Source organism: Eutrigla gurnardus (assembly GCF_963514095.1).
Source record: "Eutrigla gurnardus genome assembly, chromosome: 4".
Classification (NCBI taxonomy): domain Eukaryota; kingdom Metazoa; phylum Chordata; class Actinopteri; order Perciformes; family Triglidae; genus Eutrigla; species Eutrigla gurnardus.
This window is the reverse complement of record NC_139918.1, coordinates 30859642-30991193: the sequence shown is the minus strand read 5'-3', so window position 1 is coordinate 30991193 and position 131552 is coordinate 30859642. Positions and strand designations below refer to the sequence as shown.

The 131552-nt window shown below is 41.7% G+C and overlaps 5 protein-coding genes and 1 long non-coding RNA gene across 6 annotated transcripts; 1 reads left to right on the top strand and 5 right to left on the bottom strand.

The window, feature by feature from the left end:
• The first annotated feature begins 18706 nt into the window (after window positions 1–18706).
• Window positions 18707–21458, top strand: camk2n2a (calcium/calmodulin-dependent protein kinase II inhibitor 2a). Its single transcript, XM_084008403.1, has 2 exons — window positions 18707–19128; window positions 19542–21458. Exons 1-2 carry the CDS (start codon window positions 18960–18962, stop codon window positions 19610–19612), a joined length of 240 nt encoding a protein of 79 aa, XP_083864529.1. The 5' UTR covers window positions 18707–18959; the 3' UTR covers window positions 19613–21458.
• On the bottom strand, window positions 21238–22760 carry LOC311012768. Its single transcript, XR_014597070.1, has 2 exons — window positions 21820–22760; window positions 21238–21781 (listed from the first exon to the last, which is right to left on the bottom strand). It is a non-coding gene; the product is annotated as an uncharacterized lncRNA (long non-coding RNA).
• Window positions 22761–26105: 3345 nt separating this feature from the next.
• Window positions 26106–75947, bottom strand: ece2a (endothelin converting enzyme 2a). The gene is made up of 4 exons (XM_084007008.1): window positions 75801–75947; window positions 73911–74075; window positions 50931–51214; window positions 26106–27241 (listed from the first exon to the last, which is right to left on the bottom strand). The coding sequence occupies exons 2-4, from the start codon at window positions 74068–74070 to the stop codon at window positions 26960–26962; spliced, it is 726 nt and encodes a 241-aa protein (XP_083863134.1). The 5' UTR covers window positions 74071–74075; window positions 75801–75947; the 3' UTR covers window positions 26106–26959.
• A 1652-nt stretch (window positions 75948–77599) lies between these two features.
• On the bottom strand, window positions 77600–82308 carry LOC311011806 (multidrug and toxin extrusion protein 1-like; the record flags this gene model as incomplete). Its single annotated transcript, XM_084006938.1, has 15 exons — window positions 77600–77838; window positions 77937–77991; window positions 78356–78450; window positions 78534–78666; window positions 79113–79182; window positions 79417–79420; window positions 80029–80137; window positions 80342–80523; window positions 80638–80735; window positions 80919–81016; window positions 81094–81138; window positions 81236–81278; window positions 81504–81652; window positions 81742–81816; window positions 82222–82308. 15 exons carry the CDS (start codon window positions 82306–82308, stop codon window positions 77600–77602), a joined length of 1482 nt encoding a protein of 493 aa, XP_083863064.1.
• Window positions 82309–101708: 19400 nt separating this feature from the next.
• Window positions 101709–104288, bottom strand: LOC311011805 (multidrug and toxin extrusion protein 1-like; the record flags this gene model as incomplete). The annotated part of the gene is made up of 9 exons (XM_084006937.1): window positions 101709–101721; window positions 102357–102501; window positions 102616–102713; window positions 102897–102994; window positions 103072–103116; window positions 103214–103256; window positions 103482–103630; window positions 103720–103788; window positions 104202–104288. The coding sequence occupies 9 exons, from the start codon at window positions 104286–104288 to the stop codon at window positions 101709–101711; spliced, it is 747 nt and encodes a 248-aa protein (XP_083863063.1).
• A 17108-nt stretch (window positions 104289–121396) lies between these two features.
• On the bottom strand, window positions 121397–130478 carry LOC311011804 (multidrug and toxin extrusion protein 1-like; the record flags this gene model as incomplete). Its single annotated transcript, XM_084006936.1, has 16 exons — window positions 121397–121623; window positions 121722–121776; window positions 122141–122235; window positions 122319–122451; window positions 122538–122607; window positions 123773–123848; window positions 124560–124668; window positions 124882–125063; window positions 125178–125275; window positions 126298–126395; window positions 126473–126517; window positions 126615–126657; window positions 126940–127088; window positions 127190–127258; window positions 129811–129912; window positions 130413–130478. The coding sequence occupies 16 exons, from the start codon at window positions 130476–130478 to the stop codon at window positions 121397–121399; spliced, it is 1617 nt and encodes a 538-aa protein (XP_083863062.1).
• Between the last annotated feature and the right edge of the window lie 1074 nt (window positions 130479–131552).

The following is a 131552-nucleotide window of genomic DNA, read 5'->3' as shown; positions in this document are numbered from 1 at the left end:
AAAAAAAGTTATGAAAAAAATTAGGAAATAGTTATGAAAAAAGTAATGAAAAGGGTTATGAAAAAAGTCATGAAAAAGTTACGAAAAAAGTCATGAAAAAAGTCTTAAAAAAGTCACGAAAACAGTAATGAAAAAGTTAGGGAAAAAAGCAATGAAAGAAGTTGTGAAAAAAGTCATGAAAAAGTTACGAAAAAAGCAATGAAAAAAGTCATGAAATAGTTATGAAAAAAAGTCTTGAAAAAAGTAATGAAAGGGGTTATGAAAAAAGTTATGAAAAAGTCATGAAAAAAGTTAGGAAAAAAGTCGCCAAAACACAAGGAAGTAAACAAAACACAGCTGCGTTAATTCCGTTAAAAAAAATGAACGCGTTAAATATTTCATAATTAACGCAAAGATTAATGCGTTAATATTGACAGCACTAGAAAAAAGTCATGGCTAAAAAGTCATGAAAAAAGTCATGAAAAAAGTCATGAAAAAAGTCATGAAAAAAGTCATGAATAAAGTCATGATTTAGAATGTCTAAAAAATTCATGTCTCAAAAAGTAATGTCTCAAAAAGTAATGAAAAAAAGTAATGAAAAAGGTTATGAAAAAAGTAATGAAAAAAGTAATGAAAAAAGTATTGAAAAAAGTAATGTAAAAAGTATCGAAAAAAGTATTGAAAAAAGTTATGAAAAAGTCATGAAAAAAGTCGGGAAAAATGTCAGGAAAAATGTCTTGAAAAAAGTAATGAAAAAAGTATTGAAAAAAGTATTGAAAAAAGTATTGAAAAAAGTTATGAAAAAAAGTTATGAAAAAAATTAGGAAATAGTTATGAAAAAAGTAATGAAAAGGGTTATGAAAAAAGTAATGAAAAAGTTACGAAAAAAGTCATGAAAAAAGTCATAAAAAAGTCATGAAAACAGTAATGAAAAAGTTAGGGAAAAAAGCAATGAAAGAAGTTATGAAAAAAGTCATGAAAAAAAGTTATGAAAAAAATTAGGAAATAGTTATGAAAAAAGTAATGAAAAGGGTTATGAAAAAAGTCATGAAAAAGTTACGAAAAAAGTCATGAAAAAAGTCTTAAAAAAGTCACGAAAACAGTAATGAAAAAGTTAGGGAAAAAAGCAATGAAAGAAGTTGTGAAAAAAGTCATGAAAAAGTTACGAAAAAAGCAATGAAAAAAGTCATGAAATAGTTATGAAAAAAAGTCTTGAAAAAAGTAATGAAAGGGGTTATGAAAAAAGTTATGAAAAAGTCATGAAAAAAGTTAGGAAAAAAGTCGCCAAAACACAAGGAAGTAAACAAAACACAGCTGCGTTAATTCCGTAAAAAAAAATGAACGCGTTAAATATTTCATAATTAACGCAAAGATTAATGCGTTAATATTGACAGCACTAGAAAAAAGTCATGGCTAAAAAGTCATGAAAAAAGTCATGAAAAAAGTCATGAAAAAAGTCATGAAAAAAGTCATGAATAAAGTCATGATTTAGAATGTCTAAAAAATTCATGTCTCAAAAAGTAATGTCTCAAAAAGTAATGAAAAAAAGTAATGAAAAAGGTTATGAAAAAAGTAATGAAAAAAGTAATGAAAAAAGTATTGAAAAAAGTAATGTAAAAAGTATCGAAAAAAGTATTGAAAAAAGTTATGAAAAAGTCATGAAAAAAGTCGGGAAAAATGTCAGGAAAAATGTCTTGAAAAAAGTAATGAAAAAAGTATTGAAAAAAGTATTGAAAAAAGTATTGAAAAAAGTTATGAAAAAAAGTTATGAAAAAAATTAGGAAATAGTTATGAAAAAAGTAATGAAAAGGGTTATGAAAAAAGTAATGAAAAAGTTACGAAAAAAGTCATGAAAAAAGTCATAAAAAAGTCATGAAAACAGTAATGAAAAAGTTAGGGAAAAAAGCAATGAAAGAAGTTATGAAAAAAGTCATGAAAAAAAGTTATGAAAAAAATTAGGAAATAGTTATGAAAAAAGTAATGAAAAGGGTTATGAAAAAAGTCATGAAAAAGTTACGAAAAAAGTCATGAAAAAAGTCTTAAAAAAGTCACGAAAACAGTAATGAAAAAGTTAGGGAAAAAAGCAATGAAAGAAGTTGTGAAAAAAGTCATGAAAAAGTTACGAAAAAAGCAATGAAAAAAGTCATGAAATAGTTATGAAAAAAAGTCTTGAAAAAAGTAATGAAAGGGGTTATGAAAAAAGTTATGAAAAAGTCATGAAAAAAGTTAGGAAAAAAGTCGCCAAAACACAAGGAAGTAAACAAAACACAGCTGCGTTAATTCCGTTAAAAAAAATGAACGCGTTAAATATTTCATAATTAACGCAAAGATTAATGCGTTAATATTGACAGCACTAGAAAAAAGTCATGGCTAAAAAGTCATGAAAAAAGTCATGAAAAAAGTCATGAAAAAAGTCATGAAAAAAGTCATGAATAAAGTCATGATTTAGAATGTCTAAAAAATTCATGTCTCAAAAAGTAATGTCTCAAAAAGTAATGAAAAAAAGTAATGAAAAAGGTTATGAAAAAAGTAATGAAAAAAGTAATGAAAAAAGTATTGAAAAAAGTAATGTAAAAAGTATCGAAAAAAGTATTGAAAAAAGTTATGAAAAAGTCATGAAAAAAGTCGGGAAAAATGTCAGGAAAAATGTCTTGAAAAAAGTAATGAAAAAAGTATTGAAAAAAGTATTGAAAAAAGTATTGAAAAAAGTTATGAAAAAAAGTTATGAAAAAAATTAGGAAATAGTTATGAAAAAAGTAATGAAAAGGGTTATGAAAAAAGTAATGAAAAAGTTACGAAAAAAGTCATGAAAAAAGTCATAAAAAAGTCATGAAAACAGTAATGAAAAAGTTAGGGAAAAAAGCAATGAAAGAAGTTATGAAAAAAGTCATGAAAAAAAGTTATGAAAAAAATTAGGAAATAGTTATGAAAAAAGTAATGAAAAGGGTTATGAAAAAAGTCATGAAAAAGTTACGAAAAAAGTCATGAAAAAAGTCTTAAAAAAGTCACGAAAACAGTAATGAAAAAGTTAGGGAAAAAAGCAATGAAAGAAGTTGTGAAAAAAGTCATGAAAAAGTTACGAAAAAAGCAATGAAAAAAGTCATGAAATAGTTATGAAAAAAAGTCTTGAAAAAAGTAATGAAAGGGGTTATGAAAAAAGTTATGAAAAAGTCATGAAAAAAGTTAGGAAAAAAGTCGCCAAAACACAAGGAAGTAAACAAAACACAGCTGCGTTAATTCCGTTAAAAAAAATGAACGCGTTAAATATTTCATAATTAACGCAAAGATTAATGCGTTAATATTGACAGCACTAGAAAAAAGTCATGGCTAAAAAGTCATGAAAAAAGTCATGAAAAAAGTCATGAAAAAAGTCATGAAAAAAGTCATGAATAAAGTCATGATTTAGAATGTCTAAAAAATTCATGTCTCAAAAAGTAATGTCTCAAAAAGTAATGAAAAAAAGTAATGAAAAAGGTTATGAAAAAAGTAATGAAAAAAGTAATGAAAAAAGTATTGAAAAAAGTAATGTAAAAAGTATCGAAAAAAGTATTGAAAAAAGTTATGAAAAAGTCATGAAAAAAGTCGGGAAAAATGTCAGGAAAAATGTCTTGAAAAAAGTAATGAAAAAAGTATTGAAAAAAGTATTGAAAAAAGTATTGAAAAAAGTTATGAAAAAAAGTTATGAAAAAAATTAGGAAATAGTTATGAAAAAAGTAATGAAAAGGGTTATGAAAAAAGTAATGAAAAAGTTACGAAAAAAGTCATGAAAAAAGTCATAAAAAAGTCATGAAAACAGTAATGAAAAAGTTAGGGAAAAAAGCAATGAAAGAAGTTATGAAAAAAGTCATGAAAAAAAGTTATGAAAAAAATTAGGAAATAGTTATGAAAAAAGTAATGAAAAGGGTTATGAAAAAAGTCATGAAAAAGTTACGAAAAAAGTCATGAAAAAAGTCTTAAAAAAGTCACGAAAACAGTAATGAAAAAGTTAGGGAAAAAAGCAATGAAAGAAGTTGTGAAAAAAGTCATGAAAAAAGTTATGAAAAAAGTCATGAATAAAGTCATGATTTAGAATGTCTAAAAAATTAATGTCTCAAAAAGTAATGTCGAAAAAAGTAATGTCTCAAAAAGTAATGAAAAAAATTAATGAAAAAGGTTATGAAAAAAGTAATGAAAAAAGTAATGAAAAAAGTAATGAAAAAGTAATGAAAAAAGTATTGAAAAAAGTAATGTAAAAAGTATCGAAAAAAGTATTGAAAAAAGTTATGAAAAAGTCATGAAAAAAGTCAGGAAAAATGTCTTGAAAAAAGTAATAAAAAAAGTTTTGAAAAAAGTTATGAAAAAAGTAATGAAAAAAAGTTATGAAAAAAATTAGGAAATAGTTATGAAAAAAGTAATGAAAAGAGTTATGAAAAAAGTCATGAAAAAGTTACGAAAAAGTCATGAAAAAAGTCATAAAAAAGTCATAAAAAAGTCATGAAAACAGTAATGAAAAAGTTAGGGAAAAAACCAATGAAAAAAAGCAATGAAAAAAGTCATGAAAAAGTCATGAAAAAGTCATGAAAAAGTCATGAAAACAGGAATGAAAAAAGTATTGAAAAAAGTATTGAAAAAAGTTATGAAAAAAGTTATGAAAATAATTATGAAATAGTAATGAAAAAAGTAATGAAAAGGGTCATGAAAAAAGTCATGAAAAAGTTACGAAAAAAGCAATGAAAAAAGTCATGAAATAGTTATGAAAAAAAGTCTTGAAAAAAGTAATGAAAGGGGTTATGAAAAAAGTTATGAAAAAGTCATGAAAAAAGTTAGGAAAAAAGTCGCCAAAACACAAGGAAGTAAACAAAACACAGCTGCGTTAATTCCGTTAAAAAAAATGAACGCGTTAAATATTTCATAATTAACGCAAAGATTAATGCGTTAATATTGACAGCACTAGAAAAAAGTCATGGCTAAAAAGTCATGAAAAAAGTCATGAAAAAAGTCATGAATAAAGTCATGATTTAGAATGTCTAAAAAATTCATGTCTCAAAAAGTAATGTCTCAAAAAGTAATGAAAAAAAGTAATGAAAAAAAGTAATGAAAAAGGTTATGAAAAAAGTAATGAAAAAAGTAATGAAAAAAGTATTGAAAAAAGTAATGTAAAAAGTATCGAAAAAAGTATTGAAAAAAGTTATGAAAAAGTCATGAAAAAGTCGGGAAAAATGTCAGGAAAAATGTCTTGAAAAAAGTAATGAAAAAAGTATTGAAAAAAGTATTGAAAAAAGTATTGAAAAAAGTTATGAAAAAAAGTTATGAAAAAAATTAGGAAATAGTTATGAAAAAAGTAATGAAAAGGGTTATGAAAAAAGTAATGAAAAAGTTACGAAAAAAGTCATGAAAAAAGTCATAAAAAAGTCATGAAAACAGTAATGAAAAAGTTAGGGAAAAAAGCAATGAAAGAAGTTATGAAAAAAGTCATGAAAAAAAGTTATGAAAAAAATTAGGAAATAGTTATGAAAAAAGTAATGAAAAGGGTTATGAAAAAAGTCATGAAAAAGTTACGAAAAAAGTCATGAAAAAAGTCTTAAAAAAGTCACGAAAACAGTAATGAAAAAGTTAGGGAAAAAAGCAATGAAAGAAGTTGTGAAAAAAGTCATGAAAAAAGTTATGAAAAAAGTCATGAATAAAATTAATGTCTCAAAAAGTAATGTCGAAAAAAGTAATGTCTCAAAAAGTAATGAAAAAAATTAATGAAAAAGGTTATGAAAAAAGTAATGAAAAAAGTAATGAAAAAAGTAATGAAAAAGTAATGAAAAAAGTATCGAAAAAAGTATTGAAAAAAGTTATGAAAAAGTCATGAAAAAAGTCAGGAAAAATGTCTTGAAAAAAGTAATAAAAAAAGTTTTGAAAAAAGTTATGAAAAAAGTAATGAAAAAAAGTTATGAAAAAAATTAGGAAATAGTTATGAAAAAAGTAATGAAAAGAGTTATGAAAAAAGTCATGAAAAAGTTACGAAAAAGTCATGAAAAAAGTCATAAAAAAGTCATAAAAAAGTCATGAAAACAGTAATGAAAAAGTTAGGGAAAAAAGCAATGAAAGAAGTTATGAAAAAAGTCATGAAAAAAGTTATGAAAAAAGTCATGAATAAAGTCATGATTTAGAATGTCTAAAAAATTCATGTCTCAAAAAGTAATGTCTCAAAAAGTAATGTCTCAAAAAGTAATGAAAAAAAGTAATGAAAAAGGTTATGAAAAAAGTAATGAAAAAAGTAATGAAAAAAGTCATAAAAAAGTCATGAAAACAGTAATGAAAACAGTAATGAAAAAGTTAGGGAAAAAAGCAATGAAAGAAGTTATGAAAAAAGTAATGAAATAGTTATGAAAAAAAGTCTTGAAAAAAGTAATGAAAGGGGTTATGAAAAAAATTATGAAAAAGTCATGAAAAAAGTTAGGAAAAAAGTCGCCAAAACACAAGGAAGTAAACAAAACACAGCTGCGTTAATTTCGTAAAAAAATAATTAACGTGTTAAATATTTCATAATTAACGCAAGGATTAATGCGTTAATATTGACAGCACTAGAAAAAAGTTATGACAAAAGTCATGAATAAAGTCATGAAAAAGTCATGATTTAGAATGTCTCAATAATTCATGTCTCAAAAAGTCATGTCTCAAAAAGTAATGTCTCAAAAAGTTATGAAAAAGGTTATGAAAAAAGTATTTTCGTAAATATTTCATAATTAACGTAAGGATTAATGCGTTAATATTGATAGCACTAGAAAAAAGTTATGACAAAAGTCATGAATAAAGTCATGAAAAAGTCATGATTTAGAATGTCTCAATAATTCATGTCTCAAAAAGTCATGTCTCAAAAAGTAATGTCTCAAAAAGTTATGAAAAAGGTTATGAAAAAAGTATTTTCGTAAATATTTCATAATTAACGTAAGGATTAATGCGTTAATATTGATAGCACTAGAAAAAAGTTATGACAAAAGTCATGAAAAAAGTCATGATTTAGAATGTCGAAAAAAGTAATGTCTCAAAAAGTAATGAAAAAAATTAATGAAAAAGGTTATGAAAAAAGTAATGAAAAAAAAATGAAAAAAGTAATGAAAAAGTAATGAAAAAAGTATTGAAAAAAGTAATGTAAAAAGTATCGAAAAAAGTATTGAAAAAAGTTATGAAAAAGTCATGAAAAAAGTTAGGAAAAATGTCTTGAAAAAAGTAATAAAAAAAGTTTTGAAAAAAGTTATGAAAAAAGTAATGAAAAAAAGTTATGAAAAAAATTAGGAAATAGTTATGAAAAAAGTAATGAAAAGAGTTATGAAAAAAGTCATGAAAAAGTTACGAAAAAGTCATGAAAAAAGTCATAAAAAAGTCATAAAAAAGTCATGAAAACAGTAATGAAAAAGTTAGGGAAAAAACCAATGAAAAAAAGCAATGAAAAAAGTCATGAAAAAGTCATGAAAAAGTCATGAAAAAGTCATGAAAAAGTCATGAAAACAGGAATGAAAAAAGTATTGAAAAAAGTATTGAAAAAAGTTATGAAAAAAGTTATGAAAAAAAGTTATGAAAATAATTATGAAATAGTAATGAAAAAAGTAATGAAAAGGGTCATGAAAAAAGTCATGAAAAAGTTACGAAAAAAGCAATGAAAAAAGTCATGAAATAGTTATGAAAAAAAGTCTTGAAAAAAGTAATGAAAGGGGTTATGAAAAAAGTTATGAAAAAGTCATGAAAAAAGTTAGGAAAAAAGTCGCCAAAACACAAGGAAGTAAACAAAACACAGCTGCGTTAATTCCGTTAAAAAAAATGAACGCGTTAAATATTTCATAATTAACGCAAAGATTAATGCGTTAATATTGACAGCACTAGAAAAAAGTCATGGCTAAAAAGTCATGAAAAAAGTCATGAAAAAAGTCATGAAAAAAGTCATGAATAAAGTCATGATTTAGAATGTCTAAAAAATTCATGTCTCAAAAAGTAATGTCTCAAAAAGTAATGAAAAAAAGTAATGAAAAAAAGTAATGAAAAAGGTTATGAAAAAAGTAATGAAAAAAGTAATGAAAAAAGTATTGAAAAAAGTAATGTAAAAAGTATCGAAAAAAGTATTGAAAAAAGTTATGAAAAAGTCATGAAAAAAGTCGGGAAAAATGTCAGGAAAAATGTCTTGAAAAAAGTAATGAAAAAAGTATTGAAAAAAGTATTGAAAAAAGTATTGAAAAAAGTTATGAAAAAAAGTTATGAAAAAAATTAGGAAATAGTTATGAAAAAAGTAATGAAAAGGGTTATGAAAAAAGTAATGAAAAAGTTACGAAAAAAGTCATGAAAAAAGTCATAAAAAAGTCATGAAAACAGTAATGAAAAAGTTAGGGAAAAAAGCAATGAAAGAAGTTATGAAAAAAGTCATGAAAAAAAGTTATGAAAAAAATTAGGAAATAGTTATGAAAAAAGTAATGAAAAGGGTTATGAAAAAAGTCATGAAAAAGTTACGAAAAAAGTCATGAAAAAAGTCTTAAAAAAGTCACGAAAACAGTAATGAAAAAGTTAGGGAAAAAAGCAATGAAAGAAGTTGTGAAAAAAGTCATGAAAAAAGTTATGAAAAAAGTCATGAATAAAGTCATGATTTAGAATGTCTAAAAAATTAATGTCTCAAAAAGTAATGTCGAAAAAAGTAATGTCTCAAAAAGTAATGAAAAAAATTAATGAAAAAGGTTATGAAAAAAGTAATGAAAAAAGTAATGAAAAAAGTAATGAAAAAGTAATGAAAAAAGTATTGAAAAAAGTAATGTAAAAAGTATCGAAAAAAGTATTGAAAAAAGTTATGAAAAAGTCATGAAAAAAGTCAGGAAAAATGTCTTGAAAAAAGTAATAAAAAAAGTTTTGAAAAAAGTTATGAAAAAAGTAATGAAAAAAAGTTATGAAAAAAATTAGGAAATAGTTATGAAAAAAGTAATGAAAAGAGTTATGAAAAAAGTCATGAAAAAGTTACGAAAAAGTCATGAAAAAAGTCATAAAAAAGTCATAAAAAAGTCATGAAAACAGTAATGAAAAAGTTAGGGAAAAAACCAATGAAAAAAAGCAATGAAAAAAGTCATGAAAAAGTCATGAAAAAGTCATGAAAAAGTCATGAAAACAGGAATGAAAAAAGTATTGAAAAAAGTATTGAAAAAAGTTATGAAAAAAGTTATGAAAAAAAGTTATGAAAATAATTATGAAATAGTAATGAAAAAAGTAATGAAAAGGGTCATGAAAAAAGTCATGAAAAAGTTACGAAAAAAGCAATGAAAAAAGTCATGAAATAGTTATGAAAAAAAGTCTTGAAAAAAGTAATGAAAGGGGTTATGAAAAAAGTTATGAAAAAGTCATGAAAAAAGTTAGGAAAAAAGTCGCCAAAACACAAGGAAGTAAACAAAACACAGCTGCGTTAATTCCGTTAAAAAAAATGAACGCGTTAAATATTTCATAATTAACGCAAAGATTAATGCGTTAATATTGACAGCACTAGAAAAAAGTCATGGCTAAAAAGTCATGAAAAAAGTCATGAAAAAAGTCATGAATAAAGTCATGATTTAGAATGTCTAAAAAATTCATGTCTCAAAAAGTAATGTCTCAAAAAGTAATGAAAAAAAGTAATGAAAAAAAGTAATGAAAAAGGTTATGAAAAAAGTAATGAAAAAAGTAATGAAAAAAGTATTGAAAAAAGTAATGTAAAAAGTATCGAAAAAAGTATTGAAAAAAGTTATGAAAAAGTCATGAAAAAAGTCGGGAAAAATGTCAGGAAAAATGTCTTGAAAAAAGTAAAGAAAAAAGTATTGAAAAAAGTATTGAAAAAAGTATTGAAAAAAGTTATGAAAAAAAGTTATGAAAAAAATTAGGAAATAGTTATGAAAAAAGTAATGAAAAGGGTTATGAAAAAAGTAATGAAAAAGTTACGAAAAAAGTCATGAAAAAAGTCATAAAAAAGTCATGAAAACAGTAATGAAAAAGTTAGGGAAAAAAGCAATGAAAGAAGTTATGAAAAAAGTCATGAAAAAAAGTTATGAAAAAAATTAGGAAATAGTTATGAAAAAAGTAATGAAAAGGGTTATGAAAAAAGTCATGAAAAAGTTACGAAAAAAGTCATGAAAAAAGTCTTAAAAAAGTCACGAAAACAGTAATGAAAAAGTTAGGGAAAAAAGCAATGAAAGAAGTTGTGAAAAAAGTCATGAAAAAAGTTATGAAAAAAGTCATGAATAAAATTAATGTCTCAAAAAGTAATGTCGAAAAAAGTAATGTCTCAAAAAGTAATGAAAAAAATTAATGAAAAAGGTTATGAAAAAAGTAATGAAAAAAGTAATGAAAAAAGTAATGAAAAAGTAATGAAAAAAGTATTGAAAAAAGTAATGTAAAAAGTATCGAAAAAAGTATTGAAAAAAGTTATGAAAAAGTCATGAAAAAAGTCAGGAAAAATGTCTTGAAAAAAGTAATAAAAAAAGTTTTGAAAAAAGTTATGAAAAAAGCAATGAAAAAAAGTTATGAAAAAAATTAGGAAATAGTTATGAAAAAAGTAATGAAAAGAGTTATGAAAAAAGTCATGAAAAAGTTACGAAAAAGTCATGAAAAAAGTCATAAAAAAGTCATAAAAAAGTCATGAAAACAGTAATGAAAAAGTTAGGGAAAAAAGCAATGAAAGAAGTTATGAAAAAAGTCATGAAAAAAGTTATGAAAAAAGTCATGAATAAAGTCATGATTTAGAATGTCTAAAAAATTCATGTCTCAAAAAGTAATGTCTCAAAAAGTAATGAAAAAAAGTAATAAAAAAAGTAATGAAAAAAGTCATAAAAAAGTCATGAAAACAGTAATGAAAACAGTAATGAAAAAGTTAGGGAAAAAAGCAATGAAAGAAGTTATGAAAAAAGTAATGAAATAGTTATGAAAAAAAGTCTTGAAAAAAGTAATGAAAGGGGTTATGAAAAAAATTATGAAAAAGTCATGAAAAAAGTTAGGAAAAAAGTCGCCAAAACACAAGGAAGTAAACAAAACACAGCTGCGTTAATTTCGTAAAAAAATAATTAACGTGTTAAATATTTCATAATTAACGCAAGGATTAATGCGTTAATATTGACAGCACTAGAAAAAAGTTATGACAAAAGTCATGAATAAAGTCATGAAAAAGTCATGATTTAGAATGTCTCAATAATTCATGTCTCAAAAAGTCATGTCTCAAAAAGTAATGTCTCAAAAAGTTATGAAAAAGGTTATGAAAAAAGTATTTTCGTAAATATTTCATAATTAACGTAAGGATTAATGCGTTAATATTGATAGCACTAGAAAAAAGTTATGACAAAAGTCTTGAATAAAGTCATGAAAAAGTCATGATTTAGAATGTCTCAATAATTCATGTCTCAAAAAGTCATGTCTCAAAAAGTAATGTCTCAAAAAGTTATGAAAAAGGTTATGAAAAAAGTATTTTCGTAAATATTTCATAATTAACGTAAGGATTAATGCGTTAATATTGATAGCACTAGAAAAAAGTTATGACAAAAGTCATGAAAAAAGTCATGATTTAGAATGTCTAAAAAAGTAATGTCTAAAAAAGTAATGTCGCAAAAAGTAATGTCGAAAAAAGTAATGAAAAAAGTAATGAAAAAAGTATTGAAAAAAGTAATGTAAAAAGTATTGAAAAAAGTATTGAAAAAGTTATGAAAAAGTAATGAAAAAAGTAATGAAAAATGTCTTGAAAAAAGTAATGAAAAAAGTATTGAAAAAAGTATTGAAAAAAGTTATGAAAAAAGTTACGAAAAAAGTTATGAAAAAAAGTTATGAAAAGAATTATGAAATAGTTATGAAAAAAGTCATGAAAAAGTCATGAAAACAGTAATGAAAAAGGTCATGAAAAAGTCATGAAAAAGTCATGAAAACAGGAATGAAAAAAGTATTGAAAAAAGTATTGAAAAAAGTATTGAAAAAAGTTATGAAAAAAAGTTATGAAAATAATTATGAAATAGTAATGAAAAAAGTAATGAAAAGGGTTATGAAAAAAGTCATGAAAAAGTTACGAAAAAAGCAATGAAAAAAGTCATGAAATAGTTATGAAAAAAAGTCTTGAAAAAAGTAATGAAAGGGGTTATGAAAAAAGTTATGAAAAAGTCATGAAAAAAGTTAGGAAAAAAGTCGCCAAAACACAAGGAAGTAAACAAAACACAGCTGCGTTAATTTCGTAAAAAAATAATTAACGCGTTAAATATTTCATAATTAACGCAAGGATTAATGCGTTAATATTGACAGCACTAGAAAAAAGTTATGACAAAAGTCATGAATAAAGTCATGAAAAAGTCATGATTTAGAATGTCTCAAAAAGTCATGTCTCAAAAAGTCATGTCTCAAAAAGTTATGAAAAAGGTTATGAAAAAAGTAATGAAAAAAGTATTGAAAAAAGTAATGAAAAAAGTATTGAAAAAAGTATTGAAAAAAGTATTGAAAAAAGTAATGAAAAAGTCGGGAAAAATGTATTGAAAAAAGTAATGAAAAAAGTATTGAAAAAAGTAATGAAAAAAGTATTGAAAAAAGTAATGAAAAAAGTAATGAAAAAAAGTAATGAAAAAAATTATGAAATAGTCATGAAAAAGTCATGATTTAGAATGTCTAAAAAAGTCATGTCTCAAAAAGTCACGAAAAAAGTCATGAAAACAGTAATGAAAAAGTGATGAAAAAAAGCAATGAAAAAAGTCATGAAATAGTTATGAAAAAAGTTAGGAAAAAAGTCACCAAAACACAAGGAAGTAAACAAAACACAGCTGCGTTAATTTCGTTAAAAAAAATTAACGCGTTAAATATTTCATAATTAACGCAAGGATTAATGCGTTAATATTGACAGCACTAGAAAAAAGTCATGGCTAAAAAGTCATGAAAAAGGTTATGAAAAAAGTAATGAAAAAAGGTATGAAAAAGTTATGAAAAGAGTCATGTCGAAAAAAGTCATGTCGAAAAAAGTCATGTCGAAAAAAGTTATGAAAAAGGTTATGAAAAAAGTAATGAAAAAGGTATTGAAAAAAGTAACGAAAAAAGTATTGAAAAAAGTCATGAAAAAGTCATGAAAAAAGTCTGGAAAAATGTATTGAAAAAAGTAATGAAAAAAGTATTGAAAAAAGTAATGAAAAAAGTAATGAAAAAAAGTAATGAAAAAAATTATGAAATAGTCATGAAAAAGTCATGATTTAGAATGTCTAAAAAAGTCATGTCTAAAAAAAGTCATGTCGAAAAAAGTCACGAAAAAAGTCATGAAAACAGTAATGAAAAATTGATGAAAAAAAGCAATGAAAAAAGTCATGAAATAGTTATGAAAAAAGTTAGGAAAAAAGTCACCAAAACACAAGGAAGTAAACAAAACACAGCTGCGTTAATTTCGTTAAAAAAAATTAACGCGTTAAATATTTCATAATTAACGCAAAGATTAATGCGTTAATATTGACAGCACTAGAAAAAAGTCATGGCTAAAAAGTCATGAAAAAGGTTATGAAAAAAGTCATGAAAAAAGTCATGAAAAAAGGTATGAAAAAGTTATGAAAAGAGTAATGAAAAAGTCATGAAAAAAGTCATGTTGAAAAAAGTCATGTTGAAAAAAGTCATGAAACAAGTCATAGTATAGTATGTCGAAAAAAGTTACATTGAGATGGATAAATTTCCAAACATAGAGATCCATCCAAAAGTATTTCACCATACAATCAGGGATCAGGAAGTTAACTACACTGAGCTTTGTATCATCCCTCAGTGTGCTACACAAAAACTGTCCTCCAGCAGGTGGTGCCATTACACCGTTCTGCATTTGATGACATAAAAAAAGAAATATGTGAGAGCTGGTATGAATGTGTAAAATGTTGTCTTGCTGTTCGGTCAGAGCTTACATATCTGCGCGTGGCTACCATGAAACACTGCGTCATGCTCTGTATGTATAGATATGATTCCAGATGAATGATCCACAGACATCTGGACTGCAGCTGTTACATCAAATGGCTGCTGCTCCTCTTAAACACAAGCAAAGACGTTGGTGTCTGATTAGATACGCGGGCTTCTCAGGACTCTCAAGATGATATGAATTCATGATGGGTCTTTTTTATTTTTCCAAACACTTGCTGACAGCACCTGGTGTCTGAAAAGACTTGGGTGTAGTGAGTCATCAAGCTTACTATTTCTGTCAAGCAGTGAGAGGATGTGGAGCCCTGCAGATTTTCTTTTCTTATGCGCCGAAAGGGAAAACTAATAGGTGCGTGTGTGTGTGTGTGTGTGTGTGTGTGTGTGTGTGTGTGTGTGTGTGTGTGTGTGTGTGTGTGTGTGTGTGTGTGTATTGGGTGCAAGGTGAAGAGTGGAGCATGAAGCCTGAGTGGGTGTGAAAAAGAAACAGGTGGGACACACTCGATCTCATAAATCTTCCTCAGCGGTCACAAGGGTTCACTTTGACATATTCTTCATGAGTGCTATCAGGAGAAGAGCAGCTGTGGCTCTCGGGGATCAAACCATTACTGCAGCACCAGCAGACCTCCGAGGGCACGGGTGAAAAAACAGTGGCGTTGATTTGTTTCAATGCATATTTGAGAGGATAAAAAGACATTACAGCCATTGAGTGATCTCCAATTTGGCCTTTGCAATATAAATGCTGTAATGCAGAACTTGTCAGCCTATATCTCGAGTTGAGGGACCGGTGCTAAATTATTAAAGGCCGTAGTATTGATAAGCACAAACATACAAGTGAACAGCAGAGAGGCCGCAGTGACTTTAGTCAAAGACACTATCAGGGATGCAGGACATATTTCCATTGTGTTCCCCTGCAACAGCATCATCAATGTCATGCAAGTTCATTTTTACGGTAAACATTGTTTGTTTCTGGTGTGCGTTAATACATTTACTTAGTGAGATTTATTTTGTGTTACAAAGTCTTGTAAATAAAAACAGCCTGTAAAAACTACAGCAGATGGAGCCAATTGCATTGTGTAAAATAAAACAAAATGCCATAGTTAGTTCCAGATCCGCAGGAAAAAGGAAATAAAAGTTTGGATAAATCTTTGAAATTCTCGGTCTCGTTCAGACTCTGGCGTTAGCAGCCAGTCAACAGACAGCAGGAGGAAAAGGTAGAGATGCAGCATCTCGGGAGGGAGGGAGAGAGAGAGAGAGAGAGAGAGAGAGAGAGAGAGAGAGACAGAGAGCATCACAGCGTGCTACAGTCCCTGATGCCAATTACCGCTGTCACCCATCTGCTTTGGGCATGCAGTGAAACGTGGGATAAGTGACCTACTTGTGACAGTAGTGTGACTGCAGTACTTCTCCTCTCATCAACAAACCAAGTGCTCCTTCCCCCGAGGAGAGGCAGACATCGGAGGGAAATAAAGATTTTTCTCTTAAGATAGGGTTGCATGCATAGTGTTCACTGTTAATTATATGCCATCAACATGTGTCACGTGACTCTTAGTATAGATTTCCCAGAGTAAATAGAGTTTATTTGCATGTTTAGGAACAGATGTGCAGATAATCAAGACAGTAGAAAACTGATGTGCTTTAATATCTTCTATTACTATATATTTTATGTTGTTGGAAGTTTTCTTCTGTTATTTCTCTTTAGTAATGCAACTCACATGCACCACTTTACTTTGTCCACCAGGTGTCACTGTATGTCCTCTTGTGTATCATTGTTAATGTTTTTCGTTATTTGTGACTGTTTATTTCTCTTAACGATACATTTTTGGCACTACATTACATTCTGTCATCTTTATTGATGCATCAACATGTACACAGATCCTTCAATGTTGTGGGAATTTAAATACTTCATTTGGCCAGTTTAAACCGTAACAATGCATCATATTTTATAAACTGATTATTGTTTTGTATAAAAAGTGATAACTTGAATGAATACAGTAATAAGTACAATACTTCTCTCTAGGATTAGCCTGGAGGTATAAATGAGTGTAGGATTTAAATGTAAAGAACTACCTCAATGTAGCATTACAGTATCCTCCTCATAATCATAAACTGTTCACCTTTGACCCCAGCTTCGGCCTCCCCTGTGACGGAGGGTGGAGCTCTACCTTTATCCGGTCTATGACTGCAGATTTTGTGATGTCCTCTTGCTTACATTTTGTTAAGTCTCTGGAAGTACACACACACACACACACACACACACACACACACACACACACACACACACACACACACAGAGACAAATGAAGAAACACACAAGAAAGTGATGCAGGCTTTTAGCTCGGAGGAACATAGTGTGTATATACAATACAAAGTGTGTGTTTGTCTGAGTTCAGCAGCACCTGGTCTGCTTGGAGGGATAGATGCGGCGGGGCTGAGTGACTCAGCATAGTGATTCATTTATAATTGGAGGCAGCGCTTCAAGAGCACGCGCACACACACACACACACACACACACACACACACACACACACTTATTTAGGATGGGTGCCCTTGTCAGATGCGGGACTGCCTGAGTGAGCCCGAATGCTGCCTGCTAAAGAGGTTGAGATGGAGACAGAGGAAGAAGGCAGACGGAGGAGGAGAAATTGCAGCATGTGGAGTGAGAGAGATCAATGGAACTGAACAGCAGCAGCCCAAACGAGGAGTCGCCGCTCTTCAGCACACTGGGGTTATTAGGGGACGAGCTAAGGAGAGAAAAGGCTGTCCAGTTGGTAGAACACGTGCATGTTTCTTTCCCCCAATATTAAATGAAGCAACATCTGGTGCCATGTGGGCCAGCAGGTCAGGTTTTGCCCCACAGCCTCCAACTGTGTCGCTGGCTGATGACATCATGTGAAATCACTGCATGAATCAACAGCTCTGCTTGTTAACAGCTGGAGGGAGCGTTGTGAGTCAAAGCCCTGTGGAATTACATTCAGATAGAGTGGCAGGTTCATGATCTCTGATGCATTATGAAGCCTGGCAGGCTGAGTGTGGTTCCATGAGAGACATATTTGAATTGGATGTAGCTAATTAGCTGTGTGGCTGTGTTTTTGCATAGACCTTTTTGGTTTTGAAGCTGGTTTCTTAGTAAACTGGTGGGTTATATGAGCCCTGTTCATGTGGAACGCAAGCCAGCAGGATCTGCTTTGTCTCTGCAGCCGCCACACAACTTATCCCCGCAGGAAATAAAAGACTTCCCAACAACACTGATTTCAAAGAGCGTCAGCTGGTCACTTTCAGCGGTCAGCGATGCAGATTGGCTGCTAAAACAGAGCGGCTCTGCTTCAATGTAAAGGTCATTGCGTGTTTAGAGAGGCCGGCTGGCCCGAGTTGTTAAAACAAGTTTGGTCCAACAATAGGCTTTCTGTCAGCTCATTATTTTAGCTTCTTACGAAACACCATATGCCACGAGGACGAGATGTTGTAACACCGGCTGCAACAAACAGAAGGCGAGGAAGAATGATGTCATTGCAAAATGCAGCTAAAGTACAAACTATACTGGCTCTGTCCATTGTGCTGAAATGAGCATTCCACATATTTGCTGTTGACACACAACCAGGACCATATATCATATTATGTCTTTTCTAGTTATTAAAAAAAACATATATGATGACGTCATGTTTGTTTTTGTTATATAATAGTGATGAAAATGTATAGATTTATCTTATTTGTAGTGTCTCCACGTTTTGATCGATGACTTCTCTTACCCACCTCTGTTTTTGTACTTTCTTCTGCTGTGGGCACGCCGGTGATTCTGTATCTCACTTTCATAAAGTAGTGAAACTCACAAGGGACACGTTAAAAGAAACAGTCGAAATCAAACAATCAGAGGCTGAGATGTCCTGAATGTGAGTCTGTATGAGGCAAGCTCCAAAAACCTTAGAGCCTACATTTCCCATAATGCAACCAACTATTTTTTGTGAGACTCCTGTCTACATCTTCACGCTCCATCCTCCATTTTTGTATTTTATCCCAATGATAACATCATCAGGGTTATTGTGGTTTAGAGAGTATCAACGTGAGCAGCAAACTGTCTTTTACTGTCCAGTTTGTGCAGACTGCGTAGAGCGGAATGCCCCTTTAATGTCTTTTCCCCAGACTCTGTTAGTGCCAGCATTTACTCACGTCTATCACATTCAAATGTTCACTTCTAGTTATGTAAGAACATTAAGGGAAATGTTGAAGTAGGGAAACATAAAAATACCTCTCAACGTGTTATATTATTATGATATTGCATAATTGATGCAATAACATGCAAACAACACAGAGAGACTCTTCTGTACACTCAATATAAAACAATACATCACATCTAAGAAACTCATTAGATCTAAAACTAGAGGTGTCAGATAAACACCAGTAAATGTAAATACGTGAGCACCGTTTTCAACTCTTTTCAGGCGCTCGCTGCTGTGAAAGAGCAACATGACTTGTGTGCAACATGACTTGTGTGCTACATGACTTGTGTGCTACATGACTTGTGTGCTACATGTGAGGATGCTGCTACAGCATCACCTCGCTTCACCAGGCTCACGATACGTTTCTCTGCAGTCCTGAATTCTCTCCTCCGAGCCTCGAACCCGCCTGCCTCCCTGCAGTTCCACCTCTCGCCCGCTGATGTCGCTCTTGCTCCTCTGTCCCTCGGAGTCCCCGTCCACACAAACACGCGGCCTCGCGCGCACGCACGCGCTTCAAACCCGGATGGATGACTTCACCGTTCTGCCCGGGTTTCCTTTATGATCCCGGGATCTCCCACTTCCCTCACCAGACATCAGCCAGCAACACAGGCGAGCACAGCTCTCTCTCCCTCTCTCTCCCCCTCTCTCTCTCGCTCTCTCGCGCGCGTCTCTGCCTGCAGCCGCAGCAGATCCAGAGACCACAGAGACCACAGAGACCACAACAACACCCGGATCCCAGACCCCGTCCTCAGCGCGGTACACCCAGGACCAGGAGAGACACAACCAGCTCGCACCGCAACACAAACGTGGGATTTACGGCTCCGTTCAGCACATAAAGCCACCGAGGAAGTCTTGTTTCTGCTTCTTCTTGGTATTAATCTGCGCGGGAGATCCACAATGTCCGAGGTGCTGCCATACAACGAGGGGAAGATGAGCGGCTACGGGGCGGACAGCGAGGTCAACCAGATGTCCTTTAGCTGCGGGCTGCAGGACACGAGCGCCTTCTTCGCCTCGTCGCAGGCCAAAAGACCCCCGAAGCTCGGACAGATCGGCAGAGCCAAGCGAGGTAAAGGATGCTTAGATGGAGGGTCTGCATGCTGCTGTCATGTATGTGATAGAAAATATGACTCACATGCTCTATATCCCATTATAGAATATTTGATTGTAAATGTAAAATGCACCATGTGGGGAACATTCACGGTGTTTACATGTGCATGTAAGGACACACCCATGCTGCATCTCCAACAACAGTTAAACCTTTAAGGATACACCATAAATAAATATTAAAAGCCTGGCTCGTCGCCGTCACCGGGAGTTGTTTTCACCGACCTTGAGTTGGGGATTTGCAACATGGTTTATGACCATAAATAAGAATCCGTTGCCCTTAGAATAAAACCGGAGATAATAGAAATGTGTCATCGTGTCATCCATCTCCCCTCCCCCACTAACCGCTGTCTCCCCCCTTCTCTCCCACCACAGTGGTCATCGAGGACGACCGGATAGACGAGGTCCTGAAGGGGATGACGGACAAGTCCTCCCCCGGCGTCTAAAACGTGAGCGATGCCTCGCAGACTTTTTTAATTTTTGATCACCGATTTGAAGCACTTGTCGGCTGTGCATGTTCGAGGATTGCAGGAGGAAAAACGACGGCACGAAGCAGCGATGACGGGGTGACGACAGGCGATGAGAAGAGAAAAAAAAGATGGCAAAGATGGGAGAAAGGGGAGGAGGAGGAGGAGGAGGAGGAGGGGGGAGGAAATGCAGAAGGCTTAGGAGAAATGAAGAAAGACGAAGAAAGAGAGAAAGAAAGAAAGAGAGAGAGAGAGACTCTGGAAAAGACCAAGAATTATCATGGGATTTGCTGGCGATTCTCCAAACGCATCCCGATTTTAAGTACTGCTGCGCGGCGGGAGGTTGAGATGGCGGACGGCGCTCCGTCTCTCAGCCTCCGCTGACTTTAATGATGAATGAACTTGTCATTACTTCACACGACCATCTCTTTGTTTTTCCTTTCCAACAGCGCTGTAAGCAACTAAATACTGCAACTGGAGGCTGACGCTCAAATCCCAGCCCTATGTCAATAAGTTGTACAGTACAGTAGGTAGGCTAATCTCAGACGCCCCCCCCCCCCCCCCCCCCTCCCAGGCTTCGCTTTGTTGATTCGGCCGACGACGGTGCATTCAAGGGAGCTGTCCTTTCAGCACTGGTCCTGCATTCCTGTTGCTGCTATCGCTTTTTGTTTTTTTCTCCAAAACAGACCAACCAAACTCTCGTCTGCTAAATAGAGGCGACCCATTGTATGTATAAACATATATCCGAGGACGGTGCAATGTTAATATTTTCATGTAGTAGAAGCCCTGTTTGTTTTGGGCCCTTAAAGAGCCACAGATTGAACCTGAACCACAGGCCACTTTCTTCTTCTTCTTCTTCTTCTACTACGTCTATTAGCCATCAGTGGTTAAAGGTGCAGCGTGGCACCTTCATGTAGCCGATTTACACCTGCACATATCTTTTATCCCCTCTATATATATTTTTCTTTTTGTATTTTCAAATGATATCTACAGAGGCCAGCACAGAGGTGGAGATTAAAGTATATGTTTAAAAATAATAGTCATGAAAATTGATGGGAAAAAAATAATTATGCTTTCCATAATTTGGTTATTTTTTTTAATTTTCGCAAATTGTTTGTGTTTTTGCCTTCTATACGTTATTTTTCTCCATCTATTTGCATGAACTTTCACTCCGGTGCCAACGCAGGTGCCACTACTCTTACCCTGGCACGCTTCTTTTTAACGAAAGTCATATTTGTATTTTTATATCTAAATATTTGTTATTTAAATGATATGCTAGTCTATCGTCTTACAATTCATCAACAAAAATATTTCTACTTCAGAGAGGATGTATAGAATGAGACGAGGCTTCATGGAGGCGAAGCTGCGTTTTTGGTGGATCGGTCTCATTCTATATCAAAGGTCGGGCGTTTTTTAAAGACTAACTGAATGTGTCTGGGGTTTTTTGCACACATCAATGTTAAACTATTATTAAGAAATCGTATACTGTGACTTGAGCTTCGTTGATGAATTTGTTAGAAAAATGGCAGTTTTAGAGTATATTGCACTGTTTACGAGTATCCTCAAATAACACGTTGTTATTTGACCGATTTTGGACATTACAGTTTTTTTGTTTTTTTTTGTTATTTTGTTTATTTTGTACCATTATTTTAAAGAAAACTGGATATGGTTTGTTGTGCATGAAACCTTAATATTTTCAATAACGAAACATTGTTTTATGAAGCAAAAAAGCAACACAAATGTCATGACATTCTAAGAATGAGTCATTGTATATTATGATGCCATTTTCACTGTATTTGGTGAATTAATAAATGGTGAAAGAACATGGAAATGTGATTCTTTGTTGGCGTTTGTCCCAAGAGAATTTTAACGTCCAATTCAATGGAAGATGACACATAATAGGACCAACATCAGAGTGGTCTGGGCCTTTTCTGTGAATATAAGTAGGAGAAGGAGAACAAAACAATACATCACCAATTAAAACATAATTACGATCTTTTAAAGAAACAACATACATGTAGTTGCTTCATGAGAAAACAAACGTCTCCTCATTTCTATGGAGTCAGTAATCGTGACCTGAGTGACAGTAAATACGGAGTTAAAGAGCGGAGGAAGGAACAGTGATCCACCTGTTAAGCTGTTAAACAGCTCGATGGCAGCCTACACCAGTGGATCCATGAAACCACGGATCCCTGGGGATCCTCCGCTGGTCACATGATCGTCTACCGTCGTCTACGTGTGTCCTCATACAGTAGTCTGCAGGGCTGCAAACACTCGCCAGGAAAAATCGATCTCATGCACAAAAACAATAAACTATTAACGTGATCTATTAGTGTTCCCATCCATTTATTCATCAACACACAATGGCAGAAACAGAAACACACTAAAGATCAGCATCACAGACATTTTAATCCTATTTTTTTGTGTGGATTATGTGGATATTTCTTTCTTTTTTGTTTTAGCAAATCCCAATTTCTGCTTTACTTTTCTACCTGCAGAAGAAGGTGCAGGTACCATGGCTGGGAATAACTGGTTTATTATATCAAATCTTTGGAATAAGGTGAAACTGTCAGGTGGAAGAATACTGTGCTGTTTGCTAACAGTGCAAGTCAGGAAATGGTGCCAGCTGACATCACCGCTCTTCCAGCTGCGATACACAAACCTGCAGTGTCGAGGCAACTCAGTAGAAATTCATTTTCTCATAATCTCACTATAATTTGACTGGAAATCACGTTAAGAGACATGACAGATTGCCTCTAGTAGTAGTAGAGTATGAGGACGTGTCTCTAAAAAGCATGCTCTGACAGCGATGATGATGATGATGACATCACTGATCCGTGTTCGTCTCTGAATCGCACTTCAGTCTAATAACAGAACATCAACAGAGCGTCATCAGTGTAACCGAGCACATTCCCATCAGAGGGATTATTGACCGTCCTGATAACATCAGCCAGGCAGCCAGCGAACACATAGTGCTATCGATCATGTTGTTGTTGAGGATGGCCTGTGTGTGTGTGTGTGTGTGTGTGTGTGTGTGTGTGTGTGTGTGTGTGTGTGTGTGTGTGTGTGTGTGTGTGTGTGTGTGTGTGTGTGTGTGTGTGTGTGTGTTCCTGGAGCTGTCTGCGGTCATGACAATTGCACTTTTCACAGTAATGGGCGGCCGGAACCGGACCGACATATTTGGGCAAATATTGATCTGTATCAGCTCGTTGCCACGCCTCCCTCGCCATCACAACATGTGACTTTACCAGTAATGAATTCAGTCTCATGGCCAATAGTGCTGCAGCATTGCTCTCCCTTTAGGGTTCAATGCTAGTTTGTATTTTACATTCTTGTCAGTCTAAAAGAATCCTACAGTCTATTCTTTAAATGAAATATGTCGAGACAATATTGGTGTTGTTTTATCTTCTATTATAGAAAACCCCCATTTGTGGTCGTATGTCTTCACCAATCAGTCAAGTTTAGTTTATATCCGTCTGCCCAAAATGTCATGATGTCATCATTTTACCCTATTAGACATAGATTGTCATGATTAGCATATGGATTCTTGAGTTGTTTTTTTGAGGTGACCTTGACCTTTGACCATCAAAACCACTTCATCTTTGTATCCAAGTGGACGTTTGTTCAAATTTGAAGAAATTCCCTGTCAGATGTTCCTGAGATATTGTGTTGATGAGAATGGGATGACAGATGGACATAATGCCTCCAATCATAGTTATTAATAGCAGAACAAGTATTGTCTATGCAGCCAAAGTGTGCGACATTGTTGTCCACAAACTATTGAATTACACATAAATTGTATTGGATGACATAGTGCTTTATTAGAATGAACAAAGCCAGTGTTCCAGTTATTATATTATATTATTATGTGTTTTACTGCTTTGCCAGTTTAGTAAGACCTAATAAGCTGCACCAGCTACCCCAGGCTTTGGCTAGAGACTTTTTTTAATAACTTTTATGTAAAGATGTCGTTTCATGGCATTTTAATCAAATTTGTTGACCATAATTCAAAGATCCAATAACTCTGGATGTCTCCTCTAAATTCTAACTCCAGATGTCTGACTGGAAGATCTCAGGCAACAAATAACGAGCTGCTGCCCTCTGATGAGATCCAGTCATCATCTTTGCAACTTTGGGGGTCTTCGTGGCTCCGAGGAGCCGACCTGGCAGACGGGCCGGGAGCACAGGCCACACCGGGGGTCAACGCAGACACGGAGGAGATGCCTCCCCCGGCCATCAGTCGCCGTGTAAACACACAGAAGCCTGTGTGGAAATAAAAACATGGCCGACATGTCTGTGTGTCAAACAAAGGCGATGCTGAAGCAGACAGCTGCGGACGCTGAGTGCCATTGTGCCGTTATCTCTCGCACACACGAACACAACTCTCGGGTCAAACGGAGCGCGTGCAGCGAGGACAAAGAGCTTTGATCCGTTCCACTCTTGCAGCGTCCTGAGTGGACGTCCATTAATATTCCTCCTACAGTTACATAAGCCCGCCATACAGTATATTATGCCATTATGCTGCCCTCAAGGGAGATGGGCAGATATATACAGCGCCGTTTAAAGCAGCGGCAGTGCTTTTCCTCAGTCCTACTTTTACTGCAGATGAGTTCCGTCTGACAATGATGGCTGTTGATTCCCTCCATCCCGGCTGTGCTGTTCCCAGGCTGCAGGTTAGAGCGAGCTCACTTCATAATTATGTCACGATAAAGTTGCACTCGTAGAAGTGAGCAGCAATATTTTAGTTTGCATCTCGCAGATTCAGAATTTTTTTGGTTTCGTCATCCAAATAAGTTTGACTAACTTGACCACATTGTATTTCTTGCTGCATTCTCAGCTCTGCAGTAAACAGAGGTTCAGTGTTGCTGCGTCAAACACAAACACACACGAAGATCAAACCCAGGGATGTTGGTTTGGAGCATGCAGCGGACCCTTTTTTTAGTTGTACGAGCCCCTCACATAACACCCACACACACCGAAGCACTCAGGGCCAATCGATGCAGACAGAGAGGGCCGGGTGGTGGAGAGAAGGGTGACTGAGAGTAAAAGAGACAGAAAGGCCGAGAGAGAGAGAAAGGCATTGAGCATGCAGTAGATTAGTGTTGTTGCTGCCCTTGGGCAACAGAGCATGGAGGACAATTTGCAGCAGGAGAGAGAATTCTGGCTCTGCTATCTCACACACACACACACACACACACACACACACACACACACACACACACACACACGGCTCTATATTAAATCATGGCGTCGGGCACCTGGGTGACCCAGATGATCAGCTGAAGAAACAAAAAATAAATAAAAAATGACTGCACATGAGATGAAAAGTTTTGTGCCAGAGAGAAAATGATGAGTAAAGCTCTGCTGCTGAGGCGTGCACCCTGCTCTCCGGTTATATAACTTAAGTCCAGTCAAGTTAAATCTCACTGTCGGGGTCTCTGCCATCACAGATCAGTCAGTCTGATTAAGAGAGCTAAAAAAAACTAATTCACCACCAAAACAGCCGCTGAAATTCAATATATTCATATAGAAGAAGATGACCAATTGAAGATAAAGTGAGGAAATTGGCAGCATATTTGGGAAGGTAATATATAGATAAATAAACCCCCTCCATGTGCAGGGACATACCCAACCTCCATCCATCCACGCTGAGTGTTTTTATGTCCTAGTGCCGCCGCGTATCTCTCCTCTGCACACCTAAGCCTCCATTGTCAATATCAAACCCACTGCCACTTACATAAGCAGCCTCCTGCCATCCACCCTGCCAATGAGGTGCCAGGCTGTTTCCTCCTGTACAGGTAGTCGGGGCTTTGGACATGATCATCACCATGGAAACATGGAAATAAAGGCCAGTTGGTTTCGATGCAAGGATCTGGGGGGGCAGAGTGGGTGAGATCCAAAACCAACACCGTCTGATAGCGATACATTTCAAAATGTGCAACAGTGTGTTTGTGGACGTACATAAAAGTGTGACGCAGCAGAGCTCCACTAACGGTAACATTTAAGGTGGAAATCCTGTCTCAGTATAAAAGATGAAGAATGTTATTTTTCATGTTATTTCAGAGAACAACAGATTGAGATAACAAACAAATGAATTCTTGGCTTGGGAAACCGTACTCATGACGACTGTGCTGACTGACCGGCTGAGGATCATGCGATATGATCAAAAGCTCCGGAACTAAATAGACCTCAAGGCCTTTTTTATAGTTGCTGCTACGGTTTAGTTGATATCAAACTTAAACAAACTACCAAGTTCCACCGGCAGAAAACCATGGAAGGAAAGAAGATCCATCTGAAAAATCACAAACCGTTTTTTTCCTGCGAGTCTTAAAAATAGACAGTAATTAGATCTCAGTGGAGAATTAAAAATAAATGATTTCTACTTTATCAATGTGCCCCCCCCCTCCCCCCCCTCCAGTCACCAGCCTTCCTGTCTGTTTGCACGTCCAACTCTCTCTCCCCCCCCCCCCCCCCCCTTTCAGGTCTAAATTTAAGCGGCAGGGAGAGCGGGACCCGAGACTCGTCTCAGGTTTCCTCAACAAATCTAAAACACGCAGGGCGGCTTCTACTCGTATGTGATGCTGGCGGGTATCAAACACCGGCGTATCTCCAGGAGCAGCTTCTTCATGGAATCCAGAGCAGACAGACACGGGCCGGACACAAACCCAGCAAGGAGGGGAGACTCGGACTGACATATGAATAGATTTGATCACCTTGACTTTACATGCAGGCCAGTGCTGCTGTTGTGTACCGAGTCTAGACGCACCTGGCAGGCGAGTGAATCAGAGGCCGTTGAACGGGTTTGATGAATGGACAGAACAGTGAAGGACACTGGGGTGTAAAAGTGTTCTTTAAAAGATTAAAGTTTCCATCATGAACGGCACGAGAACAGAAGCCAACAGCTGTAAATTGTGACATTATGACAACCCGTTTGTCTAGAAGTCTGTTAGGTGAATAAATAACACCTTTTCTTTTGATTAGTCTCAAACATGATTGTTGTGTTAATGTCCGCAGGTCATCTTTGGGAAACTGCAAATGATCGCACATCCATCACATGGATTTGGATGGAGATTTAGCTGTTATTCGCTATCCTGGGAGAAAATAATAGAACCTTTTCAGGTTTTATTTGTGTTAAAATGTCCTTGGTGGTGCCTTGTCGAAATCCAGGATAAAATAAAACCACTATAATTATTCCTCAAGGATGTCTAAAAACCCAGAACACACACAAAAACCACACTAGCTAATTCTTACAAAGAAGGACGTTTTCCGTGGAGGAGTTTGACTTTCTGAGGTCGCTTACTTATAAATCTCAGGGTTAATGTATTCCTAACATTCAATATTAGACAGGAAGTCTTCATCATCCTTATTTGGTAACGTGGCCGTCGTGGGTTTGGTGTCCTCCAACATCTTTTTCTCCAGAGCGACATCTTCGGGGCTGAGCTGCTCTCCTTTAGTCATTACGTACACGAAGTATTGAAATCCTTCTCCATAACTGTACTTCTTAATGGACCAGTTGTACTCGGCGCGGGCGAAGAGGCGACGCCTGAAGATGGGCGAGGCGAAGGTTACGGACACGAAGCGTCCTCCGGGCTTCAAGCAGCGTCGGACCTGAAGGAGACAGGAAGAAGAAGCGTGTTAGACACCATTTTAATTCCTACCATCAACCCCAGCATGATGAATCATCTGAGTTAGTACCTTCTATCTTCGGCGAGGTCATTTATGTGCTTGAATATGAAAAGCTGACGATGCATCAGTGGGGAAGGTTTTAGGATTTTTAGACTGACTGTTGTTTGACGAACACACAGACAAATACCGCCGTGCGGTCTGACAACATGGTGTGACAGCACCAACCGTGAGGGGCCCCTCCATGTGAATAATTGTTGTTCTGGGATCTGTCAACACTCCAGTGTGGTGATCCTTCGTGTGAGGAATCACGTGTGCATCGGGACGCTTCAGAGGAGCAGACAGGAGAGCTCACGCTGAATGTGGAAATGAACACTCGATGCAGAGACACGTTCAGTTCGACTCGGGCGGGAGTTTCTCTGGAGACGGGAGTGTGTGTGGGAGTGAAGGGGCACAATCTGCAGCGAGCAGCAAACTTTTTGTGTTTCATATATCGAGCGGATGTAAACTAGGTCAACGTGTTGTACTGATGCAGCGCTGGGAAATGATCGCAGGAATACGAGAGATTTGATCGCCAGGCAAAAAGGTGAGATGTAATGACTTTCAGAAACTAAAGCCAGGGGAGTAGAGGCTAACGCTTCCAGACAAGCTACTTAAAGATCAGATCCCCGGTCATATTGTGCACAAACTTAACGATATATACTGAAAGAAAAAGCCATTCTTTTACTCAAAAGGAAACTTCATTAATCATCAACGCTACACAGACATCTATTATTCCAAAGGGTTCATTTAACAAAATATAAACATGTAAAAAATCATTCATTGACCCATGAGGCCCTTAAATGCATCACAGTAGATGGAGTTTAGTGAGAAGCTGCTGCTGGTTCCGGTGGACGGCTTTGAAGGCAGAAGAACGGTTGTTGAGCTCACGTGTGACTGTCATGCAGCCGGGACGGAGTAGTGGTGGTCTGAAGAGCTGTACAGACCACCACCCCCCCGTTTCCCAGGGTCTTCGGAGAGAGGAGTCGCTCTGCGATGAGCACGTGTATCCTGCTCTCCTCACATGATTCATCTCCAGCAGCAAGCAGCCCAAACATGAATTATTCATCCTCCGCTGTGACACTGAGGGAAAAGCGAGAGGAAGGGTGGAGGGGTCGTTGAATATGGGATGAAATTAGTAATATAATGCACAGCAGCGGGAGGGAGAAGGGTAGAAGGGTGATTTAGACAAGGAAGTGACAACGACATGGCAGGGAGCCAAAAAACTAAAGAACGGAGCAGATGACTTCGATTCTCATAACCTAGTAGCCTAAATGAGCTCTGGACCTTTTGTCTCTTCATATTGAACCATACAGCTAAAAGGTGTGCTAAATAACACAAATATGTTTTTCAATGTTAGAATTAAACCAACTATGAAAAAAACTGAATCTAAACATTACCGCTGGAGGCCTCCGGAGGCTTTGGTGAGTGAATAAACCGGAGTGGAAGTTAGCCACGTGCAGCATCCTGCATTCAGCCCTTCAACCATTATTCATGACACTGACATGTACGGCTGCACGCCGTGTACCTGCGCTGTGTAACTCCAGAGCCTTATGTCAGCGGCTGACCGAGGAGCGACGTCACTGCAACCCGATACGACACACAACCAAAGCGAGCAGCTCGGCTGTAAACGTGACCGCCTGGAAGTTCTGAACAAGCCCGTCGTCACACAGCACGGCTTTCTCAGGATCCATTAGTGACCAAGATTCTCGCACTCCGAGTGTGTGGTGAGTCATATTCATGCACACGCTGGATGTATAGAAGCACGCACACTACGACGGCGGCTCTGGCACGATGTAAACCATCCGCCCCCGCACACATCAGAGCGGTGGCATTACTATGACGAAGGATCAGAACGCTGGCAGCTCGGATAAACAAGCGTTTCACTGTCAGGGAAGAGAGCGAGCTGCAACAGGAATCAGAGTCTCTGGTCTGAATCAACAGGTGGAGGAGTTCCACCCAAACACTGGAGTAAGGAAACAGCTTCCCCCAAAACACAGAGTCACTTCTCAACATCCACTCTCCGTCCGACGTCTGTAAGCCGATCCTAAGTGGGCCACGGGGCTCCTCCGAGAGGACAGGAAACCACTCTGTTAGTGCCCATCTTCACACACACACACACACACACACACACACACACACACACACACACACACACACACACACACACACACACACACACACACACACACACACACACACACACACACACATTGCATCATGGCCTCTCCTGAATTATTCAGGTGGCAGAAGCTCGTCTGAGTGACCCGAACGGTCTCGAGTGCACCGCAACAAAGAGGTAACACGAGATCCGGAGAGTTCGGATCCCCGTGAGGAATCCCAGGTGATCCCACGGCCATTTGCAGACGTTTAACGATACTGTGAAATCAATCATTCCTTATGGATTATGAATGAGAGCGACACTATTGATCCTGGCTAACACTTTCCAAATATTTTGACACGTGGCAATCAACTCTTCAGTGTATTATTAGCAGAACGATGTTCAGCCTTTTTGTGAACATCCCACTGATAATTAGACCAAAACAGGCTTTGTATTGGGAGCAACCAAACTCAAGCACAAATCTTTTGGAAAATAAAATACGTGTCCTCAGATGTATCTCCATTCTCTCCTCTCCTAAAATACTGTACATGAAATAGCTGACACCCTTGTTGAGGACACTGGTGGACACCTCTTACTCTGTCATATCGCTCTGCAGGATTTTAGCAGCGTGTTACATAATCTGTATTTCATCTGAGATTGAAAAGGTCCAGATTTGTTGGGCTTTCTGATTCTCCGGCATCACGACTGATCCATTCATAATGGCACAGATGGTTCATGACCTGGGAAATGGTAGTAAGCTCATAGATGGTTAAATAAAACTGTAACCGTGAGATGAGGTTCAGAGCTAGAAAAGAAGAAGGTGGACTAGATTAGATTAGTTTTCTGAATTAATATAAAGGATTCTCCACTTTGTCATGTTTCTCCTTGATTTAAATGGAATTAAATATAATATATAAATGAATAAAAAATAAATAAATGTGGGGCAAGATGGACAGAAATTAAGTTGTTTATCCAATTATTTATTTTTATACATTTTTTTATAGACACAAAATACCGGGAAGCATTAAATGTCCTTCATCCAAAACACGGGAGAATACAAAAACACTTGCCCACTTAAAAAGTTATTATTGTTGTGTTATTTATTGTCCATTGTGAAGGGATGATGGAGGCGTCGGTGCGGGCGGTGACTCGTGGGCAGCGAGCAGAGGTGGATCCTGCATGTCAGGATGAGTGTGGGTGAGGCGGAGCTGATCAGTGGGGAGAGACAACAACAGGGTGCTATCTACGGTCAGCAGACTGGTCTCCTGTATACACAAACACACAGACACAACAAAGCACCAGTGCATGCACACAAACACACCACGCATGGCTAGGGGTCCGTGCACGTACAAACACAGGAGGAGGAGGAGGAGGAGGAGGAGGAGGAGGAGGAGCACTTTTTATTTAGGTCATATTTTCATATCATATTTTTCATATTTCATATCCTTCCCATCTCCTCTGAGGTGGTTTATTGGTCTCATGGAGCTCTGCGGACGCTCTTCCATCATTCCACCTGACCCGTAGCCTGCAGCCGGACATGTGGACGGCAAAAACGTGTCAACGTCTTCAGGAAACAGAGACACGAAGAGGGAGAGGGGGAGAGGAATGATGAGAAAAAAGGAGGGTTTGGAGTATATGGATGGAAGGGGGGGGGGGGGGGGGGGGGGGTGAAGTCTTAATGCCGTTCTCCAAACAAAACTGATCTGCTTTTCTGCTTGTCCCTTCAGGGGTGCAATGGCTTTGCTTCCTCCATCCCTCCTTTTCTCCTCTTCCTCCTCCTCCTCCTCCTCCTCCTCCTCCATCTCCTGCCTTCCAGAGCCAAATGTTCAGACGCTATAAGGCACCATCTGCCCTGAAGAAGCACGTATAAATGTGCCTGAGTGAGTGGGCCGATGCTGCACAAGCAAAGTGTCTTCCTGTTTTTAAAAAAGGAGAAAACTGAAAGAGAAAATAAAACACCTTCCAGAAAGAAAAGAGACGATGTGCTCCATATGCACAAGAGCAACGCATCATAATAAACATGCATAGTTGTGATCACACATACTAATTTATACAGACACATAATCCCACTGGAGGACTTACAGTACCTGGCACAGTGATGGATAACGGGGGGGAACGTGTTGGATTCCCCCCTCCATTCAACCCACCCACCTCTCCTCCCCCTGAATCTCCTCTCTGCTACCCCATCCTCCCCTCTCCTCACCCAGCTCACACCCCATCACCTCCACCCAACCACTGCACAGATAAATTATACATCAAAGACCTTCTCTCTCCCCTCCCTCAACATCCATCCTCGAGTTAACATCACAGAGGGAAAAAAAGCTGACATCGATTCAAAATGGAGATTTCTCTCGGCTCGATACCTTCCTCGCATGTTTGTTTCCGATAGAAAAATCAGGTTGCGTTGGACTACCGCAGGGAGACAACAACATCCCCGGCTTCAAGTAGGCGCATCCCTCCCTCTCTACGCCTCGCGTTGTCATGGAGACAAAAGTTTAGTGCTGGTCACGGTACCGTATGTAGGTCAGAGCGGGACACCTCTCAAAAGAAACAAAAAGGGAGTGGAACAGAAAGTTTGGATAACGAGCAGCACAGAAACACACATCAACATTTCACTGGGAAGTCTTTCCTCGGCAGCCTAATTAGTGCTTTGACTTTAGGTGAGGAGTTCAATAAAGATGAGGAATGACTGTTTCTTCTAAATGTGGGTCAGACTCCTTTTCAACCTGAAGAAAACTGAAATCTCTGCTTTGGTCATTTCCCTTCAATCGAGGGGAAACTCTGGTCTTCAGGCTGAGTTCACAGCGTGCCCACACAGCAACATGTGTCGAAGCGTGTGGCCGTGTGTGTCGTGTGTCCGTGGCGGTGCGTGGACCCGCGTCTAACCGATCGGCATCCTCGCATTCAGCCGACACATTCTCCCCTCACGGCCGAGCTAAAATTAAAACCTCCCTTTCTTCCCTTTTCATCAAAAAAATCACCGTCTCTGGCTTTTTTTATCTCATCCTTTCTTCTTTATCTCTCCCACTCCCTCTCACAGCCTCCTCACCCTTTTTCTGCCTTCCCTGTTCCACCGGGGACCAGCGAGAGGTTTGCTTTAATTACTGAACTACTTTTCACACCGCCGGAGAAAGACAGAGGCACACTTCAGACACCCACACCGCCCACTGTCATGCTCCCAGCATCCTCGCACTGCTGTGAATGTCTCTACTCCCAAACCTGTGTGTGTGTGTGTGTGTGTGTGTCACTGCTTTATAGCACTCATATGAAAGCAGCATTTTCACTGCAAAGAAATATGCTGAATTAATGAAACAATCTATGCTATTCTTGGCGCAGCGTGATGAAAAAATGATGCAGACTTTGTGAAACACTTTGTGCTGGATGGGAAGGCACAGAGTCAGTAAATGTGTAATTAATAAGCACATCTGCTTTTCAGTGGGGGGGGGGGGGGGGGGGGTTACAACAAAAAAAGAAGAAAATCCTAAAACTCAGAGGAATATGAGCCGCAGAGAAACTAGAGCAAAACGTGAGCGGCTGGTACAGTGACACGTTTGGCTTGGAAGCAGGAAGAGTAGAAGGAGGGAGGGTGTTTCCCTCTTTTTTGCTCCCTCTGTTTTCCTCCGTCTCCACATCTAAGGCTACTTTTTAAAACCCAGGACACTTATCAAGCCTTCGCTTGCACTTATATGTAATTATCCATTAAGTTCTTGTGGCTAGACTCGCATCAGCGGCGGCTGGGTAATTAGTTCACTGTAGCTATTCTCTCTTTAGCAACACTTTGCAGCTTCCAACTTACAGCTAATGTTTTCATACTTTATATGAATCATTTTTGATCCATAAACTGTCACTGCATGTTTAACCGCTTGGATGGAAGAAGTCAATCAATAGAGACGGACCTCGTGGATGGATGAAGAGCCAAAACAGAAAGACTGAGTAAAGCTTGGCGGCAGCTGGAGAGGAGAGGAAGACTCAGCGAGAGGAAAGGAGGCAGGAAGGGAAGCAAACTGGGCCAGCGAGTCTCTCGTGGGATGGGAAAGGTGGGCCGGGACAGCCGGGCGGAGGTTCCATCGGCACACTAACACAGTCCAGACCGTTCACTGGGCCAGTAGCACGGGGAAGCCACCGGAACCAGACCTGAACCACCTTCATACTTCCAGCAGCTCTGAGGAAGATATGTGGGAATGTTGTCACACTTTCTCTCTCTCTCTCTTTAAAGTAGGACACAACCCATTAAACATGAGGAGAAGTATCGGGGATTCATTATAGTATTGATTACCGTGGCAACGCAGCTTTCCTAGAGGGCTGTCACTTTGTATTTGAATATTTAAACTATCACCGACAGTATTTGATGGACATTCATTTGTTTGAATTCCTTAAGTGGAAAACAGGCATTTTAAACAGGAAGAGAAAGATCATCAAACGACCCTTTTAGCATTGCATTCAAATGATGTGCTTCTGTTTTCCATCCCTATTGTCTAATTACATGTTACAGTCATCATTCCTGGTCCAGAAGCCCAGAGACACACGTCTCACTGGAGGACTCAGACCTGCTACATGCCAGTTGTGCTGAATGACTGTAAAACTATCTACTGAGTGACTGTGAAGAGAATTAGAGGTAGAAAACTCTTCTGTACAGCACAGGACTGCTGCAGACGTAGGCGGGCCAGTTTCCATAACAACCCGACAAAAAAAAAAAAAAAAAAAAGAGAGAGAGAGAAAGAAAGATATTAAAAAAAACTAAACAACTTCAGCTAATTTATTCTTGAAGTTTGGGTGCAAGAAAGCAAGTCTGCTCGTGTACTTGTGCTCCTGAAACACATAACAGCCAACAGCAGCCTCGGCTGATTGTTCCAGAACCAAACCTCACTCAATCTGCTTTTCTGTTCAGGTCCTCCATTCAGAAGGCATGTGACATCAGCTGTTTGGGTTCCAGTGAATGATGCTCAATATATATTCAAAGGCTGCAAGCGTCCCATTGGTCAACACGGAGTCTGTCGTACAGCAGGAGAATGACAACAGTGTGTAATCCGTTCTCATTCAAGTATTAATATTTCAGAAGGTGCTTTTTGACACACTATGTATCCTCAAATACATGACAGGTGTTCCTCACGCTCAATGATTTTAAAAGCTTCTGCTGTTTTACTTCAAAACAGAAGAACTTGAGCTCGGTGACGGATTTCAACACGAGCTTCAAGAGTATTAATCGATCTCAATGCCGCATGAAAATGATTGGAAACACACACGATCTGTATCGTAACGGTATAAAAGATAAGCTGAGTCACAGCTTTGGTCCATTCAAGGGAAAAAAGTGTGAATTCAGCTGTTGGAATATACACATCCAGAATCAGACGATGTGTTTAAACGCTGGAAACGGCGAGCATTTCCTGCTCCGACGCGGCGCCGATGTGCAGTAAGACAGCGCTCTTGTCCTTTTTCCAGTTACACTGGCAGAATTATAAAGCAGCTTCTTGCCCTTCACACGGGAACCAGGCTGAGACTCATTAAGTACGAGATCATAAAACTCTTCTTCAACTGCGCTTCCACTGTCTAATTATACGGCGAGCGTTTGAGCCCTCGCAGCCAGAGCTGCAGACTCGGGGGGACGAGTGATGGGTTCGAGCCCAGCGTGGTGTGACTGTACAGTATGGGAGGGAGGGGCGGGAGGAGCCGGGTCCACATTAAAGAGGAGAGGAGGTCTTGAAGTAGAAGAAGAGATTATTTAGTTTGTCAAAGTGGACATCAGCTCAAAGCACACTGTCCTGTAGCAGCAGAAGAGGGCAGTAGCCAACAAATCCATTTAATAAGTAAAACAATTAAAGTGTACTCTCTGTCGACGAAGCTGTTAAATCAAGATGTACTTTCTCTGGGATCCGTCCAATGAGGGAGTCTGAACGGAGTCGGCCCCGAGGCTATCAGCATTCACTGGGAGGCTCCAGTCTGATGCCAAACCAGCAGTGCAGCCGCTGTTCAACCACACCTCATCGGTGTCATTAAGGAGGCCGGGGATCGTTATCAACGCGCTGCCAAGAAGAGGATGAATGGAGGCCAGCAGGCCGGAGTGGGAAGCCCATGCCGATGGAGCGGCTGGCTGTTGCAGCTCTGAAGGGTTTCCTACTTCCTGGTCGGACGACGCTCACACAAACACTCAGAGAGCAGCGGCCACTGGAGGAAGTCGGAGCGTCTGAAATGGGATTCAGTCACGGGCGATGGAGTCGTACACCAAATGGACTAGCCAGAGGAATTCTCAGATGTCTTTGCTGCAGCATCAGCACTGTTTATAAAAAAAAAGAAGACTAATAACGACTAAAAGACAAAACTAACACACGGAGTTCGATGCTTTAATGGCTTCCACAGCCGTCTGCAAGGTTAACCAATTAAAATGACTTCTCCATTCAAGTCAAGTGCTGCGTTGTAGCTGCTGGACTGCTGGGGGATGATCTCTCATCAAATCAACACTCAAACAAACTGGTGTGCAGATTAAAAAATCTATCTATAAATCTAATAAATCCATCCATCCATCCATCCATAAAGAGGGTGTGTGTTGTTTGGAGAATGAAAGCAAGAAACTGCAGCGATGTGACACATTTATTCAGCTTGCCACTTATAATTTAATACTAGCAAAGAGCTACCGACTGTTTGTTAACAATCAGTCAATAAAACATCTCACTGCTGGATTTTAAAACAAGAACAATGTGATATGAGTCACGTTTTATTTCTGAAGAGCTCCTCTGTGCTAAAGAGGATCAATATGATCATGTGTGTAATGTTATAATCCAGAAAATACTCATTGCAGTATGTGAAGATATAGTCTAGTGTAATGGAATGTATACACACATGCAAAGCCATTGAGGTTCTACCCAGCATCCTGCTGTCAGACAGCCTCGAGTACAGGCGACTGTGTGTTTCCACCGTTGCATGTTAGCTGGATTTCTATGGACAGTAATGACAAACAACATCAAGAGTACTTTCCCTGCAGCTAATCCCGAAGGGGACCGAACAAATCCCTTTGCATCTCGCCACCGGCATCAAAGCTGGAGAGAGTGAACGCTGCACATCAAAGCCTGAAACAACCAAAAATAAATAAATAATAATAATCAGCGGCAGCCTAAAAAATGCCTCGAAAAACTAAATCCACCTCATTCCTTTTCTTTTTTTAGCGTTTCTGGCCCATCCAGTGAGTAACCACAACAAACAATCAAACGCTCGCTGCTTTGTCCAACCTTAAAATGTCACATTCGATTCAACAGACACTCAACGGAGCCTCGTGCTAAGCACCGCTCAACGCTCGCTATTATTTCAGAGCTATTTTTGTGGCAGCGGCCGATCCTGCAGGCAGAATATGCAGCTCGTAGACGGCTGCAGCAACGTCTGAACACGTGCCTGGAATCGGGTCGGCTGGAGGGGGGGAGGGGGGGTCTCAAAGCACTGCTTAGACTGGGAAAAGAAAGATTCAACTTCCCTGATCAGTTCTGATCAGGTCTGGTTATGTTTTAAAGACTCATTTGTGCACATCGTGATTCTGCATGATGCATGAAAACAGTGTGGTAGTAGCAGGAGCTGATCCCACGTCAGCAGCAGGCACAACACGGTCGCTCCACATCACACCTTCTGTTTGTCTGCTTATACCTGTCACTCTCTTCCTTCACTCCCCCCCTGTGTCTCTCTCTCTCTCTCTCTGATCCAAGACTGGATGAGCAACTCGGGATTCAAGAGGCTGTGATTGTTTTGTGAAAATGCAACTTGGCCCCCGGCTGTTGTTTTTCATAATGAAGCACCGGAGCAGGACGTTCACGGTGCCGTTCCACGGCCGTGTTCTGTGCGTGTCGACGCAGGCCGAGCAGATCCAGCAGCCTGAAAGTGGAGCAACGTTACAGCTCTGAACATGAAAGGCAGCCAAACAAACACGTTACACGTGAGCAGCTCCGCTCTTTCTTCCCTCCTGTTTCTAAATTTGAAGCGACATAAAAGCCGAGTCCATTTTTATTTTTTTGTTGCCAATTTCTGTATAATTGCATCATTTGGCAAGTGGTACAGTTATTTCAAGCGCTTGGATCTGTGTGTGCACAACGCAGAGGCTCAGAGGGACTAACGTTGAAGACCTCATTGGACGGGGAAAGAAGGGATAAATATCATAGATTATATGTAGACACGTCTATATTCTGCCAGTGGGTCTGGGTTTACATTCAGATATCTGATGTTTCAGACGAATGTACGGTGAACACAATGCTTTTTATCATTTCAAACACCGAGGTTTGTTCAGCAGCCTTAACAAAAACCCAGAATACATGGAGGCTGATGAGATTCATTTAAAATGACAAACATTCTGTCAAAGTTTATTCAAACTGCACGAATGTAAAAATCTATAATTAACATAATGGATGTAAAATGCACATTTTCAAGGTTGAAATCAAACCCACAGTTTCCATCTGGATTTCGGTAAACAAGAAGGCGGACCAAAACAAACTTTCCCCCTTCTTTCCGAACACCTCTTTGCCTGGCGATGGCACGATGGGATGCAGTGCACTGTCACCTAGTTTCCATGGTAACCTGTTGCTATGGAAACAGGCCCTGGAACAGACACGGGAGTAGGGTGGTGGAGATTTTGTTGCCGGAGAGGCAGAGGGAGGTGAGGATAGTGAGTAGAGAGAGAGAGAGAGATAGAAAACAAAATGGATAGAAAGTAAAGTGGAGCTCGATTACAAGATTTAGCCAAACATCGACTCACTTCAGTCTCCAGAACTTTAAGGCACTTTCACCTACGTCCCCTGACCAGGGCCGACTGGTTCATTACTGGGATTTTTGGTGGGATTCAAACCTTGACCATGATGCCACATTAGAGGAAAGGAGGAAGCGGTCTCAATTACATGTGTCTCACTCGTCCGCTGGCCTTGTTCAGCAACATTACATAACCCGTATGATGGCTGATGGCTGGCAAGGAAGACAGGGAGTCACGCTGTTCCTCTACGGTTCCATTCTTCCTATCTTAGTGAGGACACGTTTTCATGAGACATGCAGGGCGAGGACGTTCTGAACTCTGCTCAATGGTTTATGAAGATCTTTAAGTGCTGGGGGGTCTGGGTGAGACCCAGTTCAGGTTCAGATGCTTTCTTTAAAAAAGTAGATGACAGGAGATCTAATAGAGAAATCTGAGGACCGTGACATGGTCGGATACTTGGAACGTCTCGACCCACAACTCCTAGGGAAAGACAAGCTACTCCGGTCCGTCAGAGAGAAGGAGACGTTGTAAAATGAACTTCAATGAATGAACATATGCCGTGGGATTCGCCATGATGTAATACAAAGCGGTAAAGTTCATCCACATCACGCCACATTTGGCAGATTCCAGAAATGACAGACGACCAACATCCCTTCCCGTCTCCATCACGCTCTCTCCTCTCTCCTCGGCTGAAGTTGGACTGAAGCCTGCTGGGTTGGTCTGTTTAACTACTGTCAAACAGCCTGGGAGCATGTTGTGTACGACTGGCAGGGAGCACCGGAGACTGACGGATACACACCGACACATTCAGATGCACACTTCTTCACTCGGACTCTCTACGGCTGCCACACCGACACGAGTGTGAGGAATGAAGACGAAAGCAAAGAACACTGACCGACTTTGACTTCCAGATGGAGCAGAACATCGGAACAGCAAACGTACCAAATGTCCCACAGATGAACAATTTAAGGGTTATTTTTTATTATAGTTCATGACGACATGTGGAGGTTATAAATGATGTCTTCTTACTGAACTATGCACTGTCGCTTTTATTATGTCTCATTGCAATTGCTGTGTTTCACAGTGATATGAGGGAGAAGGTATTAAACTCTAGGTTCCAGCAGACCTCAAGGCCCACAAAATCCATAACAAGGAGACATACGACCCACAACGACTCCCCGGAATGATCAGAAGAAAAAGTAACTTTTAGAGTTAATAAGGCCATAGGTCATTTAAAAGTGCAATTAAACCCTTAAAGTCCCAGTCGGCAACATGTTGTTGATCATATTCACTGAAGCCGACGCTACGCTCCGATAGAACAACATAAATCATCCGGTTTTAGAAAAAAAAGCGTGCCTCTACGTGCACGTAGAGCCTGTTGTTTGTTTTGCAAAAAATCGACAGCGCCCGGATCATCCTGTCCAATCAGCACGCAGGGCTGTGTTCGTGCACACACAGAGCCCCTCCCCCCTCGGGTCGTACCACTATCACAGGGGGGAGGCGGAGGGAAGTAGCAACAAGTTTCCAATTCCTCGTTAAAAACCCAAACGAGGAGGTCCAAAACAACCAAGGAAAAGAAAACACCGGTGGAAAAGAAGGAAAAAAAGAAAAGAGTCCACATCGGACCCGCGTTTCAAAGGTGGCGTGATCTAAGGGAGTTCAAAGGGCACGGAGTCGAGGGGGAGGAGCTCGGTGGTCGTGGGGGAGGAGCTCGGTGGTCGTGGGGGAGGAGCTTGGTGGTCGTGGGGGAGGAGCCTGAGAGTTTAAACATTCAAAATCTGACAGAGTGCCCTCCATCCGCCAGACTTGCAGACTGGGACTTTAACATCCAAGTGTGTGAAATGACAAATACAGTTGTGCAAAGCCTGCCAAAAAGCCCGCTGACAGCTGCTGTGTTGCAGACGCATCAGTCACCGTCACGTCGTCACGTTTTCTGCAGCACAGGAAGGTTGGGTTAAATAAATGTATAATTACGTGGCGGTTGTCAAGAAGGAGCTCAGTGTGACGCCACGCCGCCCGACAGAAAAAGAGACTTCAGTGCACAAAAAATGCAAAGAACAGCATCTACAAATGCAAAGCGGTGACACTGGAGGGCACGGGGTTACATCTGTGAGTGTGTGTGTGTGTGTGTGTGTGTGTGTGTGTGTGCTGCAACATGCATGATGTTTTTAGGTACGTCCATGCATGTGTGTGTTTGTGTCTTTAGCACTATAGTGGCCAGCTGTTCGGCAGTGGGATCCCTGCACATCTGGCAGCATGCACTGGCCTGGAGGAGAGAGGGATAGCATACTGCAGTGATGAAGGGATGGGAGGAAAACCAGGGAGGAGGAAGAGATCAGATTAAAGACAAAGGGTCGTGGCAGAAGGCTGGAAACATGATGGATTTAGCTTCATAAACTGGGATGAAAATAAACAGAGAGAAAATGAGTGTTTTAGAGAGAAAAGGAAATGGTTTCAAAACACTTATCCGCTCCAGTAGTCTTTTAATTTTCATTTTATTCCAGTGAAGAGAAATAACCCAGAATATATTCTCATTTAGGATGTGAAGTAAATGTGGAGGATCTTAAAGCTCTTAACCTCATTTAGAGGGTCGGGGTTAAGGATCAGAACACAAAAAAAGATATAAAAACTGTCCTTTTTGGTTAATAACATGATCATGTCTTCTTTCCATTACCAGTCCTGTCACATTTGTTGGTGCGCTCGTCCAGCAAATAACTTTTGAAATTGAATTTCTCCCAACAAAACAAGGAGATCTTTAAAGGGGCAGTCCAACATTTTAGACACGTTTCCCAGTTTGTTCAACATGAGGAGTACTCAGCCTGTGAAAACCATGATGTCGTCTGTGGAAGGATGTGTGTCTCACACATTTTAAACAACCTAACCTCAGTATAACACACTGGGGGCATGGAGTTTGATAGATCAAGTTGCATTGTGGGAAGTGCGTTATTCAGCCTTTTTCTACTCATATTAGGGATTGAAATCAGGATAAATTGGCCTCTGCTGCTTCAATTCTGACCAACGTTTTAAAATCTTCATCTGTTGAAATGATTCCTCTTTTATGTATGTAATTGTAACACCCTGTTATCCTGGAACACATGAACTATACTAAAGTATATCATTATCTGATACAATATTTAGTGCTGAGAGCCACCAGCCCATCATTGAATCACCAGATGTGCTCCGAATTTTTAATTTAGCTCCTTCAACTGAGAAAAACCACACACTTGTAACTGACAATATATGTAACACTAGGAACACTAACATAAAATCTTTAGGAAGTCATATGAAACCAGCGTGACATCTAATAACTCAGAGTTCAAAGTCTGCAGGAGCCTCCTCCAAGGTCTCTTCAAAGCCAGAACGGACTCCACAGCCGACAATTGGTGAGTAACCTGATCTGATTGTACCTGCAGGAGACGGGTCTATTTCTGGCGAGAGGGTCAAGCCTCAGGAGTCTCAAACGGCAGCAATCCCTCCCTGCTTCAGCCAATCCTGAGCAGCAAATAGCTGTTACCTTAGCTGTCTCCGCTGGTCCATTAGCGCAAAGATGAGGAGGTTATTTTTGGTCACTTGAGATGGATGCAGCATTATGTCGTATGGGTCTCTGGAGGAAAATCTGGAGTCTTCTGTGTGTGTCTGCCGTGGGAGCAGATAGAAGAGCACATGGATGAGCCACTGAGCCGGCAGCTGTCAGTGGATGTGGAAGGTTCGGGGAGAGAAAACGACCCGACTGCAGGCTTGATTGACTTTCTGTGTGGAGGAAGGCCATTTTCACAGTTGGTTGGGTCGTATCTATCCAGAAACACCTCACACACACGTGCCGACCCACAAACAGAGTCGCTCCCTCACACCTGCACAGATCTCTCTCTCATATCTCATATCACATAACGTACAGTTAGAGTGTGGTTCTATCGGAGGTACACATCCCTGTCATGAACATACCCTGCATATCTCTATGATTCCTTGATCTTTTAATGTGCCGTAGAAGACAGAATACATTCTCCACAGCAGAACAGACCCGACCTCCTCAACTCTCTTCCAATGGAGCGATAACACAAAGCATTCGGTGGAGCCTCGTCGTCCTCCCTCCCTCGTCTCTGACTACAAACGGCCTTAATGAGAGAAAAGTGTCCGTATCGATTCTCCCGCATTCTAACACGCTGTGATCGAAGAACTGAAGAGGAAAGATACGGACGGAGGCAGAGAGGGAGAGGAAGAAGCTTCCAGACTCTGCAGCCAAACCAGGGATGGTGCACTCCGTATAAATAATACAAAAAGTTCTGTCAGCCGCCCGGCTGTAAAACAGAAACAGAGATGTAAGTGGGAATGTGACTCATCTGTGCATGTTGACAGTATGTGTTAATAATGCTTATGCTCAGGAATTATGATGAAGGCATATGAATATAGAAGGGACAACCAACAGAAATGCCCTTCTTTAAAACTAACTGTCAACAGCAACTATGAGGCGCTGGACAAGTGGAACGGCTTAAAACAGTAACAGCGCCGCAATAATTAGCACCTTTGGGAAGAATATAATGTCAACACTAAAGTGCATGTGAGTGATGAAAAGTTTAACACCATCGTGAGGCTGAAGGCAGCACCGCTGGAAACGGGGAGGCTCTGTCCAAGTAGCAGCACCTCTAAAGCTCCACGATGAAAACATTCTCTCGTTTGTTTAATCTGAGTGTAAAAAAACACAGGTTGCCAGGCAACCAGTGGAGGTTACTGGCCACTGCCATACAGAGGAACTGAAAAAGAGTGCTGATGGGTTTATATATCGGTACGGAGAGAGACTGTCACACACACACACACACACACACACACACACACACACACACACACACACACACACACACACACACACACACACACACACACACTCCTGGGAGATCTGCGTGGTCTACTAACCTTCTTCGAGGGTGTGCACCATTTCACTTCACTGTGACAATGAATATGGATCCCCCCCCCTTTTTACTCCCTACCAGGTTGTGCGTATCTCCTGTCACCTGGATGAGCAAACAGTCAACTATCAGAAAGATAAAGTCGAAAGATAAAATGACTATAATATATCCTTGTAAAAAGGCTTTCTCTTTTCTCTGCTGAACTACAGTTTCTCCCTCATTATCCTCCATCTCTGTTCCTGTCCCTTGTCTCTAGTCTTCATCATCCCTCTCTCCTATATTCTTTTATTCCAATTAATGATCTTCCTCCTTCAGGCTTCCGTTGTTTCCATAGGAACAGCACTCTGTAGTCGATACTGGTCGTCTAGGCAACGGTGAGCTGGGAAGGAAATTCTGTGTGAATGCGCGTGCCCATGTCACATGTTTGCTTGATTTGGGTGCAGGTATGTCCTGCGTCCGTGTGACTGTCAGACTAACGGCATGTTTACGTGTTTAAAATAGATTTGATTTCACATCGTAGAGAAATAAAAGTTATTATTGACGAGCCTGCGCTGCTGTTTTCCTTCAACTCTCCCGGTGTGCTCCATGTTGTTGGTGTCTAATTCTCCTTCCTCCCTCAGTTTTGTACACATCTGTACCATTGTATTCTAAAGGGCAGCTCCTGTAGATTATAATCTGTCCTGTGTGCAGATTTCATTGTACAGTATGCATCGTGAAACAAGGGGGAAATTGGTCTGTTTCCCATAGTAATACTGCAGCATGTGTGTGTGTGTGTGCGTGTGTGTGTGTGTGTAAATGCATCAAGTATGTATTAATGCATGAGATGTGTGCATTAAAGCATGCAGTCACATTTAAGAGATCTATTATGACTCATGTTTAACCCGTTATAGGACATGCGGACAGTCTTGAGTGAGGTGTGTGTGTGTGTGTGTGTGTGTGTGTGTGTGTGTGTGTGTGTGTGTGTGTGTGTGTGTGTGTGTGTTAAAGGGAACAGAGGGATGGCGTCTGGCTCCGGGGATCAACCTTAACACTGGAATAACAAAAGTATCCACAGCTGGACCGACGGAAAATCTGATCAAAGGGAAGAAAGCAACTGAGAAAACTGTTTTATGATGACTTGCAACCGATATATTTAATGATCCTCAGACCACGAGTGCATCTGTGTTTGTCTCTCAAAGCCAATACATTCTTCATAACAAGAGGAAAAAGAACATTTCTTCAGCAAATGACATTTCTCACAGGCTGAACACAAGCAGCGGGCTGGTTTTACTAGTGACTTGAATTTTCAGCTTCTACTGGAACCAACATACTGCGATATTAATATACGCTAAATATGGCATATAATGAATACATATATGAAACAGTGCATGTGTTGTTTTGATGGTGGTGTGTGTGTGTGTGTGTGTCAGGCCATCTGCCAATGTGTGTGGTGAGTGTATGTATGGCCGAGCACGTGCAGAGAATCATTCCTGAGCTGTGTGAAAATCTGTGGAGAGCCGGGAGACCACACACACACACACACACACACACACACACACACACACACACACACACACACACACACACACACACACACACACACACACACACACACACACACACATATATGGACACATGTAGATGCAGATCTGTGATTATGCACACACACACAAGTGTGTGGAAGAAGCACCACAAGAAGCAAACATGCACTTGGAGGGGGAAAAAAGAAAGAAGAAAGCAATAAAAAAGATGCTCTGCAAGCACACACAAACACACTCACGTCTTTGATCCGTCCTCACTTCCTCACACACACGCAACCCCAGAATTGCAATCACCCACGCTCCCTCTTCCTCACGTGTGCTCCACTGCTCTACTTTCCTCCTGCTGGAGCTGGAGAGGACGGGGCTCATCGGGCCAGCACCCCGACGCACACAAACACACACCATAGGAGGTCTGCACACACACACACACACACACACACACACACACACACACACACACACACACACACACACACACACACACACACACACACACACACACACACACACACACACACACACACACACAGCAATAAACACGGACACCAGCAAAGCCTGCAGGTGTATAAAGCCATTAACTCTAACTATACAAACATGGTACATGCAGTTGCAGATGATGCACACATGACAGCATGTGTATGGGGATGTGTGTGGGAGTAGACGGCTCACGAGTCTTGCAGGGAAACAAACACACAAGCAGTGATGTCAAGAATATACTTCAGCTGGTGTGAGCATTCAAGTTAAATGAAGCACCGACTGCATCGCTGGAGGTAACAACTTCACCTTCCGGAGCTTTTATACACCTACAGATGATTGGATGAACATTCATCAACCTGCTTAGTCATACAAACACTCCACCAGGACTTGCCCGAGGACGATGAGATTTTAAAGTTGTCCACTTTGTGTCTTTTCATTGATTTTGTGGTTCAAACAGTAGCATCACCACGATGGTGGAGGTGGAACATATCATGCAGTTAACAGCTAAATATTAAACTAGCTCATTTTTAGCCGCCGATCCACCGGCCCCACAAGCCTGCACCTCAATGGCCTCACTTTCTGTTCCAGCATTCACAACGCTGTCTTCACATTGAACACATGTTTATGGCTGGCAACGGGAACACTCAGGAGTTCAGGATCAGAGGACAACCTTCAGCGTCACATGAACAGGATTTGGACACCGTGTCTTTGTTATTTATGCTGGAATATGAATTTGGTGGAAATAGAATGTCCTGAATCTATGTTAATAATGTCAGGCTGTTAGTTAAGTCGACAAATTGCACTTCATTTTCCCGTCTCTTATTTTTACTTCACCTTTACCCAGAACATGGGACGGGGTGAGAAAGGGACAGCGTGAAAAGTGAGAGACAATAAAGTGGATTGATATAATCCACTTTATCCGGGCACAAAAGGTTCAACCTGCAATGAAAACATGCCGACATATACACTTAGTTTTCAAGGTTATTTGAGCATTAAAAGAATATATTTCAAATACCGAAATTAAACTAGAGCTGCGTACGAGTGTGTGTGTGTGTTATGCATCTATGCGTGTCCTAATATGAATGTTCCCCCGGGGACGTCTTCCCGGCAGGCGTCCAAGCTTCCCGGTAATGGAGCAACGCTCCGCAGAAGGAGGCAGCAACAACCAATCAATGTCACTGAATGTTTTTCACTCTGCATTAAACCACCTCAGAGATGATGTCATGACACGGCCTCCCGACCATGATGGGTGGGTGGGTGTTCTGTGTTTTCCCATACATTAGCCCAGTGGAGGTGGGGAATCCTTGGGATTATGGAGCTGCGTGATTCCATCTCCTCGCACTCTAAAGCTTTGTAGCCATTTGTATAAAGTGTGCCTGAAACCACAAAACTCTTATGAATGAGCCGAGGACAAAACATCATTTCGCTCAGAGAAGACGGCGCGTGTCGTACAAGGATCAGAAACATCTGTGAATCTAATCACAACATATGTACAGTATCACTCTGACATGCAGACGGGAGGAGCCCGGCATCGAACCACCGATCTTCCAATTAGTAGACGACCTCCTGAGTCACAGGCGATCAATTGAAAAAGGTCCTAGAATACCAGCCGATTGCTGCCATTGTACTCTTATGGTGTAATTTATCATACACTTTATTTAAAAAGTGCCAGATTTAGGTATGTAGTCCAAGTGATAAATGCAAATAATGCTAATAAAGCAAACTGACTCTTCATTAATGACCGTAGTTACACAAGTTAAAGGTTTATTTGCATTGTGTGTTTTGGTGCAACTTCAACAGCAGCACAAATGACTTCAAGTCGGACTGAACCCTGAATTGATGGAGCAGAGCATGTGACCTTGAGCAGTCATTATCTTGTAGTGTGGAGGAGTCTGGTTTCTGGCCACCAAAGTGACACTTTGGGGCTAATAAACCCCTTAAATGTCCAAACAAACTAAAATAGTGTTCTAAATTAAAAAGTTCTAAAACGGCTCTAAAGTTTTCACAGCTATAATGACTCTATGCAGAATTACCAAACTTGCCAACGTGGCTAAAACTCTCGACCTCGAATTATCAACAATCTCCACTTCGGTGCCCTTGAGCAAAAAAAAAAAAAAAAAAACATGACACCAGGGACACTGATCTTCAGCTGACACTGCACTTTTAAAGGAAGCAAAAGAAAAAAGAGAAAATCTCCCCATACATCAATAAAGTATCACATTAACTTTATGTATTCTTTAAACGAGACAGAAACACATTTAAAGATGACTCCAAGGACTCGGTTTACCTCTTTAAACAGGACTAAAGGTTAGCAATTAAAAGTGTTAGTCTGAGATGATATCCAACGACAGAGTCGCCATAGCAACAGTAAGAGTGATTCACAGAGCATGTCACACTGTGAAATAAATTTCACACCTCAGTGCACCATGGCCTCTACTGTGAGAGTTTGTTTGGGTGTGTGTGTGTGTGTGTGTGTGTGTGTAAAATAAAGCTATTTGTTGGTACACCTATTGTGTGTATATATATATATATATATATATATATATATATATATATATATATATATCAATTTAAAAAAGTAAAAATACAACTATTTGTGATTGAAACCCTTTGTTTTGTTGATGACCTTTCTTAATATTCTGAGGATTTCATTTACCTGCTAGTATAATTTATGTATATTGTAATTCAACGTACAAAAATGTCTGGCCCTAATGTCGTAGAGAGAATCAACCGGAATAGGAATGTCTTAATTAAACATGTAAACTAAATATATATATATATACACACACACACACAGTACACCTGTCCACACACTTGATGTTCTTCTTATCTCAACATATTGTGTTGTTATGTTTGTTATCATGTAAAATAAGATCTTCTAATGATGAAGTGCTTGTCGATATATATATTTCTTTGCTTTTTTTCCAGCTCGACACGGTTTGCTTATGTTAGTGAACAGTCTCACAGCAGATTGGAGATTAGAGTGAGCTCCACTCGTTCCCCTCCCTTGCTCTGGTTCTCCCCCTCCTTCGCTACCTTCTTCCCATCGGTCTCACACTGACGCACCGCTCATTAGCTTTCTGTCAGTCTTAGTTTCTGTCTCCTTTTCCCTCCCTTCTTTTCCTCGTTCTCCTGTGCCGTCATGCGGTTTCTCTCCTCACACTCCTCTTTCTCCTTTCTCCTCCTCCTTGTGTGTGAAGACCATGATTCTTCAGGCATCTCCTCCCTTTTCAGCACTTTACTGCTTCTTCACTTTCCTCCTTGCCTTTCTTTCTCATCTGTCCCCTTTCTTTTTTCTCCATTTAGTAAGAATTAAGAATGGAGGTCTTTTTATCAACCCAGATTTCTGCAAACACACACCACACACCACACACACACACACACACACACACACACACACACACAGAAACTGGAATCGTGACTGCTTTTACCGTGAGCCACAGCGAGAGAGCAAAAATACCACCAACGCAGAGAGCTATCGACTTCTCTGCGATCACACGCTCGCCTCGGTTTCTGCACACACACAAAGATGCACAAAGACAACGTGAACAAAAAAACACACACATTACGTCTCCGCACGGCCGCGAGCGGCGGAGCAGGTGAGAGAAACAAAAGACAGTGGAAACGAGGAGGAAAACGGAGTGAGAGGAGGAGGTGTGAAGGGGAAGCAGGTGACGATGACTGAGAAGGCACTCCACTCTCTTACTGTAATTGCTCGGGAGCTTTTTTTTTTTTTGGCTTCACTTCTTTAGAAGTCAAATCCTCCCATCTGTCCCTCCGACACACTCGCTGATCCTTCTTTAATACTTCCTTCTGTCAGAGCAAAGCGCCCAGGACACTTCTGCTTTGTGCATTGTTAGTGTCAGATGCTATCTTTAAAAACTATATGCAGGCCGGTACACGCCTTTGTTTACTCCTCCAGTCCAGCTCGTCCCATGAAGCTTGCAGCATGAAGACCCGAGGTGATCCAAGGATCCTTTATTCTTCTGTCTGATTACATTTTCCAAACATGGTTCAGCCAGGGAACGCCTACGCTGCATCGAGGAAGGTTGTCATTATTTCTTTTTTAAACTAAAAGTTAATTCCAGCATGCAGTTTGGGCTGCAACGGACTACAGAGCACATCATCGCTAAGCTCTTAAATGTGGTATAAATTTGACAAATGAAGGCGAATGCTGTCGTTGCTAGCTCCTCGGCGCTGCAGGACCAGGCTCACCCTCGGGTGCTCACGCAAGAATGTAAGCAGATGTTCACAGATTCGTTAACATTCATTAACAAACTAGTCTTCAACACGGATGAATCTGTTTTCAATAAAAGGCTCCGGATGGAGTTACGTTTAGACGCACTGAGACTCGCTGTATGTTTCCTCGAGGCCTGACAAACACATCCGATGCATTTAAGTCCTCATGAAATGAAATATGTTTAAATTGTGGGCCTTTTTGCTCTATTAATCTACATCACTTAAAAACCCAAATAATCGGGGCGGCCGGTGGGGCAGTGGTTAGGGCAGCCGCCCCATACAGAGGCCCAATGTCCTCGTCACTGTTGGGTATACGGTAGTTACTTTGGAAAGTAGTTAGGTTACAAGTTAAAAGTAATCAGTTACGTTACAGCGTTACCTGTGAATAAAAGTAACGCGTTGGAGTACTCATGCGTTACCAAAAATTAAAAGCCGTTTGCAGCGCCTCGCACATGCTGCACCTTAACCGACACAAACACAGAAAGATTTAAGAGGTACAAAGTAACGCGTTACCCACAACACTGGTCCTCATGAATACAAAGACTTCAATGGCGGTCTAGCCAAAAAAACTTTAAAAAAATAAATAATAATCAGCAGAAACTCTGTGAGCAGCCTGACTGCAACATTTTCAACACAATATTTGCATGGTTGAATACTTTGGTTAAATCTGCATTAACATGAATTGCTCTCCATCCTTCGACGTGCTTCCATTAGAATGAGTCACACAATCTAACCTTTCCTGCTTTTACTGTAATGAATATTCAGTCTTTGTATCGAGTCTGAACTACACCTGCGATTACACACTAAACTGAAGCACATTTAGCGGTCCTCCGTATGTGGCGGTGAGTACGGCGAGTCATCCGGAGCTCAGGAGTCACCTGCTTCAGTTGATTCAGCGGCGTTCGCTCGTCTCCGTGTGTCACGGTTCGAGCACGGCTAATGGCCAAAACATTGTCATTGTCACATTGACACAGTGGCGGGTTAGCGACGCTGCGGCGGCTGAAAGGCACTCGACGCCACGTTAGTCAACCGCGGCGCCGCCGAGATGGAGTGGAAATGTAAAGGGCCACGTTTAGTGATTTGGCTGTCGGGGAGACGTCGTCTACAGATAACACAGACTCTTGTACTGACTGGTAGACGACAGATCAGTCAAATTAAACCCACACAATATACTGCAAGATAAGGAGCATATTTCAAGAATAAAAGCAGATTCAAACTTCAGTATAGAGGTGAAACAGACTGTGGAAGGTGCTGACTCTTCCAGTTTTAACCAGATTGTCTCCGTTTCGAACTTTGTGCTCTTGTTTTTAAACCCGTTTCTTGTTTTACTCTGTAGCACTGTGTAAATGTATTATTATTATTAATAGTAGTACTAGAAGAACTTAAACTGCAAAACGTAAATAACGTAAACGTAACTTTGTTCTAGGATTTTGTCAATCCTGCTGCAGCTGAAAAGTCAATCTGCTTAAATGATTGCTTGATGCTTCTTGAAGGTTTTATGGAAGTATTCAGCTATAACACTTGAAGTTTGCATCTTTGTTTCTGTGCTCAGATGTAGAACAAGTGCACTTATGTTGCATAAGGTTTGCCAAAAATTAAATCAATTTTGGAAATCATTTCCAATAATACTTGTGATCTCGATTCGAGCAAAGTTCAACCCTTGACAGGATTTGAATGATACCTCTGTGAGCGCCTGGTGTAAGGCAGCAGCGGCGTGAGGGGTCACGTCCCAGGCCGACTTCCCGTCCACCATGAGGGCGTCCAGCGTGGCCTTCTCCAGGACAACGTCGAAGCAGGCGTCGGGGAAGGAGAGCTGACCCATGTCCATCTGATGCCAGCTCATCCCGGGGCACTCGCTGTACTTGGCACTCATCGCACCGATGCACACGGAGGAGTAGTCGATGTTGGTGATGGCGTGGTAGCCGGCGGCGTACATGTCCCCGCTCAGGGTGCTGTTTCCACAACCTGAAGGAAAGAGAGAGGAGGAAGACTGAAACCAATAAATCAGCAATATGTTGTCAGTGTGAGTATAAGATGTTGTGATCGCAACATAATGATTAAGCAGCAAGATCCCCATCACGGCAACAAAGGCCGCCATGTCGGCGACCGCCGCCTGTGATTGATGAGACACCGTCGCTATTCGAGGAGTATAAAAGTGTGTTCAGTCGGTTCTGATGTGACCTCGGGCTGCACCGAATCCGTCACCCGGGTGACGGATGGATGAAAGCCGAGGGGGGGGAGGGGGGGAACATGCAGCGAGACAAGATGAAAATACTCTACTGAATGCTGCGTCTCACCTTTTGGATCAGATGACTCATAGACGGTGTGGAGAGGAGGAGGAGAAGGAGTGGGAGGAAGAGGAGGAGGAGGAGAAGTGGGTGTAGAAGAAAGGAGGAGGACATGGAGGAGACATGATACACATTTGTGCTCGCCTCGGAAATGTTCATAATATCTTGTACTTGTGGAAGCGTGTGAACATCTGTGTCGGAGGGGAACCGCCGAGGAAGCAGGCGGAGTGTGATGGGTGGGCTGAGACTTCCGACACCCCTGTTGCAAACGTGTGGCTGGAGCTTGTTATCACCTTGCTGCTTCAACTAATTACCAGCCTCCTCGTGTGTGTGTGTGTGTGTGTGTGTGTGTGTGTTTGTGTGTAAGACTGCTTCATTTAGCAGCCTCACACTCTAAACTACACATTAAGGTGTCCAGTGTATAGAAACCCTTACATGCGTGTTGTACAGTGTGATTGTCCGTCACGTTCATGAGTGAATGAAAGGCAGCAGGTAGGAACCATGAAACCAGATTTAAAGTGACACCAGCCACAAACCTTTAGAGACCTCGCTGTGCCAAACTGTGAAACGAGCTGTTTAAGCACGTAAATGTGTGTGTGTGTGTGTGTGTGTCCCCTCGCTGGAGCCAAGCCGTCCCGTGATGGATATCCCCTGTGACGCTGGCTTCAAAACAAGGTAGGAAATACTTCAACTGCTGCTTGACGCACTGAAATCCTCTCTGTATATGGACGGCTGGAAGATGAGAGGATCAAACTGCACAGACTCAACAGGTGCTTTTAATTCATAGTAGTTCATCTTACTTTACGTGTGGCAAAGCGTCAGAAACACAAATATTCAGTGTGTGGTGAAAATGAGGGACTGTGGCCTCATTCCATGCTCGGGTTTGGTGCTCTCTAAAGGGGGTTAAATCCCACCTGGGCCCCCCTCTCCAACCCCCAAAGCATGCCGGACATTGTTTCCGAGGGTTCCCCTCCGCTGACACAGCTGTGTGTGTGTGTTCTTTTTCCATCAACTCGGCTCCGAGGCGGGGGTGTCACATGACAGCTCATTCCTTGGGGTTGTCACAGCAATTTTAGTTGCCAGGCTGTCATCAAGGACACTACTCTCATTTTGGCTCTGTGACTCCAGCCGGTGACCCCCGCGACCTCTGACCTTCACACACACACAAGCTTTCCAGTTTACCAGACATTCACACGGCCCAAAAATGAGGTTAGACAGGATTACCTGCATTTATGTCAGTCTACGCTTGTGTACGGGGGAGATCCTACAGAGTGTTTATGTGACGAAGGTTTATTGAGGATAGCGGGTCGGTCCAGGCCGGTCGGGAGCCGGGAGTCTGTTTTTCCTCCAGCTGAAAGAGAGGAAGCTAAAAACCTCCTGATGGTGCATCCTAACTGGATTATCCGGAGCAGCAGAGAAGGAGACTAAAGTTAGAGGTGTCATATCACCTCGTTCTGCTGGCTGTGTGTGTGTGTGTGTGTGTGTGTGTGTGTATGTGTGTGTGTGTGTATGTGTGTGTGTGTGTGTGTGTGTGTGTGTGTGTGTGTGTGTGTGTGTGTGTGTGTGTGTGTGTGTGTGTGTGATGGAAAATGTGAGTCCTGATCATACCGTTCATAACAAATTGGCAAAAATAAATCAGTCATCCGTTTGTGACGTGAAAACTATTTGTTTGTTGTTGTCCATTTATAGAGGAAAGTCTGCACAAACAGGGGGGGGGGGGGGGGGGGGGTTAAACAGGAGAAGAAGAAAACCAGCTGCCAGTGCAGACAGCAATGTTGGCCAAACAAGGAAGCAGCTCCTTCCTGCAGACTCAGAGATGCTCGGTCCAACAGTGGTGTCAGGTTGCATGACCGACCTGTCAAACCTTTGATATTCAAGAAAACGCTTGATACACTCATGAAAGGAAGCCGTGGAGCAGCATTCCTGCGCTGCTCGAACACGGTCGCCTCACCAAACAGCAGACAAGAGGAGGAGAACGGAGACTTTTCTCCACAAAGACTAAAGAAAGAAATAAAAATGAACATGTTTATAATAAAAAAAACAGGGTTTTGAAAGTCTAACTGACAGCTCTGGATATTTCTTAGATTTTCCTCGAGGATTAACCCCATTGTCTATGTGGGTGCTCGCCTCCTTTTTTGGAAGTTTACAGAGTGTTACAGCATACTGTGCACTGGTTAATGTAAACTCAGAACTGTACTTAAATAAAATGTTTGCATAAGCTTGTTTTCCATCAAGAAAGTGCTTCTGTAGCAGAATATCTGCATTCACATTAATACTTTGCAACCGCACCCTAATTTGGATGCTCGTCCTCACACACAAAAATGGGATTTAAGTTTCCTACATAGCGATTTCATTCCTTTCCAGTCAAGTTCCTAGAGTCTAAAACAACACGAACAGTTGGAGATTTGACCTTTGAGCTATCAGATGACCGCCGTCCACAGAATCAGCGACTCTCCAAAGTCCTTATATGGTCGGGGAGGGGTGTTGGGTGGGGAAACCCTGCGAGTGAGCCGGCCGTGTGAAATATCAAAGCGTGCGATCTCGCAGCAGTGGAAACTCCATGATGTCAGAGGCATTCGGGGAACTCAGTCACATCCCAGATCGGTTTAGACACATGGAAGGATGCCGGTGCTGCGGAAAAGGTGAGGTTCACATGTGCTCCGGCAACAACACGGAGCCCCCGCCGCCCCCGCACACCCCGCTGGCCCTGGACCAGCCCGAGGCGAACCGATACCACGGTGACGCTTCGCAGGGTTCAGATGCAGCGAGTGTAAATGTCAACATGTGGGGGGAAAGGCAGGCTAGAAGTGTTTGTTGTTGCACATTAATCACGTGGCTGCAAGTGTGTGAAAGAAAATCACACATTAAACATTTGCTCAGATTAGTCATATTTTTGCATTATGCACACGGACGTTAACGTTTGTATAGTTTTGTGTGCGATGTGTGATGGAGTCTGACTGCGACTGGTCATGTCGGCTCATTAGAAGCCTGCACACGTGTCGGTGTTTGTGTGTGCTCACCATGACGATGATGAAAGCAGACAGTGTCACACTGGGCCTTGTTTCAACCAATTATCTCTTCTTATCTTCCCTCCAAGTGAGGATCCACCGTTATCTGATTAATTAAGCATACACATTTCTACGACAAGCCTCGGCTGCACAGTGCTCGTCACAGAAATGTGGATTTCATTTATTTGACCTGTAAGGACTCTTACTTGTCATTGAAGTCGAGGCAAATAAACACAGAAACAAAAGCATGTAGCTGCTTGGAATGACCCACTGGAAGGTTTTATAGGAGGGGGGACACGCGATGAACTGTAGAAACTTTCTGACAGTCTCCCCTCGAAGGCATTCATGGTTTTGCACTTCAGCTGGTGTTTCTGATTAAAAATGCACAATATATCCAAGAGTTGTTGCCGAGTGAAAACAGCCTCACAGCTTGTTCGACCTCACACTGAGACGGAGGAGAAGATTCAGGGAGGAGCGAGGGGCGAGTTAGAGGTGGACAAGAATGGAGGAGGATTAAGACTTCAGAGACAAGATCAAAAATAAATATAGTAATAGAATAAAAGAATGTTTTCTATCACAAAAAAATAAAGTTGAAGAACTACTCAAGCAAGGCAAGGGCCGAGAAACGTGGAGAAGAGGGAGAAATGGAGCAAAAAGGATATTTAAATGAAAAATGGCTTTTTTGTATGTGAAAGCTGATCTGTCTTTGCATCTTCACCAGATATAAGATATTCTTTATTTCCATGTTTTTCAAGCAGTTTCAGATGCGCCGCAGAAGTTGCATCAGCAGCGAGGCCAGATGAAATTCTCTCCAAAGATTGGCTCTTCCGGCAACTTCTCCTCTCAAGTCTCTTCTTCCCTCCGCTCACAAAAGTAACCTCCGTTATGTAACCGGCAATACGAGGTAATTAGTGGCTGAATATTTATGCATGTGGCTGTGACAGTGTGACTGTTTGATGGAGTGTGAGCGTGTGTGTGTGTGTGTGTGTGTGTGTGTGTGTGTGTGTGTGTGTGTGTGTGTGCGTGATAGAGGACTTTTGGAAGGACTCCATTGTGTGACTCCGTCTCTCTGCTGTGGCTCGGAGCCTAAAGCTTCTCTCAGATCCAAAAACACCAACAGGCACCAAGAACCAGCGGCTTAGTGAGAGGACGGATCCATCCTTTCTCCCGTTTTTAGCCAGAACTAACCATTATTGAAAACCACCCACCTCACTCTTTATATCACTTCTATTCCTCGTTACCTTCCCTGCCAGCATCCGTACGATATCAAGAGCACATAACGTGCATTTTTGAATGGTGCTTCACACCACACCGGTTGTTTTTTAAGCCACTTCTGTCTGCATTTAAAGCCCTCTCCGTCCTTAGCAGGGTCAAAAAAACAGACCAAAAAAAAAAAAAGCTCAAGAACGATGGATAGAGCACCAACATGACGGCAGGCAGGTGGGGGAGATGAGAGCACCGAGGGTGAGTAAGAGTGGGAGGGAGAGAGAGAACGAGAGACAGATGCACGGACAGAGAGAGTGTGGTAGAGAGCCCAGACGACACACACACACACACACACACACACACACACACACACACACACACACACACACACACACACACACACACACACACACACACACACACACACACACACACACACACACACACACACAGCAGGTGTGCCACTGGACTGCATGTCCTTGTAAAGGGTGATGCTGTGACCCGTGCCAACAAATAAACATAATATATGTGCAATCTGAAATCCATCTCTGTGTAAATTTAATATGCCAGGATGAACGCCCATGTGTCGTCCCACTTGTTTATTGTCTTCCTTTTTTTTTATGCCTCCGGCTTCCCCCGGTATCACTGCGTTTAACGTCACAAGTACTATGATTTGTGGGTAATTCCCTCAGGCGAAGACGGCAGGAAGGGCGGACTTACGGGAAAAGTGCGTATAAAAAGGCTGGAAACGTCTGCCAGAGAGCAGACATCGGCATCGCCACTTATCACCATCTCATCACTGCAGAGGAAACACGTTGCCACAGCGTTTGCCAGGCTACCTATGAGTTACCGAGGAGCTCGTCTGGGTGTGTTTGCGTGGCGTGTGAGCAGCTTTTCCCCTCGACATTCATCTTTGTCCACAGCGAGTCATTTGCAGACTCACCAATATTTATTTTTCCATCAGGCCATTCTAGCAAGAAGAAAGCATCTTTGTGCCCTTTGTTCTCTTTGAATGTTTTAATGTAATGTCAGTCAGTGAGAGGAAGGTCATGATTCAGCAGGAAAATGTGCGTGTCAATGTACTGTATGACGCTATAGTCAGGTTTTTCCTTGTAACTGCATGTAATGAGGATAAACACAACATGGTACAACAGCACCGACCAGGCAACGTCAGAGATGGTGTTGTTCATCCAGAGACACGCTGACGCAGATTCCTGCACACGGTAGATGTAACAGCTACATTCAACCGCCCAGAAGACTGCAGGTCTTTTCTTCTAAATGTGTGTGAAGGTAAGATTTAAATGAGGACAAAATCTCAACGTTGGTGTGTAATGTTGGCTGATTGTCTGGCACATACTGGGAACAACAAATAAATACACACACACACATTGTGCAGAGGGGGAAGTGAGGGTAACAGCAGTATAGGCATTTTCAATTAGCCACCTACCAAGACCACGTCTGTGACAAAATGAAATGGCCGAAAAAGCAAAGGTATTCCTGGGTTTTTAACACACACACACACACACACACACACACACACACACACACACATACACATACACATACATACACACACACACACACACACACACACACACACACACACACACACACACACACACACACACACACACACACACACACACACACACACACACACACACACAGAGGCTCAAACTTGACTGGTTAATTTTCTGCCTGGTTGGCAGGCGAGTTTGTCAGTTCAAGGTGCCTGCGTCTATATGTAAATGCCCCGCCGGCCGACCTTGGTGTGATTATGCATATGGCTCGGGTTTTACAGATGAGAGCCGGCCCGGTGTGGAGGGGCTTTATGGCTGACCACGCATATTGATCCCTGCAGGAGGAAATAGCATGTCTCTCTGCAGTGTCATTGTGTCACAGTCTAATCTAAATCGGAGGTCTGAATCAGCGGTGCTGATAGAAAGTTCCCCCCCCCCCCCCCCCCCCCCTTTATAGTTTGCTTAGGCGTTACTCTTTATAGCACCACTAATGAAATGACTTAACTGAAAAATATCTCATCTACAAAAAAGGAAATTAGCCCAAATCCAAACTGTCCAAATGTCCTTTCAGTCATGGGTCACATGCTAACTGGTGCTAACTGGTGCTAACTGGTGCTAACTGGTGCTAACTGTGGTATGGAGGCCGGCGAGTGAGCACATTGATGTTTAGCTGTGAAAATGTGAATATGTAACCCGACAACTCCATTACAACACCATCTTTCTTGTTTCTATAGCAGAGATCTTCAAGATGGGGTCCGGGACACCATAGGGGGTCTGCCGAGTTACTGCAGGGGGTCCCTGAAATACACCCATCCATCCATCCATTGTCTACCGCTTATCCTGTATTCATCAACATGAATACAAATATGAATCTTGTTGTGACATTGTGATGTCGAACTGCCAATATAGAATTCAAATATGTTCTATAAATATAGGAATCTGTCAATAATGATTATGTTAATGGCTTAGCATTGTAAACATCATTACGAAAGTAGCACTATAGGTTGCAGTACATTATTATACAACATCATTTTATACTGTATGTCCGAGCCACGGGGTCCTTGGCCTGAAATAGTGAAGACCCCTGATCTATAGTGTGGTGGTGTCAAATGACATCCATCGATAGCCCGTTAACATCCGTTCCTGCCGGACTGACGTCCTGCTGCCTCCGTATTCAAACGGTGCAGGTGTTGACAATTTATGACACAACAGAAAACCACATTATAAATCATGGTCTACATGCACCAGGAGGAACACTTCAGAATACAACAGTGACATATATGTTGTTTCCACGAGGTTTGCACCGGCACGACAGCGAGCGTCGCCGTCTCCTTCCAGGCCGGCAGCAGCAGCAGCTGACAGCAGCGAAGTCGCTAATGAAGAGTGAGTCAGCCTCGGAGACGGTGATTAATGCTGCATACCTCATCCCCCCCTCGGGTGTGCTGCTACATGCAATATGCCGATGCCTCATCTCTACACTCCATCACTCTCAGACAGACACACACACACACACACACACACACACACACACACACTTTGATGTTCCAGCTGCTTAAACTGTTGTTTATCATTGATTCACTTCTGTCTGAATTTATTTCAGTCATCTGCATAATCATACAAGAGTTTGGTTAAAGGATGGTGCTGCAGTGACCTGCTGTGACCTGCTGCCCAAGTGATGAAGAACTGGAGTGGACAACACGACACACACACAGACACACACACACGTCTGTTCTCACTGAATTATGACCACATCCTGTCTGTCAGAAACCGAGTGTTCTTCGTCCATGAGAAGAGAAGGAGGTGGAGGAGGTGAGTAGGAAGACATGAGGAGAACTGTGTGTGTGTGTGTGTGTGTGTGCGTCTAACGGCCTCCCTAAAAATAGCATCCACCTCTACCTGTCTGTGACCTTTCACTCATGCTCCCTCAGACCAGCACTGTGATGTCACTCACTCGGCAAAGAGGAAGTACTAATATGGTCATGGGAACAGGAACCACAAGAGGATCCGTGGAAGGTCACCGTAGTAACATCCGTGGTGCTCTGAGGCTACCTGCGGTGTGCAGAGCGCTGCTGAAACCCTCAACGGCTCTTTCCAGGATGCAGAGAGGCGACGGACGGACGGACGGACATGATTTGGTGGAAACGGGAGGGCAATAAGAGCGGAGGCATGTAGCGCGGGGTGGGGATGAGGAGAGAAAGGGATGAGATGTGGCAGAAGAGCGGGCTGAGATAGACTCAGAGTGTGAAAAGGAGTAATTGGCCAATGCGACGATGAAGAGGAGCGAGGCGAGGCTGGAAGCAAGCGGCTGCTATGAAGTATTCAGTCTCTCTCTCGCTCACTCTTCTGTTTCCTCTGTGAGGCGTCTCTGCTGCAGCAGCGTCGACTCAGACTGCGTACTTGATGAGACGGCCAGCACAGGCCTCAACACACACACGCACACACTTTGATATACTGTGCGTGTGTGTAGTGTAACGCCACACATACAGGTGCTGAAGACTGTTAAGTGCTATTAGCCATCATCCTCCCTCTCATTGGTTAACAGAAGAAACGTGTTCTACAGAGCATCTCCCATCGTCCTCATCCAAGTGGAGCACCAAATCATCTGACATGCACCAAAATGTCATCACCATCTCATCCACCCCACCCCTCACCCCCATTGAGCTATTACTGGGAAATGCATTTGGAAAAAGATTAAGACCTTAAAAAACAAAAAAAAGAAGGGAAGTGTGTGAGCTGGAGAGCAAGAGGGGGCAGTTCTCAGAAAGATAGGAGAATATGATGCTCGGCAGGGGTAAAGTCTGCTGCCAAAAACGTGGTTACATCATCACAGGTCAGCGAGGCAAAGTGTAATCATGATAGAGATGAGATGATGAGGGGATGAGAGAGGGAGGAGGGAAAAGGAAGGAAGGAGAGGGACGGGTGGACCAGATGTCAGCTCCTGAAGATGAAAATGAGCTCGACCAGCTGCAGAGGCTTCAAGCTCACAGAAACATGCCTTACGAGGAAGTAAACGCAGTGCACAAACAACAGATCAACTTGTGCCACAAAGAGCAGACCGCCGCGTCGAGCATCAATTGCTCAGACGGACGAGAACATCAGGCTTCTTGGGCAGAGCAGCAGGGGCGTCTTCTTCCCTTCCTCCATCCCCCTCTTCCTCACTTTCACCATCCCTCTCTCCACCTCTCCCTCACGCTAGATTACGTAACCTGTGCTACAGACTCCAGAGGAGGAGAGGGTTGCCGGGGATTAAAAGCAAAAAGACCGTGTGCTAAAAGGTAGAGACAGAAAAGACAGATACATGTAGACAGGCACAGAAGCAGCCCAGAACACAGAGCATGGACAGGGGGAAGAAGGGAGACGGGATGGGAGGTATGAGAGCGGTTGCCATGAGTCGTGAGGAGCCTCTTAAAGGCAAAACGGGAAAAAAGAGGCGGCAGCAGAGAGTGAAGAGGAGGAAGGAGACGGAGTCAAAAAGCAGTTAAGGAAAGGTGACATGTTACCGATACTTAGACGGAGAAAGGAAGTTAATTAAAATAATACAGGAAAAGAGATGACGTGTCAATGTCTTCAAAATGTAACTCTGCATAAAAACCAGAGACTTATCATCAAACAGTCGAGCACTTTCATGCAGCTGCAAGAGCAGCGGACTGAGAAAGGAACTGTACTCATCATCCCATTGTACACGCACAGCAGAGCAGGGAAATGAGACTCGGCCCCTTTAAACTAAGAGCTGTGGTTTGTTACAGCGAACTCATCAGCTGGGACACGAGTGTGGAAACTACAGCCAACTGCAAAGAGAGTGAGACACCATGCGTCGCAACGCAGCACTCTCTGCCTGCTTCGGGTTTGTGTTCGGTGGATGACATAGTTTTAATACGGCGTGTGTGTGTGTGTGTGTGTGTGTGTGTGTGTATTTAATCTGCATGGGAACACGAGGTCTGGAAAGACTCCCAGTTGTAGGATTTGTGAAAATCTGCAGCTCAACTCTCTTTTCTCTCAATCCTTTCTTCCTTCCTGTTTTTCTTCTCACTCGTTTTCATGAACACAATCTCAGATACTTCCACTGTTCACTCCACTCATCCTGGATGCCATCGGAGCATACCTTAGCATCTCTGTCGTGCTCTTCATTTGGGTTCGGGGAAGTGACTCTTAACTCAAAAATAAGAATTTATCGTTTTAAAAATGACCACACACTTTGAGTGGCAAATGTGCAGACTGTATATGTACCATGCCAGGGGGAATGTTTAACAGCAACATACCTACAGTAACTAAGGTGGGCGGGGCTTAGCAACCACATAATTGCATGCCAATGCATTTTGAAGCCCTTATCAACATAATGCTCACAAAGCGTAGGACACACAGCATGCAGCATATGACGGGCTCTCCCACTCATCAAGCTCACACATAAAAACAAACAACACCACCACCTTCTTATTACAGCCCAACGGTAAAGTTAATGCATAACAATGTGCTCTGAAATAAATATTGTCTTGGGGAGCCGGTAGTCATGGCAACAGGCAGAGGAACTGACTCTGCAATGGTGGTTTGGGTTTGTCTCTCCCTCACGAGCTCCAACGTGATTTAATACTGTAGGGATGGGAGGGAGTGTCTCGGCTAAGTGAGTTGCATTAAACAGAACACTGGAGTCGCCGGCTCGTCTTCTCCTTCCTTTCTTTTTTATGTGTGTGTGTGTGTGTGTGTGTTTGGGATGGCATAAGATACACAAGGCCCCTGTTCTCAGGTTTAGGTGAACAGAGCATTACAGACCATGGCAGACATCTGCTCTGCGATTCCCTGTCCAGGCTAATATAGGCCACGCAAACACACACGCTCTAATGGCTCTAGCTAATCCCGGCACCACTGGACGAGATAATCCTCCATCCAAACGTGAGACTTCTCCTCAAAATACCTTTCCACTCACCGCTGCATCACTATCCTTTCACGTTATCCTGCTCAAATTCAGCCGCAGCAGAGCGTGCAACGTGAACGGACCGGCGGCAGAGAGACAGCTGGAATGAAGGAGGGAACGAATGGCAAAGAAGAGAGAAGGTTCAATGCAACGGCATCATGGCGAGCCCCGGCCTCGTCGCTGACCCCTTCGATTATTATGTTGCACTCCCAAACAAGGGCAACACCCCTAGCTGCAGTTACTCAATGTTGTTGACTATCTGACATCCAATCACAGACGTGAGTCATAAAAAAATATTTAACTACTGATTATCCTCATCCATGTTCCTTTTCCCCCTTGATTAATTGATAATATATTTATTTAACCTCTAATATTGCAGTCAGCATATATACTGTAGAGGGGCATAGTGCATTTTCTGGAAAATCAATTGAGACAGGAATTAACAAAAGGTGATATTCACATTCGAATATTGTGCTAAACAAATAGCTTAATACCCCACTAAAAGGCCAATACTGTATGTTCCCTGTTAAAGACTAATAGTATGGTGTTGGCCAGCAGCGAGCCCGGCAGCACCGAGAGGCCAGTGGAAGTCAGTGATGTGCAGTGATGTAACGGAGGGGACAGGTGGCTTTCAGAGAGCCAGGATCAGCACTAAGTGGTTTCCACCATTAATCAATTCAATCTCCCTCACTCTCACACACCTCATCTCGCCCTCTCCGTGTCTTTATCGTGTCTCATAAAACACCATCGTTTGCTTTCTGCTCAGTCCATCCAAGCGCCGATAACGACATTAATATATGCAGACAACTGTCCTGCAGAGAAAGGCATCGGAGGGATCTATATTAGTTTCATATCTGCCTGTTGGGGGATTGTTATCCAGCGTTGCACGGGTCACGAGTCAGTGCATCGCTGCATACATGGAGCCTTCGCTAATAAAAAGAGCTCAGATCATTAATGACTCCTGTCACATTATTACAATAAATCTATTCAATGATTTAGGCTAAAACACTACGACCTCTGTCGTAACAACTAGAGGGGACATAACAGTTTCATCAATAGTGATCACGGCAGGATACCAATGTCACCGCCGAGCACCTGACTCAGCAGAAAAGTTTGAGAGGACCTGGCTGTGGAGGATGGTCTGCTCTACGTCTGTTTGACCTCCGTCACATCTGAAGTCAACGATGACGCGTGCCTGTGTCGAACAAATGGACGTACTCTAAAGAACACATTCCTTTACGCTAACGTACGGATTTGGTCAGGGATCGGATGCCGTCTCTGTGACTCTCCATATCACCATGGCGATGGCGAGGCCAATGTTTGGATGAGTTTCTACTGTTTTTACGTTTTGACTAGGCGATTCCTGCCTTAATGCAGTCTCAGCGTCCCGTATGCGAGCGAGCGGGGACATCTGTTCCCAGCGATCTGGCCGCCCTGTGTTCCATCAACAAACGACAACACTGCGTCACACCGTGTGATGAGCAGGCAGAGGTGGCAGAAACCACCACACATCTAAACGCCTCGGGGGATCCACAACCTGCTATCCATGGTGAGAAACTGTTGGAACGGTGCACGGCAACACCCACAGGTTCGCTCATTAGTAAACAACAACCTGAAGAATCACCACGTTGTACAATATGATGGAAAAATCAACTGAAAAATCTCAGCTGCCAATCCACACAAACAGTGCACGACAACAGGGGACAAGCAGATTACAGACGTTTATTAAAACTGCTTTCCCTCAAAATTGCCAGAGGAAACTGTAATCTTCATTCCAAGTGGATAAATCTCCCTTTTCTTATCCAAAATCTTACATCTCATGTGTGTGTATGTGTGTGTGTGTGTGTGTGTGTGTGTGTCTTTCAGACAAGTGAGAGTGAAGAGGGGCAAATGGAGAGTTACATAAGAATATCTCGACGAGCCGAACTAACTCTGTTATGCTTGGTATATAAGAAGTGAGAGATCGAGAGAAGAGACGCACAGGCAGCCAGAAAATAAAGCAAAGATTGAAGACACACACACACACACACACACACACACACACACACGCACAGAGAGAGTGACAGACAGAGAATTAGCAACAGACAAACTGAGGCTCAGGGAGTAAATCTGTCAGTTTAGAAAAGAGACGAGCCAAAGCGTTAGTAAGTAGTGAAGGTACGTTGATGGAAAGACACTAAACACGTCACACAGACTCGGAGGCAGACAGACACACGGACACGGACCGGTGAGACCGGAGGCTGACGTGGAGGTGCAGACGTGGAGGTGCAGGTCTGTCAGCCTGCAGTACTACGAGCATTGTTATGTAAGAGTGCCGAGGACCACGTCGCACAAAGCCAGTGTTCATCTAACAAGCCGATTAGACGCGCACGAGCACAGAAAGAGAAACGATGTGTTTAACGACTTGGCTGCAGGGGAGGATGACGACGACGCACGCGGGATAGACTGCAAGAAGTAAAAGTGGAATCTTATACTAAATTGTTTAGGGTCAATATATGAAAATGTATATGAGAGCAGCTTTTCATATTTATGGGACATTTTGGTATTTTCCTTAGGTTCCTTGAAAGACACTATATATTCCAGTTATTATTATTATAATTAGTAGTAGTAGTAGTAGTACTAGTAGTAGTAGTACTAGTAGTAGTAGTAGTAGTAATAAAGTGAAAGACAAAATGTATGTAGAACAGAATGATTACATAGTTGTCAGTCACACAGGGCTACAGAGTACACATACTATATAGATATACGTCCCAGATAGCGGATTTAAACTGGACATTGTCTTTATGTGTCCCCGACGGCAGTTTGAAAGCATCAGTCCACTTTATAGCTTCACATCTCGGAGAACTGTCTGTTCATTCGGAGACACTGAGCTTAGCTCCTCACTCTACTGAAGATTTGCTCACAGACTCCAAAGTATGCACCACATCACACCAATTCACCGGTGCCCGGCGTGTAGAGGTCCACGTTACCTCAGCAGGGCTGCAGGAGCAGTGCGTCACTGCAGAGGGCTAAATGCATTGGGACATCAGTGACGCACACACAGCGCTGCTATCGTCTCGCTGACAGGGCTTTCCCTGCTCGGAGCATTGTGACGCCGGGGTAATGACGCCATTTAGACTCAGAACGCACTGCCTGGCCGTCTCACTGATGAGCAACTCTAATCGAACGCTCCGAGGTTCTTTTTTTCCTTTCACAAACAGGCACCGAAAACCCTTCAGCTGCTAGTGCAGCTTTAGAACAGTTTCATGTTTGTGTGTGTGTTTAACATATAATGTAAACACTTTTTCTGAAGTCCATCTTCCAGACACTCAACATATGTCTGTGTGATCAGTCATGAATGCATGCGTCACTGTGAGCAGCAGTCTGCTTTTGCTTTCACAGTCATCGACGCTGCAGTCGCCCGGAGTGGCCTACACACTTCAAAGCCCGTCTGTGCTATATGCACACACACCCGGAGAGAACATTTCAATATGAGCTGAGCAATTACATCCAAGAGCATCCTGGACATTTTGTCTCAAGGCATCAAAAGAAGCATTTAATGCTACGTCACTCTCGGCTTAATAGCCACACCGTTGTGCTCCAGTGTTCCTGCATCAAGCACATCCGCATCGTGCTGTATGTCGTTTTTAAAAGCCCTATAGCAGCACAATGACATTAGGGCTCTTTACACGGATTCCTCGTCTTAATGTCTTCCATGTTGATTTCGTAGGACAGTCTGTCGCTGTAATCACAGATTTAAGTGGACAAGGTCACACAGAAGTGACTCGTCGCGCTGCGACATACAGCGATGGTCACAACGACTGAACCGCGTCTCTCGGTATTCACGACAAAAGAGCAGCGAACGCACTTAGACGACCCGTCTTTGAGGTCGACATAATGTCTTTGTGAGAAATACACAGCAAGCTCCGGGACGACACTTCAGCTCCTGAGAGGTAACTTTGGCTGCAGATACACCTCTCAGCAGCCACTCTTCCTTCCTCCTCCTCCTCCTCCTCCTCCTCCTCCTCTCTGCTGGGGGAGGGGGGAGCAGAGAGGAGACGGGGAGGAAGAGAAGAGGTGAGAGAGAGGGGAGGGAGGCAGCAAGGGTAATGTGATGCAGCAGTGTGCAGTGCAGACAAGAGGAGGCTGTGTGAATGCCAATCACCAATATAATCCCCAGCTCTCACACACACACACACACACACACACACACACACACACACACACACACACACACACACACACACACACACACACACACACACACACACACACACACACACACACACACACACACACACAGTTTTGTTAGAACATTGTGCTTGTAACAGAAAACCAATGACTTTCAGAGGGACTATTTTCTCACGGTTTCATGAAGCTTGCGTTGAGATAATTAATTCACGAATACTGTAAAGATGCAATTTAATCGGCCAGTTGTACAAGTCTAAAAGTTTGCTGACGTGAGAACAGTAACACCCTCTGACTGCAATTCAAATGTAATCGTATATATATACCTTTATATATACAAAAAAACTGTGTTTTAGTGATATCATTCAACAACCCTTTTTATTGCGTGTCTGAATAGGAAGCTCAGCTTACGTGACACGAGCAACACTATATATATATATATATATATATATATATATATATATATATATATATTAACGTCCTCTCTTTGTCATATACTTCTATAAATCATTCTTCATTCTTAAGCACTTTTACTATCCTCTCATCTTTTACGTCTCTGTTCTCCATCCTCACACAACCCATTTTACATTTTCTAACATGCTAGCTCACCCTCACACTAACAGCACTTGAAAAAAAACTGTAATTGTATGCAGCACACATTTAATCAAATTAAGTAGCCAGTCTGACTCATTGGCTCACTATATAATTTGCACTCTGTGTGGGGTTGAGTAACAGCCTCTCCCCTTCCAATGGCTAGAATTATTACCTTAAGTGTCAGGAGTGTGTCCGTGCGTGCGTGTGTGTGTGTGTGTGTGTGTGTGTGTGTGTGTGTGTGTGTGTGTGTGGTCACCCACACACTCCACCTGCATAAGCCCTCTCAGCAAGGGCGTTCAGTGTCACAGAGAATGGAGTCATTGACTGAAAAATAAAAAAACAACCAGCATGTCCACACACACCTCTGTCGCTGCTAACAAGCACACACATGCATGCAGCTTGTGTCTCCCTGTGCAATCCACACACACACACACACACACACACACACACACACACACACACACACACACACACACACACACACACACACACACACACACACACACACACACACACACACACACACACACACACGATCTCAGGAGAGATTGGATAATAAGATCTTCTAGTTGTCCCAGAGTGAAGAAACTCCCACTGCGACAGCAGAAACCCCGCGACACAGTAACACACAGTCTCTCACACACACACACACACACACACACGTACTCCCTCTGTGCTCTGTTTATCAGGGCCAAGTCCATCGATCATCCTAGCCCCGTTGCCCGGGTAACCCCGTTATTATTCAAAGCACGGCGCACCAGCTTGCAGAGAAAGCGATGCATGTGTGTGTGTGTATCCGTGTGAGTGCGTGCGTTAGTAGGAGGTAGTGGAGGTTCCCATTGGCTCATAGGCAAAGCAGCCACCCAGGCATCCTCCTTCCCAGCATCCTCCCTGATCTGCATACCTGTGGGGGGGGGGCATTACCACACACACACACACACACACACACACACACGCACACACACTCACGCACACACACACACACACACACACACACACGGGATGATAGCTCTAAAAGGGACACGGCAATTGGAGCGTGGCTATCGTTCCAATAAAATTTCACATTTTCCCCATTTCTATCGCCCACCACACCGTCCCCCCCACCCCCCCCCCCCCCATGTGATTCTTATTCAGCATCTTTCCTCCATTATTCTTCCCTGCTTTGCTGCATTTCATTCAGCCTGCACCCCTTATCTGCTCACGCCCTCTTATTTTTCATTCACATTCTGCGGCTCCGAGGCTCATTCATAAACAGCACCACTCCTTACAGCGGCAAAAAGTGGGGAGGAGGGGAGGGGAGGGGAGGAGGGGAGGGCGGGATTGAGGGAGGGTTGCCCTTACTGACTTACTGACTGCTGCATGGTGAGGGCTCCCTGAAAACTGAAAACAGCCAATCGGGATGCTGAGAAGAGGGTAGGGTAGGGAGGAGAGGGGAAGGTAGAGGGGGGGGGGGTGGGTAAGGATCCCTCCGCTTCACAGTACACCTCCTCTTTCTGTCATTCATTCATTCATCAACCCATCCTCCATTCACACAACATGCTTCATCTGCTGCAGTTCTGTATCTGCTCTGCTGCAGATGGTTCAGCTCATCAAGGTGAGAGAGTGTGTGTGTGTGTGTGTGTGTGTGTGTGTGTGTGTGTGTGTGTGTGTGTTAGTGTGTAATCTGCCTCACACAGGACACTGCAGACTAAACAACCTCTACAGACGTTGTTCTTCAAGCAGCAACTACCTGATTGCTGCTCATTATTAAGTTACCCAACAAGACATGCAAATCCTCCCCCGGGACCACACATCAGTCTGGTTCACATACAAACCTAATCAAAGACAGCCTCAAGACCATGCAACCACTTCAGAATGAGGTCACCGTTAAATACGTAAAACCAGATATATTGCTTGAACGGTCGTGTACATAAGGTGGATGGCAGCTGCCAGCATTAAACTGGGGCAGCGACAGGGGAGGACAGAGCTGCTGCCAGCCTATCTGATCAGACGTGCTCCGCCTCCAGCCGCCACAGGAAGGAAGGGCTGCAATCAATGAGAGGAAGGGCAAGCGTGAAATGGCCGAGGCCCGTCTCTTGGTACTATTATTCCTCTGAAAGCCGCCTCTCCCTCGCAGCCTCGCTGTGAGGACGAGGTGTGTGTGCTTGAGTAAGAGACATGAGAGAAGGAGGACCTGTTTACCAGAGTGGAGGATAAAAGGAGGATGAAGGAGATGATGGAGGATGGGGTGAGGGAAAGAAAAGAAAAAACAACGGTGGGAGAGATACCAATAAGGAAGGGGAGGGGGGGGGGGGGGGGGGTCACATGGAAACATGTAGAAACTCAAGTTTAGAAATGAGGGACAAACTTCCTACAAGCAGCAGCATATCTGATATCAGCTGGATCTTCTGACAGCTGCGAAGACATAACGGCTGACTTCAAATCTCTCTCATGCTCTCCGTGTTGCCAGTGACTTTCCATCTCATCAGCATTTCATGCGAGTGTCTCTGGTTTTGTGTGTGTGTGTGTGTGTGTGTGTGTGTGTGTGTCCAAGATAGTCCTGTTAACACTGAAATCAAATCCTCCTGCTCAGCCTAAATGTTCCTCTGGTTTGAAGTGTACTGCATTGCTTTACAAGCAAACAGTCCACCGTTACGCTTACATGTTCTCGCCCTCTTCCAGTATAATTATGTGTATTACACACGCACGCGCACACACACACACACACACACACACACACACACACACACACACACACACACACACACACACACACACACACACACACACACACACACACACACACACACACACACACACACACACACACAACACACACACAACATACACATATATTGGAATATAACATAGGTCAAACTGCAGCAGTGGCCGATAGATATTCCAGAAATGTGCACATCTCTGCTGGGACGCCGACGCCAACATAATAGCCCCCCGACGGCAAGTTGGACTCTCTGAAAAGTGCAGCTCCCACAGATCTCAACGCTGGTGTAAACACCTCAGTTATATATAGCAGACCGACTCTTGGCACACAGGTGGACGTCTTTGATACAAGTAGGCAAAAGAGGAAGGGGAGCCACAAGAGAGACACTGGTCGGCAAGGAAAGAGCGAGGTGAGGCACCAAGGTTGAAATGGAGGAAGTGAGAGGTGAGAGAAGGGCGAGTTGGAGGGCGAGAGAAGGGGGCGGAGTCAGGAATGAGCGAGCAGGATGGAGCGTGCAAGAGGCGACGGAGAGAGAAGACTCGACATTGTCGGCAGCGTGCGGTAATGCTCTTTATAAAAAGGCATAATGTCATTGTAGTCAAGGCACTGGGCCGTACATAGTCACACAACAGCTGACTGAGCAGTCACACTGATGTCACACGATGCGTATGACATCACCGTGAGCTGGAGGAACCCACAGAGTGGCAGGACAATGATGTCACCTAAACAGAGGCAGCAATGCAGGACGTTTAGGGAGGGTAAAATGTATAGTCTATAAGTCTATTAAGCATGCAATGATGCTGCAATACAATTATTTGAATTATTCAATCAAAGATTTATTTAAACCTTGAAATGACATCAATGATGAGGAATACACAAAGTTAGCTGGAGTGTCTGATATCACCATAATATAGGACTGATACTTTTCCTATCATTCAAAGGGAAGCTGGATGACACATATAGCAACACGGAATCAATTCATCTGCTGGTTCTACTCTTGATTAATGGACAATACCCGTTACATACCCAGTGTCAGTTCTCAAAATATAAAAGAGCTTTAATAATAATATTCCATTATTATCGATGCTGGCGTTCCAACTAAAAAGTAGAATGGGCCGGTGGCATTTTTGTTTCATACAAGCCATCACACTGTGATATTTATGTGTATTTATGTGATATAAATGTTCTGTTGTCATTTTGAAGCAGAAACCAGACTGACCTAATGTCATTGTGGTTCATGTGGGTGTCTAAGTGGGCAGCTTTTAAACAGGAAATGCTATTATGGATGATTTAACCACCTTGCTAATCATGTGAAACCAAAGGATCAATACCACACACACACACACACACACACACACACACACACACACACACACACACACACACACACACACACACACACACACACACACACACACACACACACACACACACACACACACACACACACACACACACACACACACACACACACACACACACACACACACACACACACACACTATTTTGGTACCAGTTACCAGGAAGTGGACGAGACAGAGCGAACTCGGCTACAGTAGATGAGAGGCATTTATTATTAGACAAACACTTTTGGGGGTTCTACGGTTTAGCAAACATAACTCAAACAGGAGGTCATTAATAGCGTATTTATTGGGGAGTATTTTCCGCTGCAGCTTCGGTGAACTAGTGAGTATTTAACAGCAGTAAGAAGTATTTGGGATCGGCTCAAAATAAACCACAATGCCCTGATAAGGAAACATGTTCAACAGGCTCAATGTTGGCCTTCGATAGACAAACAATACTTGATTTTTGTCTTTTCACGTAATAATCACAAAGAACATAGGAGGTAATTTCTCTCTTTCTTCAATATGTCTAATATATATGTCTATTGATGGGGGGGGGGGGGGGGTGCATGGAGGCTGAGAGAGCAAAATACATGTATGAAACTGTTAAACAGATAAACGAGGACCAAGATTGAAAACAGACACATTTAAAGAAATGCATGAATGAATGGAGGGATATTAAAACGGTCATCAGCATGCAGGAACATGCTGCAGCTCTCCCCATCCCTCCCTCCCTCGTATCACTCTCTCAGTGCTGTACAGATTAACTTAATGGAAATGACCTCCATCTGAGACAGTCGAGTGGCCCAAACCTGATTAGTTATCTACCTCCCCTTCCATCTCTCCTTCCTTTGTCCACTAATCAACAGCACTGTGGTGCCTCAAGTCTTCCTTTACCCTCGCCCCCCCCCGACAATGATGGTAACTTCTTGTGTTGTTTCATATGAGACAATTGTCCCTGTGACGCCAGCGGGGGAAACGTGTGCGGCGGCGGCGACGGCAGGCCTTTCGTCCTGAGCGTGGTGATATCTAAGTGCTCTTAAGAGCTCTTCATGTCCACACAACGCGTGTGGGTTCGCACATCTTTTTCCGTAGGCTTCCCTTTATAGCCACCTATCTGTGCACATGTGAGTTGTTGAAGAAGATGGCAACACGTGCTGGTGACAGTAATGTGCGATCCCATGATTTGGCGAGACGAGAGAGATGGATAGAGAGAGAGAGAGAGAGAGAGAGAGAGAGAGAGAGAGAGAGAGATGCCCTCCAAGATGAGAGCTCTCAAGCGATATAATGGCTCTCCTTTGGGTTTTAAATCAGCGTGCAGAAAGTGGTCTGACCTGGTGTTGACTGCTGCAGTGTAACGCAGGAGATAGGCTTTATTTATATATATATATATATACATATACATCAGACACCAGTCTGTAGGTGTGCCTGTGACGCACATAGAAAGGTGTGAGGCTGTCAGTAAATGTTCTCACCTAGAAGTGTGTTTCATCATACAGCAGAACGGATTACATTCTTAAACATAAAATCTCGAAGGTACCACTGACGATGTCACCACCAGCTTTTGGCTCTCGAGCCAATTGCTTGATGTTTTTGCACAGCTCCCATCACATAGTCACAGTTCTGCAGCCACAATGTTTGTGTTGCATGTTTTAGAGAGCAGCAGTGCCATTTAAAAACCAGGTTACTGCAGGTAGTGCTGGGTGCAAACTGGCTAGGTTTTCAAGGCAACGGTGACATCTTGTGGAGAATTTTCACACTGTTATGACTGTAGTCATTTTGTGAGTTGTTTGTGCACTGTGCTTGCTTTATTTCTCCCGCTGATCTTATATGCAAATAGGTGTGTGCCGTGCCCGTGTCCTGATTGGTGGAGTGGTTCCAGGCTTTGCACTCGATTGGCTGTGTCTCAAGCCCACCTGATATTTAAAGAGCCAAGATGGCGGACGCTGAGGGGCAGCAGGCATTTCCTCATCCTCCTCCTCTCCCAACCGGCCACACTTATGCATAAGCTTTGTCGTTGAGTAGTCTTTGTTTGTTTGAGTAGTTTTGTTTCTTTTGAGCAGTAAGGGTGGACTGCCAGTTTTGTTAACATCGTTTTCTCCTGTTCATTTAGTTAGGGAGGTAAGTGTTATGTCATTTATGTTTTCCCTTAGTTTTATTAGGTAAGATTTACTTCCTAGACAGGAACCGTTATGTTTGTTGTTTTGGCCTTGGTCCACCCTGAAGCCTATAGCTCATTTTATTTATACTTAACTGATTTTTGTCATCACCTTTATTTTGTAAATAAATCATTTTCTTATTATTCTGATACTACTTTGTTTGTGGTCACTTGGGACTTGGGGAAGATGGGGCCTCTTCGTGTTGTGTCCTAGACCCCTAGACTGGGACGTAACAACACCAACGCCTGAAGGATTTAAGTTTTGCTTTTCTGTAAAGCCGCCAGAATCCAGTCTTTAAAAAAAGACTGAAATGTGTCCACACTAAAGACCAAAATTCTAAATGCTTTTCAGTATTTTGCCAGTTTTAGACTGAATGTATTTAAGCTTCCTGCTTGTGTTAGACATTGAAAAAGTTTAGTTTCTTGTGTTTTCCTCCAACAAAGAACTGGGTGAACCAATACTCATATTGGCAATTATAAGACAATACCCAGATCTACTGAGTAAATTTAACAACCTTTTACATGACGGATGTCTCCACGCAGGTGTCAGACATATTCACACTTTTTACAAAGTAAGTAAAGTTCATTGGCTAGTTCTACCGGACCAACTGGACAATTCTAAACAAATGGGGGATTTAACAAAAGTATCCCAGATAACGGTATCTGACACTCATGACGAAATGGTGATGGACACCAGCAGGTAGAGATGAGAGGACGAGGGTTTTACTGGGAAGTGAAGACGAATCAGGGAAGAAAAAAAAACTCACCAAGCATCAGAATGGAGTCGTCTTTCTGGACATGTTTCTCCAGAAGGTGCTGGAATTTGGAGAAACAGCCCAGCCAGTCGTAACTCTGCTCTGTCGTGTATCTTTCATCCCAGTAGTCGACATCTTTGTACCTGGAGTTGTGGTCCGGCAGGTAGTTCATGTTCTCTGTGACACGGAAACAACATCAGCATCAGAATAGTATTAATTTCAGAAAAGAAGAATGAAGTGTTTCATTGTGGCTGTGTTCTATTTACCATCCAGGAACTTATAATCATAGTTCTGCTCCAATAACCATCCAGAAAACACAACATACTGCAATGTAGACCCATGGGTCATTCCGTGTCATTTCATCAAATGCTTCCCACCTGACCATCTCAGAATGTCCTGAAAAAATTCAAGTACAAAGACACACTTGTTAATAGCACAAATCCAAAATATTAGGTCTCTACTGTCAATACTTTTCTCATGAAACATCATTGAATGAAGGGTAGTTTAGACGGTTTTTGGCATCATGCTCTGAAAAGCCATTTTTAAACAGCAATATCTGGAAAACTATCTCTTTAAAAATGGCTTTTCAGAGCATGATGCCAAAAACCGTCTAAACTACCCTTCATTCAATGATGTTTCATGAGAAAACTATTGACAGTAGAGACCTAATATTTTGGATTTGTCCTATTAACAAGTGTGTCTCTGTACTTGAATTTTTTCAGGACATTCTGAGATGGTCAGGTGGGAAGATTTTCAGAAATTTGATGAAATGACACGGAATGACCCCCATGTCAAATCCAATATGGCTCTTAATTTGATATCAATTTAAATTATCGTTATCAGCACGATTGTGGTGAAACATTTACATCAAAGTTACTTTATCTATTATTGGATAGTCAGGTTTGTGTGTTTCTATGCAACATTTTAACGCGACACTGTGATGACTTCATTGAGTTAGCGTTGAATCATACTTTCTCTCATCTATAACCACCTGACATTTGTTTTCTAAATCCAGTCAATACTGTTTGTGATAGCGGTTTCTAAATGAGATATTCTAACTGTGAATATCGATATAATCGATAATACGGTAATAGCTAGTGATGTGACTTCCGAAACGGGCGTGTCGGCGCCTCTCTGAAGTCCCGGATCGAAACGTTTCGAAACGTTGTGCCGAAAAGCGGTTCTGAAACGCCCATGTCACGTGACTGTAGTTCAGTGATTGAAGGAACGCCTCTGTTTCGAAACAGCTATTCCAAGACGGGCAGATCCTTTGAAATACTGGCAAGAGCGACGTGTTGTCTTCCCTAATTTGTACCAACTGACTAAGAAATGGTTAAGTGTCCCTGCAACAAGTGTACCCCGTGAAAGGATTTTTCCAAAGCAGGGGAAGTGTTATCCAAAAAAAGAAACGGACTCAGCTCAAAAAGAGCTCAACAAATATTATTTTTGAATAAAAATCTTTGATTATTGTATTGCATATAACAATGTGTAATTTATTTATTTTTAATGTTTCTTTAATTCAACCTGTATTCTACTTAACTTAAGGAAACCTAAGACCGGCTCATTTCATAGTGGCACATAATTAGGAGTTTTCTTTGGCCAGAGCATGTAGTTCACAGAAGTGGCCACTAGAAGCCACTGTAGAGTCAGGTTTCATATTCGTTTCAAGGCTTCAACACAGACTGAAACATCGCTTCGAACTGTTCCGAAGCTTCCCTTTGCCCACCACTAGTAATATCTCCTTAGAGAAGAGTCGAGGAGCAGAACCTGTTGTAAACAGCGCGTAGTTACATGAACGTGTGCGTCTATGTGCAGGCTATAGATGACATAGCGCTGCGCCGCGTCCGCGTAGCCGCGACAACGTGGTTTCCCTTCAACAAAACCACGAGTTGGGTTACTTACGACGTCCTCGCGGAGCCCCGTGGTTCTGTGTGGAGTTGACCCGGCGCCGCGGGGGCAGATCGGCTCTCTGGAACCCGTTGGAAACTCCGGCGCTGAGTCCAAACTCGCTGGTTTCCCTTCAACGAGACGCGTCGTGTTTAGCTCACAGCTGCGGTCCGCCGCTGGCATCAGATTCGTCACGCATTCATCGAACTATTACTGGTGTTTTTAAAATATATATATATATATCTACTGCCACGGATATGATTGATTCCTGGAAAATATAATACGATCTGGTTTTATCTCGTGTTGGCGTTTTTTTGTGTGTGACGAATCTGGTGACAGACAACTGCTGCTGCTGCTGCTGTTAAACAGCGCGTGCATGCGCATGCGAATAAACCACGTGTTGTAGTTTTTACAGCTTGAATGAAACGGTGCCCCGTCCAGCTGAAATACACGTGAATTATACGGGTACGCCGAGGTGCTGCAGATGCATCTCCTGTGTGCAACAAAATACATCTGCAGGCAAAATTAATAAAACAATATACAATTAAAATAATAAAATACAGGCTCTGAAATGTAAAAAGGATCACTTTGAAGGCAAAAAATAAAGTGAGAAATGAAAAGTATCCCTATAAGGGACATTTCTACTGACTGTTTTTTTTTTTGCAAAGTTAACTGAATCTAAAGGCATATTTATAAAGGGAAAATGCATTCAAACTGAAGTAACAAGCCTGTTTTGAAAATGTAAGGAATAGAGATGCTTGATTTAAAATGTAAGGAGTAAAAATGATGAATAGTCAGAAACAAGGAGATGTGAAAACTGTATATTACAAAGAAATAATAATAATAATAATAATAATTCTTTATTTATATAGCACTTTTCACAGCACAGAGTCACAAAGTGCTTCACAAAACATGATAAGACAACAGTATATACAAAGATGAAGAGCAGCCAAGAATAAAACAACGACAGTAATTAACTGCCCTGCAGTTCAAAGGCCTGTCGAAACAGGTAGGTTTTTAACTGCGCCCTGAAAGCTTCAGACGACGCAGAGGCTCTCAAGTCTGCGGGAAGGGCGTTCCAGAGTCTGGGGGCCACCGAACGAAAGGCTCGGTCCCCTTTAGTTTTGAGGTTGGTTCGGGGAAGAGCGAGGAGCCCCTGGTCGGAGGACCTTAGGGACCGGCTAGTGGAGTAGGGCTGGAGGAGGTCGGAGATGTAGGCCGGGGCAGACCCATGCAGGGCATTGAAGGTGGTTACCAGAATTTTAAATTGGAATCTGAAAGCTATGGGGAGCCAATGTAGGGCGCGGAGGATAGGAGTGATATGGCAGGACTTCTGTGAGCGAGTTAGCAGCCTAGCGGCAGCGTTTTGTATTAGTTGTGGACGGTCCAGAGATGATTTATTGAGGCAGGTAAACAGTGAGTTACAGTAATCAAGTCTGGATGAGATGAAAGCGTGGACGGCCAGTTCGAGTTCTGAGTGGGATACCATGGTTCTGAGTTTAGCAATATTTCTGAGATGGAAGAAGCAGGTGCGGGATAGGGTTTTGATGTGTTTATAGGAGCATGTTTTGATCAAATAAAACGCTGAGGTTTCTCAGGCTGGAGCGGATGTTACAGGTTAAGGCCCCCATGTGGGCAGTCACCTTGGCTACGATGGGATCAGCAGCAACAATGAGAACCTCAGTTCCAAATAACACGTTACATTGCGGAATCAGGAAAAAAAGTATGAACGTTTAATGCATCCTACTTTTAACGACGTCTTACAAAATGATGCAGGATCTTATGGAATCAGACAGCCAGCGGTACGGTGTTGGTCATGGAAGGAATTCACTGGTGAATAAGCCGACTGCAAGGATGAGAACCATGATCAGCACAGCCAGGCCACGACGGGCCACCAGCCGCCAGTCCAATGGGGACCGGGGCTCTGCAGCAACGGCTGTCTCATCACAGACAAGACTAATAACCTGCAGGTCTGAGTTACAAGTCTCACAGCTCGGGGTGAGAGGTGAAATGACACTGAGCTGGCAGACTCTCTGAGCTGTACTGGCTTGTCCTGATCAGAGAGGGAGACACATGCAGTTAGTTGTGTGCAAACTCTGCACAGCACGCGTGTCCCTGTAGGCATGCAGTGGGAAGGAAAACATTACATACCGTTGTTTTCCTCTTCTGTCTTTTCTGTGACCAGGACTCCTGCTCTCACCATTGCCTGCTCAGACACATTTATGACAGCTGTTTATTCTGCATGTGTCAAATGTAAATTGTATATTGTTAGTCTACAGGGACACAGACAGATGTTAGTGTCATTTTCTCCTAGTGACTGTAGAGGAAAGAAAAGACCAGGGAACGTGTGTAAACGGTTACTCACACTGGTGGGTTTTGTAAGTTTGGGCCTCATTACTACATTATTATTGTTATCATTACTTCACATAAGGCTGCAAACCACTACCAAGGCATCCTTGCTAATTGTACTCCTTATGACAAGAAACGGACCTCAATGTGTATAAACTTCAGACACAGCATTGATTAGTTATCTGTCATTCATCGTTCTGTTTCAATGCGCAGCCATTCACCTCTTCAGCAGCTTTCCTCCAATTTAGTTTCCATAAGTAAATCATAAAGAATGTGACCTGTAAAATGACACCAACACAAATCCCCAACCACAGTCCTGCAACAGAGAAGCAAAAACAATCAGACGTGTATCACAACAAGACTTTAAGGTGAAATGGCCGTGAGCTTTCCTGTCCTTACCCATGATGCCCATTTTGACAACAAACATCAGGCATACAGCGAGAGGAATGCCGATGGCGTAATATCCCAGGAAGTTACAGATGGCTCCGATCTTTTGTCTCCCTGCTCCTCGTATGATGCCCCCTGCAACAGCCTGCACGCATCAAATACAGCTATTGTTAATTGTTTATCCCCATTAGCTGTCGCAAAGGTGAGCTAGTCTTCCTGGGGTCCCAACATAAAAAAGACAACAACAAGAAAATCACTTAACAATGATAATCTAAAAGCAATAAAACATTGTAGACATCATTATAAACCTCATCAGAGATTATTCAGAATATGATATTAGAGGAATACCTTCATTATTATATTCATACAGTAAATATGTCCATTCCCTACTCACAATTTAAATAGTGCATTCTCAGTTGGTACTTGAACGATACTTTGCTATTGAGTTTACGTATATTCAGTGGGCAATTATACCGATGATTGATGGCACGATAAATAATGTTTCTCTTTAAAGCATTTGACAGCTATCAGGCTCTCTGCTGTGCTTGACTATGACATGATGAGAATTTCTTATTATAATAAACTACTTACTGTAAGGGCATCTACAGGAAACATGAACCCGTATATGATCATGACTTCACCAACCCGCTGAATAATTACTCTGAAAGATGCAAACCAAGATTAAAATCAGGAACTGAAATATATAATTTGTACAAAGACAGAGAACTTCACGTTTATTGTGTTTTTTGTAATATTGGAAGTAGCCCGCCTTCACCATGGTTTAATTTAAAAAAATTAAAAAAAACAGCCTCAAGGTATGATTTTGCAATTTGAAAGTTATTTCAGATTCTTCAAAACACATTTTTATAAATGTACAAATAGACTCCATACTCACTTGTCTTTTGTGAAGATGTAACCAATCACATTTCTGGATGAGCAAATAATAATTGCAATCAAGCACGAGACTGCAACTAGAGAGATGTAGAAATTACACAGATGTCAGCATTAAAAACAAATCTGGAAAGTATTTTTAAAATGACTAAACATCTGAAGCGACATTAGAGATTTTGTATTTATCTCCGTAAAGAAATAAAATATCTATATAAATATCTATGCATTGGGGTTTGAATGGCATGCATTGATGCAGAGATGGGCACAAAACATAACAATCTAATTTGATAGATTAGATAATGAATATTCTTGAATTCTCAGATTAAGAATCTGACAAGAAAAGAAGAAAAAGAATCAACTAGAAACACTAGATCCTCCCTCGCATCTTTGCTCAGATTCCTAACAGTGCCTCAGAAGACATGATACAGCTCAGTAGAAGGCCCATGACAAGTATTCAACTTCACGTCTAAAATCAGTGTCTCTATAAAATATATACATCATGTACCATGTTACTCTATGAGGTACTGCCATTACTTGTTGTTGCAGGATTATTGGTGCTAATGAGGGCATTAGCTTTAGATGGAAGGTAAGTCTGCATGGATGCATTTGTTCTTACATGTACAGATGATGGCGGTTTTGCCAGATGTCGTGGCCTGTTCAACGTTCCCAGCACCGAGAGCATTCCCAACCAGCACGCTGGCAGCTCCCATAAATCCCAACGGTAACTGTGTTGTCGAAGGGGACACAAAATAGGACGTGTCATTTTAGAAAAGGTACAACTCAACCACATATCTGGACGGCCTGGAAATTAGTTTAGAATTTTGGATTATTTGCAGCTGCCAGAGGCATATAACATCTGAGGACCGATCCAGATCTTCTAACATGGTTTATAAATGAATGAACAAGTAAATAAACTCCATCAGACTTACTGTGAACATCAAAGCAACGATCTGATATATAACTGACTGAGCTCCCAGCTCAGCCTCACTGATCCAACCAGCCAACAATGCTCCAATTTCAAAAGTCCACATCTCCAGACAGAACATGAGCATGCTGGGAATGGCTATCTGGGTGAACTGGCCCCATTCCTGCAGACAGTCCAGTGACCAACCTAGGGGGAAATGTGGAATAGTGTTTACAGTTCTGCCATCACTGCACTGGATTCAAAATCAACCATCCTATCAGCAGTTAACATTTCTGTGAATAAAAATAGGGGAAAACTCACCAGACCACGTTTCCTTGTGTAAGCCTGTATAGTAGATGTAAATGTACAATGACAGAGCCAAAGTGAACTGCGTTAGAGCATTTGCTGCTGCAGATCCACTGCAATTCAAAGGAGTTCACAACACAGTTCAAAGGAAACAGGCAGCTTACTGATACTAACCTGCAATATATTGCATGACCTACTGCACAGTAATTATAGACAATACCATCAAGGTTTAATTATACGCACAATGATGACGACTACCTCTATTTCTAGTTTCTTATGGTGGTGGGCACACTTACGCAACACCCTTGTCCAGCACATGGAGGAGGATGTAGTTGGCGATTGCATTAACAACATTTCCAAAGACCCCAGTTATCACTTGAGGCCAGATGACACCCTGCCAATTAAAGGAGATGGTGAACTTAGTGTTGTGTTCTCCAGCTATCATTGTGTTTCTGTAGATGTGCACTGTACCTGGTTCTGTAGATACTTCCCCAGCAGCTCGTACATGAAAGCAGCCTGCACACAAGACAGCGAACAGGAGTAAATAAGAGTCAAAAATACCAACAAATAGAAAAGGATGGGGATGTTGTGTCTTAGTATAGACTGAACTCACTGGCAGAGAAGGCATGTAGAACTTTACATACAGCTGGGAGAATCTGAGAGCAAACATACAGAAGTACGTATGATAGGTGGAACTGAATCAAACTCACGTTCACAAACCCTTGGATCATTGTAACGTTTAGACTATAATCCATCTAGTCCCATTTTCAAGACAGTTTGTTTCTGATAGAATGTTCAAAACTTTGGTCCTCAGTGTCATGAATATGTGACTGGTAGCAACAGTGTGTTGCATGTTCTTTTACTGCTGAATGAATGCTGACCGTGCAACTTCTGGGCTTTGTTTGACAGCGAGTAGTAGGTTCTCTGTGTTAATGAGGATGGCCCAGCAGGGGAAGCAGGCCAGGAGCAGAATCAAAGTCCCTCTCTGAAGAATGACTCCCACAAGCTTTAGGTTTCCACTCCCATACGTCTATGCAGAGAGAATGCAGATAAACAGAACAAAAAAAATGTTAGTGCAGAACAGCAACAACCATGCTGGATGGAAAGAATGAATTGTACCTGAGATATGAGGGTATCAAAGGCCGACGCCAAACCAAGTCCAACTGAAGAACCACACACACTGATCATCTGCATCCAAAACACACATACACAGACACACACACACACACACACACACACACACACACACACACACACACACACACACACACACACACACACACACAAAAACGATGTCACCATTCATTTAAATCATGCTGTGATAGCAGTTATTGGCTTTACTTTATTTTCATTTAATGCTACCTTCACATTTCAATTTTCTTTTTACTCTACATTTAAAAATGACACTGCATTTACAGCATCGGGTAGTTGCTCTTAGTGACAAAGTTATGTTTCAGATTAAGATTTTTAAAACCTATAATGACAATATAAAGTACAATGCACTGTTACAGTTATTTAGCAGCCTACTTACATACCACTTTTCGATCAGAGTGACTGAAAAAGGCTGAAAACAAGCTGCTGCAAGTTTTGTTTTCTCACCGCTGTTGCTAACGCCACACCTGCTAGCTCAGTTTTCCCCAGATGACCGCAGAACGCCGTGCTGACAAAGTTGATTAGATAGACCATAAACAGCCAAAGGATCTAAAGTAAAATAAAAACATGTCATTAAATAGTTTGTGTAAGTATTTGCTTATTTGACCTTTTACTAAGTAAATGGGCACAGCTAGCAACACAGAGTAGCTTACAGCCTAGCTTCTTAGCCTGAGCTAGCTTACCAGCTTTGAACTAGGTGGGCGTATTACTGCAACCAGGCTTCATTGAGCCCACCTGAGCTCCATCAACACTCCACCTCTTTGCCCATTTTTGGATGAGCCTTTGTCGTCACTGATGGCCACTTTGAGCTTCACTTACGATCTTCACTTACCTATGTGTGACTACCTCAATGTTTAAAACAAGCTATTATCCGTTAAATATTAAGCTGCTCCTCTCAGTTTATTCGGCTTTTTAAAATGTTTTACATTTCTGTTAACTGTTTGATTAGCACAGTTTTTAAACGGTTGATTATTAACATCCCTACTGCAAACTTTGCTCTGTTTGTATCAGGAATACGCAAAGATGATTTTTAGAATATCTACATCAACAGCGTGAATAGCATCATGTTATTATATTTAATTTGTCGGAAAGTGAGGAACATTGTTGAGATTAAAATGTTTCCAAAGCCATCGTTACATTATATGATTATGTAATTTCAAAAGGTCTGTATTTCTGAAACTATGACCAGAGGCCTGTACTAGGAAACAGGATTTGTGCTTAGCGAGGTAACTTAAGGGTTAACTCTGGGTTTTCCATCCTATGAAGCTGGTTCACTTCTTACCGGGGTAGATCGCCATGGTAACTTACGCTGCAGAGCTAACCTGCTCCTGATAAGGTTATGTTCCTGATAAGAGATCAATGTGGAGAAAAACACCGCCTACTGACCAATCAGCTCTCTTGGTGCGTGGATCTTTCCCTGACGATATTTTATAAGAGTCATCCAGATTCTCCTCGGAGCAAATTACTTTTCTGTGTCAGCGTACAGCCTACCGACCACTTTAAATTATGTTTTTATATTTATTTTATTTGCTCCCAAGTCCGTTTTACACCACCGGGATTGCAGCTGAAAGAATGAGGCTGATATTGTCATACACCACGCCATAAAAATACATCTCAGCAACACATCCACATCTGTTATTTCTTGGCCTTTTATTGCGGGAGGACAGCGTGAGAGTTAAAAGGGCGAGAGAGCGATTGACGAGATGATATAAAAGAATGCTGCAGGGCGGATTCGAGCCCAGGACCACAGCAGGGAGTTTCGGTACATGGGGCAGTGACTACCACTGAGCTATCAGCGCACTTAATAAGGCCTTTTAATCAGTCAGATCTACTAGTGCTCTTATGATGGGGCAGTCCTATTATACAACTATTAATACTATACAACTCATGCATCCAAACAGTTCCTGCATGTTACAGATGAAACTGTTGCTTTTTACTGTATTATATGTTTTACTTCTTCGAATTTCTGTAAGATTATGGTTCGCTCCTCGTATGTGAAATATGCCGCTCCGCTGCCCGTAGACTGATCCATGTTTGTGATTGGTCAAATGCTGCAAACCCCGCCTTTATGTGCACGCGCTCATAGCTTGAAAGAGAAACCCTGGGCTGACCAAGTTGATAACCAGCGTTGTGTGACCGCTTATCTCTGCCTTTGTTAGGGTTACTTAAGCTGGATAACTGAAAGATACTCTGGGTATGTTGAACTCGCTTCATAGTACACGCCTCAGGCTGTATCCAAAGTTTAGGAGCCCACTTTGATCAACGAGGAAGACAACAACAAACACAACAATCATCACAGGACATGAAGTATCATTTGTCCTGTTGTATATCATACTTACCACAGGTCCTGCTAGTTTGACCATTTGAATTGTTTCCTTTTTGAAGTCCAACGGGAACCAATCCTTGATGCATTTCAGCCACATTGTATCACAAGTAACTCTGGAAATCACAAGCAGCGCTTCTCTCTGATGGTTTATCTCTGAAGTCTGAGTGAGCCTCTGACATGGGAGGAACCATGAAGGGCCCACCTCTGCAGGAGTGCTCAACTCTCACAGCAGTTAATTTAGAATTCAGATCATTCCTTTAAATGCTTAATTATGCCTTATCACTGCATACTCACAATACTAGTCAAACAACACACTCATCATACATCAGTGCGACTCTCTGACCTAGATCTAGAATCTGGAGAAGCCTGTTGGGGCACCTAATCCCAGATACCACAATTAAGGCACTTTGGAGTCTCCGTTTGAATGAACGGGCTCCACAGTTTTGTGAAATAAGTCAGTTCCCTTAGAACAACCACTCATTTACAAACTTGTATACAATATAACACTCAAGCACTTTAAAGATTTCTATGAGGGCAACATATTTCATAGCTTTCCTCATCTCGCACATAATTCTTTCCCACATCTCCTGCCCTCCTCAAATTTACTACGCACTCGACACCTTCGTGGCAAAAAAAAGAAAAATATTTTTTTCAGTTTAATTATTTTAATTTTTTAATGCAAAAAACCCCCACAAAAAATGTGTTATTTTCCATGTAATAAATAGGAGGTGGATGGGGCTTTGGTGGGGATTAGAGGCTTGGATATGTCAAAGATTAGCAACAAAATTGATTTGATTGCATTAGTATTTTTTTCTGTAGTACCAGATACTCCCTCTGGACACCTTCGTGGCCAGTAATGCCCCATTGACTTCCATTCAAACCACATTAGTACTGGAGATCTGGTACTACAGAAAAAATACTAATCTAATGCAATCAAATCAATTTTGTTGCTAATCTTTGACATATCCAAGCCTCTAATCTGCACCAAAGCCATCCACCAAACAGTTTTTGTGTTTTGTTTTTTTTTGCGTTAAAAATGAAAAAAATCAAACTGGCATTTAAAGGGTTAAAATTCTGAAAATGATTGAATATTTGGTAGTTTTGAGCAAGGTGGAAGTTTCTTGAAGAGATTTATGAAAAAAAAGTAGAAAAAAATATTGATGTATAATGATTTTATAGCAGTTTGTAAGTGCGTGGCTTTTTTTTGCCACAAAGGTGTCCAGAGGGTGCAAAATGCATGATAGAGTATAAAAGACATGTGAAAAAACCCATTGGATTTCAAAAATATAACGAAAAAGAAAAGTTCTTGCAAAAATTCATGCCATAAGCTGTAACACAGTCAAAAGTATCACCAAATAAAAAATGCCAAAGGAGTGCATGAGGGATGATCCGAAGTGGGAGAAACTTTTTCTGCTGTCCCTATTTGAGATTGGCTTCATTAGGGCACTGGCCCCTACAGCTAAGCCCCGAGCACTATTGTTATTCAGAGGATTTTTTCCTACTTATTATTATTTTGCCTCCGAATTTCGATTGCCTAAAACTCCTACAGCTTTAAGAGTTGTAGGACAAATTATATATCAAAACGTGCGGTTCGATCGGGATCGGCGTGCTATTACTTTTCTTAGCCGAACACGAATTTTTCGCGACATAAGTCGCGAAAAATCACCAAAATTTTCCCATTGAAATGAATGGGACGGGCGAAAAAAAAAGAGCACTGAAATTTTTCAAACGTCTGCTGCTCAGGCATACTTTCACCTAGAAACTCCATTTAAACTCTAAAACGTATACACAAGTCTTGTGTCTTGGTGTGTCAATCCACATTTCAATAGGTCATATAGTTTCTGATCAATCACTGTTCAATGACCATGATCGTATTGGGAGAAATCATGAGATTATAATGGGTGGGTATTGCGCGGAACCTTCTGGGCTAGAGTGGGTGACAGCATCGCTTAGAGTGTGAGGGCTCCTCGAAATACTTCAGATTTTTTTCCTTTCCAAAGTCCTCCCGGCCACAATTTTCCCTCTACACACATGATATTTTCCAATTTTGTAGACAAACTTGTCCTATCTCTCACAATGTGGTCAAAAACTCTGTGAGATTTACAGAATTTGAACTAGCAACCTCTAAGCGTGGCCACGTAGGTTTTTCTCCCAATCGACTGCAATGCAAATCGAGAAGCAGATTTTCAAAGAAACCTGAAACCAGGTCCATTTCTAACTCGCCCTAGCATCCACATTTCTGACACTAGGAAAAAATAGAAGTAATCATTGTCTTCAGCAGAGTCTTGTGGCGCTAACGGTGCGAACATTTTGGCGATAAGAGTTTCGCTGTGAGCGTGGCAAGCTTTTGTTCGGACCCTCCGCGAAGCCGGAATGGAGAGATCGAGAGAGGCAGAGAGAGGCTTGAAGGCAGTCATACACACACGCCGAGGGCCGTTGCTATGGTGACGGCACTCTGGGGCTCTGATCTTGAGAACTAACAGCAGGTGTGCTCTGATTGGTGGACAGGAAGGAGCAGTCAGTGGGAAATGTAGTTTTTTTTGTCAAACATCTTCTGCTCAGGCATACTTTCACCTAGAAACTCGTTTTAAACTTTAAAATGGAGACACATGTCTATCTATCTCTCTCTGTCTCACTCAGAAGTGATAGCAGGTGCGCTCTGATTGGCCGACAGGAGCAGCCAGTGGGAGTTGTAGTTTTTCAAGCAATACATAGTACCTAGTAGTTCTCAGTACTTGAGCCTAAGTAGTACTCGGTAGTACAGAGTACTTGAGTGACAGCCGAGCTCGGTGACATGCACTGGCAAACAGTTGAGTGCGAAGCACTCAACTGTTTGACAATAGTACTCAGTAGTACTCAGTAGTACTCCGTAGTACTCGATAGTACTCGGTAGTACTTGAGTGACAGCTGAGCTCGGTGACATGTACTGGCAAACAGTTGAGTGCGAAGTAGTACCAAGTAGTACATAGTACATAGTACCTAGTAGTTCTCAGTACTTGAGCATCAGTAGTACTCGGTAGTACAGAGTACTTGAGTGACAGCTGAGCTCGGTGACATGCTTCACACTCAACTGTTTGACAGTACATAGTACCTAGTAGTTCTCAGTACTTGAGTCTCAGTAGTACTTGGTAGTACTCAGTACTTGAGTCTCAGTAGTACTGAGTACTTGAGTGACAGCTGAGCTCGGTGACATGTATCAAACTTATCAAACTCATCAAATACATAATCCAACAACTCCAAAACGCTTTTGTGGACAAGTTGTGACCTGCACATTCACCACGCTATGTGATAATAATGTAACTTTACGAGACAGAGCCATTTTGGAGGTAAATTCATGCAAAACTGCTGATGCGCGTTCCTTTCAGGGACAGTTTTTCAGCAAGCAGTCTTTGTATTTGCCTCTAAAACATCTCCGTCTCGTTTGAAATCTCGAAGAATCTCATCGTAATGTATATACACTCCGGCAGTAACCCCCATGGCCCTTTCAAAATCTCCTGCGGGGGAATTTTCTAGTTTCAAATATTTATGCAGATATTAAGACAAAATATTTGATGTGCAGTTAATGGCTGCAGACACGCCCACTGCTTGCTTGCTTTAATGTGGATATGGGAATATAATTTCCTTTACAACACTCGGAGCAAGAAGAATGCTATTACTCTATTGGAAATCTCCAAAACAGCCTCCTTTTCAGTCAGGTTGATTGATGGATGTTTTGGTTTGTCTACATGTTTAACCTGTTCCTTCTTACACCTGACTTTTCTTTTTTTTTCTTATTTTCTCTTTTCTGTGATTTCATACATAAATTAAAGTAAAATCTGGTGATACCACTATGCCTGTCCCACTTCCACCAATAAAAATGGTTCCCATCCAACTATTGCATCACTTCCTTTTCACCAACTCTAAATAATGTTTGTTATTATAATTACAATCATTTTATGTTTTATTTAAAAAAAGATTAGCTACTACTCAATGAATCATGTCGGGACTCCTCAAATTTAACCTTTGACCTTTTGAAAAGGTTTGGGAATCACTGGACTAAAAGACTAGTCTACCCAACTGTATTCGTGAATCAAGCCTTACCATGATCAGCTACATGAGTAGTATCCTGTATCCTTGTATGCATCTGCTATATTAGTATACACTTGGTCCAGCGTTTTGTTTCCCCTAGTAGCACATTTCACATTACAATGGAATTTGTGAAGAACTGTTTTCAAGTCAGCATGGTTAAAATCCCCAGCTGCTATAAAAACACTGTCCGGGTGAGCTACTAAGCTGTCGTTTATGCTGTCGTGGACCTGTGCTAGCGCTAGCTTGGCATAAGCATCTGGTGGAATGTAAACAGCACATATGTAAACAGCAGTGAACTCCCTCGGTAAGTAAAACGGTCTGCATTTTAGCAACATGAGTTCTACCTCCGGACTGCACAGTTTACTCACTACGGTCACGTTAGTGCACCAAGAGTTGTTAGTATAGATGGGCTCTGTAGGCGGTGCGTCCCGCTAGCTCGATAGCAGCGTCCGGAGAGGTGCTGCCCAGCCAGGTTTCTGTGAAAATCATGCAGCAACAGTTGTAGATAATCCTCTTTGCCGCCATGTGTAGCCGTATCTCATCCATCTTTCCGCGGAGCGACCGGGCATTGGAGAGGAAGATGGTAGGGAGCGGTGGTTTGAATGGGTTAGCCTTCAGCCCAGCCCACACGCCAGCCCGCTTGCCTCTCTTCTGCCGCCGCTCACAGCGCCTCCTTCACCGGCTTGCTGCTGCGGGGTCCTCGGGAGGTGGTCCGATGATCTCAGGAGGGATGTAGTACTCGGCTGGCAGATGGTGTACTCCAGTGTTTATTTGCAGGAGTTCAGAGTGGCTGTATTGCAGTGCCACTGCCCCAAGAACGTGCAAAATGATGCCCAATACCACCAATAGAGTGCAAAAGCTATGCTGGTTGTGATAGCTCCTAGCCGCTGCGTCTGAACACGCCGCCATGTCACCCATCTATCTATCCAAACTCAGGAGTAAATACTGGATCACAAAGGCTCCTTCAGCAATAAGAAAGGTTATAAATGATTGTTGGACGTGCAGACTCCACGCTGCAAGAGCAGGTGAACAAAAAAAGGACTAGAAAGGACTTTGCCTGACCTACCTCCTTTCACAAGTGTTGGTGTAGACTTTTTTGGACCTATCGAGGTGAAGAGAGGAAGAAGCCTCTGTAAACGCTACGGGGTGATTTTTACCTGTTTGGCAAGTAGAGCTTTGCACCTGGAGGTTGCAAACTCGCTGGATACTGATGCGTGCATTAATGCTTTGCGGCGCTTCTTAAGTAGAAGAGGCCAAGTTTCTCATATGCTATCCGACAATGGTACCAATTTCGTTGGAGCAAATAGAGAACTGAAGGAGGCTCACGCTGCACTTAATCATGACCAGATTCAAAGATCTCTCATTCCAGCAGGAGTGGACTGGAAATTCAATCCTCCAGGGGCATCTCATTTTGGCGGAATTTGGGAGCGCATGATTCGTACAATAAGGTGTGTTCTCAAATCTGTATTGCACCAGCAGCAATTGGACGACGACGGCCTCCACACGGTTCTCTGTGAAGTTGAGGCCATAGTAAATGACCGGCCCATCACCCAGCTGTCCGAGGATGCCAATGATCTTGAACCTCTCACACCAAACCATATCCTCCTCCTGAAAGGCAAACCTGCATTACCACCTGGGCTGTTTGTGAAACAAGACCTGTATGCAAAGAGAAGGTGGAGACAGGTTCAGTATATATCTGATCTGTTCTGGAAACGGTGGGTTCAGGAGTACCTCCCTCTGCTGCAAGAATGGCAAAAATGGAACAGAGAAAAAAGAAACTTTGTGCCAGGAGACATTGTCATAGTCATGGATTCGGCTGCCCCTCGTGGCTCCTTGCTGCTCGGACGAGTTGTCGAGACCTTTCCCGACAAAAACGAGTTTGTATGGTCCGTTCGTCTTAAGACGAAGTTTAACACTGTGGTAAGACCAGTGACCAAATTGTGTCTGTTAAACGCAGCTCAAGATATCTGATGATAATGCAGTAATGCATGATGGGTATTAATGGCTCTTTGTTTGTTTTGGTTTAATTGTTAGCTCCATCCATCGCTTACATTTAGGGGCCGGAGTGTAAGAGCCATTTTCCTGTTTTCCATTTATGTTGTAATGTCTGTGTTGACCACTGAGTGGTGCTGCCGTATTGCGGGTACAGGTATAAAGGGGACGTCATTTGGGTTACCTCTGTTGTTTGACCCCGGAAGGGCATACGGTTTTTGACCGCTAGAAATACCAAATACCACCAGTTGTTGTTATGTCACTGAGGATCTATATGAATGTATTCCGTATTCCCATGCAATTGGTGTCATGGTGAGAAAATAAACGGGTTGTAAACCGGAGACGATCGCACGAATCAATCATTGCTTCACGTAGCTGCATAGTACTGGAAACATCAACACAGCGCGTCAACCAGGTCACCCGGGAGTCAAAGCACACCCATTGGATGTGGCTCCTATAGCCATCGTTACATTATATGATTATGTAATTTCAAAAGGTCTGTATTTCTGAAACTACGACCAGAGGCCTGTACTAGGAAACAGGATTTGGGCTTAGTGAGGTAACTTCAGGGTTAACTCTGGTTTTCCTATGAAGCTGGTTCACTTCTTACCGGGGTAGATCGCCATGGTAACTTACGCTGCAGAGCTAACCTGCTCCTGATAAGGTTATGTTCCTGATAAGAGATCAATGTGGAGAAATACACCGCCTACTGACCAATCAGCTCTCTTGGTGCGTGGATCTTTCCCTGACGATATTTTATAAGAGTCATCCAGATTCTCCTCGGAGCAAATTACTTTTCTGTGTCAGCGTACAGCCTACCGACCACTTTGAATTATGTTTTTATATTTATTTTATTTGCTCCCAAGTCCGTTTTACACTGCCGGGATTGCAGCTGAAAGAATGAGGCTGATATTGTCATACACCCCGCCATAAAAATACATCTCAGCAACACATCCACATCTGTTATTTTTTGGCCTTTTATTGCGGGAGGACAGCGTGAGAGTTAAAAGGGCGAGAGAGCGATTGACGAGATGATATAAAAGAATGCTGCAGGGCGGATTCGAGCCCAGGACCACAGCAGGGAGTTTCGGTACATGGGGCAGTGACTACCACTGAGCTATCAGTGCACTTAATAAGGCCTTTTAATCAGTCAGATCTACTAGTGCTCTTATGATGGGGCAGTCCTATTATACAACTATTAATACTATACGACTCATGCATCCACAGTTGGCAATATTTTGCCTGCTGTCCTTCCTGCATTTGGCAGATGAAACTGTTGCTTTTTACTGTATTATATGTTTTACTTCTTCGAATTTCTGTAAGATTATGGTTCGCTCCTCGTATGTGAAATATGCCGCTCCGCTGCCCGTAGACTGATCCATGTTTGTGATTGGTCAAATGCTACAAACCTCTTATATGTGCACGCGCTCATAGCTTGAAAGAGAAACCCTGGGCTGACCAAGTTGATAACCAGCATTGTGTGACCGCTTATCTCTGCCTTTGTTAGGGTTACTTAAGCTGGATAACTGAAAGATACCCTGGGTATGTTGAACTCGCTTCATAGTACACGCCTCAGGCTGTATCCAAAGTTTAGGAGCCCACTTTGATCAACGAGGAAGACAACAACAAACACAACAATCATCACAGGACATGAAGTATCATTTGTCCTGTTGTATATCATACGTACCACAGGTCCTGCTAGTTTCACAAGTTGAATTGTTTCCTTTTTGAAGTCCAACGGGAACCAATCCTTGATGCATTTCAGCCACATTTTATCACAAGTAACTCTGGAAATCCCAAGCAGCGCTTCTCTCTGACGGTTTATCTCTGAAGTCTGAGTGAGCCTCTGACATGGGAGGAACCATGAAGGGCCCACCTGTGCAGGAGTGCTCAACTCTCACAGCAGTTCATTTAGAATTCAGATCATTCCTTTAATGTATTTAAATATATTTATGCCTTGTGTTACGCCCCGGCCTAGGGGCAACCTGAGCGCAACATAAAGGTGCTCTACTCCCTTTTTCCCAACCCCTCAGCAATGACAAAAACACGTGGATGCAGTCCAACACAAATTTATTCAAATGGTAGCTTGACTTCAGGGTGAGAACTGCCAACAAAACAAACAAAACTCTTATTTTAGAAACTAGCTTGCCTACCAAAGGAAATAATGAGAAGAGAAAACAGAGGCTTCTTACCTGCCTCCCTAACACAAAACAAGCAAAGAGGTTCCCAAAATAAAATGGCTACTCACCCCAACCTACCCGGACTGCTATTTAAATAAGCCACTATGGGCATCAAAACCAAAATCACACGCACAGAAGGAACTCTGGCTCTAAACGCACCAATATTCACAATCACAAATAACACAGTTCCAATGATCGACAGCACGGTCTGGCTGGGAGTCAGCGAAAGGGTAGAGAGAGAGAGGGAAGTCCTTCTTCTTCTTCTTTTTGTTTATTGGCTGGTTGCAGCCGTTTTCTTGGTGCATACCGCCACCAACTGTATCAGAGTATGTAACATGACAGTATTTATGTCTTTCTATGGTCTTTTAAAATGGAAAATTAAATAAATAAATAAATAAATAAACAGATAAATATATGAGTGGATGACTAAAAGGGGGGGGGGGGGGGGGGTTAAGCTATATAAATACTAAATTCTTTTAAATAATCCTGTCTTCTTTAAATATTCGATCACTGCCTTTTGTGCGAGAGGTACCCCCTCTCCTGCGGTTCCTAGTATGCCACCCAGACTCCACATTCTTCCTGCTCTCTGCAGTTGATCAGCCAACCTCGTTCTCTCCTCCGTGTATCTCTCACACTCCATCAATACATGTTCCACACTTTCTGTTTTTCCACATTCACACCCATCCGTTCCACTTTTCCCTATTAAATATAAGGTTTTATTTAGTCCTGTATGTCCTATTCTCATTCTTGTAAGCACTGTTTCCTCCCTTCTGTTTTTCCTTTTAACACCATGCGCACTTACATTTTTTTGAATATTATAATAATTTCTTCCAGTGATTTCTCTGTCCCATCTATCTTGCCACTTTTTCATTACTTTTTTCTTTAATATTGCTTTAACTTCTGCTTTCCCAAAAGGTATATCTATTATATTATCCATTTTTGTTGCTATTTTGGCATTTTTGTCTGCTCCCTCGTTCCCTTTGATTCCTACATGGGCAGGAACCCAGCAAAATCTAATAAATATCCCTGTTCTGTTTAATCTGTATAAGCTGTGTTGTGTTTCTAAAAGAAGATCCTGTCGGTTTGAGTTCCAACTCTGGATACTTTGAAGGGCTGCTAGTGAATCCACACACAGTACCACTCTATCTGGTCTAACTTCCTCCACCCACTGTAATCCAATAATGATTGCCATCATCTCTGCTGAATACACTGAAATTTGATCTGGCAACCTTTTCCCAATATTAATGTGCATTGATGGAATATATACACCTGTTCCTACCTTATCATTCTCGTCCTTAGAACCATCCGTGTATATATCTAAATAGCCATAGTGTTTATCTTTTATATAATTACTTGCCTTGTATGCTATCTCACCCTCTTCCCATTCTCTCCTCATCTCTATTAAATTAAAATCTACCTCTGTTTCAGGATATAACCAGATTGGAATGTTACTTATGGGGTTAGAAATGACTGTTATATTACTGACCCTATACTCTTCTGCTTTAGCTTTTGCTATCCATCCAAATCCTCCACCCTGATAAGTTGCATATTCCCAACAGTCCTGGATCACAGCTTTGGCAGGGTTTTCATGTCCACCTCCCTGTAGTCGGCTCCAGTATTGAACCAATATCCCGTCTCTTCTTAGCTCTATTGGTACTTCTCCTATTTCTATGTGTATTGTATTAATGGGTGATGACCTCATTACACCTGCACAAATCCTCAATGCTTTATTAATTGCTCTGTCTATTTTATTGAGGTATGTTTTAGCTGCTGCTCCATACACCATACATCCATAATCTATTGCTGACCTCATTAAAGCCCTGTATATATATATTAATGACTGTTTGTCTGCTCCCCAGTCTTTCCCAGCTATTGCCCTCATTAGATTAATAACTTTCTTGCATTTGCTTTCTACATTTTCCACCTGTGTTCTCCATGTGCCCTTTTGGTCTATCCAGATCCCAAGATATTTGAATTTTTCTACTTTTTCCATGCTTTCCCCATATAGTTGAATATTAGGTGCATCTATTTTTTTCTTATTAGTTAGTGTCATATAACATGATTTACTTACAGAGAGTTTAAAGCCCCAGTTGTATGACCACTCTTCTACATTTCTAACTGCTTCCTTGATTATATTCGTCACTGTTTTAGTATCTCTTCCTCTTGCCCATATTGCCCCATCATCTGCGTACAGTGCCGACCCAATTCTTCTATCCATATTAGTAAACATATCATTAATCATAATGTTAAATAAAACCGGACTAATAGCGCTCCCTTGTGGAATTCCATTTACAATTTCCAGTTCATCAGATACTTCTGATCCCACTTTAACTTTAAATCTTCGCTCAGATATGAAATCTAGGACCCAATTATAAAATCTTCCTCTAATCCCCATCTTGTTCATTTTTATTAATAACCCCTCCTTCCACATGGAATCGTAAGCCTTTTCAATATCAAAAAAGACTATATTCATCAGCTCCTTCATTTTAAAAGTTTTCTCCATCTCATTACTAACTTTAACTATTGCATCCATGGTTGACCGCCCCTTCCTAAAACCATTTTGATACGGAGCAACCAGTCCTCTATATTCAAGAAAATAATTAATTCTCCTAACTAGAACTTTCTCCATCCATTTACATAGATGGGATGTTAGGGCAATAGGTCTATAATTTCCTGCATTCTTTGTATCCTTCCCCGGTTTATTAAATGGTAATATTAGTGCGCTTTTCCAACTTTTTGGTATTTGCCCTTCTTCCCATATTTGATTATACAGATGTAAAATTAATTTGAGTACTCTTTTTGGCAGTTCTTTGAACATCACATAACTTAATTGGTCCTCTCCAGTAGCAGTATTCCCAGCTCCATCTAACACTAAAGTCAGTTCGCTCATGGTAATCTCAGCATCCATTGTACTTCCCTCACTATCTTTCTTTCTATACACATCCCTATTTTCTTTTAAGATTTCCTTTTTCCTTTGTTTATGTTTTCCGTCTAAGTGATCACCACTATGTACACTAGCAAATGCCTTTCCTAGCAAGTCTGCTTTTTCTTTGTCTGTTATTGCCAGTACTTCACCATCCTCTAATACAGATATTTTAGAAAATACTTTTTTACCACTCATTTTTTTCAGCATTTTCCAAACATCTCCTATTTTAATTTCTCTCCCTATAGTAGAGCAATAATCTCTCCATGCGCTCTTTTTACTCTTTTTGATTACTTTACGTGCTATAGCCTTTTTCTTCTGATAATTGTTTATATTTACCTGATTTAGATTATTACGTAGTATCCTTAGTGCCGTATTTCGTTCTTTAATTGCTTCTGTGCATTCCACATTCCACCATGGGACCCTTTTCGTTTTACCCCCCACCGACCTGAATGGTATGCTATTTAATGCTGCATTCATTATTAAGTTTGTGATTGCAGATGTGTTTTCCTCAATATTTCCCTCCATTGAGACTGATTCTGCTGCTTTACAACATGTTTCTTTAAATTTTTCCCAATCTGCTTTTTCAAACCACCATTTTTTATGACTTGGTCTTCTTTGTATATCCACCTCCACATCTAATGCACATCCTATTGGGAAATGATCACTTCCAATACTTGAGCTACTTTTAATGCTCCATTCAGCCGATGTTGCAACACTATTAGATATCAGCGTTAGGTCCAAACAAGACATTGTGTTAGTGTGAATATCAATCCGTGTACCATTTCCATTATTTAGGCACACTAGCTGTCTTATATCCATTAATTCTTCCACTGCTTCTCCATTGCTATCAGTATGCTTACTTCCCCAAAGATTATTATGAGCATTAAAGTCACCACACCATATCTCTTTTCTATTTCTTTGTTTCTTTATTATACTATCTAATATTTCTGAATGTAGTGCTCTGCAAGGATTATATAAGTTAACTATTACCATGTTGCCATCTGCTTTACATATTTCAATTACTACACATTCTATTTCTGTTATAGTCGATATTCGTCTAAATGCTATCCCTTCCCTTACAAAAGTTGCACAGCCTCCACCTTGATTGTCAATCCTATCAAATCTTACTGACTCATACCCAGGTAAAATGAAATCAAGATGAGGTCGAAGCCAGGTTTCCTGAATGCAAACAATATCAGGTCTTACTTCTGCTTCTTCTATAAATCTCTTAAATTCTTGACCGTTTGCAATCAAGCTTCTAGCATTCCATTGCAAGAGAAGGAAAACCATTATCCGATCAACTATCATTTAAAGATCCTCCATCATTACTTGCCCTTAGCATAGCATGAATTTCTTCTGCTTTCAGTTCTTTAATGCCCAGAAACTCTTCTGCAGCTTGTACCACTATCTTGATTCTGTCACTTTTCTTTTCTTGTTGCACTGCCACATTAACCACTTTGCATATGAAGGCTACAAAGCTCTTTTTGTTGACTAGCATGATGTCTTCCTGAACATTACATTTATGTCTACACGTCGTCTCCTGGGGGACTGATTTTCCTTGCTGGAATTGCCTTAGGCCTGAGCTCTGGGGAACAGTATCCCACTCAGTGAGATTACTACTGATGTTTTGATTTATCTCATTTGTCCTTGTCCGTTTGCTACCATTAATATTAACAGCTTTTAGGGCCTCAGCATATGATATCTTGTTAGTGATTTTAATTCTCTGCACTTCTTTGGCTTGCCTCTGTACCACACATCCAGCAAAAGCCGCACTATGCTCCCCTCCACAATTACAGCATTTGATCTTAGCATCTTTATCACACTTGCCATACTCATGCTCCCCTCCACATTTGGCACACCTCAGTCTCCATTTGCATTGTTGAGCTGTGTGTCCCATTCTCTGGCATTTAAAACACCTCAAAGGTTGTGGAATATACTCCCTTACTTTATAGTTTATCCAGCCAATGTGGACCTCAGCTGGCATTAACTTGTCAAAAACAAGCAGCACTGATAGGCTATTTTGTTTAACTCCATTTTTATTAGTCTGCAGTCTTTTGGCTTCAACCACTTTCCCACCCTTGATCTCTTCCTTTACCTCTTCCATTGACATTTCTAATGGCACATTTGTAATAACCCCACGTAATTTTGCTGCCATTCCTGGCACATGGGCCTTAATCCTTATACCATCGAGATGAGTCATTCTCAGGATATTTTCTTGCTGTTTCTTACTTCCTGCTGAGATTAGAATTCTTCTGTTAGTCAGTAGTTTAGCAAATTTAATTTTCCCGATTTCTTTTTCAATTGCTTTTGTCACCTGGACTGGGTGGAAGTGTCCCTTATCATCACATAGTGTGATTATTACTTTCCATTCCTCCTTTGTCTCCTCACTACTGCTCCCATTCGTAATCGTTTTCTTCTTTTTTACAGATTGCCTCGGACTGCTCTCTCCTTCACTACCACCTTCTGACCGTGATTTTTTCCTTGCCGTTTTTGTCTGATTAGTCTCCATATCTGTCCACCCTTCACCATCTGACATATCTGCCATGTTACACTCACGATACAATTTGCAACCCGCAACTCGTTTCCTGCTTCCTCCTCGTGCGCCAGATCGGACGAGGGGTCCTGGTTTCCCTTCAACGAGACGCGTCGTGTTTAGCTCACAGCTGCGGTCCGCCGCTGGCATCAGATTCGTCACGCATTCATCGAACTATTACTGGTGTTTTTAAAATATATATATATATATCTACTGCCACGGATATGATTGATTCCTGGAAAATATAATACGATCTGGTTTTATCTCGTGTTGGCGTTTTTTTGTGTGTGACGAATCTGGTGACAGACAACTGCTGCTGCTGCTGCTGCTGTTAAACAGCGCGTGCATGCGCATGCGAATAAACCACGTGTTGTAGTTTTTACAGCTTGAATGAAACGGTGCCCCGTCCAGCTGAAATACACGTGAATTATACGGGTACGCCGAGGTGCTGCAGATGCATCTCCTGTGTGCAACAAAATACACCTGCAGGCAAAATTAATAAAACAATATACAATTAAAATAATAAAATACAGGCTCTGAAATGTAAAAAGGATCACTTTGAAGGCAAAAAATAAAGTGAGAAATGAAAAGTATCCCTATAAGGGACATTTCTACTGACTGTTTTTTTTTTTGCAAAGCTAACTGAATCTAAAGGCATATTTATAAAGGGAAAATGCATTCAAACTGAAGTAACAAGCCTGTTTTGAAAATGTAAGGAATAGAGATGCTTGATTTAAAATGTAAGGAGTAAAAATGATGAATAGTCAGAAACAAGGAGATGTGAAAACTGTATATTACAAAGAAATAATAATAATAATAATAATTCTTTATTTATATAGCACTTTTCACAGCACAGAGTCACAAAGTGCTTCACAAAACATGATAAGACAACAGTATATACAAAGATGAAGAGCAGCCAAGAATAAAACAACGACAGTAATTAACTGCCCTGCAGTTCAAAGGCCTGTCGAAACAGGTAGGTTTTTAACTGCGCCCTGAAAGCTTCAGACGACGCAGAGGCTCTCAAGTCTGCGGGAAGGGCGTTCCAGAGTCTGGGGGCCACCGAACGAAAGGCTCGGTCCCCTTTAGTTTTGAGGTTGGTTCGGGGAAGAGCGAGGAGCCCCTGGTCGGAGGACCTTAGGGACCGGCTAGTGGAGTAGGGCTGGAGGAGGTCGGAGATGTAGGCCGGGGCAGACCCATGCAGGGCATTGAAGGTGGTTACCAGAATTTTAAATTGGAATCTGAAAGCTATGGGGAGCCAATGTAGGGCGCGGAGGATAGGAGTGATATGGCAGGACTTCTGTGAGCGAGTTAGCAGCCTAGCGGCAGCGTTCTGTATTAGTTGTAGACGGTCCAGAGATGATTTATTGAGGCAGGTAAACAGTGAGTTACAGTAATCAAGTCTGGATGAGATGAAAGCGTGGACGGCCAGTTCGAGTTCTGAGTGGGATACCATGGTTCTGAGTTTAGCAATATTTCTGAGATGGAAGAAGCAGGTGCGGGATAGGGTTTTGATGTGTTTATAGGAGCATGTTTTGATCAAATAAAACGCTGAGGTTTCTCAGGCTGGAGCGGATGTTACAGGTTAAGGCCCCAATGTGGGCAGTCACCTTGGCTACGATGGGATCAGCAGCAACAATGAGAACCTCAGTTCCAAATAACACGTTACATTGCGGAATCAGGAAAAAAAGTATGAACGTTTAATGCATCCTACTTTTAACGACGTCTTACAAAATGATGCAGGATCTTATGGAATCAGACAGCCAGCGGTACGGTGTTGGTCATGGAAGGAATTCACTGGTGAATAAGCCGACTGCAAGGATGAGAACCATGATCAGCACAGCCAGGCCACGACGGGCCACCAGCCGCCAGTCCAACGGGGACCGGGGCTCTGCAGCAACGGCTGTCTCATCACAGACAAGACTAATAACCTGCAGGTCTGAGTTACAAGTCTCACAGCTCGGGGTGAGAGGTGAAATGACACTGAGCTGGCAGACTCCCTGAGCTGTACCGGCTTGTCCTGATCAGAGAGGGAGACACATGCAGTTAGTTGTGTGCAAACTCTGCACAGCACGCGTGTCCCTGTAGGCATGCAGTGGGAAGGAAAACATTACATACCGTTGTTTTCCTCTTCTGTCTTTTCTGTGACCAGGACTCCTGCTCTCACCATTGCCTGCTCAGACACATTTATGACAGCTGTTTATTCTGCATGTGTCAAATGTAAATTGTATATTGTTAGTCTACAGGGACACAGACAGATGTTAGTGTCATTTTCTCCTAGTGACTGTAGAGGAAAGAAAAGACCAGGGAACGTGTGTAAACGGTTACTCACACTGGTGGGTTTTGTAAGTTTGGGCCTCATTACTACATTATTATTGTTATCATTACTTCACATAAGGCTGCAAACCACGACCAAGGCATCCTTGCTAATTGTACTCCTTATGACAAGAAACGGACCTCAATGTGTATAAACTTCAGACACAGCATTGATTAGTTATCTGTCATTCATCGTTCTGTTTCAATGCGCAGCCATTCACCTCTTCAGCAGCTTTCCTCCAATTTAGTTTCCATAAGTAAATCATAAAGAATGTGACCTGTAAAATGACACCAACACAAATCCCCAACCACAGTCCTGCAACAGAGAAGCAAAAACAATCAGACGTGTATCACAACAAGACTTTAAGGTGAAATGGCCGTGAGCTTTCCTGTCCTTACCCATGATGCCCATTTTGACAACAAACATCAGGCATACAGCGAGAGGAATGCCGATGGCGTAATATCCCAGGAAGTTACAGATGGCTCCGATCTTTTGTCTCCCTGCTCCTCGTATGATGCCCCCTGCAACAGCCTGCACGCATCAAATACAGCTATTGTTAATTGTTTATCCCCATTAGCTGTCGCCAAGGTGAGCTAGTCTTCCTGGGGTCCCAACATAAAAAAGACAACAACAAGAAAATCACTTAACAATGATAATCTAAAAGCAATAAAACATTGTAGACATCATTATAAACCTCATCAGAGATTATTCAGAATATGATATTAGAGGAATACCTTCATTATTATATTCATACAGTAAATATGTCCATTCCCTACTCACAATTTAAATAGTGCATTCTCAGTTGGTACTTGAACGATACTTTGCTATTGAGTTTACGTATATTCAGTGGGCAATTATACCAATGATTGATGGCACGATAAATAATGTTTCTCTTTAAAGCATTTGACAGCTATCAGGCTCTCTGCTGTGCTTGACTATGACATGATGAGAATTTCTTATTATAATAAACTACTTACTGTAAGGGCATCTACAGGAAACATGAACCCGTATATGATCATGACTTCACCAACCCGCTGAATAATTACTCTGAAAGATGCAAACCAAGATTAAAATCAGGAACTGAAATATATAATTTGTACAAAGACAGAGAACTTCACGTTTATTGTGTTTTTTGTAATATTGGAAGTAGTCCGCCTTCACCATGGTTTAATTTAAAAAAAAAAAAAAAAACAGCCTCAAGGTATGATTTTGCAATTTGAAAGTTATTTCAGATTCTTCAAAACACATTTTTATAAATGTACAAATAGACTCCATACTCACTTGTCTTTTGTGAAGATGTAACCAATCACATTTCTGGATGAGCAAATAATAATTGCAATCAAGCACGAGACTGCAACTAGAGAGATGTAGAAATTACACAGATGTCAGCATTAAAAACAAATCTGGAAAGTATTTTTAAAATGACTAAACATCTGAAGCGACATTAGATTTTGTATTTATCTCCGTAAAGAAATAAAATATCTATATAAATATCTATGCATTGGGGTTTTAATGGCATGCATTGATGCAGAGATGGGCACAAAACATAACAATCTAATTTGATAGATTAGATAATGAATATTCTTGAATTCTCAGATTAAGAATCTGACAAGAAAAGAAGAAAAAGAATCAACTAGAAACACTAGATCCTCCCTCGCATCTTTGCTCAGATTCCTAACAGTGCCTCAGAAGACATGATACAGCTCAGTAGAAGGCCCATGACAAGTATTCAACTTCACGTCTAAAATCAGTGTCTCTATAAAATATATACATCATGTACCATGTGACTCTATGAGGTACTGCCATTACTTGTTGTTGCAGGATTATTGGTGCTAATGAGGGCATTAGCTTTAGATGGAAGGTAGGGTGCATGGATGCATTTGTTCTTACATGTACAGATGATGGCGGTTTTGCCAGATGTCGTGGCCTGTTCAACGTTCCCAGCACCGAGAGCATTCCCAACCAGCACGCTGGCAGCTCCCATAAATCCCAACGGTAACTGTGTTGTCGAAGGGGACACAAAATAGGACGTGTCATTTTAGAAAAGGTACAACTCAACCACATATCTGGACGGCCTGGAAATTAGTTTAGAATTTTGGATTATTTGCAGCTGCCAGAAGCATATAACATCTGAGGACCGATCCAGATCTTCTAACATGGTTTATAAATGAATGAACAAGTAAATAAACTCCATCAGACTTACTGTGAACATCAAAGCAACGATCTGATATATAACTGACTGAGCTCCCAGCTCAGCCTCACTGATCCAACCAGCCAACAATGCTCCAATTTCAAAAGTCCACATCTCCAGACAGAACATGAGCATGCTGGGAATGGCTATCTGGGTGAACTGGCCCCATTCCTGCAGACAGTCCAGTGACCAACCTAGGGGGAAATGTGGAATAGTGTTTACAGTTCTGCCATCACTGCACTGGATTCAAAATCAACCATCCTATCAGCAGTCAAAATGTCTGTGAATAAAAATAGGGGAAAACTCACCAGACCACGTTTCCTTGTGTAAGCCTGTATAGTAGATGTAAATGTACAATGACAGAGCCAAAGTGAACTGCGTTAGAGCATTTGCTGCTGCAGATCCACTGCAATTCAAAGGAGTTCACAACACAGTTCAAAGGAAACAGGCAGCTTACTGATACTAACCTGCAATATATTGCATGACCTACTGCACAGTAATTATAGACAATACCATCAAGGTTTAATTATACGCACAATGATGACGACTACCTCTATTTCTAGTTTCTTATGGTGGTGGGCACACTTACGCAACACCCTTGTCCAGCACATGGAGGAGGATGTAGTTGGCGATTGCATTAACAACATTTCCAAAGACCCCAGTTATCACTTGAGGCCAGATGACACCCTGCCAATTAAAGGAGATGGTGAACTTAGTGTTGTGTTCTCCAGTTATCATTGTGTTTCTGTAGATGTGCACTGTACCTGGTTCTGTAGATACTTCCCCAGCAGCTCGTACATGAAAGCAGCCTGCAGACAAGACAGCGAACAGGAGTAAATAAGAGTCAAAAATACCAACAAATAGAAAAGGATGGGGATGTTGTGTCTTAGTATAGACTGAACTCACTGGCAGAGAAGGCATGAAGAACTTTACATACAGCTGGGAGAATCTGAGAGCAAACATACAGAAGTACGTATGATAGGTGGAACTGAATCAAACTCACGTTCACAAACCCTTGGATCATTGTAACGTTTAGACTATAATCCATCTAGTCCCATTTTCAAGACAGTTTGTTTCTGATAGAATGTTCAAAACTTTGGTCCTCAGTGTCATGAATATGTGACTGGTAGCAACAGTGTGTTGCATGTTCTTTTACTGCTGAATGAATGCTGACCGTGCAACTTCTGGGCTTTGTTTGACAGCGAGTAGTAGGTTCTCTGTGTTAATGAGGATGGCCCAGCAGGGGAAGCAGGCCAGGAGCAGAATCAAAGTCCCTCTCTGAAGAATGACTCCCACAAGCTTTAGGTTTCCACTCCCATACGTCTATGCAGAGAGAACGCAGATAAACAGAACAAAACAAATGTTAGTGCAGAACAGCAACAACAGGGCTGGATGGAAAGAATGAATTGTACCTGAGATATGAGGGTATCAAAGGCCGACGCCAAACCAAGTCCAACTGAAGAACCACACACACTGATCATCTGCATCCAAAACACACATACACAGACACACACACACACACACACACACACACACACACACACACACACACACACACACACACACACACACACACACACAAAAACGATGTCACCATTCATTTAAATCATGCTGTGATAGCAGTTATTGGCTTTACTTTATTTTCATTTAATGCTACCTTCACATTTCAATTTTCTTTTTACTCTACATTTAAAAATGACACTGCATTTACAGCATCGGGTAGTTGCTCTTAGTGACAAAGTTATGTTTCAGATTAAGATTTTTAAAACCTATAATGACAATATAAAGTACAATGCACTGTTACAGTTATTTAGCAGCCTACTTACATACCACTTTTCGATCAGAGTGACTGAAAAAGGCTGAAAACAAGCTGCTGCAAGTTTTGTTTTCTCACCGCTGTTGCTAACGCCACACCTGCTAGCTCAGTTTTCCCCAGATGACCGCAGAACGCCGTGCTGACAAAGTTGATTAGATAGACCATAAACAGCCAAAGGATCTAAAGTAAAATAAAAACATGTCATTAAATAGTTTGTGTAAGTATTTGCTTATTTGACCTTTTACTAAGTAAATGGGCACAGCTAGCAACACAGAGTAGCTTACAGCCTAGCTTCTTAGCCTGAGCTAGCTTACCAGCTTTGAACTAGGTGGGCGTATTACTGCAACCAGGCTTCATTGAGCCCACCTGAGCTCCATCAACACTCCACCTCTTTGCCCATTTTTGGATGAGCCTTTGTCGTCACTGATGGCCACTTTGAGCTTCACTTACGATCTTCACTTACCTATGTTTGACTACCTCAATGTTTAAAACAAGCTATTATCCGTTAAATATTAAGCTGCTCCTCTCAGTTTATTCGGCTTTTTAAAATGTTTTACATTTCTGTTAACTGTTTGATTAGCACAGTTTTTAAACGGTTGATTATTAACATCCCTACTGCAAACTTTGCTCTGTTTGTATCAGGAATACGCAAAGATGATTTGTAGAATATCTACATCAACAGCGTGAATAGCATCATGTTATTATATTTAATTTGTCGGAAAGTGAGGAACATTGTTGAGATTAAAATGTTTCCAAAGCCATCGTTACATTATATGATTATGTAATTTCAAAAGGTCTGTATTTCTGAAACTATGACCAGAGGCCTGTACTAGGAAACAGGATTTGGGCTTAGCGAGGTAACTTAAGGGTTAACTCTGGGTTTTCCATCCTATGAAGCTGGTTCACTTCTTACCGGGGTAGATCGCCATGGTAACTTGCGCTGCAGAGCTAACCTGCTCCTGATAAGGTTATGTTCCTGATAAGAGATCAATGTGGAGAAATACACCACCTACTGACCAATCAGCTCTCTTGGTGCGTGGATCTTTCCCTGACGATATTTTATAAGAATCATCCAGATTCTCCTCGGAGCAAATTACTTTTCTGTGTCAGCGTACAGCCTACCGACCACTTTAAATTATGTTTTTATATTTATTTTATTTGCTCCCAAGTCCGTTTTACACCACCGGGATTGCAGCTGAAAGAATGAGGCTGATATTGTCATGCACCACGCCATAAAAATACATCTCAGCAACACATCCACATCTGTTATTTTTTGGCCTTTTATTGCGGGAGGACAGCGTGAGAGTTAAAAGGGCGAGAGAGCGATTGACGAGATGATATAAAAGAATGCTGCAGGGCGGATTCGAGCCCAGGACCACAGCAGGGAGTTTCGGTACATGGGGCAGTGACTGCCACTGAGCTATCAGCGCACTTAATAAGGCCTTTTAATCAGTCAGATCTACTAGTGCTCTTATGATGGGGCAGTCCTATTATACAACTATTAATACTATACAACTCATGCATCCAAACAGTTCCTGCATGTTACAGATGAAACTGTTGCTTTTTACTGTATTATATGTTTTACTTCTTCGAATTTCTGTAAGATTATGGTTCGCTCCTCGTATGTGAAATATGCCGCTCCGCTGCCCGTAGACTGATCCATGTTTGTGATTGGTCAAATGCTGCAAACCCCGCCTTTATGTGCACGCGCTCATAGCTTGAAAGAGAAACCCTGGGCTGACCAAGTTGATAACCAGCGTTGTGTGACCGCTTATCTCTGCCTTTGTTAGGGTTACTTAAGCTGGATAACTGAAAGATACTCTGGGTATGTTGAACTCGCTTCATAGTACACGCCTCAGGCTGTATCCAAAGTTTAGGAGCCCACTTTGATCAACGAGGAAGACAACAACAAACACAACAATCATCACAGGACATGAAGTATCATTTGTCCTGTTGTATATCATACTTACCACAGGTCCTGCTAGTTTGACCATTTGAATTGTTTCCTTTTTGAAGTCCAACGGGAACCAATCCTTGATGCATTTCAGCCACATTGTATCACAAGTAACTCTGGAAATCACAAGCAGCGCTTCTCTCTGATGGTTTATCTCTGAAGTCTGAGTGAGCCTCTGACATGGGAGGAACCATGAAGGGCCCACCTCTGCAGGAGTGCTCAACTCTCACAGCAGTTAATTTAGAATTCAGATCATTCCTTTAAATGCTTAATTATGCCTTATCACTGCATACTCACAATACTAGTCAAACAACACACTCATCATACATCAGTGCGACTCTCTAACCTAGATCTAGAATCTGGAGAAGCCTGTTGGGGCACCTAATCCCAGATACCACAATTAAGGCACTTTGGAGTCTCCGTTTGAATGAACGGGCTCCACAGTTTTGTGAAATAAGTCAGTTCCCTTAGAACAACCACTCATTTACAAACTTGTATACAATATAACACTCAAGCACTTTAAAGATTTCTATGAGGGCAACATATTTCATAGCTTTCCTCATCTCGCACATAATTCTTTCCCACATCTCCTGCCCTCCTCAAATTTACTACGCACTCGACACCTTCGTGGCAAAAAAAAGAAAAATATTTTTTTCAGTTTAATTATTTTAATTTTTTAATGCAAAAAACCCCCACAAAAAATGTGTTATTTTCCATGTAATAAATAGGAGGTGGATGGGGCTTTGGTGGGGATTAGAGGCTTGGATATGTCAAAGATTAGCAACAAAATTGATTTGATTGCATTAGTATTTTTTTCTGTAGTACCAGATACTCCCTCTGGACACCTTCGTGGCCAGTAACGCCCCATTGACTTCCATTCAAACCACATTAGTACTGGAGATCTGGTACTACAGAAAAAATACTAATCTAATGCAATCAAATCAATTTTGTTGCTAATCTTTGACATATCCAAGCCTCTAATCTGCACCAAAGCCATCCACCAAACAGTTTTTGTGTTTTTTTTTTTTTTTTGCGTTAAAAATGAAAAAAATCAAACTGGCATTTAAAGGGTTAAAATTCTGAAAATGATTGAATATTTGGTAGTTTTGAGCAAGGTGGAAGTTTCTTGAAGAGATTTATGAAAAAAAAGTAGAAAAAAATATTGATGTATAATGATTTTATAGCAGTTTGTAAGTGCGTGGCTTTTTTTTGCCACAAAGGTGTCCAGAGGGTGCAAAATGCATGATAGAGTATAAAAGACATGTGAAAAAACCCATTGGATTTCAAAAATATAACGAAAAAGAAAAGTTCTTGCAAAAATTCATGCCATAAGCTGTAACACAGTCAAAAGTATCACCAAATAAAAAATGCCAAAGGAGTGCATGAGGGATGATCCGAAGTGGGAGAAACTTTTTCTGCTGTCCCTATTTGAGATTGGCTTCATTAGGGCACTGGCCCCTACAGCTAAGCCCCGAGCACTATTGTTATTCAGAGGATTTTTTCCTATTTATTATTATTTTGCCTCCGAATTTCGATTGCCTAAAATTCCTACAGCTTTAAGAGTTGTAGGACAAATTATATATCAAAACGTGCGGTTCGATCGGGATCGGCGTGCTATAACCCTAGGAAATTTTGGCATACCATAAAATCTCTTTCAGCCAATACCTGCTCTTCAGAGCTGCCTCCCAATATTGTTGTTGACTCCACCCCTATATCAGACAAATCTAAGATGCTAAACTGTTTTAACAAACATTTTATAGCCTCCAGCTCCTTGTTTAATTCCTCTTGTGATGGTAACTCACCCACTCTGTCCCTCGTCAGCCCAGCCACGGGTAGCCAAGATTTCTCTTTCTCTTTCACCCCCTTTTCTGTTAAAGGGGTTCTTATGGCCTTAAAAGACCTAGACCCCCGAAAATCAGCAGGTCCTGATAACCTTCCCCCTTACTTCTTACGTTTGGCTGCGCACATTATAGCTCAGCCGGTATCTCACATCTTTAATCTTTCTATCCAGAACAACGTCATTCCTGATGTGTGGAAAACCGCCTATGTGCTCCCTCTCCTGAAAGGGGGTGACCGCACTTTATTGAATAATTATAGACCCATTTCCAAGCTCTCTATTTTAGCTAAAGTTCTTGAAAGGCTGGTGAATGACCAGGTCAAGGATTACCTGAGCCTGAACAATATTTTATCTCCTTTTCAATCTGGTTTTCGGAAGCAGCACAGTACTGCAACTGCTACCATTAAGGTGATAAATGATATGTTGGAAGCCACGGATGCCAAGAAATATTGTGCTGCCCTTTTTATCGATCTTTCAAAGGCATTTGACACAGTCGATCACAGTATTTTATGTCAGCGACTGTCCACCATTGGAATGTCAGACCATGCAGTTGGCTGGTTTTCTAACTACCTTTCCAACCGTAAGCAGTGTGTGCAGTCCAATGGTCTTTGCTCCGGGTTCCTAAACACTGTAAACGGTGTGCCACAAGGTTCTATTTTAGGACCCACGCTCTTTACTATCTATATGAATGAGGTGGGTCAAAATATTAATGCATCTGTACATCTTTATGCTGATGACACCGTTGTCTATTGCTGTGCATCTTCTGTTGCCCAGGTGTTCACAGAACTGCAGTCTGCATTTGACGCAATTCAGGCACAATTGTCTCATCTCAGGCTAGTTCTAAATGCAGGTAAAACTAAGTTTATGTTCTTTTCAAATAAAAAGAAGGTGCCTGCGGTTCTACCCCGTATTACGTCTGCTCAGGGTACTCCCATTGAGTCTGTGGCCACTTACAAATATCTAGGCATCACAGTGGATGTACCTTTCTTTTAAATGTCATGTTGACCAGTTACTGAAGAAATTGAAGTTAAAGCTGGGGTTTTTATTCAGAAACAAAGCCTGTTTCTCTTTTAAAGCCAGAAAACGGATTGTTGCGGCCACTTTCTTGCCACTCCTGGATTATGGTGATGTTATATATATGAATGCCCCTGCTCACTCCTTGCAACTGCTAGATGCCGCATATCACGGGGCCTTGAGATTCATAACTGGTTGTAAACCCCTCACACATCACTGTACATTGTACTCTCTCACAAACTGGTCTTCACTTTCCATGCGCAGAACCACTCACTGGTATCTATTTATCTATAAATCCATCATCGGACTGCTCCCCTCCTACTTGTCCACATACTTGACACGGAAACAGTCCGATCGCAGCCTCCGGTCCCTGGAATTCATCTCGTTTGCCATCCCGTCAGTCCGTACTGAACTTGGCAAGAAGGCGTTCTCTTATGCTGCACCTGCAACCTGGAACATGCTCCAGCAGAGGCTGAAGCTGTCCAGCTTTATTCCTTTAGGGGGATTCGAATTGCTGGTAGGAAAGCTGATGAGACAGTCTGTGGGGGTCTGCACATGTATTTAACCAGTCCTATTCTTCTTTGCACTTTGTAGTTTGCATTTTATTTTAATGTTTGTATTCTGTGTTGTGTCTCCTGTATGTTCAGTTGTCTGTAACTTTGTTTTGCTGCTGCCTACCTGGAACAGGTCTCTCTTGTAAATGAGACCCTGGGTCTCAATGAGATTTTACCTGTATAAATAAAGGTTAATAAAAAATAAAATAAATAAACATGCATCGATAGAGTATAAAAGACATGTGAAAAAACCCATTGGATTTCAAAAATATAACGAAAAAGAAAAGTTCTTGCAAAAATTCATGCCATAAGCTGTAACACAGCCAAAAGTATCACCAAATAAAAAATAAAAAATGCCAAAGGAGTGCATGAGGGATGATCCGAAGTGGGAGAAACTTTTTCTGCTGTCCCTATTTGAGATTGGCTTCATTAGGGCCACGGGGCAATCGCACCGAGCACTGGCCCCTACAGCTAAGCCCCGAGCACTATTGTTATTCAGAGGATTTTTTCCTACTTATTATTATTTTGCCTCCGAATTTCGATTGCCTAAAACTCCTACAGCTTTAAGAGTTGTTGGACAAATTATATATCAAAACGTGCGGTTCGATCGGGATCGGCGTGCTATTACTTTTCTTAGCCGAACACGAATTTTTCGCGACATAAGTCGCGAAAAATCACCAAAATTTTCCCATTGAAATGAATGGGACGGGCGAAAAAAAAAGAGCACTGAAATTTTTCAAACGTCTGCTGCTCAGGCATACTTTCACCTAGAAACTCCATTTAAACTCTAAAACGTATACACAAGTCTTGTGTCTTGGTGTGTCAATCCACATTTCAATAGGTCATATAGTTTCTGATCAATCACTGTTCAATGACCATGATCGTATTGGGAGAAATCATGAGATTATAATGGGTGGGTATTGCGCGGAACCTTCTGGGCTAGAGTGGGTGACAGCATCGCTTAGAGTGTGAGGTCTCCTCGAAATACTTCAGATTTTTTTCCTTTCCAAAGTCCTCCCGGCCACAATTTTCCCTCTACACACATGATATTTTCCAATTTTGTAGACAAACTTGTCCTATCTCTCACAATGTGGTCAAAAACTCTGTGAGATTTACAGAATTTGAACTAGCAACCTCTAAGCGTGGCCACGTAGGTTTTTCTCCCAATCGACTGCAATGCAAATCGAGAAGCAGATTTTCAAAGAAACCTGAAACCAGGTCCATTTCTAACTCGCCCTAGCATCCACATTTCTGACACTAGGAAAAAATAGAAGTAATCATTGTCTTCAGCAGAGTCTTGTGGCGCTAACGGTGCGAACATTTTGGCGATAAGAGTTTCGCTGTGAGCGTGGCAAGCTTTTGTTCGGACCCTCCGCGAAGCCGGAATGGAGAGATCGAGAGAGGCAGAGAGAGGCTTGAAGGCAGTCATACACACACGCCGAGGGCCGTTGCTATGGTGACGGCACACTGGGGCTCTGATCTTGAGAACTAACAGCAGGTGTGCTCTGATTGGTGGACAGGAAGGAGCAGTCAGTGGGAAATGTAGTTTTTTTTGTCAAACATCTTCTGCTCAGGCATACTTTCACCTAGAAACTCGATTTAAACTTTAAAATGGAGACACATGTCTGTCTATCTCTCTCTGTCTCACTCAGAAGTGATAGCAGGTGCGCTCTGATTGGCCGACAGGAGCAGCCAGTGGGAGTTGTAGTTTTTCAAGCAATACATAGTACCTAGTAGTTCTCAGTACTTGAGCCTTAGTAGTACTCGGTAGTACAGAGTACTTGAGTGACAGCCGAGCTCGGTGACATGTACTGGCAAACAGTTGAGTGCGAAGTAGTACCAAGTAGTACATAGTACATAGTACCTAGTAGTTCTCAGTACTTGAGCATCAGTAGTACTCGGTAGTACAGAGTACTTGAGTGACAGCTGAGCTCGGTGACATGCTTCACACTCAACTGTTTGACAGTACATAGTACCTAGTAGTTCTCAGTACTTGAGTCTCAGTAGTACTTGGTAGTACTCAGTACTTGAGTCTCAGTAGTACTGAGTACTTGAGTGACAGCTGAGCTCGGTGACATGTATCAAACTTATCAAACTCATCAAATACATAATCCAACAACTCCAAAACGCTTTTGTGGACAAGTTGTGACCTGCACATTCACCACGCTATGTGATAATAATGTAACTTTACGAGACAGAGCCATTTTGGAGGTAAATTCATGCAAAACTGCTGATGCGCGTTCCTTTCAGGGACAGTTTTTCAGCAAGCAGTCTTTGTATTTGCCTCTAAAACATCTCCGTCTCGTTTGAAATCTCGAAGAATCTCATTGTAATGTATATACACTCCGGCAGTAACCCCCATGGCCCTTTCAAAATCTCCTGCGGGGGAATTTTCTAGTTTCAAATATTTATGCAGATATTAAGACAAAATATTTGATGTGCAGTTAATGGCTGCAGACACGCCCACTGCTTGCTTGCTTTAATGTGGATATGGGAATATAATTTCCTTTACAACACTCTGAGCAAGAAGAATGCTATTACTCTATTGGAAATCTCCAAAACAGCCTCCTTTTCAGTCAGGTTGATTGATGGATGTTTTGGTTTGTCTACATGTTTAACCTGTTCCTTCTTACACCTGACTTTTCTTTTTTTTTCTTATTTTCTCTTTTCTGTGATTTCATACATAAATTAAAGTAAAATCTGGTGATACCACTATGCCTGTCCCACTTCCACCAATAAAAATGGTTCCCATCCAACTATTGCATCACTTCCTTTTCACCAACTCTAAATAATGTTTGTTATTATAATTACAATCATTTTATGTTTTATTTAAAAAAAGATTAGCTACTACTCAATGAATAATGTCGGGACTCCTCAAATTTAACCTTTGACCTTTTGAAAAGGTTTGGGAATCACTGGACTAAAAGACTAGTCTACCCAACTGTATTCGTGAATCAAGCCTTACCATGATCAGCTACATGAGTAGTATCCTGTATCCTTGTATGCATCTGCTATATTAGTATACACTTGGTCCAGCGTTTTGTTTCCCCTAGTAGCACATTTCACATTACAATGGAATTTGTGAAGAACTGTTTTCAAGTCAGCATGGTTAAAATCCCCAGCTGCTATAAAAACACTGTCCGGGTGAGCTACTAAGCTGTCGTTTATGCTGTCGTGGACCTGTGCTAGCGCTAGCTTGGCATAAGCATCTGGTGGAATGTAAACAGCACAGATGTAAACAGCAGTGAACTCCCTCGGTAAGTAAAACGGTCTGCATTTTAGCAACATGAGTTCTACCTCCGGACTGCACAGTTTACTCACTACGGTCACGTTAGTGCACCAAGAGTTGTTAGTATAGATGGGCTCTGTAGGCGGTGCGTCCCGCTAGCTCGATAGCAGCGTCCGGAGAGGTGCTGCCCAGCCAGGTTTCTGTGAAAATCATGCAGCAACAGTTGTAGATAATCCTCTTTGCCGCCATGTGTAGCCGTATCTCATCCATCTTTCCGCGGAGCGACCGGGCATTGGAGAGGAAGATGGTAGGGAGCGGTGGTTTGAATGGGTTAGCCTTCAGCCCAGCCCACACGCCAGCCCGCTTGCCTCTCTTCTGCCGCCGCTCACAGCGCCTCCTTCACCGGCTTGCTGCTGCGGGGTCCTCGGGAGGTGGTCCGATGATCTCAGGAGGGATGTAGTACTCGGCTGGCAGATGGTGTACTCCAGTGTTTATTTGCAGGAGTTCAGAGTGGCTGTATTGCAGTGCCACTGCCCCAAGAACGTGCAAAATGATGCCCAATACCACCAATAGAGTGCAAAAGCTATGCTGGTTGTGATAGCTCCTAGCCGCTGCGTCTGAACGCGCCGCCATGTCACCCATCTATCTATCCAAACTCAGGAGGAAATACTGGATCACAAAGGCTCCTTCAGCAATAAGAAAGGTTATAAATGATTGTTGGACGTGCAGACTCCACGCTGCAAGAGCAGGTGAACAAAAAAAGGACTAGAAAGGACTTTGCCTGACCTACCTCCTTTCACAAGTGTTGGTGTAGACTTTTTTGGACCTATCGAGGTGAAGAGAGGAAGAAGCCTCTGTAAACGCTACGGGGTGATTTTTACCTGTTTGGCAAGTAGAGCTTTGCACCTGGAGGTTGCAAACTCGCTGGATACTGATGCGTGCATTAATGCTTTGCGGCGCTTCATAAGTAGAAGAGGCCAAGTTTCTCATATGCTATCCGACAATGGTACCAATTTCGTTGGAGCAAATAGAGAACTGAAGGAGGCTCACGCTGCACTTAATCATGACCAGATTCAAAGATCTCTCATTCCAGCAGGAGTGGACTGGAAATTCAATCCTCCAGGGGCATCTCATTTTGGCGGAATTTGGGAGCGCATGATTCGTACAATAAGGTGTGTTCTCAAATCTGTATTGCACCAGCAGCAATTGGACGACGACGGCCTCCACACGGTTCTCTGTGAAGTTGAGGCCATAGTAAATGACCGGCCCATCACCCAGCTGTCCGAGGATGCCAATGATCTTGAACCTCTCACACCAAACCATATCCTCCTCCTGAAAGGCAAACCTGCATTACCACCTGGGCTGTTTGTGAAACAAGACCTGTATGCAAAGAGAAGGTGGAGACAGGTTCAGTATATATCTGATCTGTTCTGGAAACGGTGGGTTCAGGAGTACCTCCCTCTGCTGCAAGAACGGCAAAAATGGAACAGAGAAAAAAGAAACTTTGTGCCAGGAGACATTGTCATAGTCATGGATTCGGCTGCCCCTCGTGGCTCCTTGCTGCTCGGACGAGTTGTCGAGACCTTTCCCGACAAAAACGAGTTTGTATGGTCCGTTCGTCTTAAGACGAAGTTTAACACTGTGGTAAGACCAGTGACCAAATTGTGTCTGTTAAAAGCAGCTCAAGATATCTGATGATAATGCAGTAATGCATGATGGGTATTAATGGCTCTTTGTTTGTTTTGGTTTAATTGTTAGCTCCATCCATCGCTTACATTTAGGGGCCGGAGTGTAAGAGCCATTTTCCTGTTTTCCATTTATGTTGTAATGTCTGTGTTGACCACTGAGTGGTGCTGCCGTATTGCGGGTACAGGTATAAAGGGGACGTCATTTGGGTTACCTCTGTTGTTTGACCCCAGAAGGGCATACGGTTTTTGACCGCTAGAAATACCAAATACCACCAGTTGTTGTTATGTCACTGAGGATCTATATGAATGTATTCCGTATTCCCATGCAATTGGTGTCATGGTGAGAAAATAAACGGGTTGTAAACCGGAGACGATCGCACGAATCAATCATTGCTTCACGTAGCTGCATAGTACTGGAAACATCAACACAGCGCGTCAACCAGGTCACCCGGGAGTCAAAGCACACCCATTGGATGTGGCTCCTATAGCCATCGTTACATTATATGATTATGTAATTTCAAAAGGTCTGTATTTCTGAAACTACGACCAGAGGCCTGTACTAGGAAACAGGATTTGGGCTTAGTGAGGTAACTTCAGGGTTAACTCTGGTTTTCCTATGAAGCTGGTTCACTTCTTACCGGGGTAGATCGCCATGGTAACTTACGCTGCAGAGCTAACCTGCTCCTGATAAGGTTATGTTCCTGATAAGAGATCAATGTGGAGAAATACACCGCCTACTGACCAATCAGCTCTCTTGGTGCGTAGATCTTTCCCTGACGATATTTTATAAGAGTCATCCAGATTCTCCTCGGAGCAAATTACTTTTCTGTGTCAGCGTACAGCCTACCGACCACTTTGAATTATGTTTTTATATTTATTTTATTTGCTCCCAAGTCCGTTTTACACCACCGGGATTGCAGCTGAAAGAATGAGGCTGATATTGTCATACACCCCGCCATAAAAATACATCTCAGCAACACATCCACATCTGTTATTTTTTGGCCTTTTATTGCGGGAGGACAGCGTGAGAGTTAAAAGGGCGAGAGAGCGATTGACGAGATGAATTTGGCAGAATTTGTCCTTCCTGCATTTGGCAGATGAAACTGTTGCTTTTTACTGTATTATATGTTTTACTTCTTCGAATTTCTGTAAGATTATGGTTCGCTCCTCGTATGTGAAATATGCCGCTCCGCTGCCCGTAGACTGATCCATGTTTGTGATTGGTCAAATGCTACAAACCTCTTATATGTGCACGCGCTCATAGCTTGAAAGAGAAACCCTGGGCTGACCAAGTTGATAACCAGCGTTGTGTGACCGCTTATCTCTGCCTTTGTTAGGGTTACTTAAGCTGGATAACTGAAAGATACCCTGGGTATGTTGAACTCGCTTCATAGTACACGCCTCAGGGTGTATCCAAAGTTTAGGAGCCCACTTTGATCAACGAGGAAGACAACAACAAACACAACAATCATCACAGGACATGAAGTATCATTTGTCCTGTTGTATATCATACTTACCACAGGTCCTGCTAGTTTGACAAGTTGAATTGTTTCCTTTTTGAAGTCCAACGGGAACCAATCCTTGATGCATTTCAGCCACATTTTATCACAAGTAACTCTGGAAATCCCAAGCAGCGCTTCTCTCTGACGGTTTATCTCTGAAGTCTGAGTGAGCCTCTGACATGGGAGGAACCATGAAGGGCCCACCTGTGCAGGAGTGCTCAACTCTCACAGCAGTTCATTTAGAATTCAGATCATTCCTTTAATGTATTTAAATATATTCATGCCTTGTGTTACGCCCCGGCCTAGGGGCAACCTGAGCGCAACATAAAGGTGCTCTACTCCCTTTTTCCCAACCCCCCAGCAATGACAAAAACACGTGGATGCAGTCCAACACAAATTTATTCAAATGGTAGCTTGACTTCAGGGTGAGAACTGCCAACAAAACAAACAAAACTCTTATTTTAGAAACTAGCTTGCCTACCAAAGGAAATAATGAGAAGAGAAAACAGAGGCTTCTTACCTGCCTCCCTAACACAAAACAAGAGCAAAGAGGTTCCCAAAATAAAATGGCTACTCACCCCAACCTACCCGGACTGCTATTTAAATAAGCCACTATGGGCATCAAAACCAAAATCACACGCACAGAAGGAACTCTGGCTCTAAACGCACCAATATTCACAATCACAAATAACACAGTTCCAATGATCGACAGCACGGTCTGGCTGGGAGTCAGCGAAAGGGTAGAGAGAGAGAGGGAAGTCCTTCTTCTTCTTCTTTTTGTTTATTGGCGGGTTGCAGCCGTTTTCTTGGTGCATACCGCCACCAACTGTATCAGAGTATGTAACATGACAGTATTTATGTCTTTCTATGGTCTTTTAAAATGGAAAATTAAATAAATAAATAAATAAATAAACAGATAAATATATGAGTGGATGACTAAAAGGGGGGGGGGGGGGGGGTTAAGCTATATAAATACTAAATTCTTTTAAATAATCCTGTCTTCTTTAAATATTCGATCACTGCCTTTTGTGCGAGAGGTACCCCCTCTCCTGCGGTTCCTAGTATGCCACCCAGACTCCACATTCTTCCTGCTCTCTGCAGTTGATCAGCCAACCTCGTTCTCTCCTCCGTGTATCTCTCACACTCCATCAATACATGTTCCACACTTTCTGTTTTTCCACATTCACACCCATCCGTTCCACTTTTCCCTATTAAATATAAGGTTTTATTTAGTCCTGTATGTCCTATTCTCATTCTTGTAAGCACTGTTTCCTCCCTTCTGTTTTTCCTTTTAACACCATGCGCACTTACATTTTTTTGAATATTATAATAATTTCTTCCAGTGATTTCTCTGTCCCATCTATCTTGCCACTTTTTCATTACTTCTTTCTTTAATATTGCTTTAACTTCTGCTTTCCCAAAAGGTATATCTATTATATTATCCATTTTTGTTGCTATTTTGGCATTTTTGTCTGCTCCCTCGTTCCCTTTGATTCCTACATGGGCAGGAACCCAGCAAAATCTAATAAATATCCCTGTTCTGTTTAATCTGTATAAGCTGTGTTGTGTTTCTAAAAGAAGATCCTGTCGGTTTGAGTTCCAACTCTGGATACTTTGAAGGGCTGCTAGTGAATCCACACACAGTACCACTCTATCTGGTCTAACTTCCTCCACCCACTGTAATCCAATAATGATTGCCATCATCTCTGCTGAATACACTGAAATTTGATCTGGCAACCTTTTCCCAATATTAATGTGCATTGATGGAATATATACACCTGTTCCTACCTTATCATTCTCGTCCTTAGAACCATCCGTGTATATATCTAAATAGCCATAGTGTTTATCTTTTATATAATTACTTGCCTTGTATGCTATCTCACCCTCTTCCCATTCTCTCCTCATCTCTATTAAATTAAAATCTACCTCTGTTTCAGGATATAACCAGATTGGAATGTTACTTATGGGGTTAGAAATGACTGTTATATTACTGACCCTATACTCTTCTGCTTTAGCTTTTGCTATCCATCCAAATCCTCCACCCTGATAAGTTGCATATTCCCAACAGTCCTGGATCACAGCTTTGGCAGGGTTTTCATGTCCACCTCCCTGTAGTCGGCTCCAGTATTGAACCAATATCCCGTCTCTTCTTAGCTCTATTGGTACTTCTCCTATTTCTATATGTATTGTGTTAATGGGTGATGACCTCATTACACCTGCACAAATCCTCAATGCTTTATTAATTGCTCTGTCTATTTTATTGAGGTATGTTTTAGCTGCTGCTCCATACACCATACATCCATAATCTATTGCTGACCTCATTAAAGCCCTGTATATATATATTAATGACTGTTTGTCTGCTCCCCAGTCTTTCCCAGCTATTGCCCTCATTAGATTAATAACTTTCTTGCATTTGCTTTCTACATTTTCCACCTGTGTTCTCCATGTGCCCTTTTGGTCTATCCAGATCCCAAGATATTTGAATTTTTCTACTTTTTCCATGCTTTCCCCATATAGTTGAATATTAGGTGCATCTATTTTTTTCTTATTAGTTAGTGTCATATAACATGATTTACTTACAGAGAGTTTAAAGCCCCAGTTGTATGACCACTCTTCTACATTTCTAAATGCTTCCTTGATTATATTCGTCACTGTTTTAGTATCTCTTCCTCTTGCCCATATTGCCCCATCATCTGCGTACAGTGCCGACCCAATTCTTCTATCCATATTAGTAAACATATCATTAATCATAATGTTAAATAAAACCGGGAGAGGGAAGTCCTCGCTGGAGACATCCTTTTAAAGCTGGTGACATCAGCTCCCAACCAATCACCACCTGCACAGAGACACAGAGAAAAACACACACACAACAGAGCAGCACCTCCCTCTGGCAGGGAGGCTTAACACACACACACACACACACACTCGTATGTCCCATGGACATAACACTTGTCGCTGCATACTCACAATACTAGTCAAACAACACACTCATCATACGTCAGTGCGACTCTCTGACCTAGACCTAGAATCTGGAGAAGCCTGTTGGGGCACCTAATCCCAGATACCACAATTAAGGCACTTTGGAGTCTCTTTATTCAATTTGAATACCTTTACCTGATGGAGCGTAATGTTTTTCTTGTGTCTTTCATTTGAACTTAAATAGAGGTGTATCTTCATGACTGAGGAGACAGATATTTAGATTATGTGGTTATGGGCAGCCCATGATGTCAGGTATGATCGGCGTGTGAATGTATAAACAGACTGAATGTAGAGTAAAGTAGCCGAAACTGTTTGAATGAACGGGTTCCACAGTTTTGTGACATAAGTCAGTTCCCTTAGAACAACCACTCATTTACAAACTTGTAGACAATATAACACTCAAGCACTTTAAAGATTTCTATGAGGGCAACATATTTCATAGCTTTCCTCATCTCGCAATATTTTTTCCAGGTACGTCCAAATCTATCATTCGTTTAAAAAAAAACAAGAAGACATCATTCTTTCCCACATCTCCTGCCCTCCTCAAATTTACTACGCACTCGACAAAAAATGTGTTATTTTCCATGTAATAAATAGGAGGTGGATGGGGCTTTGGTGGGGATTAGAGGCTTGGATATGTCAAAGATTAGCAACAAAATTGATTTGATTGCATTAGTATTTTTTTCTGTAGTACCAGATACTCCCTCTGGACACCTTCGTGGCCAGTAACGCCCCATTGACTTCCATTCAAACCACATTTTTTAATCTGGAGATCTGGTACTACAGAAAAAATACTAATCTAATTTGTTGCTAATCTTTGACATATCCAAGCCTCTAATCTGCACCAAAGCCCCATCCACCTCCTATTTATCATATGGAAAATAACTCTTTTTTTTTTTTTTTTTTTTTTTTCTTAAAAATGAAAAAAATTAAACTGGCATTTAAAGGGTTAAAATTCTGAAAATGATTGAATATTTGGTAGTTTTGAGCAAGGTGGAAGTTGTTGAAGAGATTTAAAGAAAAAAAAGTAGAAAAAAATATTGATGTATAATGATTTTATAGCAGTTTGTAAGTGCGTGGCTTTTTTTGCCACAAAGGTGTCCAGAGGGTGCAAAATGCATCGATAGAGTATAAAAGACATGTGAAAAAGCCATTGGATTTAAAAAATGTAAGGAAAAAGAAAAGTTCTTGCAAAAATTCATGCCATAAGCTGTAACACAGCCAAAAGTATCACCAAATAAAAAATAAAAAATGCCAAAGGAGTGCATAAGGGATGATCCGAAGTGGGAGAAACTTTTTCTGCTGTCCCTATTTGAGATTGGCTTCATTTCAAATAGTTATGCAGATATTAAGACAAAATATTTGATGTGCAGTTAATGACTGCAGACACGCCCACTGCTTGCTTGCTTTAATGTGGATATGGGAATATAATTTCCTTTACAACACTCTGAACAAGAAGAATGCTATTACTCTACTGGAAATCTCCAAAACAGCCTCCTTTTCAGTCAGGTTGATTGATGGTTGTTTTGGTTTGTCTACTTGTTTAACCTGTTCCTTCTTACACCTGACTTTTCTTTTTCTTATTTTCTCTTTTCTGTGATTTTATACATAAATTAAAGTCAAATCTTGTGATACCAGTATGCCTGTCCCACTTCCACCAATAAAAATGGTTCCCATCCAACTATTGCATCACTTCCTTTTCACCAACTCTAAATAATGTTTGTTATTATAATTACAATCATTTTAGGTTTTATTTAAAAAAAGAGATTAGCTACTACTCAATGAATCATGTCGGGACTCCTCAAATTTAACCTTTGACCTTTTGAAAAGGTTTGGGAATCACTGGACTGATAGACTAGTCTACCCAACTGTATTCGTGAATCAAGCCCTACATGATCAGCTACATGAGTAGTATCCTGTCTAGGCTTGGGCCGATTTCCAGTTTCACCGGTCCGGTTCGGTGTATGGGCTAAACCGGTTTAATTTATGCAAACCCGTTGAACCACATTTCTGGAAAATTAAATACATCAGCGACCTGTGCCGACGGCGTCATGGCACTAAATCCAACATTAGAAACAAGCAGCAATAATGACCAGTGATTAAAATAATATTGTGATTATTTATAAACGGATCAGCAAGTGTCGAGTTGGTCGGTGTGTAACTCCTCCGGTTCATATTTTGTGACTGGAGTTACAAAAAGATGTAGCATCTTATTCAAGATTCAAATGGTTTATTATCATATGCACAGTTAAGAAATGTGTTTCCCATTACAATGAAATTCTTCGTTTGCTGTCCACAGAATGCCAAACAATGTAACGTAAGTAAAAAAAATACAATATATAGTACAAAAACATCCATCCATCCCTCCATCCATTTTCTTCCACTTATCTGGTGTGTTTTTTTTTTTAGTACAAAAACAAGTCATTTTAAAAGGCAACATGTGAGATATCTCATGCAATCAGACAGTAAGACAGCCAGCGGTATGGTGTCGGTCACTTGAACAGTTTGGGAAGGAATTAGCTGAGGGATATGCCAACTGCAAGGATGAGCACCATGATCAGCACAGCCAGGCCACGACGGGCCACCAGCCGCCAGTCCAACGGGGACCGGGGCTCTGCAGCAACGGCTGTCTCATCACAGACAAGACTAATAACCTGCAGGTCTGAGTTACACGTCTCACAGCTCGGGGTGAGAGGTGAAATGACACTGAGCTGGCAGACTCTCTGAGCTGTACCGGCTTGTCCTGATCAGAGAGGGAGACACATGCAGTTAGTTGTGTGCAAACTCTGCACAGCACGCGTGTCCCTGTAGGCATGCAGTGGAAAGGAAAACATTACATACCGTTGTTTTCCTCTTCTGTCTTTTCTGTGACCAGGACTCCTGCTCTCACCATTGCCTGCTCAGACACATTTATGACAGCTGTTTATTCTGCATGTGTCAAATGTAAATTGTATATTGTTAGTCTACAGGGACACAGACAGATGTTAGTGTCATTTTCTCCTAGTGACTGTAGAGGAAAGAAAAGACCAGGGAACGCGTGTAAACGGTTACTCACACTGGTGGGTTTTGTAAGTTTGGGCCTCATTACTACATTATTATTGTTATCATTACTTCACATAAGGCTACAAACCACGACCAAGGCATCCTTGCTAATTGTACTCCTTATGACAAGAAATGGACCTCAATGTGTAGAAACTTCAGACACAGAATTGATTAGTTTTCTGTCATTCATCGTTCTGTTTCAATGCGCAGCCAATCACCTCTTCAGCAGCTTTCCTCCAATTTAGTTTCCATAAGTAAATCATAAAGAATGTGACCTGTAAAAAGGAACCAACACAAATCCCCAACCACAGTCCTGCAACAGAGAAGCAAAAACAATCAGACGTGTATCACAACAAGACTTTAAGGTGAAATGGCCGTGAGCTTTCCTGTCCTTACCCATGATGCCCATTTTGACAACAAACATCAGGCACACACCAAGAGGAATGCCGATGGCGTAACATCCCAGGAAGTTACAGATGGCTCCGATCTTTTGTCTCCCTGCTCCTCGTATGATGCCCCCTGCAACAGCCTGCACACATCAAATACAGCTATCAGGCTCTCTCTGCTGTGCTTAACTTGACATGATGAGAATTTCTTATGATGATAACTACTTACTGTAAGGGCATCTAGAGGAAACATTAACCCGTATATGATCATGACTTCACCAACCCGCTGAATAATTACTCTAAGATGCAAAAAAAGATTGAAATCAGGAACTGAAATGTATCATTTTTTGCAAAGACAGGGAATTTCAAATTTTTTTTGTGTGCATTTGTAATATTGGGAGTAGCCCGCCTTCATGTGGCCATGGTTTTACTTTTAAAGGGGCCATATTATGAAAAACAGTTTTTCTCTGGTCTCTACAACAAGCAATTCCTGCATGGTCTCTGCAGCCCACGTTATGCAACGAAAGGAGTCATTTGTATAAGCCGAACTCCTCTGCACGATGATAGGAGATATCCGAAAGGGGGGCGTTTCGCAACACAGCGTGGAGAGCCACCCCGACAGCGCGGACGGAGAGCCGACAGCGCGGACGGAGAGAGAGTGGACGGAGAGCGTGGACGGAGAGCGTGGACGGAGAGCGTGGACCGACAGTGCGGATTGATGGCGCTGGGTGAACCGGCTGGTGCTCCGTGAATAAATCTCAGTGCGGGTGAAGCTGGAGATAATCCTCCCTGTCTCACACGCTCTGGTGCGTCTTCACTGCTGACTCCGGTCGGACAGAACCTGGGGGGAGCTTGTCCGACAGAGCACCGTGCACGGCGGTCCGGGTCTGGTCTCTTGCGTTTCATTTTTACGGCTACGGTCCATGTTAGCTTGTATGTGTGTGCTAACCACTTCACATCGGGCTGCTTCAGTAACGAGGGTCAGTACAAAGCTGACTTTGCCTCCACACTGACCCTCGTAAAAGGATCTGTCCCAACCATATGGGACCCAGCAACTTCACCTGAGACACATAGGCAAGCCATAGTGATACATCCACCGTAAACATTGGCGCATGCTGCCGTGTAGCATAAGCAGCATCCTGTCTCTCTCTGAGTAGGCGATGACAGATGGAGCTCATTAGCATTTAAAGGTGCACGCACAGAAACAGCCTAATTTCAGGAGAGCTCAGTAGAGCTCATTTGTGCAACTTTTAAACAGCTGAAATTCAGGACCAGGGATGGGTTTGGGGCAATGCATATCAAAAACAGTGTTGTTGGACCTCTGACAGCTGTGTGAAACTGATGAAAAACTTTATAATATGGGATCTTTAAAAAAAATAATAATAATTTTGCAATTTGAAAATTATATCAGATTCTTTTAAACACATTTTTATAACATTATGTACAAATAGACTCCATACTCACTTTTCTTTTGTGAAGATGTAACCAATCACATTTCTGGATGAGCAAATAATAATTGCAATAAAGCATGAGACTGCCACTAGGGAGATGTAGAAATTACACAGATGTCAACTTTAAAAACAAATCTGGGCAAAGTATTTTTTAAATGACTAAACATCTGAAGCGATATTAGAGATTTTGTACTTCAAATTTTGAATCTATGCATTGGGGTTTTAATGGCATGCATTGATGCAGAGATGGGCACAAAACATAACAATCTAACTTGATAGATTAGATAATGAATATTCTTGAATTCTCAGATTACGAATCTGACAAGAAAAGAAGAAAAAGAATCAACTAGAAACACTAGATCCTCCCTCGCATCTTTGCTCAGATTCCTAAAGCTGTGCACACACCGGAAGAACTGCCCGACTCGCGTCGGTAAATTCGGCGTCGGCTACTTAATATGGCCGACTCGAACAACGACATGGGCGGTTCACACGTGGGCCGATTCGAGCGACCACACCAAGTAGACTCATGTCACGGGCGCCGACTCTCTCAAAGACGCCGATTTTCGGTCCGGTGTGTGAGCCCCTTAACAGTGCCTCAGAAGACATGATACAGCTCAGTAGAAGGCCCATGACAAGTATTCAACTTCACGTCTAAAATCAGTGTCTCTATAAAATATATACATCATGTACCATGTTACTCTATGAGGTACTTCCATTACTTGTTGTTGCAGGATTATTGGTGCTAATGAGGGCATTAGCTTTAGATGGAAGGTAGGGTGCATGGATGCATTTGTTCTTACATGTACAGATGATGGCGGTTTTGCCAGATGCCGTGGCCTGTTCAACGTTCCCAGCACCGAGAGCATTCCCAACCAGCACGCTGGCAGCTCCCATAAATCCCAACGGTAACTGTGTTGTCGAAGGGGACACAAAATAGGACGTGTCATTTTAGAAAAGGTACAACTCAACCACATATCTGGACGGCCTGGAAATTAGTTTAGAATGATGGATTATTTGCAGCTGCCAGAGGCATATAACATCTGAAGACCGATCCAGATCTTCTAACATGGTTTATAAATGAATGAACAATTAGGAAAAATAAATAAACTCCATCAGACTTACCGTGAACACCAAATCTCCAACCTGATATATAACTGACTGAGCTCCCAGCTCAGCCTCGCTGATCCAACCAGCCAACAATGCTCCAATTTCAAAAGTCCACGTCTCCAGACAGATCATGAGCATGCTGGGAATGGCTATCTGGGTGAACTGGCCCCATTCCTGCAGACAGTCCAGTGACCAACCTAGGGGGAAATGTGGAATAGTGTTTACAGTTCTGCCATCACTGCACTGGATTCAAAATCAACCATCCTATCAGCAGTCAAAATTTCTGTGAAAAAAAATAGGGGAAAACTCACCAGACCACGTTTCCTTGTGTAAGCCTGTATAGTAGATGTAAATGTACAATGACAGAGCCAAAGTGAACTGCGTTAGAGCATTTGCTGCTGCAGATCCACTGCAATTCAAAGGAGTTCACAACACAGTTCAAAGGAAACAGGCAGCTCACTGACACTAACCTGCAATATGTGAAACTGTAGCTCTAGCATTGATATTGATACAACTGAAAATACACTATATTGCCAAAAGTACACTGGTGCACAGTCATGTTGGAACAGGAGGGGGCCATCCCCAAACTGTTCCCACAAATTTGGGAGCATGGAATTGTCCAACATGTCTTGGTATGCCGAAGCCTTCAGAGTTCCTTTCACTGGAACTAAGGGGCCAAGCCCAGCTCCTGAAACACAACCCCACACCATAACACCCCCTCCACCAAACTCAGAATGCCAGATGGAGAAGCGTGATTGGTCACTCCAGAGAACGCGTCTCCACAACTGCATCCGACGCTTTGCATTGCACTTGCTGATGTATGGCTTGGATGCGGCTGCTCGGCCATGGAAACCCATTCCATGAAGCTCTCTACACTGTTCTTGAGCTAATCTAAAGGCCACATGAAGTTTGGAGGTCTGTAGCAATTGACTCTGCAGAAAGTTGGTGACCTCTGTGCACTATGCGCCTCAGCATCCGCTGACCCCGCTCCATCATTTTACATGGTCTACCACTTCTTGGCTGAGTTGCTGTTGTTCCCAATTGCTTCGATTTTGTTATAATCCCACTGACAGTTGACTGTGGAATATTTAGGAGTGACATTTCACGACTGGATTGTTGCACAGGTGGCATCCTATCACAGTACCACGCTGGAATTCACTGAGCTCCTGAGAGCGACCCGTTCTTTCACAGATGTTTGTAGAAACAGTCTGCATGCCTAGGTGCTTGCTTTTATACATCTGTGGCCATGGAAGTGATTGGAACACCTGATTTCAATTATTTGGATGGGTGAGTGAATACTTTTGGCAATATAGGGTATATTGCATGACCTACTGCACAGTAATTATAGACAATACCATCAAAGTTTAATTATACGTACAATGATGACAACTACCTCTATTTCTAGTTTCTTATGGTGGTGGGCACACTTACGCAACACCCGTGTCCAGCACATGGAGGAGGATATAGTTGGCGATTGCATTAACAACATTTCCAAAGACCCCAGTTATCACTTGAGGCCAGATGACACCCTGCCAATTAAAGGAGATGGTGAACTTTGTGTTGTGTTCTTCAGCTATCATTGTGTTTCTGTAGATGTGCACTGTACCTGGTTCTGTAGATACATCCCCAGCAGCTGGTACATGAAAGCAGCCTGCACACAAGACAGCGAACAGGAGTAAATAAGAGTCAAAAATACCAACAAATAGAAAAGGACAGGGATGTTGTGTCTTAGCATAGACTGAACTCACTGGCAGAGAAGGCATGAAGAACTTCACATACAGCTGGGAGATTCTGAGAGCAAACATACAGAAGTACGTATGATAGGTGGAACTGAATCAAACTCACGTTCACAAACCCTTGGATCATTGTAACGTTTAGACTATAATCCATCTAGTCCCATTTTCTGTTTCTGATAGAATGTTCCCAACTTTGCATCAGATTCTGTATTTGTGCTCTTTTGGTGGAACTATCCACAGGCACATCAGGTCAAATTACTTGGTCCTCAGTGTCATGAATATGTGACTGGTAGCAACAGTGTGTTGCATGTTCTTTTACTGGTAAATAAATGCTGACCGTGCAACTTCTGGGCTTTGTTTGACAGCGAGTAGTAGGTTCTCTGTGTTAATGAGGATGGCCCAGCAGGGGAAGCAGGCCAGGAGCAGAATCAAAGTCCCTCTCTGAAGAATGACTCCCACAAGCTTTAGGTTTCCACTCCCATACGTCTATGCAGAGAGAATGCAGATAAACAGAACAAAACAAATGTTAGTGCAGAACAGCAACAACAGGGCTGGATGGAAAGAATGAATTCTGACCAAGACTGTACCTGAGATATGAGGGTATCAAAGGCCGACGCCAAACCAAGTCCAACTGAAGAACCACACACACTGATCATCTGCATCCAAAACACACACACACACACACACACACACATAAAACCAATGTCACCAATCATTTAAATAATGCTGTGATAGCAGAAAGAGTTACTGTGCTTTAAAGATTGAGTAGGTAATTTGGAAAAACCACAGAGATTTTGACTTTGAAAGCATCGTCGAACCAAATGGGTGGGTTGAAACAAAACAAAACACCATGTGAACCTGACTGGAAAGAGGCCCAAACAAGAGAAATCATGAATGATGTAAAGATCATACGAAAGGGCTAGCGCCTCTCCTAAACTTCTCCTACAGCAAACGTGTTTTGATAACACCCCTTCCTACAACCAAACCAGGTTTGACCAAGACGGTCTGGTTACTCCAATTGCTCGGTTTTGCCAGGGCGCCTCAAGATCCCAGACGGCGTTAAACTAAATGGCCCTGCTGCTGAGGTCCGAGCAGTGAGGTTTGCCTGTGACGCAGGTAACCAGGAGCCCACCACGGGGAGGATGCCCAACAATAGAAGTCTGTATAGGGGAGTGAGAATGAACAGGTTACTAGACACAGGCTCTCAGATCACATTATTACAACAAAAAGTGAGGTACACACACTTTTCTAAAGTTGAAGCAGGTGGTGTCCCCTTGGTGCTAAAACTCAAAGCTGCAAATGGCCACAGCATACCTTACTCAGGGTACACCATCATCGATTTTGATATTGCAGGGGTTAACATACCAGGAAAAGGAGTTCCATCCATCCATCCATCCATTATCTACCACTTATCCTGTATTCAGGGTCGCGGGGGGGGGGGGGGGGGGGGGGGGTACTTTCTTTCTCTCTGCAGCAGGGGAGGTCCCGACAAGCCTGGAAGGAAGTATTTGCTGTCTGCCGGAGGACCATCGCCACCGCAGAGGAAGATGGGTTAATCGGGCTTACATGGGCCCGGGGAGGTCAGATTACCCCGATCTAGTCAAGGACCTGCCAGAATCAGAGGATTTGGGAGTGGCTAGAACCCTTTCTGTGGTGAAAGGAGGAAGGGCCCCTGTCAGACTCTGTAATCCCCACCCAAACGCAGTTTCCATAGGACGCTATCAGAAGCTGGGCCGACTCTATCATGTGGAGGAGTCTGATGTCAAGGGGGCTTGCGACCTAAGCCTGACCAGAGGCCTTGATGGGGTCATTGAAGTGGGCCTTGTGGAAATCTCAGGGGAAGAGGAGGGTCCCAGTGAGGAGTCGAGCAAACTAATGGATCATACAAATTTAACCCAACCGCAGCAGGTGGAGCTTCAGGCCCTGCTAAAGAAGGTTTTCGCTGCTGATAAAGAGGAGTTTGGCAGGATGGATCTGGTCCAACACCGAATCCATACCGGAGATGCAGTCCCCATCAAAGAGTGGCATCGACCATTACCTCCATTGATGTACAAGGAGATTGAAAACTAGGACTGCACAAATTCAAACTATTCCAATATCAGGTGAAAGTCCTGGGGCACGTGGTTGTCAAAGCCAGGGTAAGACCAGACCCTGAGAAACTCTCAGCCGTTCAAAATTGTCCCACTTCCGCCACAATACTCCAGGTCAGAGCTTTCTTCGGCCTTGATGGCTCTTACATGCTCCAGTGGTCCCCTGGGTGTCGGAGTTCATTTGAACAGCTAAAATCTTCCCTGATGCAACCCCCTGTCCTTGCCTATGCTGATTTTTCCTTACCCTTTGTGGTCTATACTGATGCCACTAACCAAGGCCTTTGGGCTGTTTTGGCTCAGGTGCAAGAGGGCTGTTTCCCCATTTACAAACAGCCTGACTTTTACCTCATTTGATTTTGAGGTAAAATATGGTAAAGAAAATGCTAATGCTGTTGCCCTGTCCAGGTTCTCAACTAGTCCCACCACAGGAGCAGAGGCGCTTTGGCGGCCCAGGCGACTGTAACGGCAGCTCAAACTTCCACATCTCATCAACAAGATCCTGAACCACACATGGATGAAGATTGGAAAAGTGTCATGGAGGCCGATGCATTCAAATGGTCAAGAAGTATGTGGGAGAGAGGTCACTGCCTAATGGAACAATCAGACAGTCCATGCCCGGAAGAGTACAGAAGTTATTCCAATAGTGGAGAAAGCTGCAGCTCAATGGTGACGTGTTGTATAGAAGTGACTCTAACACCCAGGACGTGCATCTCCAGTTGTCCTCAATTAGGATTTAACCCTTTTCCCCCATGTTACACGTCATCGGGGGCTGCTTTGGTTAGAGGGGGTGAAACTACAACACTTCCTCATGGTTTCAACCGCTATAGGGGGCTATAGCCACTGAGGCTACAGACCTATTACAGACCAGTGGTGGAACCTCACTTCAGAATAAAAATGCCACTCTGTGCTCCCAAAATTTTTTGGACGGAGCTGGAGCACAGGTCCGCATCAGTGGGAGTGGCCTGTGGAGCTGTGCATTGTGGGAGTTGTTGTATTCCATCCACATGTGCCAAAAAGTCACTGTCTGCCTTTTCTCTGTCAAGAAGGCACTGAATTCAACATTTCTTTTACATTTACAAAATGCTGAAAACAAGCTGCTGCAGGATTTGTTTTCTCACCACTGTTGCTAACGCCACACCCGCCAGCTCAGTTTTCCCCAGATGACTGCAGAACACCATGCTGACAAAAAGGATGAGAAAGATCATCAACTCCCAAAGGATCTAAAGTAAAAGAAAAACACGTCATTAAATCGCAGAGAGATTTGGTTTGCGTAAGTATTTGCTTATTTGACCTTTTATTAAGCCCCACCCTTGAACGCAGTCTGGCTGACCATAGCGTAGCATCAGCCAGCTCCAACAACTATAGGCTCAACAACTGATAAATGGGATGCTCTCTACTAGAAAGCTGACATGAAGGAAAATCCCCCCCCATCAGTTCATGACCTGAACTCAAGCGCAGTTGGTTATGCAGCAGGATAATGATCCAACGTACACAAGTCCCCCTCTAAATAAAGGTTTGGGAGTGGCCTAGTCGAAATCCTGACTTAAAGGGGCCCTATTATGCTCCTTTTCAACAAGTTAAATTGTTGATGTCTCCAAACCTGGGGCCTCATTTTTAATACTGTGCGTGCTAAAAGGGTACATATGCCAAAAAAAATTCAGATTTATGAAACTGTAAGCAATGTTCCCTACAAGTGTGCGTACCTGAACCCGCCTCTTACCACCACATGAACGCTGATTCGTATAATATTGAGCTGGTAGCAATTGTTCTCTGTGTGGTGAATCATGGCGACAGGCCAGAAAAGAGCAAAAAAAGCATAACTTCTCAGCAAATGAGGTGGAGACACTTGTTGGGGAGGTGGAGGCCCGGAAAACATTGTATTTAGTGACCACAGCAGCGGGAGAAGACCAACAAAAGCAGTGTGAGTGGCAACATATTACGGCTGCAGACTGCAGAACAGGTTTTGGTCAGTATCATGTCGTTGTCCAGAATTATGTGCTGAGTTTTAAATTAGAGGCTGTGTGCTGTGTTTTGGAGATGGTGGTCTTTTCTGATACTGTAGGGACTTATTGACTCCCCAGGGACCAATTTTAAGTTTGAAAACCATGGAAAAGTCGATTTTGCATAATAGGGCTCCTTTAAATCCCATTGAGATGTTGTGGCAGGACCTGAATTTAAACAATTCTGCAAAGAGGAATAGGTCATAAGTCCAGCAATGTAAAAGACTCATTAACAGTTATTGGAATAACTCTTTACCTTCAATAAATGGAATAATCATATTCAATAATTTATTTATTATACATTTATTTTGGGTTCATTCCCATTGCATTTGTCTTATGTTAAAATTTGTTTGATGATCTGAAACATTTAAATGTGACAAATATGCAAAAAAGAAGAGATAAGGAAGGGGGCAAATACTTTTTCACAGCACTGCAGAAATCCCTGAATTTTAACTGACTTGGTGTTGTACTGTGATGATCAAGTGTTCCCAGTGTAATTCTCATGGGCAGTCCAGGATGTATCCAAAGTTTAGGAGCCCACCTTGATCAATGAGGAAAATGACAACAAACACAACAATCATCACAGGACATGAAGTATCATTTGTCCTGTTGTATATCATACGTACCACAGGTCCTGCTAGTTTGACAAGTTGAATTGTTTCCTTTTTGAAGTCCAACGGGAACCAATCCTTGATGCATTTCAGCCACATTGTATCACAAGTAACTCTGGAAATCACAAGCAGCGCTTCTCTCTGACGGTTTATCTCTGAAGTCTGAGTGAGCCTCTGACATGGGAGGAACCATGAAGGGCCCACCTCTGCAGGAGTGCTCAACTCTCACAGCAGTTCATTTAGAATTCA

Excerpts from the sequence above, each read along its gene's own strand:
- camk2n2a (XM_084008403.1), top strand. The coding sequence starts at position 18,960 with ATGTCCGAGGTGCTGCCATACAACGAGGGGAAGATGAGCGGCTACGGG. Across the intron at positions 19,129-19,541 it reads GATCGGCAGAGCCAAGCGAG|TGGTCATCGAGGACGACCGG; the intron begins GTAAAGGATGCT and ends CTCCCACCACAG.
- ece2a (XM_084007008.1), bottom strand. The coding sequence starts at position 74,070 with ATGAACTACCTGCCGGACCACAACTCCAGGTACAAAGATGTCGACTAC. Across the intron at positions 51,215-73,910 it reads CGACTCCATTCTGATGCTTG|GTTGTGGAAACAGCACCCTG; the intron begins GTGAGTTTTTTT and ends TCTTTCCTTCAG. Across the intron at positions 27,242-50,930 it reads TACACCAGGCGCTCACAGAG|GTCCGACGCTGCTTGAAGCC; the intron begins GTATCATTCAAA and ends TGTCTCCTTCAG.